General features: G+C 37.1%; 1 protein-coding gene across 5 annotated transcripts; it reads left to right on the forward strand.

Annotated features, from left to right (window-relative positions):
- Positions 1-825: 825 nt before the first annotated feature.
- On the forward strand, positions 826-93,951 carry klhl13 (kelch-like family member 13). 5 transcript variants are annotated; one of them, XM_066714934.1, is made up of 8 exons: positions 826-903; positions 28,492-28,578; positions 67,076-67,217; positions 70,718-70,850; positions 73,721-73,917; positions 75,827-76,622; positions 90,194-90,307; positions 92,791-93,950. In XM_066714934.1, the coding sequence occupies exons 2-8, from the start codon at positions 28,514-28,516 to the stop codon at positions 93,276-93,278; spliced, it is 1,935 nt and encodes a 644-aa protein (XP_066571031.1). In that variant the 5' UTR covers positions 826-903; positions 28,492-28,513; the 3' UTR covers positions 93,279-93,950. The 5 variants fall into 5 exon arrangements, with proteins under 5 accessions (XP_066571031.1, XP_066571032.1, XP_066571030.1 ...); XM_066714935.1 differs by having other exon boundaries at positions 28,492-28,566; positions 92,791-93,949; XM_066714931.1 differs by lacking the exons at positions 826-903; positions 28,492-28,578 and adding exons at positions 51,895-52,422; positions 64,240-64,311 and having other exon boundaries at positions 92,791-93,951.
- Positions 93,952-118,156: the final 24,205 nt, after the last annotated feature.

Genomic DNA, 118,156 nt, shown 5'->3' on the forward strand with positions numbered 1-118,156 from the left:
ACATTTCTGAAACAAATACCACTGTCCATCATTTGAGCAAACATTACATTTTAATTTAATATTACATTCATATTCTCCAAACAAAAATAAATACAATAACATTATTTTTGTTTATTTGTTTTGTTTTTGGAAAATAGATGTTTTAATATTAATAAAAGGCCTGCTGCATTCCTCTGTGCTGGTGTGTAGGTGTTTTGAACAGGAACCAAATTGTATTGCTGCCAACAACGAAATGCGTTTTACATGTACATAGTATTTTATTTATCTTAAGTATTAGCAGTGAGTGAGTGCCAGGAATAGTCTGAATGAAGAAAAAGCCTTTTGGGCAGCTGCGCTTTCCTGAATTGAAAATCTTTAATGTCATTTTACAAGATTGTACAACTATTCTATTGTTGAAATACAACAATCACAACACCACAGGATTTGTTTCGGATTTGGTGGAATCATGGAGTTATTTGACACGTTAATTACAGTCTACAAGTGGTATCACACACTATAGCACTATAAATAAGTTTGTATGCTATTATCTCTCATTATCGGTAGTTTTCCTTTAAAGGAAGAATGGTCCTATGATTTCTGTTGTTTCCATTTAGACAATTGTAAATGTACTGTACTTTGTTTTGTGCTGGTTTAAGTCTCCCCCAGTTCAACACGCTAGACCCCATAAGCAGAACTCAAACAATAGTATATTGCCGTTCCACACATGCGTAGTTCACAACGGAAGTCCTTGCCGTATACATTTGATTGGCACTGCATTTCGCCAGTGAGCGGCCACATCGCCAGAGAATCCCATTCTTTGGAACCAATGAAAACTAAGGGCGGAGGCGGGCCTTGCTGCGGTTCAGAAGTGGAGTGGATCTGGGACTTCAGAAAGCAAAACAAGAGCAACTCCGAGACGGGCAGGTAAGAAATGCAGCATTAGAAAGTCTCTTGTTTTCTTCCATGGAGTTATGGGCGTGATTTCACAGCGGAGACAGGTTGCATCTAACAGAAAGCGCCATCCAGCGAAGGTGTTTTTATGTGTAGTATATTCTTGCCGTTTCAACACAAACTGTTCCCCGGTTAAGTTGATGTCATTTGACATGCTGCTGGCGAGCCGTCTTGTTGCGATATCGCGTTTGGCCGAAATGTGTTGAGGAGAGAACAGTTACTTCAGCTCGTATTAAAAACGAAGAAACAAACAACAACAACAACACAAACACAAACAAATGCACAAGATGCTATTTCTAATGTCAGTGAGTTGTTCCGAGAATGGATGTGTGTAATGTAGGAGAGGAAGCTAACTTTCAGAAGTTGCCATTCATCCGACTGGAAGCAGACTCGATGGAGGGTTTGCAGATGTGAAATTGACGGACTTCTTACTCCGGGTTTGTAGAGCATCGCTTATGAGTGAATGGTAGTGAGGGATACTGCTAAAGCCTCCCGAAGCAATGGGGGAAATGCTCTGGCACTGCCCTTTCCCATACAAACAAGCAAGGGAGGGGGTATTAATGAGACAGTCTGTGGTGCGTGATGTCGATTTTGTGATTTGGGTCAATTGCTAAGTCACAATAAAGGGGATTAAGCACTGGAATATGGACATCAGTATTGTCCACCTTCTGTCCCGCTGCCCCAATACAGTGCACTGTATGGTATGTATGTATGTAGGCTAAGCGCTTGCATACTTGGGTTTCCATGTGTTGTTGTATTTCTCTTGACCATCATCATGACAGTTCATACCCTAGTTACTCATAGCACAATGTATTGGATCAGTATTTTTAATACTCATTACTTCCATGCACCAAACATGAATGTTAATCGAGGACGGGGATGTCTGTTTTGAGGTACTGTTTATAGTTGATGTGTGGGGTACCCCCAAACAATAAAATACAAAATCCACAGATTTCATACTGTAAAACAAGATGTTTAAGTTTCTTCTAGTCAGACAAGTTGACTTCACATTGTTCAGAATCCACAATAAGAGAATGACGTGGACTGAGAACAAAATATTCTTTATGGTTTTCATTTAGGTTGGAGTGATTTAATCTTATTCAGGTATTCCTGTAGCATTCATCATTTTCTAGACTAATTAGGTTATCTTCAATGGAGTCTTAATTGCTGTGACCCTTAATGCCTGTTAATTCTTGTATGATAGGCTGCAAAACATCAACAATAAATATACAAAGCACATTTATGCACTATAACATTAATTTTGAATAACAAGTGTACTTGGGGAAACCGGGGTATTTTTTGTTCATACAATATCTGTTGTGAAAGTTTAGCAAAATTACTAGTCAACTATCATAATTTGGTGCTAATTAAAGATTATTGGTTTACTAATACATTTAAGCATTTTAAGTATTTAATCAAAGAGAAAACAATAAGGGATTATATGTGCCAAAATAAATTGTGTCAACAAGCTTCAAATAACTTTAGCTTTCTTTTTAGATGCAAACCCAGTGGTATTATTGAAATCCACCTCATATGTATTCAATCAAATTTCCTGGAAATAGTTTTGATTTAAAGCTAAATTGTAATATCTTGTTTGAGAAAATCATGTAGCTGTAGGTTATATAGCTTTTGTTCGAGGGAATATTAAAACTGAACCCAAACATTAAGCAATGAAAAAAAAATGACTTCTCTTAATGAGAGCCAATATCATGCGGTCTTTATATTATCATTATTTCACATTTTAGAAAAACATTTTACAAAAGAGCAAATAGTACATTATATAAGTCCTAATTTAATTTGATTGAACTAAAGTCTAATACAAAAATGTTCTACTCAAGGGTAGTTGAAGTGTATGCAGAAATTAGGTAATGTTACATCATGGCATGTGTATTTCAGAAAGTGGACATCATTGTCAAAGTAGGTTGGCAGTTACTATTAAACCGATTTAAACTGCAAGAATACCAAGAATACGTACAGGTAAAATAAAAGCAACAGTAGAGGCCACCAAGTTGTGGTGGTAGGTAAGTGTGAAGAGGTGTGTTCTGAGCAGATGCTGGAAAGGATCAGTCAGGAACTGGTTTTTTGTTAATTTATATCCTTCATATTGGAGGATTTTTGTGATTGACCAGTCATTAATATCTCAGTTTTATGTGTGTTTTGATGATTACATGATTGATTTCACTGACAACCTGGGCAGAGCTTTGCAAGACTGATTATTTCTTTTCACTTTGCAAGTTGTAATGGGATCAAGCGGATACTGAGCATCAGCAGGAAGGCAAACATGACCTATTATGTACTGCAAGAGTCTTGCAGAAGTCGAGTCAGCCTCAGCTGTTTGCTTTTGTACCACAAGTCCAGGATCTTCTAAACAACTCCTTATCAGCTGACCCTAGTGTCACTGGAAATGGGAAGTCCTGGACCCAGCTAGTGAGGGGTATATCCTAGATGGACTGTCATGTCCAAGTCATAAGGGCTCATCTTCCACTCTTGGTGTGGATGTGTACTGGGAATTAAATATTTGAGGTGGTGGCTTAAAGTAGTCTTATGAGTTGGTTTAGAACATCTAATCTATATAGTAGACCTTTCCTTCTGAAGATATGTCATGAAATTATGCTTGACTGTGAAGAGGGAAAAATGAATACAGATTGGACTCTGCATTAAACACAATGGCCAGGAGTAGCCCTAACTTTGCAGGCGGGTTGGGGACCAGGTTTGCATAATGATCATAGCTGGATGCACCTCTTGTTTACAGACAGGTTTGCCAATTAGGCCTGCAGGGACACAAGAGTTGGGTGTATCTCCTGTTTGCTTGCTTGCCTAAATAACATAAGACCCCTGAAACAATCTCAATCTCCTTCTATGTTAACAATGTGATGTATGTCTGCCTCAGAAAATGGTCAACCAAGCCAGTACTTTTCCAAGCTCTTTCTCTTTCTTCCCTTACACTATTATTTGATGATTGGTTGTGATAGACTAGATACTCCCAGGTCCCACCAAGTACTCTGTGTGCCCTCCCAATCAATACGCCCATCCAATACGCCTTTTCATTTATCTCTTCATGCTCTTCATGTCTGTTGTTTCAGTGTTGGCATGTTCAGTAGATCTACTGTATGCATCTACTAGAGCAACAGCTAGGCAGTGGCTTAAGTTAAGTTTCATGGACAGAATAGCATTCTTCACCGTAGAAATTACATCTCTTCCTAAGACTTATTGAGTAAAGAGTCATGGGAGCAGCAATGTAATGCAATGCAAGAAAGCTTCAGTATAGAAATTGAACAATACAGTGTTCAACCTATCAGAACGTCATATAACATAAAGTGTTTTTTTTAATTCATGTGGGCAGGCATCAATAGCTCTGGTGTACATTAAAAGTCCAGAGGTCTCTTCTGCAGTCATAGGCAGAGCTCCAGTGTTTAATAAGAGAAAATTAGAACTGACACCCTTGGCCACCAAAACTGATTTGTATGTTGTTCAACAGAACAGATCCTACATGAAGAAACTGATAAATCCTTGGTAGTCTCGGTCATGAATGCCTGTTACAGTATACGCTGTGATGTCAGAGTTATCATGTGACGATGTTGCTGGCTGGGCTCGCAACACTGCATTAAGAATTCATGACTGTTACACCGATTCACTTTGTGATCATCCCTAGGCTATAGGTAGTTTATTTTCATATTTTGTTAAAAAAAGCTTCAAATTATATAAAATATTCTCATCAGTTGTGCAATTTACACATCTAAACTGTAAGTAGCTTGAGGTGGAAGTGCTGTACTGTGTAGTGGAAGCTATTTCCATCAGTCTGATTTATATTACCTTAAGTCCATATACTTGGCAGAACTCCAGCACAGTTATTCCAGATAAGGAAGGAACAAAGTGCATTAAAAAAATTATACTGCCTCTAAGAGAATCACTTATTGCTCTCTTTAAGCCACAGCACCAATTTAGTCTATCCTTATACCAAGTAAAGACTTTTTTTTTTTTTTTTTTTACTCAAACTTTGAGAAGAAAATAATTTAAAAAATGCTTTAGTTGGAGAGCAACATGTTTACATATCTACTTCTGTTTGATTGGATGATTCCATCAGAAGGTGAACATCAATTGCTTTGATAATTAGTAATAAATCCATCAGGATCCATCTTGATATGCAATAGCATGAGGAACCTGATTCTCTGTCATTTAAATATTTCCTATGTGGTACTGGACAAGCCCCTTGAAACACAATCGTTAATAGAGGTTACATATAATAGCAATTTGTATTTGTTTTTGTCAGAATAAATACATACTTTTTATAAAATGTTTTATATCATGTACAAACTTTCTCAAAAAGTATTTATGGTTCAGTTTTTTCAGGATATAGCCTAGTTAATGTGATTTGGCTGTTCTGTGTGACATACCTCAATTTTCTTAATTTTATCCATTGTTAATTAAAATTATCATATGGCATAAAACACTGTACATGGCATATGCACATTTAAAATGATAGCAGTTAAGTATAATTTTAAATGTTTCTAAAACTATGAACATTAGAATATTTTGTTATTGACTGTACTATATGACTGTGGAGGGAAATGTAACTAAATCCTTTTCTTAGCATAAATTGAATAAAAGCAATATGTATACTCATGCAACTAAGAATTGAGACTGAAACAGGGAAGGATGTATTGCAGGCTCACAAACACACACACACACACGTGCATGTATACTTGTTACAACAACTGTGCACTACAGTTTCCTATCAGATGCACCATCCATAAAACATTATTTCATGGTTAGAATAAAATCTTTTGGACTTGCATATCTTAACTGCTTTTCTTGTGTATCTACAGATCTGGCCCATACATATTTTTATTGATCCCCTGCTTATAACATAGCTGCTCCATGCACACAGAATTCACAAAGGAATTGTATAGCAAGCCTCTGCTGGATAATCTTTTTAGTGTTATTTTTGAAGCTTGTAGTTAATTGGGAGCACAGCAGGTAATTTATCTTGAAAACTGACAGCTCTGAGATAATGATAGAGCCGTTCATTTCCTTCAAGTAGTTGTTCAGAATGTATTTTTAATTGATTCATTTTTGTTTTGTTTTAAGATGACATATTCAGGAGTAATTTGAAAATATATAGATTTGACATTTTTGCTTTATTTTTTGGAACACTGTAGAATTAACACTGACATAATGACAAATATCGAATAGCAAAATGCTTTGCAAGCTATTATATGGAACAAATCACTGAGCACAGAAAGTTAATCAATGCCTTCATTTTCATGTGTCTACAGGGTGATGGAAAAACAGCCTAGTCCTGAAAAAGTGAAAACTCAGAAGTGTGGATTCAAGCCCAACAGATTAGATTTTTAATATTGCTATGGATTCTGACAAATATAGGCTTAGTACTTTCCATATACTTTAACATATTTCATATTTTTAGGTTTATATAGCACAAACCTTATCAGTTCAAAGAACAAATAGTTAAAATATACAGGCTTTTATGTAGCCTCAACTATATAAACTGACTGCAATTTTCCTTTCATTGATCACATCCTGTTGAGTTGTTAATGTTAAGGTATAGGCACTATGTAATAATGAGCTTGAGGCGTTCATGAAGCAGGTGTATTGATGCTGCTCTCTGTCTGACATCTCAGGAATGCCAACTGCAGACTTCTCCACAGTCTAGGGAGAGCCATTTCTCTAACAGCTGAGTCAGACAGGCAGTAGCCTTGATGGCACTCCATTGTATGTATTAGCTTTTGTTTACAGATGCAACCTGGAAATAGAGTACTGTGCAAAAGTTTTAGGCAGGTGTGAAAAAATGCTGTAAAGCAGGGGTTCCCAATGTCTGGTGATGGAGGGCCAATTTACAGAGGTTGCATGGGAAGCGGGGCCACAATAGAAAATGAACCACCGATGAAAACTAAATATGTCCCAAATCATACCTTTTTATTTCCTATACATTTCTGGTAGGGAACATTTATGAACTTTAATTGTTTTATTATTTCCCCCCAAATTACATGTGCAATTTGTAATAGAGAATTTTCAGAAAGTGGAAAATTATAGTAAAGGTTCAGAAAATGGGGGTTGAAGGTTGGCCACACCAAACATCCTTGAGGGCTGCATTTGGCCCCTGGCCCACACTTTGGGAGCCCCTGCTGTAAAGTAAGAATGCTTTCAAAAATAGACATGTTAATAGATTATATTTATCAATTAACTACATACAAAATGAGTGAACAGAAGAAAAATCTACATCAAATCCATATTTGATGTGACCACCCTTTTCCTTCAGAACAGCATCAGTTCTTCTAGGTACACTTGCACACAGTCAGGGATGTGTAGGAGGAATAAAACTGGGTGAGGAACAGCCAAACTCAGCTAACAAGGTGAGGTTGCTGAAGAGTTTACTGTCAAAAGTCATACACCATGGCAAGACTGAGCACAGCAACAAGACACAAGGTAGTTCTACTGCATCAGCAAGGTCTCTCCCAGGCAGAAATTTCAATGCAGACAGGGGTTTCCAGATGTGCTGTCCAAGCTCTATTGAAGAAGCACAAAGAAACGGGCAACGTTGAGTACCGTAAACACAGTGGTCGGCCAAGGAAACTTACTGCAGCAGATGAAAGACACATCATGCTTACTTCCCTTCACAATTGGAAGATGTCCAGCAGTGCCGTCAGCTCAGAATTGACAGAAAACAGTGGGACCCTGGTACACCCATCTACTGTCTGGAGGAGTCAGAAGTGGCCATCATGGAAGACTTGGGCCAAAAAGCCATACCTCCGACGTGGAAACCAGGCCAAGCGACTCAACTATGCATGAAAACACAGGAACTGGGGTGTAGAACAATGGCAACAGGTGCTCTGGACTGATGAGTTAAAATGTGAAATATTTGTCTGTTGCAGAAGACAGTTTGTTAGCTGAAGGGCTGGAGAGCGGTACATGAATGAGTGTCTGCAGGCAACAGTGAAGCATGGTGGAGGTTCCTTGCAAGTCTGGGGCTGCATTTCTGCAAATGGAGTTGGGGATTTGGTCAGAATGAATGGTCTCCTCAATACTGAGAAGTGCAGGCAGATACTTATTCATCGTGCAATAACATCAAGGAGGCATCTGATTGGCCCCAAATTTATTCTGCAGCATACAGCTACCCCAGACATACAGCACAAGTCATTAAGAACTATCTTCAGCGTAAAGAAGAACAAGGAGTCCTGGAAGTGATTGTATGGCCCCACAGAGACCTGATCTCAACATCATCGAGTCTGTCTGGGATTACATGAAGAGAGAGAGAAGCAGCTGAGGCTGCCTAAATCCACAGAAGAACTGTGGTTAGTTCTCCAAGATGTTTGGGCCAACCTACCTGCCGAGTTCCTTCAAAAACTGTGTGCAAGTGTACCTAGAAGAATTGATGCTGTTCTGAAGGCAAAGGGTGGTCACACCAAATATTGATTTGATGTAGATTTTTCTTCTGTTCACTAACTTTGCATTTAATTAATTGATGAATATAATCTATCAACACGTCCATTTTTGGAAGCAATCTTACTTTACAGCATTTTTTCACACCTGCCTCAAACTTTTTTACAGTACTATAAATTACCACCAATTACTTGTAAATCCATAATTATCTTTTTTTTTTTTTTTCTCAAGTTTTACAACTTGTGCAAAATCTGACTCTAAAATAGAATGTCCGTTATACTTTTATAGTTTGACCTCTTAAGTAATAAATCACCTTTGTTTAGTTTGGTTCTCATTTTTTTAGCTTTGTTACTAGGCAACTGATCTTATTATAGCATTGTGTACGGAGTGCAATAACCCTCCTTTGTAAAATACTGTCATGCATTTTATTTCTGCTTTTGTACTCCTGTACAAGCCAGTTTCAAGGGAAAAAATAAATCGGTTTACCTTCAGCTCATTTTAGGATGTGTGTTTTTTTTGTTTTTTGTTTTTTTTTTTAGAAATATGTTTGTATACAGCAGTCAGCACTGCCATGAATATAGCCTCCTCTTGTGTAGGAGGGAAACCATTGAGCTCTATGGAACCCAATCATGCGAATGTTTAATTTTTTTTATGCAGATTTGTTAGCTTTAAAAAATCCCAGCTGCTGCTTATTCTCTCTTTCTGCTTCACGTTAGGATGACCGAGTGACATCAAATTAGGCAACCATAGAAGCAGAAATGGTCATCACTTGTGATGTTAATTTTAATTTTGTCACATGCAGATTTTGAATTTATCAGGGTGATGAGCAACAGAGAAAATAGTGGTGGTTTGTTATAGTGTACAATTTGGTTTGGTTCACTTTAGTATTTGTCTATGTACTCTGCTGTGTGTAAATGAAATTCATCTACCTGCTGTTAAAAACCCTTCGATAATAGTGCCTTTAAGTTCACTTCTGTCAGAGTGATCGCCCGCCCCCTACTTTTGGCCTCATGCCAGTTCTTCACCACCTGAGTGTTGACTCTGCAGAATCTGATCTATACATATACATCTTTCCCTTATTTGCTGCACAGGCATTTTCAAACTGTTTCTGAATCCTATGTGCATGAATCCGTTAATGAAGGTCAACATTTCTGAATTATTTTCAAAAGGCCTGCTAATATAGGAGAAGTGCACTTGAATGAAGTTGGGTTAAAAATAAGTGTTGCAAAGTGATTAACTCCACTTGTGAAAATCACCTTGCCATTCAGTTCATTCAACTCCTGATGCACTTAAGCAGGAATTCATACAATTGGATGTTACATTTTAAATGTATCTGGTATTTTAATGCTGTAAGCCTAGGCTACATGGTTTATTATAGCAGCTATCTATCTACAGTAGTGTCTTGGTTTAATAAGGTAAGTCAAATAATTTGAAACTGTGGATATTGCTTTCTTATGATCTTCCTGGTCCAAGTTTCTATTGAAATGTATTTCAGAGGGTTTGGTTTGTCACCATATAAAAACAGCTCAAGGTCTTCCTTTTCATTAAGTCATTATATTCTTATCCCTGCAGCACCCAAATACTTGAACAGTATATATAACAGTATATACTTGAATTATATATAATTAACGTACAGCATGCTCTTTCCTGTTAATTTATTTACATTTGAGGTCCTATTGTGCTTAATCCTAGCAGTTCGCTCTTGTGTTTAGGGTCATTGTAGCTTTATTTGGCATTTAAAGTATTTAAACTGAAGGAAGGGATTGGAAGAGAGAATCAGCACAGCAGGCTTTCTGTAGTCATAGTGGGGAACAGGACCTTGGCAAAGTACCTGTTGTAATTTGGGGCTTCATCATCATTTAGATCAGACCTGAGGTCAATCACAATTTTTGATTGTGTTAAAACTCATAAGTACAGTAACAATTCTAAAGGTGTGCCAAGGTTAATTTATAGTAACAGAGATAGTGATTATTATTGAACCTTAGGACATCATTTGTAAATCAACATATAATTCCTGTATTTGCTCAGTTTTATGTATTTTATCATTGGATTTTTTTAACAATTTGATGTGTGATTTAACACTATTAGAATAATGTTAGTGAAAGACAGTTATGTTGCCTCCATATTAGAATCAGATTCTGCAAATGGAGCTTGATTGTATACAAGCAATGCCGTGTTTAATTAATAAAAAAACATTGTACTTGAAAATGTTCCATTCTTTGAAATACTAAAAAAATAAAATAGCTTACTCCCGGTGCTTGAATTTCACTTAGAAACATCTAGGCTAGTATTCTTCAAAATATAGCAGTTTGAAATGTTCAATGTTCACGATGTGAACTACATAGATTAGTTCGTTATTAATTCTGGGTGACAATTTCACTCAGAATTGTGCTCTCAACCCTGCTGGACTGGATGATATGTGGATGTTCTGTGATCACCATCACTGGGCTTGTTTATGTAGAGAGAACCGTGAGATTGTCCTTCTTTAAAGACTGTAATGTCAGACATTGTTTTAATTATAATCTGCTCTGGATTTTGCTGTGAATATTGGGTGTAATGTCTCTGTCCAACAGGCTTTGCTGTTATTGTTTATTGAACAGGAACTAATGCATATTGCAGCATCTTGTTTATAGTCAAACTCCAGCTGCTAGTGTAACATAATACAGGACAGCATGAGAACAAAGCGGCACATCTGAATAACTGTACAGCTGCCTGGCGACTAGGCATCTTTAAGAAACGTTATACATTAACAGCGTCTTACAATAGATTGTTAAATAGTTTACAATAGTGATACAAGTATATGTCTATATGTATTGCTTGCCTCAATTCAGTTGCTGATTCAGTTCTTACTTACCTATTGCTGGCTAATGAACGGAGCAAAATTGATGTGGCTGAAATGCATTTGAACATTATTTGTAATGACTGTATGTTACACATTTGGTTTTGGTTATACATACAAGCAAATCAAAATAAATGATTTGGGTGGGAGGTGCAAAAAAAACATGCACATTACTAAAAACCTAAACAAATCATAAAACCATTGTAAATGTATATATGAAAAATGCTAATTAAACATACAAGCATATTTTATTTGTTATGCCAAATTAAAGACTGTAATTCCACATTAGCAGTTTAACCACTTCTGAGATTAAAACATTAAGGCTGAAAAAAATATTTTGGGGAAAGTGGCTAATTGTCCCAGATTTTAATTTTTGCAGATCCCAACATGGTATAGTGTATTTCTTTGGCTGATTAACTGTTTAAGCCCAGTTATGGTAAGAGAGCAGCAGTAGTGTTTATATACCTGGTGGCAAAACCTGAGGTTTTAGACCTTTGAATTGAAACTGTTCAGACAGGGAGAATATATGTGTACATTGAAAGAGGAAATGTGAGTTATATGGCTTTGGATTTAGGTGGATGTCTGGAATGGATTCTTCCCTCTGGAGTTGTCATGCTTCTGGTCTCATGTACATTCACCACAGCAGCTTTAAAAAATAGTATCTGGATCATAAATCATAACCGACCATGCTTTTACCTCAGTGATGCAGCCTAGGCAACGAGAAAATTGCAACCACTACTGTAGATGCACAATGTTTATACTTTATCTAATTTTCTTGAATTAATTTCTCATTAGTGTTGTTAGTTCAGTGCAGTTGGCTGTTTAAGGTTTCAGTAATTTATTCGTGCAAAAATAATGTATTGTAAGACTTCAGGGTGTAATGCCGATTATGTGAAAGTGTGGGAGGAAACAAGATCAGCACAGTATGGAAGCCTTGTGCCATTAAGCTTACACCTCTAAAGGTCACCACCTTTTCCTTAAATTCATCATTAAACTCAGACGCCAATGTTGGAACAAGTGACTGGGGATTATTCAACAAGATAGGTCACATGTCAGTTTTAGCAGATATAAATAAAATTGCATACAAGTAGCGTCATTAAGCACATTTTTGCAGATATTTAATTTCTCCCCCATGAAAATACTCGCACTCATTGGAAATATGGAACAGCTGCTTTTCATTTAAGAGCACATCTGATAATATGCAAAATGCATGTACAAAAATAAGTCAATGTGTAATGCAAACCTTCTTTGAGAAAGGATGGTGGAGATTTATGTCAATTTTTCATGGACCAATTGTGCTGTAGTATATGGTTCACTGTTATTTAAAAAGCCCTCTTACAGATGCTGGTTCTCTGTGAATATATCTGTTGACCATTTAAATGATCTAAACATAGATAATTTCACAAATCCATTAAGGTGTAATGATGCCATGTGTGATGTCTGAATTTCAGTGGCATTGATTGACTGATTGGGCTGACCCGGTTACCCTTTTCCCTTCAGCTGAAGGGGAAGCTCGCATCACTCTTGGACTGTGTATGTTTTGTTCTGAAATTTGCAGCTACAACCTTGACTTCCCTTTCTGTGTGTTAAATGTCATGATCTATATAAGGGATGTTAATAGTTTAGTTTAAATGTTAACAAAGTGACAAACTTTTTTGTATTATTTAAATAAAATTAGAAAGAGAATAAGTCATAACTGTAGCAACTGTTAAAAACAAATATTTTTTACTGTTTTGGACATTCGCACAGTTTCCTATGGGAATTGTACTGAATGTGTCGTTCAAATAAAGCAAAACAAAAAAACAACAGGATACTGGATTCAAGAAGCATGTGTAATTTCTCATTCCAGATTACAAAATGCTGTTGACAACTACTGCATGAATCTCTATGCGAACTATGCTTAATCCACGCTATAAAGAGAATATTGCGTTAACCTTTATATCTTTCTTCAGACAAGTACACATTTGATTTAACATTATGAATACTGAAAACAACAGTTATTTTAACTAGCAATACAAGACACGTGGTAGTTGTTACTTCAAGTACTTTGTTTTATTGGGTAATAATATATTTCTCCTGCTTCAATTCAATATCCTTTTCAGTCTTGACTAAATTGTTCTCCGATTTAGTGTAATACATATTTGAGTTCCTTCAGGACAATTTACATAGTCTGTATTTTGAACCCCAAATTAACTTTTCACTTGCAAATCAAAAAAATAAAAAATAAAAAAATGAAGCTGCCTGTGGGTTTATTTAAAAGTACATGCATTTCAGTGTGTTTTTCCTTATTTAAAAAATGAGTAATGAAATTAATTTAATACCACCGTATTTTTTTCCATTCTCACAGTAACTGAGAGGTTGGTAATCGGTGAAAGTTTCCTCTTGCCCTTTTTGCCAGCTTAGGCCTGTACGTTGCAGTATTGTCAAACTGTTCAGCCCGCCGGATCTGAGCTCAGCTCACAACTGGTGTCTAGTCAGTATGTCTTGCAAATCGATCTGGACTGATGTATTTTTGTTTTTTCTATTTGTACCCAGAGGAAATGACAAGGTAAATTTTGTGTTTTGTCAGGAAGCAACCACATGCCTGCAGCATACAACTCGACTGACAATATTGTGTGTTTTTCTGGTTACTATTTGAATGCGAGGCTCAGGCGTACACATTAATAAAGCGCAGGGACTGGGACGCTGTAGTGAGAAGTAGGGCCACCTTCTCAGAATTACTTGCTAATCTGCCCCTACTAAAAAGGTCAATATCAAAACATGAAGATTGCTTTGATTTCTGTATTGTATGACAGGAGCCCTATACATCGTAGTTCTGTCATGTAAAAGGCCTGTCATGTCATGTAACAATTTACTTAACAATTCTGTGTCCTGCAGTTGTAGGTTAGGGCCATATATATCTTTTGTGAACTGTTCTACATTTGATTTTAAATTTAAAAAGAAGGATATCATGCTTTACTCTTTTTACATCTGAAAGTGTTGTTAAGGTTGGTCTGAAATTAAGTATCCGATTAAGAGATCAAGTTTGTGGTATTTCCATTTGGACTAATTGAAATCAATTAAATGTAAAATGTTCTGTTTTTTTTTTTTGTAATTCATGAATACAAAAATGATGTTATCGTGTGATTTGTTGATGGAAATGTGCTCTATCAAATCAAAGCTGCCAAGAATCGCTTAGGACTTGAATATTTCTTGAAGAAATATTGCTTTAAATCTCTATCTATAATTATATTAATAGAAAGTGAATCTGGACATAATTTTGCAATAAAGGTAATGTAGCAGTCCTTTGAAATTATTCCTGCTGCATGTGCAAATGAAATGCATCACAGCTGGCAGACAGCAATATTGCAGGATAAACTGGCATGTGTTTAAAGCAGGGTGTGAGTATTCGGAAATGGTGCTGAATGATGTGTTACACAAACTGAGAAATATGGTAATTTGAAAACAAAAGTATAGGTGCAGTTAAAGAAATAAAATGATTTTGCATTTTAAACCCACATATATGATTGAAATACCCTTTCTAACCACAAACAGTAATGTTAGGATCTCAAATCTTAATTTGTTACTCACCCTCTTAAACCCTGTAATTATTACCATTACTGCCATTATTTTAGTAACGGAAAAAAGGCAAGTGCAACATCTTCCTTTAGGAAATGGTTTACTTTCTTATTAATTGAGGGACGGAGAATGGTATTATTTATGAATTCTCAGTTTTTTCCTGGTTTTATACTTACCAACAACTACCAGTAACCACCACTGTATCCCAAAAAATAAAAGCATTTTGAATGGAATTTCTTACAGGCAAAATACCACAGTTAATAGCATAATACAAGTGTTACACTGTGATGGTGATGCACAGCTGAAAAAAGACCAACATTACAGGTCTATGTATATCTTACTGTAAAGTGTTACAGGTGCCATCTTACTCCCAGTTCTCCATTGCCTTGACAAAGGCTTCTATTAGTGAAGTGTTAATTATTTCATAGCAGTTGATTAGGTCCTGACCCCTGGTGGTTGGGTGAGAGAAATAGTTTCAACATATCTTTTTCCTAGTCATTATGTTGTGATTGAATCAGGGTAAAAACAATACAATCCTTAATCCCTTTTTTTTTTTTGTAAATGGAAAATGTAACTTTTATTCCCAAACCAGGTTGTTCATTTAGATATTTGGTTGTGTTTAGAAATATGAAACAAGGATAGTTTGACATTTCTGACAATACAAGTGTCAAGAGGGTCTTCCATATGAAATCAACCTTTGTAATGATTTGTAATGATAACTAAACCTAACCCTTAAGACATGAGTGCAGGAAAGGAAGATCGGAAGGCCTGAATCAAAGACATACTTAAAACGTGACGTGCTGTTGTCAGTAGTGCTCAGAATATTTTATTCTGTTTTTAATGTGGATTTTCAGTACACCAAATATTGCATTATTTTCTTGAGGCTGTCTTTGGTCTTTTCAGTTGAGCAGAACTAATCTTGTCTCAGATTGTTGTGTAGTGGGCTTTGCATAGGTTTAACCTCTGGTGTTTTAAATTCCTTCTCTAGGTCATTGTGACAGTGAACTCTGCAGCTTTCCCAATGGGACTAGAAATCTGCTTGAGTGATAATAGCTGCACAGTCTAATTATCATTACTGCAAATGGCTTGCCATAGGATGGGCAGATGGCAGAAGGTCCTTAACAAATTAAGAAAGAAGATATTAATAGTTTTACCATATGGCCAGGATACTGTACTTTCAACTCCTTCTGAAAGCAATGAACAACAAAGTTGCTGAAGGGCGTCAGGTGCAGCAAAGCTTGCAAGATTCCATGTAACCTAAAGATTGATGTTTAAAATTAATCTTCTGAAATGGGACAAATTTAGGCTTTGCTGTAGAGAAATAATTGTACATGCATGACAAAAATGTATGCCTCAGCTTCAGTTGTATTACTGATGTTAATTTACAACTAATAAATGTTTATGAATCCAGGTTTTTTTTGGTATTGCAATTTTGTCCAATTAAGCTCATGACAGACCTGTATATAATTTTTTTTTTTTTTTTTTTTTTTTTTGGTAAAGGTACATTGTTCAGACAAATACACACACACAAAGAAATGAATTTTGGGTTTTTTTTAATACACAAGATACTCATGTTCTTGGTACGTTTGCAGTCGATTTAGTAGTTGTCTGAAAGTGACCTGATACTTACTTTATATAAACGGTGTACTAACAAAATTTTACAATAATTGTTATTATAAATGGTAGCCATTTGTGATGAAACCATAAACAAAAATCATCCTTTGTCTTAAATATGTGTTCATTAATGTTTATTGCGATCATACACTTTTTATAGCGATGAATCCTTTGTAACTGAAATAAATTGCTGTGTTATTAAATTTACGTTTTTATACCTGACACTAGAGGGCAATAAACACAATAAAGCAATCTTGGATTGAAGGCACAATCCAATGTATAAAGTATTGGCCAAAATGGTTACAAATTCTAAATCTGACAAATAAATTTCAAGCCAATTCCCTTAATTGCAGAAATAATGGGCTACAGGAGCAGATGAAAATAAGTTTCACTATCATTCTTTTTTTAGCTGTTTAATTTATTGAAGTATACAAGAATGAAAACCATCTTCGCTCAGAACTGACTTGGAATGAGGAACTAGGCAAGCGTTTCATAAATGAGCACAACTGTGATTTAGTGTTGCGCAGGTGACTTCCTGCTTTATTAATCCCTGCATAATCTTGAGAGATTTGAAACGTCCCTCATGGCCTATGAAGAAGATTTATACCCCATTTCAACTGGCCATGTTTAGGTGCATCTCGGTGTGGCCAGGCTGTACTCGTACACCTAAACATTGCTTCCTGTGTTTCCATTTATTTTCGTTAGGTTCAGCTGCCCTAGGATGTCAATGTGAGACCCGAAAGGTCAAAATGCATTCTGGGACACTCAGCATTCTGGTCTTTAGTGTTCAAAAACTGGAGGCTGAAATACCTTAAATGGTAAAATGCAATAAACTGTTAACTGAAATGTTTTTGCTATATCTAACAGATATTCTTTCATAGCGTTACCAGAACAGGGACATATAAAAAAATATTTATAAAACAAATTACATCACTTAAAATGGTATTTTAGAAAAATAAGTTCATTTCCATGTATCTGCTCCCTTTTGAGCAGTGCATTTACAAAAATGAATATGTATTACTTCTCCCTGTGTCATGATCCGATTAACATTGACAATATAACTTAGTATACTAAATATTTCCTCTTATTATTTATCTGCAGGAGAATTAGCCTACATTGTATTATTAAATAAAATTAATGTTTGAGTTTAAATCTGTCCTGTGTAGCCACTTGGCATATCAGTATAAATATACAGTCGCAGCCTGTAGCTAACTGATTGAAACAAACTGACAGAACTGATTCATCAGAGCAACTAATACATTTATGAATATGCCAACAACATCCCAGAATGATATCCATAATTTACTCAAACGCTTTCTCAAATTCTGTTTTAGTATTGTTTCCAGGGTAACCGCCACATAAGCTTAAAAAATTACAATAAGCATCGCTAACATCTATACCATCGTGTGCAGGATCAACTTTTATTTTGTATGGGATTCCATCAGGGAATAAAATTAACACCCGCCAAATGCGGCCACTTTGGCAGGTAGCCAACAGGTGTACGGGAACTCGTCTTGTTTTAATTTCTCTCAGCGTATTGGTCGATATGTTTCAAAATACGAATTCATTTGTTGACGTTGTAGTGTTGGTATCTTAGTTGATTTGGATCAAAGTGTCTTCTAATTAGTATTGTTGCATTGACAAAGTCCATATATGCACAATCGGTGGAATTCTGCAGGTCTGGCTTCCTTACAGAGCACATACGTGAATAATATGTGCAGTGCAATTAAACTACCACAAATCTACAGCTGTATGTTAACCCAGCTAAAAGCCAAACACCCTTCTGCAAAACTAGCAAAGGACAGAAAAGGAAAGAGGAGCAACACACACATGAATACACACACAGCGAGCTATTGCTATTTATTTTGTATTCGCTGGAACTCGAATGCACAGTTCTGTTTCTGAACGCAGAGCAGCAGTCTGAGTGTTGAGTGTGGTTTGGAGAGGAAGAGTCAATCGTTTAGTCAAGTAGATAAATTGTAAATTATTTTATAAATTAGCTAGATAGGTCTTATACATTTTGTATCTCACAGCATGTATCGGAAAACATTGCCACAAGGACACTAATGTTAAAGCATTTTCGTTGCAGCTCACATTGTTAAACTGGCAATTGAATGAAAATGTATAAAAATTGAAAGAAAAACATATTGGTCGGTCAGTTACAGATGTAATGTAAACAATAAAAAAGTTGTGATAATGTCGGCAACAATAATAATACAAGAGTTGACAGGTCTGTTGTTATTATGCCATTTCCATACGTCTTCTAATAATGCATTTTTACATAGATATTTAACAAAGTTGTTGTGTCAAATAAGTATTCATCAAATAAGACATGCATGTTTTGCTGCGTAGCGGAGATTTTGCTGAAGAGAAGCGTGCGGTTTGTTCACATCGCGTCTTCGCTGGCGTGCGGTATTGACCAATGCAAAGGACGTTACTGTCTGTCATCATCCCTATAGATTATATTTTTGACCCAATCCAAAGGACCTCTCTCAGCCCTGGCGCTCTCAACTGATAAAGCAGGTGTCAGGTTATGCGCTGCTGCGAGAGCAGTGGCCAGATTGAGGATGAGAGAGAGAGAGAGAGAGAGGAACATACTTTTACATTGTAGCTTATAAACAATGACTTTCAATGACAACATTCATTTTAATTACTTTTAAGCGCCTTAAGAAAATACTTTGAAATGTAATGACTTTTAATGACACGTGGAAACCCAGAGAAGGGAGTAGCAGTGAAGAGGAAGAGGAGTATGAAGAGCAACAATGTGTCACCATATAACACCCCTTCTCATGTGTCAGTTTGGTGTGTTTATACAGATCCCCATTAGCTGCCGTGTTATTTCATATGTGATTGATTAATTTGAAAATGATGCTCCCGTACACTGTCTCTACTTGCAAGTGTTATAATTCAATAGAATGCAATTTTTTGGTCAAAGACCTTTTAACACTTGCAAGTAGAAACTGTGTGGGAGCATGTTTTTTCTGTCCAGATCCTTTTCCCTCATATGCACCTGTCTAAGAGTCTATACAGATGTGGGATTAGTTATTGTGATTGATTAATTACCTGAATAATTGTCATGTTTTAACATGTTCACAACACATTTATACACTCTCATGTATTTCTGGTGATGTCTCCCTTTGGCTGGTAAAAATACCAAGTGGCTGGTAAGTTTTTTCCCTCTACAAGACACAGTGGCTAGTGGCCAAAAAAGTTAATTTTATCCCCTGGATTCCATTAAATAATACACCTTGTCCTAACACCATTGTCAGTGAATCAGGTAGTGGTTGTATTAATCGCAAATTTTTCAAGTTAGTGATAAGGGGTCTGTATCTTTCCCTCTCTGACAATCTAGATACACTGTCACCGATACGATACAGTAAAGATACGTTTAGAAAAAATAACGATTCGATATGATTCGATTCAGCTTTGAGTCAATTCGATGAGATTCAGTTCGATTCAAAGTGGTTGGATTTAGAAATACATTTAAAATAATTAAATTCACATCATCCAACTAAGGGATAAAAACATACAAACTAGCTATTTCCCATGCAGTTAATATGGCAGCCAATTTAACACATAGCAAAGTACAAGTCTACACATATTATATTTTGAGGTTCTCAAAAGGAAAAAAGGACTGAATACCTGTAGGACTAGAAGCTTTCAACCCTGAAGATTTCGTGAGAAATTGATGTTATAATCAACATTTTGGCTTAATCTGAATACATTTTCATAGTTTCTTCTCAGAGCGGTATTAATGTTTGATTATTATTGTATTGAACACGTGCTTTTAAAATAAAACTGCAGTGTATTAAACTCTCAACTAGATTCAATTCGGAGTACTGTACATTTTAAAGAGGGGTGTGTGTGCGCTGTAGGGATTTTTATTTTTTTGGGGTGAATAGCAGACGCTGTCAAAAAAAAAGTTGAAATCAAAGTAAAACAGGTATTTTTGCTATAAGTGTGACAATAAGAGCCATGCCTGTCCATTTGTGAGTTCTCATTCAGTCTGTGTACAGTGATTCCAGTGGAGTCGAGCAGCCATTCAGTGCGAGTGATTTATATTGGATTTAATTGTTTTAATCCCAGTTACAATCGTTTTATGATTCAAAAGTATCATTTATAGGAGAAGCCAACAACTTGTGAGTGTGGAAAAAATACACATTATGATCCGATTTGCAATTGCTGTATTGGTTTGTTGGCCAGTTTGTGATGAGCAGAACTCATTACTCTCATTACCTATTGATGTAATGCAGTTGTTTAGGGTGCCACACAATTTTATTCAGCTTTGGGCCTATTCTTGATAATGCAGTGTGTTTACTGTCAGTATTTAATACAGCTCACTTTTGTACTGCCACTTCCTCCTTAAATGCAGATAAAACCGAGGACTTTCCCATTGGTTTTGTGTGGAATCCTACAGGAATTCATAGTTCCTGTCTACGGAAGCTCCAACCTACATTCTCTCTTTGGCTGCAAGCTGGCAAGATAGCCCTGTATTTAGCCTCTGGACCTAAAAGCTTTAAAATGTTTTAGGTCTTCAAGTATTGTTTACCTTTAAGATTTTCCAATTAAGAATAGATTTTTGTGAAGGGGGGCAGAAGTTAACTAAGAAGGAGTGGCTGTATTTGAGGTCTTCGTTGAAAGCCTCTGGAGAACGCTTTGTGTTCAGGCACAAAGGCAATGGAGAAGCAATGGGATTTCTTTGTGTGCCTTGAGATCAGTAAATGGAAAGCTTGAAACAAAACATGTCTAAGCTGATTTTTATCTATGTAATGCACTCTGTTTTTTGTTGCCTTGAAATACTTAAATATAAACATCCCAATACATTTTATCATCAAACCTTTGCTTGGCTCTGGAGTTTTGCTGCAAAGTCCGACTGTAGTTATGGGTAGGTTTGATCAGGATCACTTATCAGCCTAACAAGACTTCCCTTGTTGTAGTTCAGATCATACTTGATTAAAGATAATGACCATGGAATCAATGACCACCTTTCAAAACAGTGACTTGCCTGCTGTAGTTCAGCACAGTTGGACACCTGTAGGCAGTTTTCTGTAGAGAGATCCATGGCCTGTGAGCTCATATTGATTCACCGTAATCTTTCAAAGAGGTGCTTCAAACCTGTTAGGATGAAGAAGGGTCATCCACATGAGAAAACGGCTGCCTGTGCTTACACTCCGTTACTGATAGCTCCTCCAATTCTAAAAAATGTGGAAGCAGTTTCTCAGAAGATCAAAGTAAATCAATATCCATGACTTTAGACAGCTGGTTGCTCCACTCTTTGTGTAAAGAGCTACATCCTACTATATCTTCTGCACTCTGATCTACTCCCCTTTCATTATTACTGGTCCTTTGGCCTTCTCTCTGTGCTGCGTCTAATGTCAAGTATTATTTTAACTTTTTCAGTCCTCTTCTAGATTTGGATGATTTTCAGATTCCTCCTCTTCCCAGGAATATTCTATCAGATGTGTAGGCTGTACATCCATTACACTGGCTTTTGTGTTTCTTCTCTTTCTTGTACCTATCCTGTCTGGTGCAGGAAACTGACCCATTCCCATTATAAATAACATTTCCATACAACTCCACTTTTCTATTATGTTTATTGCTCACAGCTGTACACTACAGTGAAATACACAGGATTATAGGTCTATATAAATGGATATTATCAAATAGATGTGTGTACAAAAATGTAGATCTTGTTCTGTCTTAGTTTTCCTCCCAGAGTCCCCTTTCTTATGAATATGTAATCTTCCTCTGAGAAATCCCAACTAGTAAAATAAGAATGTAGAAGCAAAATAGCTTTTAATTATTAAATGTCATGTCATTCCCTCAAGATGGAGACTTGAGGATAAGGGGGTTGTTTTGGAACATAATAATGACCTTAAACAATATTCAGACTAAACCTAGATGTAAATTAACAGATTTGAAAATGTATTGACCTTAACCCCAGTGTACCATTATGGCAAAGAGTTTGATGAGAGGTTGTCAAAATGCACCAAAAATAATAATTTTTGAAGTTGCATAGCTAAATCTATTTTTCTGCTGTAGTGATAAGTTTATGATTGACTGAAATGGTGCATATTCAGTAAATATCTGGTAGTATAGTATTGTTTGTAAATTTGTTTAAAATCCCACAATAAAATGGAAATTGACTGTCTCACAGCATGTATCGGAAAATAACAACACTAAGCATTTTTCAAAAGGCCATTTTCTTTCATAAGGTGACCTTAAAACCCAGATAATTCTTGAGGATACAACACAGGGATTTGTGAACACACCACTTTCTGAAAATAAGGAATCCATTTTCATTCCTAAGCAATAAAATAATTTTAAAAATAAAATAATATATATATGTTTCTTAGAATTCCATTTAATGAGATAATTGAAGTGTTATTTGTAAGATACTGAATTGTGCTTCAGTGTCTGTTTTATTTGTTACTCAAGTGTAATTCATCTGTACCAGAGGTATATTTAGATATTGGACTTCTGCCATATTCGTAGCATGAATTAATATTGTTTTTTAGTTTGTTGGTTTAGTTTTGCTTATTTGTCACCCTCACAGATGTTATTTTGAGCAGGCTTGGAGGGACTTGTTGTGGAGCTTGCTGCCACATCACTAATGTCACTCTGTATAAAATCTAAAACCACGGTCCTAAGCAGTTGCTGGCAGCTTGCAAAGCCCCGTGCTTGAGGGTGCAGACGCCTACGTAGACAGACAAACAAAATAATCCAATATTGGCATGCCGACTGGGGATGTGTGACCCGCGAGAGGAAATACAAATGGAGAAGAGAGGCAGCTGTCTGGGATAAGACGCCTTTTAAGCTCACAGGGGACCATTGTGTTCAAAGAGACCCCTTTAATACGGGGCAGTAAACTGCTGCAAGTTTAAGTTTAATGGGCTCCTGTTTGGATTAAACCTTTCATTAGTGCATTGTTATGGGTCTCTGTTTGTAAAGCAGCTGCACGGATCCTTAAATGCAGAAGACTGGTTTCGAGCTGTGGTGTTTAATAGTGGCGACAAAATGCGTGGCAGGCAGTATGGACACCGAAGGTCAGTATTAATGAAACCTCAGCTGTAGCACAATGGAGATGGATACTGTATTCTGTATTATTCTGGGTGACAGAGGGTTATCTGTTTGCCTCTTTAGTCCGTGTATACTTTTAAATTGTATTGGTTACACAGTGTTGTACACAGGTGCTATATCTATAGTACACTTTAATTTTTTTCATCTAAAACCATGTTGTTCAGTTTCTAATTGCAGTTTTGCATGTAAACAATGATTGAAAATAATGAAGCCATGAAGATTTAATTTATTTAAAGATCACTCAGTTCTACGCCCTCCAGCATTTCCATGAATTAAACATTGTTTAAAGTTTGAAACGGGAGTAGATAAAACCTAAAGGATATGAAAATGTCTGAGGGTCCTCTTTTCTCAAACTTCCCCTATAATGTTTCTACATTTGTCTCATTAACTGAAATCAATACATTGTTAAAATGCAGGGTATTTCAATTCAACGAAATTTAAATGTCCTCCATTTTAACACAGTTTCTTGATTTCCATTGAACTATTATAGTAACATTCATGGTGGAAGTACACTGACTTCAGTAAACTTTTGCTACTTTTCTTAGCCAAGGCAGAATGTCCCAAAGCACTTACATTTACTTTCTCAACTTGTAGTCATTGATAAATACTGACTGAATGCACAGAAGTCTACAGGGACAAGAATAAAAACGGACTTGGTGTCACAAAGCTCAAATTTAAATAAGACAAGATGCAGTTGCCTTTCTAAACCTAGAGGGATGTATTGCTTTTCATTCGTTTTTTAACAAGAGCTTAGTTATGACACTTCAGCTTAATGGTAGATTTCCTTTCAACCCAATCAGACTTGATACCAATCACAACTTTGTCGAATTTGTGATTAGTTTTCTTTTTGTTTTGTGAACATGTGCAAAAGTTCAAGTACAAGCACAATTATAAGTAGCCTATATTGCAATGCTAGTAACAGGAGTTGTTTTAAAAATCAGTCATATTTTGGTTAATTTAGCAAAATTATGCTCTAGGAAGTACACTGACTTCAGTAAACTTTTGCTACTTTTCTTAGCCAAGGCAGAATGTCCCAAAGCACTTACATTTACTTTCTCAACTTGTAGTCATTGATAAATACTGACTGTTGGGTAGAAAATTCAACTGGAAATTGGAATTAGTCTAATCACGATGTTAATAAAGATTTGCTGTGGGCAAATGTATTTTGTGCTTTTTAAGAGCATAAATGTTCAGTACAGCGAGTAGTCAATAACACAGGGAAACTGTAATGCCTCTGAAGTTCATGCTGGAATAGGCAATGTCAATATGTTTAATTGGAACATGGTGCACTTTATTAGCTACATCTCCTGAGGTTGCATACAGCACAATTAGGGGTCTGTGGTGAACAAAATTCATAAGAACCGTCTGCTGGAATTACACCATTGACACACACATGGCAACTTAGGTCTTCATTGTGTCATGTTAGTGTGCACTCTTACTATGCGTACATGCTTTTAATTTCTTAGTGGTTTATATCAATGGTGAATTTTAATATTTAATTGCATGTGTTTGCTTATTGTTAATATCTCTACCAAATGTTTCATGACTTTAGCAGTTGAAGAAAGCACTTAACATAGACTTGCATTGTCAGATTAATCCTCTACATGTACTACTACATGATTATAAGTTTGCCAAAGAGACCTACTATTCATCTGAATGGGACTTGACAGATTACAAATAGCCTAGTACCCAAATGGCTTCTCATAAATTAAAAGCATATTAATGTGTAAATTAACAATTTCATTTAAGGCTGAATGAGAGAAATATTTTTATTAGGCTCTACCCCCCCACCCCACATCTCATAGAATTTGAATGACACAACTTAGTACTGCGTATTGTGCCTTTTGTTAACAGTAGTGTTATAATGTAGACATTGCTTTTAGTTTTCTGTAACATGTTATTCATGTTGTAGTATATAATTGGCCGAAGCTATGACATGATTTTTACATTTTCTCCTTTAGACAGCTGTTGTTAAGATCTCACAAATCCCTTGTGTAAAAAAACAAAAACAAAAAACGTCTTAACCTTGTTAGGTGTTACTTCAGTTGTCATCTCTGTGACAGAGCTGTTTGAACTCAAATGAGCTTGAGGTTTACATGAGCTAGTCAAAATAAATTACTTCTGATTTCTGATTCTGCACAAAACACATTGATTACCTTTTACCTTGTTTGTGGTATATGCTGTAGGCTGTAGTTTACAGGCAATGAGTTTTGTGAAACATTAGTTATCAGTTTTTTAGTTTCTTTATACATCCATTTACTGTGTGATGAATTGCATGGTGAAAGCAGATGTTGAGTACCATATGAAAGGAGGGGAAGAGAACAAGTTCCTCTTGCTCATGACTAATTAATTGTGCACAGAAGTCTACAGGGACAAGAATAAAAACGGACTTGGTGTCACAAAGCTCAAATTTAAATAAGACAAGATGCAGTTGCCTTTCTAAACCTAGAGGGATGTATTGCTTTTCATTCGTTTTTTAACAAGAGCTTAGTTATGACACTTCAGCTTAATGGTAGATTTCCTTTCAACCCAATCAGACTTGATACCAATCACAACTTTGTCGAATTTGTGATTAGTTTTCTTTTTGTTTTGTGAACATGTGCAAAAGTTCAAGTACAAGCACAATTATAAGTAGCCTATATTGCAATGCTAGTAACAGGAGTTGTTTTAAAAATCAGTCATATTTTGGTTAATTTAGCAAAATTATGCTCTAGGATGAAGTTTATGTATCAAATGAGGTTTATGTCTTGGTTTGGGGCAATTATTAGTGTTTGTTCCCCCAATAAACTTAGATTTCCCTTGGGTTTAGGGATGTCTCTACTGGATTAACCAAAACCAATGTGGTTTCAGATTGGGCCTAGCTTCATTTTTTGGTTTTGGCAAGGGTTGTCTGTCTGGCAATTGCAGTGCAAAACAGCAGTTCAAAATAATGATTCAGAACATTTAGTGCATTCTTGTTTAGTCGTAGTGGACGAAAGAACATGTGAGCTTGTGTTTTTTTTTTTTTTTTTTTTGCCATTCATGCATGTATAATTTTTTTTCATGTTTTTCAAGGGGGGCTGTTCATGAGCTTGGGGGGGGGAAGGGCCGCCCCCCAGTATAATGGTAGGGAAAAGCAGTTTTTTTTTTTTTTTTTTTACCATTATTGCTATTCTGTTCAGTTACTGTATTACAATTGTAAGTTAAGGGGGGAAAATTGTTTCCTTGTCTGTATCTGATGCAGTTTATACACATAACATATTCAAACTGAGTTAAATGCCATTCTTCTCTCTCAGGGTGTAGCCTATACTGCCCTGTACCCAGCCACGCCTTCAAGGGCAATAAGAACATAACCCATTGTGCGATGAGACCTGAAGAGTTCATCTGAAGAGCCCTTATATTTTATCCAGACACATGGTACCAAGATATATTTAATCAATAGGAGATTGACTAATAATCTCTTTGATAACTTTTCAGTGGACTGATACAATTTTTAATGTCTACATTTTGGATGCAAATATATTGAAAAGTATTTAAATTGAGTAGTCATCTATGACATCTCTTGCTATGTAAATATTTGATGGTACTGCAAATTATAGCTGGATGGTTTAGAAAACCGTATGGGAGCTGTAGCCAGTATGAACAATCCTGCTCAATCTGCATGCACTTGGATAACACGCCAGCCAGTTTACTTGATTTGAAATTTTGTCATTCAGCCAGCTCAGAAAATAGGTGAAGAAACTTCAGTCCAGCGCTGAGCAGCTGAGATCAATCTGTGGAGAAGTTTTCAAAAGACAAACTTGTTGAGACCCACAAAGAAAAGCTGTCGGATGCCAGGCCCATATGATCTGCTGACAAAAAAGGGAAAACTTAGAAGTGATGAACTTGACTGAATTTGAGGAATTGCTTTATGGGTATGTTGAACTATTGTTACAAATAACATAGTTATTATAATGTGTTTCTTATGCCTACATGATCATTGACGTACATGGTTTTACAAGCGCTAAAGTAGTGTTCTACACATACACAATAATGCAAGGGATAATAGTTGCTTTAATACACATTCATAAATGACAGTGAATAAAATATAAATACTACTAATACAAATATAAATTATAAGAGAGGATCAGAGGTGATGGCAAGAGGCAATATTGGGATACAAAAGGGCCTGGAGGTTGGGAGTAGCAGCTTGGTGAAGAGAGTGGTGGGTAGGGATAAGTATCTTGAATTTAATGTGTCAGTGATAAGGGTGCCAATGCAGAGTAAGAACCACAGGAGAAGTATGAGAGAAAGGAAGAAGAGAGAGTATACATTTCTCAGTTCGGATTCTCCCTTGACAGTCTTCCACTCAAAATGCGACTCCCCAGATATTCATTAAAATCTTGGACGGAGAGAATTAGGAGTGTAAGGCATGGTATCTTTAAAGATACAGAGTAGAGATGCAAACAACATAAGAACATAAGAAAGTTTACAAACAAGAGGAGGCCATTCCACCCATCGTGCTCGTTTGGTGTCCATTAATAACATGCACTCATATGGAAGAGAATATGAACATTTCTAATAATTTCTAGTAATCTTTGTCCAAGACAATAATCAAGGGGAAATCTAATTTATCCTGCATTGATCCTTTGCTTTTGAATTCTTTGTCTTGAAAGAAGGGTGTTCCAACGTTTTGTTTGCATACGGAAGTGCTTGAACATGCATATCATTGATTCAGGGCTATTGATTCTAATAAGACTTACACACTAACCAAATTTTGTTGCGGCTTATGGTACTTATTTAAACTTTTTTAGTTAAATGTGTTTTTGCTTTTGGAACAGTTTATAAAATCTAATATGAAATAAAATGTATAAAATATTACATATTAAAAGTGTTTTTTTTTTTAATGTATAAATTGTTCCCTAGGTTGGTTGTGAATTTGTAAACTGACTGGTAGTTTGTAACACTTATGTTGGCCTATGCAAGCATCTCGAGCAGAACGGTGGCAGAGTTTGTGTTGTCCTGACACAAGTCTGTTGAATGCTGAATCCTTGTTGCTCTGTGCAGTGTGTTGTGTGTGCAAGTGTGACGACACTATTTTTGGTGTGTTGCAGAGGAGCCGCTTTGGGAGAGGGCATGGACCACCCTATGCACAGAGGGGAGATGATGTCCATTGGGCTGCACGACAGGTACTGTACAATGTATGTCAAATTATTCTTACTTCCTTTACTCGCCGCTTGAAAGTAATTTTTACAATATGTGTTCACTTTTTTGCAAGTTGTTTTGGATTTTTTCAGTGTTTTTGTTGGTTGTATTAGTATTTCAGTGTTTGTGGTTTGTTTATTTCGTACTTTTTAATTCACAGTGAAGTAAGGAGTAGCTTAATGAAGGTGTTTGTTTTTGTATTAGGGTGGAGAAATTAAAGTATCTGAGTTGGTAAGCAGATGTTGACTTGCTGCTGATGTTTATTTTTTTTTATGTTTTGTATATTTCTATTTTTAAAAGGGCTTTATAAACAGGGCATTGATTCAGAAAAGGCACAGAGCTTCTCCTAAGACTTAAAACTACAAGTGAGAGTGATTAGATTAAAAAGGCAGTTGATCTGAAATTGACTGGAATCTTAAAATAAGTCGTTTCATTGCCTGAGCTGCTTTTCAGCAGGGAGCCAATTAAAGACTGGAACACCCAGGGTCACCTTATTACTTCACAAGACAACTTTGTTTGACTCCTGGTCCGTTCAAAAGTTAATTATTTTACCTGGTGTTTCTGAGAGGTCATGTCTGGGTCCTAGGTAACCAAGACCTATTAAGAGGTAGAATATCCTGCAGTTGAACATCTGATTTTATAATGAGTGACTAGTATAACTTGTCTACCTTGAAAACCAAGGGACCATCTGTAGCAGTACAGACGGGTGAGGCTTTTCTACTCATCATCTTCAATTAAGATGCCTCTGATGAGAAATTCTGTACTAGAGACTTGAAACAAATGACAGCTTCTGTAATCGGTCATCGTTTATTCCTGCAATGTATTGAAACCATGTTTGACACTGGCTTTGATTTTTCATTAATTTTAGCAAATTTGCATTTTGAAATTTAATATTAAGTACTCAAAATGTTTTACATTTTAATGCTGATCCTGATGTGATATTTCATTTGTAAGAAAACAATTTAAAGCGACAGCCTTGAAATAAAGGTTTCCTGGTAACATGACTTGTTGCTGGGGTTTCTCTGTTTTGAAGTGTCACTACAGGAAATCAACTTGATGGTTAATGCTTCAGTAAGAAGCTGTTGCTGCTAATTAAGTACATGACGGTTTACTATTTCAAATACAGAGATGATTTAAGTAAAGGCATAATCTATTGGTTTATTGCATGACCACATTAGTTTTAACACTTGTATAAACTCGGAGGGAGATGGTGGAACAGCAACAGGGATTATGGATGCATTTTTGTACAGTTTTTAATTAAACATTTATTTGAAATGTTAATTGAAAAGGAGAACAAGATTTTTGTTTTTAATTAAAGTCATGGATTCTAGATGTAACACATTTGCAAAAATATCCATATCTAGTTTGCTAATTTTGTTGGCAAGACCATTTTCATGCATGCACAAAGAAAACATTTTTTTTCCTCTGGGCACTTACTGGATTACTTTCCAAATCAGGTTAAAAGTTCAAATCCTATTGACATTTTTAACAGTTTTATTTTTTTATTTTTCTTCAAACAAACATGATCCCTTATATTGAAATGTTGTTGTGTGGTGGACAGCAATTACATGGATGTAATACAACAAACACCCCCCTGCCCCCACCCTGGCAAAAATGATTCTATCATTCAAAAGATTGATAATAAGCAGTTCTTGCATGCAATATATGCAGTAGTCTTTCTTTAAACAGTCTGTATCTTTTGTTTAGTTTGACGGGAGTTGCTTAGCGCAGTGGGTTACAAACAACAAGACCCTCATTGTGACCCACACAATGGTGTTTGGCTGTGCTGGTGCACTAACTCTGTTTTTTGCATCGGTTTCTGTGAGTGAACCTGTGCTATTGACACTCGAGGATGGTTTTAGTCAGATAACAGAATAAATGGTCACTTTTGTTAGCGTGCAATTCTTGTGACTTGCTTTAAGAGTGTTTAGTCAATGTATCTCTTTGTCATGTAGGATAGAGCTTTCCTTAGTTCATTCTGCAAAAGCAGAGAAACTATTAACATGACAAGACCTATTACACACTGAGCCGTTACCTTACAAAGGCATTGACCTATGTTTTAAACTGGAAGCTAGTTCATATTCAGAGTGGTAATTAGTGGGATAATGTAGGCAATTTGATATAAAATGGTCTGAAACATCTAATGCCCAACACCCCCCCCCCCCCCCACACCAAAAGAAAAACAAAATAAACTAAACCATTCATAATTTTTCAATAGCTTAGTGGATTCAAATAGTGAGTTATAAATAGTTTATCTTTTTTTCTCCTCCATTAGAAGAAAAATTCAGGTGTTATATTCAGGAGGATTTTATGTGAATGCAGGACCATGATTTTACAGTGATACTTTATGATTGTAAAGCAAATTAAATTAAACAAGCTTTAATCTTGCATGCTTATTATATGGCAGATCCTAGTTATAGAAGTAATGCTAATGATGCATACCTGTCAACCCTGCATGAAGAGCACCTGGGAGATTTCCACAAAGAAGCCTAGAATTGTTGGGGATTGTTGAGGGGGCAGTGTATGTATTGCTACCGGGTTCTTGGATGGGTGGGAGGTTAGTTCACAGTGAGATAAAGCAGATTACTCGGGCTGTGTTTCGACAAACCATGAGAAATGTATCACACAGCCGTGAGACTTCTGGGACGACAGAAATACAGGAGCCTCAAGAGTAATATGTGAGACTTGGCAGGTATGATGATGATAATTATAGAAATTATACATATTTTGAAATACACAACTCTTGAGTTTAGAGAACCATATCTATATAAAAGAGGCAACAAAAATGGTTGAGATTTTCCCCCCGGTTATATCTGGGTTGCTCTGAGAGTCTGTCTCTTTAGAAGCTGGCTTTTCACAAGCAAAGCATGCTTGCTAGATTGCAGTAAGCTGTTTACAAGCTTTAACAACATTTTAAACATTGGGGCACAATGTTTTTCTCATGAAAACTACATCAAGCTTGTACATCAGCTTGCAATGCCAAAACTCCGGGTCTTGTAAAAATGTTTTTGCAAGCTGTGTTGCTGTCAATACGATATTCTTAACCAAGCTTTTGACAAAGCATTTCAAATACTACAAGCTCATACTAGCTGACAGTCTTGGACAGAACGAATCTGAACAACAATAAGCAAATATTAAAATATGGTATGTGAATATGTGTGAACATCTGTCCATTATCTCATTCCTGATAGAAGGGGTCTGGAGATTTGTCACACTTTGCTAACATCCAGGCAGATTGTTGTTTATCTGCAACAACTGAGAGGGTTGAGTTCTATTTTGAGTTTATTAAGCTCTGAATGAAACGGTAATGATTTCTGTGCATTGGAGACACAGATCATTTTACAGGAATATTTGCAGATTCCCCAAAGGAAGATTTGAGAGACATTTTATACCTCCATCTCCTGACCATTTACTTAGCTGAAACTGTGAAATCATCCTTTGCTGGGTTCAGATATGGAAAGTTGTATTGGAGTGTCTGGAGTTACAATCTATTTATGACCTAAATTGACCATTGACGGGAGACAAGAAACCCTGCATTGCCTGTTAAAAGGTCTACAATTTTATTTTCAGTTTTTGTTAATTAATCCCTTGTTCAGTCCCCAGACTTAAATGTCATCTAATTTGCAAATATTACTGTTTGTAAAATGAACCTAGACAAAGACTGATTGTTATTGACAATTCTGTTATTTCTACGCCAAGATAAATGTGTTTTTCAGGCTTGATTACATCTAAGCCACAATTTTTTTTATATGCTTTAGGACTGTAAGTATTTTACAATTTAATTGTACATTTAAGGACATATTGCTCTTTCACACTAACTGTTTATGTAGTCTTTTTAGTCAGCAGGAGTTTCTCTGAAGTCGGGGATGCAATTGTTTTTTGTCCACATTGAAAACAGGAAAGAAACCACTTTGTGCATGCATAAATCACAGGTAAAGAGGTGAAGATTTCAAGAATGTATAACTTAACTTTTTGCACTTTAGAATGCTGTTTCTGAAGTAGCTCACTGTAAATTAGAAGTACAGCAATATCTAACAGGTCAGTAGCTTAGGTCAGTTTAAAAAAGCAGTAGAAGAATGACCAGTTTGTAATATTTGTCTTGATGATAAGGTTAACTTGATAGATTTTGTATTCTGGCAGAAGTTAAATACTGTTGAGTGGTGGCTGATTTAGCTGTTCTTTAGAAAGAGAGAAAAATAAAATAAAACAGCTGTTAGGTTTGGTTCTTCTGTCCTGTCATAAAAGCTCTCAGTAGGCCCTGAACATTGTCCAAATTTTAATTAAAATGGTGTGGACTTTTAATTAAATAATGCTGCAAATAGTTTGTCAATTATATGATCAAGGGAACATCAGCATTGCTTGAATTCATAACACCTTTGAATTTAATAAAGCGTAACAAAATCTCTAAAGAAATTTACATGATTGACATAACTGTAGTTAATGTACTTTGTGCTGTTTTTATTCATTACCAAGTGCATTGTTTTAGTATCATTTTAAATGGACACAGGGTGCAATACTTTTGTTTTTCACTGTTTATGCGTGTGTGTGTGTATATATATATATATATATATATATATATATATATATATATATATATATATATATATATATAATTACACACTCACCTAAAGGATTATTAGGAACACCTGTTCAATTTCTCATGAATGCAATTATCTAACCAACCAATCACATGGCAGTTGCTTCAATGCATTTAGGGGTGTGGTCCTGGTCAAGACAATCTCCTGAACTCCAAACTGAATGTCTGAATGGGAAAGAAAGGTGATTTAAGCAATTTTGAGCGTGGCATGGTTGTTGGTGCCAGACGGGCCGGTCTGAGTATTTCACAATCTGCTCAGTTACTGGGATTTTCACGCACAACCATTTCTAGGGTTTACAAAGAATGGTGTGAAAAGGGAAAAATATCCAGTATGCGGCAGTCCTGTGGGCGAAAATGCCTTGTTGATGCTAGAGGTCAGAGGAGAATGGGCCGACTGATTCAAGCTGATAGAAGAGCAACTTTGACTGAAATAACCACTCGTTACAACCGAGGTATGCAGCAAAGCATTTGTGAAGCCACAACACGTACAACCTTGAGGCGGATGGGCTACAACAGCAGAAGACCCCACCGGGTACCACTCATCTCCACTACAAATAGGAAAAAGAGGCTACAATTTGCACAAGCTCACCAAAATTGGACAGTTGAAGACTGGAAAAATGTTGCCTGGTCTGATGAGTCTCGATTTCTGTTGAGACATTCAGATGGTAGAGTCAGAATTTGGCGTAAACAGAATGAGAACATGGATCCATCATGCCTTGTTACCACTGTGCAGGCTGGTGGTGGTGGTGTAATGGTGTGGGGGATGTTTTCTTGGCACACTTTAGGCCCCTTAGTGCCAATTGGGCATCGTGTAAATGCCACGGCCTACCTGAGCATTGTTTCTGACCATGTCCATCCCTTTATGACCACCATGTACCCATCCTCTGATGGCTACTTCCAGCAGGATAATGCAGCATGTCACAAAGGTCGAATCATTTCAAATTGGTTTCTTGAACATGACAATGAGTTCACTGTACTAAACTGGCCCCCACAGTCACCAGATCTCAACCCAATAGAGCATCTTTGGGATGTGGTGGAACGGGAGCTTCGTGCCCTGGATGTGCATCCCACAAATCTCCATCAACTGCAAGATGCTATCCTATCAATATGGGCCAACATTTCTAAAGAATGCTTTCAGCACCTTGTTGAATCAATGCCACGTAGAATTAAGGCAGTTCTGAAGGCGAAAGGGGGTCAAACACAGTATTAGTATGGTGTTCCTAATAATCCTTCAGGTGAGTGTATATATATATACACATATAATACATATGTGTGTATATACAGTGCATTCGGAAAGTATTCACAGCGCTTCACTTTTTCCACATTTTGTTATGTTACAGCCTTATTCCAAAATTGATTAAATTCATTATTTCCCTCAAAATTCTACAAACACCCCATAATGACAATGTGAAAGAAGTTTGTTTGAAATCTTTGCAAATTTATGAAAAATAAAAAACAAAAAGCCTTTGCTCAATACTTTGTTGAAGCACCTTTGGCACCAATTACAGCCTCAAGTCTTTTTGAGTATGATGCTAAAAGCTTGGCACACCTATTTTTGGGCAGTTTCTCCCATTCCTCTTTGCAGGACCCCTCAAGCTCCATCAGGTTGGATGGGGAGCGTCGGTGCACAGCCATTTTCAGATCTCTCCAGAGATGTTCAATCGGGTTCAAGTCTGGGCTCTGGCTTGGCCACTCAAGGACATTCACAGAGTTGTCCTGTAGCCACTCCTTTGTTATCTTGGCTGTGTGCTTAGGGTCGTTGTCCTGTTGGAAGATGAACCTTCGCCCCAGTCTGAGGTCCAGAGCGCTCTGGAGCAGGTTTTCATCAAGGATGTCTCTGTACATTGCTGCATTCATCTTTCCCTCGATCCTGACTAGTCTCCCAGTTCCTGCTGCTGAAAAACATCCTCACAGCATGATGCTGCCACCACCATGCTTCACTGTAGGGATGGTATTGGCCAGGTGATGAGCGGTGCCTGGTTTCCTCCAGACATGAGTCCAATCTTTGTTTCATCAGACCAGAGAATTTTGTTTCTCATGGTCTGAGAGTCCTTCAGGTGACTTTTGGCAAACTCCAGGCGGGCTGTCATGTGTCTTTTACTGAGGAGTGGCTTCCGACTGGCCACTATACCATACAGGCCTGATTGGTGGAGTGCTGCAGAGATGGTTGTTCTTCTGGAAGGTTCTCCTCTCTCCACAGAGACACGCTGGAGCTCTGTCAGAGTGACCATCGGGTTCTTGGTCACCTCCCTGACTCCCCGATCGCTCAGTTTGGCCAGGCGGCCAGCTCTAGGAAGGAAGAGTCCTGGTGGTTCCAAACTTCTTCCATTTACGGATGATGGAGGCCACTGTGCTCATTGGGACCTTCAATGCTGCAGACATTTTTCTGTACCCTTCCCCAGATCTGTGCCTCGATGCAATCCTCTCGGAGGTCTACAGACAATTCCTTGGACTTCATGGCTTTGTTTGTGCTCTGACATGCACTGTTAACTGTGGGACCGTATATAGACCAGTGTTTGCCTTTCCAAATCATGTCCAATCAACTGAATTTACCACAGGTGGACTCCAATCAAGTTGTAGAAACATCTCAAGGATGATCAGTGGAAACAGGATGCACCTGAGCTCAATTTTGAGTGTCATGGCAAAGGCTGTGAATACTTATGTACATGTGCTTTTTTTGTTTTTTATTTATAATACATTTGCAAAGATTTCAAACAAACTTCTTTCACGTTGTCATTATGGGGTATTGTTTGTAGAATTTTGAGGAAAATAATAATTTTTTCTCACTACTTTTAATATGAGGTGAGCCCCACCATTGTTTATTTTGTTTGTATTTTTTTAGTAATTGCATAGCCTCTAATTGATGTTGATTGTGTACAGTATGTGTCTAATTGTAGACAAACTCATGGTATTGTATCGATTTAGGTAAACAAACCAGCAATCCTATGAAGTCTCTAGGATGTGATTGTGTATGTTGTGTTTAAATTAGTGGTGCATTTAAACATTATCCTGTATTATGATCAAATGTGTTATTTCTGTGGGAGTCGGTGTGCTTGACATGGTCACAGATAATCTGGAGGCTTTGCTAGTAAGTCTTGAAATACATTAGCACAGTTGGCTGGCATGTGAATTTGCTCTCATACTATAAAAGGGAATTATAAATGAATGTCCTGTCAATGTGTTTACCTGCGTGTGTCCTCTAGCCACATGTGTGAACATGTTGTGCTCTAATAGAATGACTTTATCCAGCTTGTGTTCAGCTGTGTCGATAAACCGTCAAGATAGACAACTTGTCTGTTACTTTAAATAGCTTTTCACATTTACCGTTGCTCTTGCAAGTTGGTTCTTCCTGTTCTGTAAGCTGTTTTCACCAGCACCATCTGTTGCTATTATACATGCCATTGGCAATATTCTTATTAAAATATCACACATTGTATGTATATATTTTTTTACAGTGAAATAGTGTTTTATGCTTTCAAATTTGTCACTTAATATTTATTAAGTAATCGTAATTCCTGAAAACAAAACTGAGGAGTAATGAGATACTATGATACTACTTTGCATGTATATACATGTCTGTAATTTGAAATACAGAGATATCCACTAAGTACAACTTGAAAAAAGCTGCTTAATGAGCATAGGTTTCTGGTAGTTGCATGATTTAATAATCCTAACATCTTATAATGATCTCAGAATGAACATCAGTAGGGTAGGGAGAAGAATCTAACTGGATTTACTTTGCAGGCAGTTTGGTTTCTAACTCTTGTGGGAGCCTCAAGCTGGTACAACATAAATACATGTTGATGAATGGAAAAGCAATTTGTGAGCCTTGTGGCAGACTCATGTTTTACAGGGTGTAGTCACCACAATACCTTTTTCATTTAAATAATTTGTTGAATGTCTTAGTGGTAAAATTGGTGGTGTGGGGGGGACCAGTGCCGCTGCCTCACAGGTCCAGGGTCCCGAGTTTGAGCCCCAGCTCGGGGGGCCTGTCTGTGTGGAGTTTGCATGTTCTCCCCGTGTCCGCATGGGTTTTCTCCGGGCACTCCGGTTTCATCCCACCGTCCAAAGACATACAGGTTAGGTTGATTGGTCTCTCTAAATTGCTGTGCATGTGCGTGTTGCCTAGTGATGTACTGGCATCCTGTCCTGGGTGTATTCCTGCCTTGTGCCCTATGCCAGCCGGGATCAGCTCCGGCTTACCTGCGACCCTTGCCAGGATGGATGGTTGAAATTAGGGAACATTTACCTTTATGACAGCTGTTGATTGGGACTACTGGTTAAATTCTTCTTACACTCACCATGTTCTGGTTGTTGAATCATACCTAGTGTATGGGAGATGGTGACAAAGTGACAAATATGTTTACAGCAAAACATGCCCCTGTGAACTGTTCTCTTGCCAGGAAGAAGGTGCTAACATGGCAGCAGTGTGGAGTAGAGGTTAGGGCTCTGGACTCTGGAGCAGAGGGTTGCGTTTTATATCCCAGGTGGGGGACATTGCTCTTGTACCATTGCTCAAGGGTACTTTACCCAAAAACCCAAAATAAAATAAAACATGTAAGTTGCCCTGGATAAGTGCATCTGCTAAGAAATGTAATAACAGCCATTGAAGAAAAAAAGAAAAATTCCCCTCACTCTGAGAATGTTATATCTAAGTGGATAAATAAAACCTGATTCTGTCACCTGTTTTAATTTCCTTTATATACAGACCATGTGTGTGGTTATTACAGTACAAGACAGAAAATGTAGGAATTTGCTGCAGTTATGTTTCTTTGGATTTTTAATGAAGGGAATTAACATAGTATTCACTAGCTGTGTTTGGATGTGCTTTTATTTTAATCGGGGGATTAAAAAAACAGTAGTGAAACGGACCATATGGAGTTGATCATTAAACAGCAGGAGTTTGTCACATTTGGTGTGTAAATAATTGGCATCCATATGGACATTTTATTTTTTATTTTTTTATGATTGAATGCCATACCTGTAGGTTTAATCAAAGTACTGTGCTGCTATTCTCACTTACAGAGGTACTTTGAAATTCTCCCTAGTGTGCCAGTTCTCTTTTGCAAGATTGTTCTCATCTGAGCCTTTCATCTTGAGCATTGCTCCTGAAGTGGACATAGGAATCTTTCCTTCATCCTTTCTGTCCATGGGTATTACCAAGATGTTTTGCTATGAGTAATGCCTTACTTTTGTTGAAATTTAGAGTTTCTGTAATTGCACAGAAGTATGTCCGGGGACAGAGGGGTGAGAGTGGATTATAATACCCAGATCTTGACTAAGAACTGACTACTTTTCAGGGATTATGTTTTATAGTCCTCAACTTATTGTGTCTGTGGTTTATTTAATTATATGTCATCCAATTGTAACCTGCTCTGAAACACATCATAACCTAAGGATCATAACCTTGTCAGTGTCTCTCACATGATAGTCCAGTTGGTTAATAAACAGTTTTTCTTCTCATCTTTAGAAAAATTCAATTTAATTGTATTTGTAAATGTTTAAATATATTTTTATAGCTGCTGTGGAATTAGTAATAAACTTGTGTATTTATCTTTGCCTTCCTAGGAATATTAAGTATAATATTCTACATATCTGCATTGCCATGGACATGACAGCAAGCAATTTATTTTGCTGTCAATAAGTGTGGCTAAGGCATTGATTATGTTTCTCAAGATTTATGGGCCTAGTACCAGCATTATTGATGAAGGTAAATGTCGGGATAAAATTTGAATTGCTTATCATTTTACCTTGGTATATCAAGCAGTAAATCCAGCACTGGCCTTTGTCCAGTAACTGGTCTTTTACATTTAGAAAGCTGAATGGATTAATTGCTGTTTGAAGTAGCAAGGTTGTCTCATGTTGTAAAGTATATTAAATGCCTTGTCCAAGTGTGTGTGTGTATGTGTATTTATGTTTGAGATATATATTAAAAAATAAACTCTGAAACAAGAGCACAAGGCAATGATCTAACCTGCAGCAAAGTGTTTAGAGGGGCTTGTTCCACTTATTTACAAATCATTGTGGTTAATGCATGTGTAAAACAGTTATAGCCTTTAGCACAGTGACTTTCTTTTTATATAAACGTGTTTAATAATAAACTGGTATTTAAGTGTAATGTAATATAATACCATTGGAACTTGGAAGAATAGTATTTGTGTCTAAATAGCATGCATTTGTTTAAAATTACTATTTTTAAAAGATTTCTCCTTTATAATACCTGGTACCATAATTATAACTTTGGTCCACAGTGGAGCTGTTATCTCTCATAATCAAGATTAATTGAAGCCTTCCAGTTTTATTTGTGAAGTTTGACAGTGTCATGCTTAAATTGTGGAATTTTGGGAGTTTTCTCGACCAGTTTCCTGCTCACACATCTTAAACAATATACATTGTTTTCAGCTTTTGACAGTTAAAAAACACTAATTTGCTTAATCTTTTAAGTGGCATATCTGTTTAAAACAAATCAATGAAAAGATTTTAAATGCTGATATATCCACTGATATACAATATAATCACATATGAACAAAAAACATCTCTAGATTAGTGTTATCACCAAAGCGAAATGCATTAAAAATGCTATTTTGTGGTTTAAGTTCTTCAGATGTCAAATCCTATTATATTCTTTAGATGGTAACAGGTGTAGGGTTGGATGAAAAAAATAAACACACTTCTGAGTAAATGGCAGCCAGATATGATCCTTCAGTGCAAATATGGGTGTATTATGTGCAAACATTTGATACAATTTGTAGCCCTTTCAACTACTAAGAATTTACATTCTTGGTTTTAAAAATTCCTTCTATTCAGACATGTTTTCTAAAAAGGTGCACAAAGTCTTTCTTCTGGCAAAAGCAGACTGTGAATCATGATCAAGGGCATCCACAGACTCAAGATTGAAAGGTTCACGGAGAGGTAAGACTCATAGAAGACTGAATCATGACATCCAGGAGCCGCTGTCATAAGTCGACTCAAGGTAGAGTTTATGTAGCACAGACTGTTTTTATTCAGCGGTGAAAGGAGCTGCATGGGTAACATGGGATGCCCTAGTGCTTAGACCGAGGGGATGTGATCTTTCACAAACAAAGATGAATTGAAATCCAACCTTGAGAGGCCTTGTGCGGCAAGGTAGCAGGTGGGCCTGTGTGACCATCAATCAGTAGCTGCTTTACTCCACAGCAGTACACACAAAGTTGTATGGCTTACACTGATTGAGTTACTTACTGCTGCTTTTTTTTCTCTCCCCTCTCCCTCTTCCTTCTCCTCAAGGGAGTTGTATTGAGATCAAAAGACTAATTTTGATCGTGGCTTAAGGTGGATTTGAAACTCTGCTGATAGAACCAAAAGCTTTTTATTACTCTAGTGAATTACAATGTGAGGCACCCCTAATTGGTTTGATATCAAAGCACTGAATTCATTGTGAAGGGGAGGTGGCTAAATGAGCTTTTCCAAAGTCATACCACAAGAGACCTTTCAATTAAACATGAATGAATGTACCAATAATGAATGCACCCTTTGGGATCAAAGTACAAAGTCATCTGCTGTACTGTATACAAGTTTTTTTACTCCATCACCAACTGTAATTGTTTGCTACATGTATAATTACACCTTTTATTAGAGATAATACACATTGCAGTATTTTTAAAATGATCTTGTCTTTTTTCAGTCTAAAAGAAACTTCATAATACTCATTTAGTAGTAGGAGTCCCAGTACGAAGTGGAAATCGGTATCTAAAATGGTGGTTGTCCTAAACTTTAGATTGAGAACGACGTGTAATTGTCACTGGCTCAGGACGAATCTCATTCAGAGTACAGATTGCTGATTCTTGATAGGTCAGGCACAGGACATTGTTAGGCTAAGTGCTATTTCAAAATCAAAACTGGGAAACAGGAACACGTCCTTAGACCAAGGACACATTTGCATTTCTTTTATACCTAAACCAGCATTCTTAGATTAATCAGTATTTGTTGGTTTCTATGAAATCTTTGTTTGAAGAAGTTGAAGAAGAGCTTAATTATACTATAATGTAAATAACAATTTGCTTCTTGTTTAAAGTGAATCCTATATATGTACAGTGCGTGTAAGCATTTTAATATTTATTTCCTTTAATACCCACTAGGTGGCATTGTTTTATCTGTTTAGTGAAGTGTATTGTGCTGCTTGTGCCTGTTGGCTTTTTTATGTGTTTTGTTGCATTATGGCATTTAATTAAAAAAAAATTACTGCTTTACTATGGTAATATAAAATGAATAAATACAGTGAAGATTGAATGCTCAATATACGTTTTTCCATTGGAGAGCAAAGGTAATACAGGCATTGCTCCTCATCAAGATCCTGGTGCCTTCAGAGGGAGACTATGTATTAATGCTGAGAGGAGAGAATGAGTTGGAAAATGTATCGTGAGGGTTACACACCTTAACTGAATTCTGAGTTTAGTTTTCAATTATTTTTACTATCATTCTTAACAATTGCCTGTTTTGTGGCACCAAAGGGTATGGGCCTAGAATCCACAATTTATCCATTAATCATAAAATATTTTGCCTTATAAGTTAAATGATTAAAATGCTGTTTGATCTCCGCCTCTTGTAATTTGTGTATTAGATGGATGGAGACCACGGAATAGTGTGTGTACTGTGTGTTTCTTAGGATGTGCTGAAGATGGCAATTACTGTTGTGTTCTGGTTTTCTATAGAGCTTCCTGTTGGAATGCTACACCCTTTTTTTTTTTTTTTTTTTTAAATACATAACATCTGGTTCACTCTTCCAGTTGCTATGACTCTCACTGCAGCATTACTGTCTTTTGAGTCTGATCTACTGTGCACTTGGTTATTTTTCATATTGGGGGAATAGGTTTGCATCCCTACCATCCCTACCCTACCCTACCTGATCAAACCTAAACCTGAATGCTAATTGTTTGTTGTAGCATTATTCAGTCACACCTATAAGTAACTCTCAGTTGACCCTTGTTCAGAAATTCTGTTTAAAGGCAGGCAATCTCTTGCAACATTGAAGAGCAAATATGATTGTATGCAAAGCTTTGCAGTACAACGGCATATGGAAACCAGGTAGTAAAAGCCCAGATGGGTTCCAGTGGAGTATTGGGTTTCTACACGCCATTCAGAAACCATCAGTTCATAGTTTTACACCAGCATTTGACAAGTTTACTTTCTAAGATTGCAGGCTAATAAGATGGTGTCAGCTTGCTCTTGGCTTATAAGATAAATAGCCTAATTGGTTGGGAATAATGCTAACTGGTCACTTCCATTCTCTGAAGCCTCATGGTGCGAAAAGAACAATATTTAATTATAATAATAAGAAGAAAATGAGAAACAAAACATTTGAAAGGTATTAGATATTGGATTGCTCGTCTTGTTGCTAAATAAAGCTTGTGGGAGAAAATCCCATTTGGAGACTTTGGGAATTAAACTACTTTTATTAATTGTTTTTTAATTCATACACAGCAGAGACAGGTTCTTGCCTTGACGACTAAGCTTTCAGACAGCTGTAGGTTTTGTCACATTTGTCATATGAGGTAGTTAAATTTAGACTGGAGTGGAAGAGTTGAAAGGTACAGCATCACACCAGGAGGATAATTTAACAGCCTTGCTTTCTTAATTATGGGTGAGATTCAACAAAATACTTGATTTGAAGAAGAGGAATTAACTGTATCCCAAGATGGAGAAATTCATTTTATTTGATATTTCAAATTATGCCTTTTTATCAAATCCTGCATCTGCAAATTGCTCTACAGTAGACTGCAAGTATGATTTGCAGAATCCTAATAGGATGTATTGTCCCATTTGGACTCTAGTCTGTGTATTCTGCATAAATTGAATTGTATTGCCTTACATATGTTGGCAAATTAGTAAATGGCTACAGAGATCACTCTTCAATAGTATTTTTGTTTTCAATAGGGCATTGTCAGCAAGTTTATTATTTTAATGTTTATATTGTCCGTAGGGCTGTGCGATATGACGATATATATCGTATGATGATAGAAAAACGTCTCGTTCCATATTATGCTCTGTCGTTTATATCGTGGTGTCGCAAATCCCACTCTTTACGGCAGTATTTTACGTCATCGGACGCTTTGCGTTCTCCCCGGTTCTTCCACACGTGCCGGGTGCAGGCAAATGAGCATCAGAAACAGACGGACGTGAGAGAGACGCGACACAATAACACACAACCCAGAGACACTGTAATGCGCAGGCGCACACGCTGCTCCCGCTCTCGTCGCCGGGCTGAACTCGATCTGCAAGCACCCCCACCCCCGCTAATTTAGATGTATATAAGTTGTATAAAATTAATAATAACGTTTGTTAGCTTTCCAATTTATTAAAATGCAATGCAAACACATGCTGAAAGTATCATTTAGATAGTATCAGATAGTGAAGTGGTTCAACAGTTTTATAATAATAATAATAATAATAATAATAATAACTATTTTGTATTAACACGTGCTGTACAGGTAAGTAGAATCGAGATGTGACAGTCAGGAGAAATGTCTCTGTCCAGCAGATGTTAATGCGCCACTATAAACCCGGCTGTGGTAAATCTACCTGAATCTATAGCATTTTACAGTGCATGTGTTGCGTGATTACTATTACTTGTGTTATTGTTGTTATGTGACAGTAAATCATAATGTGTGTGTGTGTGTGTGTATATATATATCCCATAACAACATAACACACGTAATAGTAATCGCACAACACTTGCGCTGTAATGTGTTGCATTCTTTATTTCCCACAACAGCCTGCATGTAGTATTTTAGTTTTGCTTATTGAAGGATTAACAAAATACGTGTAGTTTGAATGTCTTTGGTCTTATTTTGTGGCTTGATTGGATAAAAATAAGAAATATCTATATATATATATCTATATATATATCTATATATATATATATATATATATATATATATATATATATATATATCGTGCATCGCCCAAATTCTAAAAATATCGAGATATTATTTTAAAGTCATATCGCCCAGCCCTAATTGTCCGCCTATAGTACTTATTGTATAAATGAGACCATAATCTGTCTTTCATATAAAGTCTTGTTAAGTTTTGCCCTGTGAACAGCTTGCACAAAACTCTGGTTTGTTTATTTATTTATTTATTTAATGTTTTTAGTCAAGAATCACCTTGGATATTGCCAGCTTCTCAGACAATCTTTATTACAGACGGCAAGCTTGTAATCTTGTGACTTAACCCCCTATTGACTGAACCCCACCCCTTGATAATAGATTGACCTCATAGTAACTTGTTAATGTGTAGCTTTACTGAATGCTAACAAGATCAAAAAGGCACTTCCAGATGCTTATATATGGACTGCAAAGACTCTAGTGTTGCATCTGTGGGATCCACAATCTTAAAACCTAAAAATAAATATATAGTTAAGAACTAAGGAGTGAATTTTCTCATTGTAAATTATTACTCCTTAATATTTTTCTCATGTTTTAGTTTTCCTTCTTCCATTCCACATCTTTTTTAGTTTGTTCAAAGTAGGAATACTAGGCAAAACCTTGTTGGCAAGGCTGTTTTTTAATAATAAAAACAAAACGTGTTTTTAATTTATTTTTATTTTATTTTATTATTTTTATTTAGATTCAGAATTTCTGTCAGCTGTGACTGTCCTTTTGTGAGGGGATCCTTAGAGGATATGGATTAACCTACAATCTATTACTTTAATAATGTTTATGTTTAGTACAAAACAGCTTGTTTTATTAACACTTTTAGCAGTGACCATTCAATATATTTATCACACTGCAAATGGGAGATTTGCGTAATAAGAAAGTTGGCAGATTTTTCCTTGGCTTTGTTGAATGAATCGAATCTCGGCAGGGGTATTCTCGGTGGGAAAGAAAGCGCTTGAATGTGATAACATTTAAAACCAGGAAACTTAAAATATTTGGTTCAGTTAGTTAGTCATCTCGAGACACTCATTCACCAGGGAAAGAACTAAGATTCACATTGCATAACTGTTCCTATTTCAGTTTTTATGAGTTGCAGGTTTGTATACAAATTGCACTGAAGATGCAATGCTATATTAACTCCACATGTCTCTGGAAACAAACTTAGTAAGGTTAAACAATAAAATATTCGTCACCTTGTGCTGGCTTATACACAACAGCCTGCAAGGTCCTAAGTTCCTTTGTTCCATTGCTATGCAGTGGGAATCCTAATGCTGATGCTGTTAAGGAAATTCTTGTATTAAAATGCCATTATACTGTTCCCCATAAATATGATCTATCCTCTTGACCGATGTGCCAAGTTATTCTTTGTTCCTTAACATTTCCTCTTAATAACTTTAAATAAGGTTGAAATTCCTTTTTCTTCATAGCTGTTCCGTGATATTGTGCCAGTGTGTCTCCTCTACCCAGTACACACACCAGCAGATGTTCATTTGCGAATGCATTTACAATATGAACAATATTTTTTTTTGATCTTTGAAGTTACGGTTGGGGAAAGGCTGGAGCTGCTGAATACTCTGTATAAGAACAAGCATGCTGTGACCCTGTGGCATTCTTTAATCCCCCCTGTGCGACTGCTCCTTCCAACTGATTTACCACCGGCATTATTGGATTGTGACTTGGAATCTTAAACCTGCTTGAGGTGGCATTTAGGCTGTCCTCTGTCATGGTGATGGGTTAGGAGCTGGTTCAAGGACAGTCTCTCGGTTTTAACCTGATTTATGGTTAGATGGGTTGAGCAATCCAAGCCCATTACTTAAATCATTAGAGGCAAATACTTAGCATAAGCATGTTAATGAAACATTGTACACTTGCATGGTACAGATGTAAATAACTGGAAACGTGAATGGCTTGGTGGAAATATGTTTTCCATTGCTTAGGAGTTGGATCTATTTCAGATTTTAAACGATGCAGTACCTTGTACCAATTGTGCTGGTAAACCACACATCCAGATATTTTTATTATTGATCCCACATTTTCACTTTTCTAACTAATTAAAGATTGAGCTGCAGAATGTGACAGTACATTTTTCCCAGTGAAATCATAAAACCTTTATTTTTTGATAGTTTTCCAAAGAAATTAAATGTTTTAAATAGAGATTGATTAAATGTTCACATTTAATTTTTATATTGTTTATGACATGCTAATTTTATTCTGTTTCTTTATAAGAGGATTATTATGATTATTAGATTATTTGATTCCATTATGTCTAGGAACTTAATCAAATAATAACTTTAAACAACTTAATCTCTGAAGAATATTCCTTCTCTAGCCACATCAATCAGTGCTTTGAACCTATATTTTTTCTTTTGCAGTAACAATTAACATGCCTTTATTGATTCTGTGATTAGCTCAATTTTTTTTTTTTTTTTTAAATGGTACAAACTATTATCTGTGATGAAATTGAATATACGATGCAGTAAATATTATCATTGTACATCATGACAAAAGTTTGAATTTGTGCTTGGTCTGGCTATGAAAAAACTGCTGACTTAAAATGGGAAAACGAGAAGACCTCTCATTCCACATATCGGATAAAATATTGGGTTTTAATGAGATGGGCATAGTAGTAGTATCAGCTACAACATGTACTGTGATCCTTTGACGCAGTGAACATCTGAAGGATATAGATGTACCTTTTAGTTGGGGCAAGGTTGTCCATGGTCATCCACAGCCACAGATGAAGGCTGGTGATGCACACATTTCAGACAGCATTTGAGTTTGAGATTAATTGATGAGCTGTAAATACATGTAGGCCTAGCCATGGATTAATGTTGCAGGTATCAACATCAAAGTCAACATCTGTCTTTTGTCAACAGAATCATTTTGCAGATTCTAAAAATATGGCATAGTACATGACCACATGTTGGTTCAGCTGTTGCAGTAATGTGCCTGCAATCTTTCTTTTCGTTCTTCACATTCTGGTAAGTTTGTAACCTTAAGTTATTAATCAAGAGCAATCGCTGGCATGATGTATGCTTGCATAATAGGATAGTGTGTCCGTGAGGCTGCTGTCTGTGTTATGTCTCCCAGCTGCTGAAGAAACCCTGTGCAGAGGTGCTATCATTGAGGCATGGTTTGAAGAAAGGAGTTTTTTTTTTTTTTTTTTTTTTAGAAATACAAGCTACAAGAACATTCCAGGCTGAGAATGATATGAAGAAAAGTCTGTCACTTCTTGGGGTAACATAAAATAAATAACTGATTTGTGTTATTGAGCAAATCTATAAATAACTGCATTTGTATGAGGAGTGGGAACATGCTTGGGAGCACCTGTTTGATGTCATCATTATTACTTGACAGCTATTGACCACCATGTTGCCTCTTCTCTGGCATGTACTTATTCATTTTGACAGACATGGAATACCTCATGGTCTATACTGCTTTTAGTTTGAGCTTTTAGCTTTTAGATTGTAGTTTTTTCATCGAATGTTTAGAATATGATTATTATAATTAATTATACAATTTTGTTGTGTCAAGAGTTTCGTGCATTTAAATTAGTTTTTTCCCCACTTATTTACACATCATACTCCACACTGTTAAAGGGGGATATTCAAGGCCTTTTGATATTTTGATTTGATATCTCCTGATCTGTGCCTTTCAACAACTTTGTACCTTGTCTTTGGAAAGCTCCTTGGTGACCTGGTTGAGTCTTTGCATTGTAATGCACTACTCAGTTGAGGGAAAATACCGGAACTGCTGAATATATCCTAAAATCATGTGAATCACTACAGTGTAACACAGATGGAGGTCACTGTGTGATTTTCAAGGTGATTTACTTACACCTGAGCTAATTTAGAATGGCAATTACAAGGGGGATGGACACTTATCCAAGCAAGCTATTTCAGTTTTAAATTATTTACACATTCCTATAATAGTTTTTTACTTGTTAGTTGTGAGTTATGATGTGTAGGTAAATGGGGAACAAAACATGTATTTTACTGCATTTTAGTTCCAGGCTATAAGGCAACAATAAGTGATCCATTTGAAAGGAGGTGTAGACTATTTAATAGGGGAATTGTGTACAAACACACACACTTAGTCCTGTGTTTAAATAATTTGCTGACCCAAAGCAATTTTGCTCTGAATGGTATTTTTTATGGTATTTATTTTATGGTTTATTTCCAGTTATTTTGTAAGTCATTGTTTGCCTACAGGCTTGTTCTTATTAACAAGATGAAAAGCACTTTATTATTTTTTGGTATCTTTTGCAATTATTTATTTTTGTAAGTATACAGCAGTGTTTTTAGTGAGGTATATATTTGGATATATATTTGTATTTCCTGCAGTTTTTGAAATGTTTTGAAAATGTTTTCTTGTGAAACTTGTAAGTTCCCCTGGGTAAGGGTGTATGCTAATAAATACATAAATAATGAAAACAAATATGTATGACACCTAAATAGTGGTTTGAGATGATTTCAGTGTTTGATACTATATAACCTCTTGACATTGATACTACATTTGTGTGAATCTCTTTGGCCAGTGGTACAGTGATTGTGAAGCATTTATTAAAATTCCACTCACTTGGACACCATCATAACACTGTATGTGATACATTTACATTCAGTAGTAATGGAGCTTATGGCTTTCATCACCAATTGGACAATTATTTTGAATGAGGGGGGTGAAAAAAAAAAAAGAGAGAACAGTCCCATTCCTTGCATTCTGCAGGCTCAAAGATAAGAGTTCACTCAAAACAGACATGCTGTGATAATGAGCCATCTGAGAGCTTATTTTTGTAGAAGCAGGTATAAAAATGATAGATGAAGGAGCGAGTACAGTGGAATTTTGATAAGAATGCTATCGACCGAAGAAGCTAATCACTCACAGGAGATCAAAGTAGCGTTGTGTCTGTGACCCGGTGTGTGCACAATAGAATTTTCCTACCTTTAACTTTGGAGACTTTTAAATACAGCAAATCCCCTTACTTTCCTCAAATGAACATATAAAGAGTAACTATGCATTTTAAGCAGCCATAATCCGTTCTGAATAAATTACATTTATTGATGTTCATTGCAGCTTTCCAAACTGCAATATTATATCCATACCAAAGAGTTTATTGTAGCATATAGAGTGCTTGAGTTATCAAGGGCAGAAATCACTGGTGTTTAGTACAGATTTCACAGATCACTTAAGCACATCTTAAGAATATTTTGAAAGCCACCCTTATTTGTGTCTGTATATGAAATTGGACATTACAGTTGTGTGCATGTTCTTGCATTTGTTTAATGTATATGTCAGATTATATCTTCTGTGGAAATCGAATAGTGGCTTTTGCCTGCATTTTGAATTTTTGGGTATTGTGGTTTCCGTTACATTTTTCTCCAATTCACAATGTAAGCTTGGTTAATTTTAAGTACTTTTTCTTTCTTCATGATATCAGGCTTACATTTATGCAAGCTCAATGTGCACAGCCAATATGCTATATACATATACATATAAACTGGTTTATGTGCTTTTATGAAAAATATTGAGGGGAAACATGATAATTTTCCTTACAATAAGAGCTGAATGATCTACTACTCTCTAACTTCAGATAAGTGGCTCCTTAATGTCCTTTTAGTAGCTTCTGGACAAATAGTGTTTCAGTGTGTAGTGAACATTATTTATAAAGAACGGATGGACTCCGGTTTGTTCATTATTCACTTTACCTTCTTACTAAATTTGCGTTTTGAGTTGAAGAAAAAGGTCACCCAAGTCTTCCATTCTGTAATAGGAAATGGCTGCGTTTTTTTTTTTTTAATATCACATTGAGGTTCCCAGTGGGTGTTATAGGAGATTAAGGCATTGCCTTAATATACTGGCTCCTCACCTCGGGGAACAGGATTTGAATTCATCCTGACAATTGTTCTTCTCTGACAGCAGTTTGAAATGTGCTCAGACAGTCCCCGTGCTGCTTCCCTTTGTCCTAATATATTTTTCTTTGCTTTTCCTTTTTCGAGGTTGAGCTTTCTGTTGCTCATTTGAGATGTGCAAATGGAAAGGTGCATTGATCTTAAGGTGCTTAGTGATTATTATGCAAACTTTGAATCTGAAATTATTACCTAGCACTGTCATACTGGATCCTGGTGACTACAATTGTCATTGGAGAGCATATTATAATAATTCATGTCATAAGGGAAGACTCGTTTCTTTCTCGTCACGACATCATTAAATGGCCTTTGTTCTCAGGAAGACAAAGGATGCAACCGTGCCAGTAGAGAGTGTATGAACAGGTGACTCACCTACATCCATCAATACAATGAATATGGCCATCAAAGCAATATTATTTATATTATTTGCTTATAATTTATTTGTTATTTAGCATCACAATATGTTGTATGTTATAACTGCTAACATGACAGTTAAAATGATTTCTTTGGGCATTCCTAGGATGGAGAAATATATTCCTATGATTTATTTTGTATTATTTCAATGACTTTTTAATGAATATATAGTAACTGGTACATTTAGAAAGTAACAATCTATATAAGTCCTCTAATTCTTATAGGTCCTTACACTGCTGAATATGATTTTCAGAGGTATTGACTGAACAAAGAAAGCATAGCACAAAAGACTGGCAAGGAAATAATGATTGAGTTAATGATCTGATTGGGTTATCTACAGATATCAGTGAGATCTGATCATTTACCTATAACTAAATAAGAACCCCACTGCTTATTTAAATACATCCATTAATACATAGGGGACTCCAGATATTACGGCTTCCTGGCTTTTGATTGCGCCGTGCAGAATGCTACGCTTTCATTAACAGGTTCTCCTGGATTAAAAAAAAAAAAGAAAAAGGTGAAGTGCTAGAGGGTGTCATCTTTTTGAAGAGCGGTACATCATTAGTTGTGTAGAAAGCCGAGGAGTGTTAATGCGACCATCATTCTGCTGAAATCCCTGTGTTGGAAAAGGGGCTTTCTTCGGCGTGTGTGTCACTAGGCAACGGTGCTGTCCGGCGGGTCCCCGGAGGTCTGCCCGCCGTGGCTCAGCTGCAGTGGCTTTCCCAGGTGGCCACCTGCCCCAAAGCCTCCACTCGTATGGACACGGAGGGGCTGGCGTGCTCTTCGAGGGCTGTTCAATTAGATTGTTTACAGCCCCCCTGCCCAGTCTTCGCTTTGCCAGCACGCTGCTGCTGCTGCATGCTCTCCTGCTGCAGGAAGACAGAGAGGGGATAGCCGGGCTGCTGCAGCTTGTTGTAAAATGCATGAGGAATTGCTTAACAACATGCTTGAAAGGGGGACTAGGGAAATAAAATTCTGAACACAAAAAAGAAATAGAAAGAAAAACACTCCAAGAAGCAGCATGCAGGAAATGGCATCATTTCAGACTTCTTGACATTTGGCTCAGTGCACTTTGGATGGGATGGACTGTAATTGTGGAAATGAGCTTCTTTCCATAATGGCACTAATGTTTTGTTTGGATGGAGCTTGAGCGAAAGGGAAGCAGGCGGCTGCAATTCAATTCTTGATCTCTTATTAGCTTGTGGCCCAAGGCTATGCTGAGATTTATATCCCAATTCTATTGTTGTAGCTCAAAAGAAGATTGGTCAGAGGATGGCAAGTGTATTCTGAGTAGGTATGTCTGAATCATATCAATCACATGCTCCTTCTGTAATGTCTGTGGGTTTTATTGATTGATTTATTTATTTTAAGTGTATTTGGAAGTGAAATTCTGACATGCAGGAGTTCGTTTGTTTTTTTCTCTAGTTGCTGAAAAATAATATCCCAGTTTAGCTTTAACAATGGTTGTTTGCTTTTTTTTTTTTTTCGTTTCTCCCTTTATGCAGCCTTGCTCTGTGTAGTAAACAAAGCTGCATTGTGCTGTGCCTCTGTTCAGTGCAGTCTTTCTCTCTCTCCCTCTCTCCCTCTCCCTCTCTCTCTCCCTCTCCCTCCTTCCTTACGCGTACTGCAGTCAGCGCTCCTTTAACAAGGTGGCACTATTGTTGAGCTAGTCAGATAGAATCATCATACCGCTTTAGGGGACAGAACAGGGTTTTTAAAAGGAGATGCCTCACAGCTCTATTTTACCAAGCAGGCAGAGTGGAAACATTGGCTTAAGAGCATTGGCAGAATCGTTAGCTTGTCCTTCGCCGCAGCCGTCATCAGTTCAGCGCAGTGTGGGATGGAAGTCCTAGCTGGAAGTCTGTTATGGGAACGCTCTTTGCTGTTATTGTAGTACTGTGGTGACAACATGCCATTGAAATGGAAAAGCGGTTCTCCTGCTAGCTGGAAATTCCCAGTTCCTGTGCTTAAAACATCTAGGTCTTCTCCACTGTCACCAGCATACATGTAAGTAAAAAAAATAATAATGATTTAAAGCATGTTATGGTGGAGTGATTTATTTATTTTATTTTATTTTATAATCAAATTCTGTAGTGTGAAATGGGTCTGTGGTCATATACCTTATGTAGCTTGATAATTGTTGTTTGTATCTTGTCTAAGGCACTGTAAATACAATGAACATTGCCTCCTGTTAATGTCAGTATTGTATTTCAGTGTCCCCATTTCGTGAGACCCGTTTCCGATAGTCCTCTTGTCTCGGGTGCTTCATCTTGCTGCACATTAAACTAGCACTAGCCTTTTGTGGGGGGAAGCTCTTGTGTCCTGGTTCAAAAGGTATTGTGATATACAGTTATTATACCGGGAAGGGTGGTACAAACCTCCCCCACCCCCCTTCTTTCTGTGCCTGAGCTGTCCGTTCTACATTTCTAGATCCTATTAGAATAGAGGAGGGTTAGAGGAAATGGATTGCTTTAACCTTGCCAGTACGGGAGACCGCTGATATGATCAAAGTGTAAAAGAACAAATTCAGTCTACGAAGCAGAGATTGCTTTGAGTCCAGCAGTAAATTTACTTAAAGGTGAATTTAAGAAATCAATCTTATTTTTTTCCTACTTAACAGCTTATTGTACCGTTTAATTACTTCACATTTACTTCATATGATCAGTCTTCTAAGATGTTTCAACCCACAATAAGACTAATTTGAATGATTCATGTATGTTGTAATTACAAATGGGTAAATGGTAGAAAAAAATAAGCACTTGATTGTAGTCTTTTTTTATACAGCCTTTTTAAATTAAGGCTTTTAAAGCGGCAGTCATTTTGATTATAAACGAGCCTAGTTTTGATTCAATAGTGTCTCATTTGAAATACTGAGAAGTGTGATTCAATAAATGGAGCTGGAGCAATTTAAATGTTCATTTTGTCAGTGCAAAGTTAAACTGCATCACAGGGTATTTTGTTCTTTAACCTCTGTACTTGGTTTTAAAATTGTTTATATATTGTTTATATAATGCATTGTGTGATGCGCAGGTTGTTCCTAATCTTTGTACTGCAAATGTCTATGGAGCCACAGAATATTTCTCAAATCTATTCTCATTGCTTTCTTATTTTATTTATATTAAAGTTCTTCTGAGAATGCTGCAAGCATTTTTCGAATAGTTATTTTTAAGCCAAAGTTGAAGAATTGCCCAGATAATTACATTTAAATTGACAATAACATGTTCCAAGTAATTTCATCTGTTGCACCTTTTCTTAGACAAAATGTACAAACCCTGTACTGTTGTACTTGACCTGTAAATTACAGTAGCTTCTGAAACTGCTTCTGTACTTTCCTCTGATTATGGGTTAGTGTTGGTTGCTTCAGCATTTTGTTGGCATGGTGAGATTCAGAAATGTTTTTTGTTTTTTTAATATTGCTTTGCTTACTTATAATCTAGAAAATTGACTATTTAATATGTATGTTCTTTGTGATTTAATTTAATATCTTCTTCGGTCATTTATGTTTCAGAATAAATAGGCTATGTATAAAAAAACCCATCAACAAATAAATGCTTAATGTACACATTTGACCGTGAAGCAGTCCAATACAATGTAATCAGAACTGAAAATACAGACTAATATAGTCCAACAAAGTCAGCGCTTCCGTTTAGTGTTCTCCTTTGCCAATAGTGTTCCTGATCATATCTATATATAGGCTAACTGCTGCCAGTGGCTGAGATTTTGTGTTAGGAGCATTTGGAAGTCAGAAACAAAGGTGTTGCCGTAAGCATCTGCAAAATTACTAAGACTCCCAGTTAAAGACCTTGTCATAATAAGTGCAGGTCGACATTTTTGTGCTTGTTCTGGATAAATCTAAGGGACCACATTCAAGTAGGAGTGCAGTCAATGAGCTTTTAAAGAATAAATCTGTCAAGAGGGGTGTTAGTGGATAACACTACCGATTTTATATTTTCGTTATTCAAACATCTATAGTTACTAGAGATTGGGATGCAATTAACCTGTTGTTTTCAATTGCAGGTTCCACGGTTGATACTATGGCGGTCTCTTTAAATGGCCTACTCGGGTTACTCGGGTTACTCGCTCTCTGTGCCAGGTTCTCCCCATCTGTCTGTTTTGCAGTTTCACTATGTGGATTAAAGCTATTGTAGACATTAATATTATCTTTTCAGTATGTACCTTAAGCCATATTTTAAATAATAAATGGCTTTTGCAAGTTCAAGGACTGCCACATAAGCATGCTTGTTTTTATAATTGTGTTTCAGTGGTTAACAGCCGTTTAAGCTTTTTAAAATTGAAGCCGGTAATATTTGCTCCTGGCATCGAAGAAAAAAGTTTTCCATGTGGGGGTCAATTACTCACTGTTTATTTGATGTGACTTCATCAGATTAGCGTTTCATGGTTCATTCCTTAAGCCCTATTAAAAATGTTATGTCACATTGAGTTTCTTTTAAACATGCTTTATTGCTTGCTGCTGTGCCAGTGAAGGTATTAATGCAAGGTAGGGCAAATTCCACTTCATATCTTTTGGAGGCTGTGAATGTAATGTGATAAAGTAAATAAATTATCATTGTTTTGTGAAATGAAATATAAGATCGATTGAAAATTCCTCTGAGTGACTGATACCCAGGAGACTCTGGTAGTTACATTAGGGGAAAATACATGTTTCTTCTCTATACTGTTGCAGTGAGCAGCAGGAATTCAAAAATATGTACAGCTTCAATGCAGTAATTGCTGTTTCAGGGGCTTGAGAAGGTTAAAAATTATTTTAACTGTCCACAGCATTATATTGCTTGATTTGCCCTCCAAGACATACAATTTTAACCCTACAGAATACACAGATGACACCTTGTCAGTCTTCTTGTAGGTATTCTTAAATAATAATAAAAAAATCTGACACTGCAAACAATGAGTATACTGCACATGTATCTAAAGGTTTGCTGGATTTGATGACACAGCTATTCATTCTTATTGACATGGAGTATGTTTTGTTCTGCAGTTTTTCTGTATTCCTCTTTTCTGAGATTGCAAAATTTAAAATATATTTTTCTTCATTTGATATTTTGGGGTTTCATTTCAAGGTCAGTACAAAGCCATTTACATATTATATGCAAAAAGGTTAGGTAGGCTGATTTATAAATATACATACATGGTTTTCTCCATATTTATCCCAACGTGTAGCTAAACATAGCTTTAGCAAAGAAAATGCAGTTGCATTGTATTTTTTTCACAAATCCAAATGTAAAAAATAGCTGTCCAAAATGGTGACATCTTAATACACAATGCTCAAATCTATGGCAAACCATATCCCACAGATTCTTCCTTTATTGTAATAAACCTAGAACCCATGACTCAGCTGGTGATTTTTGAGCACTCCTCCAGGCCGAACTTCTCCAGCATTCTTCAGCTCGTACCTTGCGTATTGTGTTGGATTTGAGGTCTGGAGATTGCAGTGGCCTGTCAAGAACTCCCTAAATCATTTGGTTGTGTGTATTCTATGGATTTAACTATGTTGCAGTCAGTGTTCATTTTTGTGAACAAACGTGAGCTTCCTGACAGAGGAGGAAAAACAGTCCCAACGTATAACCTTCTTCCATTTCATCTTCTCTGCAAAACACACTAAACATTAGATTTACCTTTTCTGCACATATACTGAAAATGACCTTCATACGTATAATGAAACGGAGACCTTAGTATTGATTTCTATAATGGATCTGGTTTGCTACTGATATGGCTTTACATGATTTCCTTACATTTAAAGAGCAAAACCTTTAAATATGAGGAGTATTCAGAATCTCTCGCTTTGAGTGCTTCATGCATCTAGCCAATGTTCCTTGCTAGCTGAAGACTCTTTCAGTTTTTCACATCTTTGGCTTTTAGGTGGCAGAAGATGACAAGAGTTTAAAGTTCATATGATGCTGCCTGCCAACTGTCTTAAAATGCAGGTAGTTGATGAGGTTTGATGAAGGCCTTGAAGCAATTGTCAGTATTATGATGGTAATCAATATGCAACATCAAAGAGCTTGTACTGTACATTTTAAGCACTGTACAATAATACAAGGCATCTATAATGCCCTAGCAGCCAGTCAAGTATAAGGTAAATGCAGCTGCTCTTTTGTCACTATTTCCAAGGAACATTTTATTTGGCAACTTTATACTAGAAGCAGAAAGGAGCGGAAACAAAAGTATTCCATTCCACTTATGTTTAATAACACAGTCAGCGTGACAACAAAGTAGCATTAACTGCCAAACGGTGACAGAGTGGAAGCAGTTATGCTGCACTTATAACTGCCATCTTAAAATGCTTATAGAATGAATTGATGTGAGCTGACGTTAATGTGTAAAAAGATAGTCTTCCAGGTATCTCCTTTTTAAAAGCCGTAAGTTGAGCTTCTACCTTAATATCCATACCTTCGTTGGTATGCACTTTTTTTATGCTGACAACCAATAATTATGTATTCTGAACAAGAGTGTACCAGCAGTTATAGGCCTATAGCTTGAGATGAGACTTCTGTGAGCCGTTCAAAATCATGAGAAACTTTTTTTATGTATGTATTTTTTTTTACACAAACAGATGCATTCAAATCTATGCATCAACCATTGAGTTCTGTTTAGTTGACCTTTTTAGTGTGCAGTGTCTTTAGACTGCATTGCACTAATTGCATTTCTGGGGCATGCAGAATATTTAAAGGTTTAGTGAACAATACACGTGCTTGTCCCCCAGGCAGCCAAGTACACTAAAAGCACAGGATACAGTTATAGAAAAAACAAAGTCCCCAAAACAGCCAAATTGTGTATGCAGCATCTCCAGTATGTCATAATGATCTATGTGGATGTGATGTGAAAGGTTTTTGTGATAAAAAGAAAAACATATGATCCATTATATGAGTTTTAATTTGAGATATGACACATCCCCTTCCTTCCTATAAACTGAACTTGTTTGATTATTTATAAAACAATATATATATATCTTTTTTCTTTTAAATCACTGAAACATTTTCAGTTCAGTGATGTCAGCAAATGTACCAGGGTGCAGAAATGCAGCTGAATCGCATTGTATGAAAATATAGGCCACCCTTTCCAGTAGAATGTTAAATACAATGCAAAGTGGGTTAGACATTGAACTTGCCTTGCAAATTCTTAAGTTTCATTTACATGTATGGGCCAGTGCTCGCAGAATTTTAGCTGTGTAGAGAAATGCATCACGACTGACTTTGAAATATTTACAAGTGTACATTCTGAATGTTTTCCACACCAAGCAACTTAGTTTCTGTATAGCTGTCAGATTAGCCATTTCACAACTGCATACCAGAACATTCACAGGGGGTCCAGGGATGCACATTCTGAACATCAGCAGCAGAAACTCTTGATAAGGAAAAACAATTGGATCAGTTCCTTAGGGCCTTAACTAATTAGTTTCCACAATATAGCCTAATTGATTTAAGTTGGGAACTACAGTATGTGAAAATATCTAAAAGGTCTTTAAAAAATGCCTCTTATATATAAGAAGCTTGCTTTGTGGTGTGAGAATATTGGAGAGCTGTATAGAGGAGAAAAGTCAACCTAAATAGGGTATTGATTGCCAGCATTTGCGGTTGACAGTACAAAAGCCCTCTGAGCATTGGAGCATGATCTTTATTCATTACTACCACAAGCACTTGTACCCCCCCCCCCCCCCCCCCTAATATGTTACAGTATAAATATCACTGCTACACATTAGTATTTCTAACTCAACAACCTGATTAACTTAACTTAAATTTTTCATTCAGAAACTCATTTATAAATGTTATCCCTGCTAAAACTGATACCCAGAGATGGGAATTCAGTAACTGATGATACTGTCGCGCTGTCACACGCCTGGTGTAATTTTAGCAGATGTCATTTACCAGTGGCCGAGGCTCTTCAAGTCAGGGTTCAGTAGACCGCAATCTGTCAGATAGAATCAGGTTGTAGACCTTAATACAGCAAGATGCAAAGCGTCAAGTGAATTGGAAGAAAAATTACTGTTTAAACAATTTATGCTGGAACATGTGAGTTTACTAAATAAGGATGTCCAAATAATCAACCATCACTGAACTATGATTACATGGACAATATCCTCCATAAAATAAGCATTCTGTGTACTTGAATAGTATGAGTATGTTTGTTGGTTTGTTTAATAGTGCGGTTACTGTATGTGTCCTTGCTGATGCATGTTCTGTAGCTATAATCTGTGACAGTAGAGGAAAATTTGTAAACATTCATTCCTGATATTCAACATTTGATTGTAAAGCCTTCAAATGTACCAGTGGCAAGGATGATTGAGAATTCAAACTGAAACGCAGCACTCAACAAGATAGTTAGCGTAGCTGCTTAAAAAAAAAAAACAGTTATGTTCAGTAATTCAAAAACAAAATTCAAATCCAGAGTCAAAAAGTGTGAGCATCTTAATTGTAGTCAGACCTTGGATAAAGTGTTGACAGTGGTAGATCAGTTTAGCTTCCTTATTTTATTTAAAAAAAAAAAAAAAAATTAAAAAGGAACACTCATTCAAAAACAAAATGTTCTGGAGGGGCATCAGTCAGGAGGGGCCATGAACTTCGGCAGGATAAAATTAAAATACCAATACATATGGTGAGTTTATGATTGTCGTATTGTTAATTTATCAATCCAATTTCTGTTTAACAGCACATTTATCTATTATCCATTAATTCAGTTTAGTCATTTAGCATGAATTTTGTATAGCACAAATTGTTCTCGAGTCTGTCTCTTGCAATCGAGGTACACCTGTATAGTAAAAACAAATGCAGAAAATCAAATTACTTACAGATTAGTGTATGACAAAATGCTATGCATGCTATTTCTTACAAAATCATTGAGTAACATTCATCAAGATTCATCAAAATATAGAAAAGACTGCAATATAATGAAATGAATCTAATAGGACTTCTGATACTTCAATACAGTACCGTTCAAAAGTTTGGGGTCACTTAGAAATGTCGTTGTTTTCCATGAAAACATACATGAAATGAGTTTGAATTGGAAATATAGCAAAATGAATAGGAAATTTAGTCATTGACAAGGTCAGAAATAATGATTTTTATTTGAAATAATAATTCTGTCCTTCAAACTTTCGTCAAAGAAACCTTCAGTTGCAGCAATTACAGCCTTGCAGACCTTTGGCATTGTAGCTGTCAATTTGTTGAGGTCCTCTGAAGAGATTTCACCCCATGCTTCCTGAAGCACCTCCCACAAGTTGGATTGGCTTGATGGGCACTTCTTACGTACCATAGTCAAGCTGCTCCCACAACAACTCAATAGGGTTCACATCCGGTGACTGTGCTGGTCACTCCATTATGGACAGAATACCAGCTGACTGCTTCTTCCCTAAATAGTTCTTGTATAGTTTGGAGCTGTGCTTTGGGTCATTGTCCTGCTGTAAGAGGAAATTTGCTCCAATCAAGCGCCGTCCACAGGGTATGGCATGCCATTGCAAAATGGAGTGATAGCCTTCCTTCTTCAAGATCCCTTTTACCCTGTACAAATCTCCCACTTTACCACCACCAAAGCACCCCCAGACCATCACATTGTCTCCACCATGCTTGACAGATGGCGTCAAGCACTCCTCCAGCATCTTTTAATTTGGTCTGCGTCTCACGAATGTTCTTTTTGTGATCCGAACACCTCAAACTTAGATTCGTCTGTCCATAACACTTATTTCCAGTCTTCTGTCCAATGCCTGTTCTTTTGCCAATTTTAATCTTTTATTTTTTTTGGCCAGTCTGAGATATGACTTTTTCTCTGCCTAGAAGGTCAGTATCCCGGAGTCGCCTCTTCACTGTTGACGTTGAGACTGGTGTTTTGCGGGTACTATTTAATGAAGCTGCCAGTTGAGGACCTGTGAGGCATCCGTTTCTAAAACTAGACAGTCTGATGTATTTGTCCTCTTGCTCAGTTGTGCACCGGGGCCTCCCACTCCTCTTTCTATTCTGGTAAGAGTCAGTTTGCGCTGTTCTGTGAAGGGATTAGTACACAGCGTCGTACGAGATCTTCAGTTTCTCTGCAATTTCTCTGATGGAATAGCCTTCATTTCTCAGAACAAGGATAGACTAACGAGTTTCAAAAGAAAGTTCTTTGTTTCTGGCCATTTTGAGCCTGTAAACGCTGATGCTCCAGCTACTCAACTAGTCTAAAGAAGGCCAGTTGTATTGCTTCTTTAATCAGCACAACAGTTTTCATCTGTGCTAACATAATTGCAAAAGGGTGTACGCCTGTTTCCAGCTACAATAGTCATTAACAATGTCTACACTGTATTTCTGATCAATTTGATGTTATTTTAATGGACAAAAAAAAATGCTTTTCATTCGAAAAAACAAGGACATTTCTATGTGACCCCAAACCTTTGAACGGTAGTGTATATTTAACTATACATTTAGTTTTTTGTTAGTGGAATGCACAGCTGCCTGATCTGTGTTTCTGATGAGATGCAATCAGTTTCTTAATGAAGGCCCCCCTCTTCGTCCTCCAGTGTCCGTGTATAAATCAGCCATTTACCCCAGTCTTAATGTCTTCATCATTCACATAATGGAAAATGGATTCTCCCAGGCATGTTCAAACATACAAGCAATGCTCCTTTTATGTTCCCCAGGCAAGGCTTCAATTGCTAAAACGAGAAGTGCGATTCCAAACCAAAAGTGCTGTCCTGTAATTTCAACCGACTCCTAACTGGAGCATGACCCCTTTGCAAGAGCCAGGTTGCTAATCTTGTGGTAGAAATTAATCACTACAGGTTAATAAGGACCTGCCTTAATTCCAGTTAACTCTAATTGATCTGCTGATGCTCAGTAACTTTTCCAGGTTAGTCTCTCTGATCAAATAACCGCACTGTTGATGTGCTGTGCAATATCAGTAAATAGTTGTCTGCTGCATCGTTTCAGCTGCTTCCCTAACTGCAACGTAGAGTACTGCATTAATCAGATTGTCTTCTAGCATGCTCAGGAAAGCTGAAGAGAGATTCAATTTGAGGTGTCAAGCAGATTTTTTTTTTTTTCCTCCTGTTTTTCCCAGATTTCACTTGTCCTTCTTTCTGTAATTTCAAACAACCGCTTTTTCAGCCTTCATTTGGGTATTGCTCATATTTGTCCTCTTAAGTAGCTCAATAATTATTAGGGCTGTAGTTTTACAAAAGGAACATGGCAATTTTTGACTCAGAATTAATTCATTCTGGTGTTGTCACATTGACAAGTGTTTTTCTGTTTGTAAATGCACTCCCCTTTTAAACCCAACATTATGATAAGTCTGAACCTGCTTTGATAGAGGAGGGGCACAAACTGTCAGTTTCTTTGCACTCTGCCCACCATTGTTTTTCCAGGAGAAAAGAATGGTTACCAGTTTTCCATTGCCTTTTTATTCAGCTAGTGCGGTTAGATGCGTTTGTCGTGCAGGATTACACAAATTGCACAGTGACTGCAGAATTAATTAGAAAATGCATTACTTCACGCCTTCTCTCTCAGACTAATCCTGATGAATTTTCATTTAAAAAGGGAAATCAATAGCTTTACGTTCATTATAACCTAATACATTTGTGATGTGGAAGCCCAGATGGTAATGATTTAGGAAATTTAACAAATGCTTGTCATTCTTGCTGCTGTGCAAATGCAATGTCATTATAGAGCTTGTCTTTTTGGAAGGATTTGTAATTTGTGCTGATCACACAAAAAAAAATCCAGCAGATTACAGGTACTTTAATATATACGACTAAGCTGGTTTGTTTAATTAGCTATTTCACTCACATGTGATACTGTACATACGGAGTTAAGGAAAGCAGTGCTGAAACAGGATAATTGATTGATATAACAAGGATAGTGTAGCTACTACTGACATACCAAAATGCAGCTCCTTATAAAGTTATCTTTTAATATTTTGAAAGCCTACATTGTAATTGTAGAGTCAGGAAATTAACTGAGAACATTTGACTTTCAGTTTGGAACACACAAGGATTTTGATTTGAAACTAATTTGAATTTGTCTTAATATGTGCAGAGAGCAGATAAATAACAAGGGACTCATTTTTAAATCTGAGGTTTCATCCTTGATTACTGTATAAAATAAGACTTTTTCTTTTAAAATGGTAATGCGTGTTTTCTCTAAATAGACACTGTAGCATTAAGACCATTAACACAGAGCTGTAACATTTTCCCTCAGACATTATTTGAGCATGTTATCAAAAACGAGAAAGGGATGAAGAAAATGTGAAAAGTGTTGGGGAAGGCATTTTCTTTGAGTGCTAACTCTACTAAATCAAGTTTACGAAAGGGGATAATATAAAATCTTTGCCAAATTTAATGTGATAAATTGTAGTGTTCTTAAGTCAACTATTGCTATTCATAATCGTGTGCGTATTTAAAAGGTGTGTATGTCAACTGCTTACATTTTAAACACAAAAGCACATTAATTAAACCAAATTCACAATTTTGTCTGTTTTAATTAAGAAGCGTAATTCAGTACAGACGAAAAACCCTATAGTTTATTACAGAAATCCTACAATTTGGGGGGAACCCAGAATATACTCTTACAAAATCCCTATCTATTCTGGATATGTAAGGACTTTTGCCATGGATGGTGATTTTTGACTAGTATTTTTTTGGCGTATAAGCAAATTATGACTTTCATTCACAAGAAATTTTGGAGTAGATGATTTATGTAAGCTGGACCATAGATTCTGTAGTTCAGACTTCAATGTTTCTATTTTAAGTGCTTTGTTCCATGCCTAGTATAGACACTGACTGTGCCAGTTGTTTGTGGCTAAAAGCACAAACCGAACACATTGAACATTCCAGCTGTGATTTAAATTTATCCCATCTAGTTAGTAGTGAGTAGGAGACTGACTGTGCACTTGATCCTTGTTACAGCTCATAAAATATGAGAAAACCAAATGGCAAAGTAAAGAGCATCCACAAATCCATGTGCATCTAAGAAATCCACGTAATTAGTTGTATTTAACACGAGGACAGAGATTAATTTTCCCATCAGTGTTACCTCTTTAATTTAATCATTGTATCAGTCTCTCTGCCCACAAGGCCTAGACAAACAAGTGGTTTACTGAGAGGGAACATTTAACAAAGTATCAGTTAATGTAATATTAATTAGTATTGCCCTAACTATTGAAATCTTCAAACAAAAATAAAAGTTTAAACTTTGTTAATGTGTGTACACTGAGGACGTCTGCTTGTGAATGCTAGTTAAGGATGGATGCCTGCACTGTATGTTTTAGAAGTAAGCTAATGATCAGATTTAGAGTAGTGTTCCCCTCTATTTCCTGCGCTGAATGAAAGCAGCTTAGCTTGTCTGGCTCATTCTTCATCACCCATATCCCTTTCGTACCAGAAATTTTAAAACTGCATGAGAGAGCCTCACCTTGGTTTACCATAACCTACAACTATGTTAGTTGTTTGTATTTGAGGAGAATAATATGGTCATCGAAAGATTTCACACTATAAAACGTCAATGTGTTCAGTGCTTAATATTTCAGAACATCCTTGGTGATTTTAATTTCTATGAGGCTATAACATATTGTACATGAAGATACCTCAAATCATGGAAAGGCACAAGAGCTGTCTAAGGGTAATTTCTGCATGGTGCAGGTGGTCAGTATTGTGAATAAAAAGATATCTTTCCAAATGTTCTGAAAGAAAAAAATATTAAAAGATATCTTTTTGCATTTGTGTTGTTGTGGAGCAACAGATCCCATTGATAGTTTATGTGAAGCTGTTAAGATAATATAAACCTTAGGTGTGAAGTAAATAGACGTTAATGACAGTGGAATATTGTTTTTGTTTCATTTCGACAGCCACCATCACTCCTTTGTGGTTTGGACAACCCATTCACTTCTCGCTGCTGCTCCAACATGCCACTTACCAGGGTAAAGGAGAAACTTACTGTACATGTCCAGTAGTGTGTCCATTCCCAGTATGATGAATGCTCCTTACTTTAGTGACATAATGCAATGTCTGGCATTTGCTCTAGTCTCAAAACAATCTTGTGCCAACTTAAAATGTGAACACACTTACTGATTATACATCATACTTTTGTAATAGAGTTCGCGAAAGGCAGAATTTCAATTGTCAGGATACAGTAGTGCCCCAGGAATACAATCGGTTCCTTTATCGGTTTGATTTATTTAAAGAAGTAAGCTTTAAAAAAATGCCACCTGTAAACCTTCCAGGTCTGTATGATTGGTAATATAATTTCTCTTTTATAGAAGAAACATTGTTGAACAATGCTTTTCAATTGTTTCCAAGCTGGGTAAAAACATTTTAAAAAAATACTAACAAAACAAAATAATGCCAGGTGTCCTATTGGGATTTTTCAAAAGAGCATAGGAATTCTATTACTTATGGGGAATTGAATATTTCTTGTAATGCTACTTTTCGCCATCAAATGAAGGCTTTTCTACTGCAATTTATGACAGAGTAAGGATTTTTGGTGCAAGGCTTAAAGTACAAACCATTTAATCTTGATTTGATATAAAGTGAGACTGAAGAAGCTTTTTGGGCTGCATAAGTTGGATGCCACTATTACAAAAGCAAATGCAGCACAATTGTCTTTTGTTTTCTTCTGCAGCCAATAATCCAAAATTCTCCCGACCACGCACTTAAAGGATTAAACCCTTTAATGCCGTTTTCTTCTCTGCCTCTGTTGGCTGTGTGGCAAGAAGGCATGGAAGTTTTTAATGCCCAATAAGCTTCTAGAAGTGTGATCTTAGAGCATGCAGTTTTGCAGTTGTATTGAACCTCCTTGTTTTCCAATGCTAATCCGCTATATTATAGTAGATGATGCAACACCCTCAGTGCCCCCCCTCCATGGTACTGTAACTCAGACTGATCTGCACTCTCTGGGTAGGACTGGAAAATGCAGCTTAACCAAACAGACTTTATATATGATAAATCATACCTATTTCTCTAAAATGTCATATGCCCCTTTTTCTCAGTGTATTAATTTACACATTGCAAGTTACAACCTAATTCTTTGTACAACGAGTTCAAGAACAATAAACCATCAGTTTGCCGTGCAGCTGTTTATACAATTAAAAGAGAAGCATCTGTTATTTGTAGTCTGTTTTTCATTGGCATCTGGATATCCATATTGTTATAGATTCCTGTCTACTAATAAACTGGTCACATAAATTGGGGCTACATGCTGTCATAATGCTATTCCTTTTTATTCATATTCTTTTTCCTGTTGCATCATTATAGAACCAACTCTGCTCTTTACTTTAAGTGCCAGAGCTCAACATTTATCTATCTACTTGAACCTGAAAATAAGAAAGTGGATTCCCTTGGTTCACATTTGTTCGCTAGTGCTATTTTCTGCTCATCTACTTCAAGCATTAAAAGCATTTATTTTCTGAAGCACACATTCTGCATATAAGACAGAAGTCTGTTTTTTTCTTTAGAAAAGGGGAGCAAAAGTTAATCACGGTCTTCAATCTTAGAATATATTTAGTTAATGCTTTCTTTAAGGGCTAATTTCTTGTCTCAAATTACCATAATTGTTTTATTTGTATTTGTATTATTTCCAAGAATAGAGATTTTTTTTCTACAAAACAAGCTGGTATGAGTCAGCATTAGATTACTTTGTCCTCTGTTGTTGTGTACTACTGATCTTGTTGGCTTGCATGTTCTCTAATAATTGGCATTCTTTAGTTTCTACATTTAGTGTTGAAGGAGCTTAATACTGCCGTGTCTCACTGAAATTTCTTGTTCAGCAAATTGAATATTTAATTAGAAATTTTCATATTGAAACTTGCTTCTGTGAGGAGTGAGTGATGTTATCTGTCTATTCACATTGAGTTGTGGTTGTTAAATTTGAAGCTACAGAATGCCATAATATGCTTTAGATACTAGATAGAAGCCAGAGTATCCATGTTTTGTTTGCCTGCAAGTGGAAAATGGTAACTAGATAATGGCATTTTCTTCATGGTTATTGAAAATTTGGGGCCAGTCTATAGATGGAGGGGAGGGGAGGAAATGATGCAAAACTCCAGCCCTTGGTACATAGCATACATCACATGTTTACCTGCGGTAAACGGTAAGAGTCGAAATGTCTGTTTTGGCCATATGCTGAGAGACCATACTGATAACCAGATTACATGTAACCCTGTTTATCTGAAGAAGAGAATACTACTCAAAGGGGGATGGGACTTTACCATGGAGAACTCATTAATTATTGTTCTAACGAAGCTGCCGTGCCCTGTCACTCTGAGGCAGACTCTCCCTCTGCCTGCTTTAACTAGTACAGCACACAGGCATAGAGTTACAGCTGGACCATTTCTGACATATTCAAATAATATGCTACTCATTTAGGGACTTCTGGTTTCACTGTCAGAAAAATAAAACATTTCTGACTGTTGGTAATTACATTGTGAAGTGGAAAACTCAATAAGCATAGTCTTATATTATGAAAAACTAGTATCATAGCAGGCTTAATTTTACTGTACTGAAAATATAATTATTTGGATGCTACTTTTTAGTGTTTAAAGGTCTGTTGTCATCAAACTCTCCAACTTCTAGTTTCTCTGGAATCAAGTATTGGGTGGAGAAAACCTGCTTATCTTGAACACTGTGATAGAAAGAAAAGAGCTGAGTTCAGAAGCTAAACAGTTTTGCCTCCCTTTCTCTTCTTAGATCCCTGGTGGAAGAGGACGACCCTCACATGAAAGTGTCCCTCGGGAGTGGCGATATGGGTGTGTCTGCCCATCTCCAGGCTTCAAAGACTGGCAATACACGCTTCTTTACAAGCAACACCCACAGTTCTGTTGTTCTCCAGGTAAATAATACAAAAAACTACAAAAACACAGGAAAGTCATTTTGTTTTTGTTACTGTGCCACAGAAGCTGACTGACATAAAGGACAATAACAGCTTCAAGAATAGAAGTCAACGTCGAAGCTTGTGAGGGAGGCAGGAGTATTGTGTGCTGCTGGTTTTGGTAGAATAAACCATTTCTATGATGATGATCGGTTGTTTTGCACAGAAGGCTGTACTGAACAAGTAGGTAAATAGCATATCAAAGCGGACTCCCAGTTTCTACAGAGAGGCTTCTCCTAACGAATGAGCAATTGTGCTTCCTCAGTCATTGATGCAGCTAGTCAGCTTTGAGTCTCTGAAAATAGGATTAAAAGTAATAGGTCCACATCAAGACAAGAAAGCACCTCGGCTTGGCAAGTCATCACCATTAGTAGCAGTCTAAATTTGGCGGCTGTTCTGTGTTAATCTGGTATTTTCTCAAAAAGGTTTAGTGAAGAGGCGAGATGGTTGTTTGGCTGTAACCTGTCCAGATTGAATTTGAGAAGCTGCCTTGTTTGGAGGGTGATGAAGTGTTGAGTATGCCATTAGAAATAAATCTGTATGGAAATCTTGATAATGACCACACAGTTTGTATTTTAAAGGTGTGGAGATTTGACCTCTGAGATCCAGAAATCCTTTAAACCCCAGTTTTCTATCCAGTAAGAACAGTTACTGGATAGAAAAGACCCACCAGGCCAGCCATACCTGCGATGTGCTGTTGTTCGTTTCCACAGTAATTTAATGAGCACAGTTTTTGCCCTTTCCAACCCCAATTGCCATAATTAAGCAGTGAGGTCCAACGAAGCGAGTACTGCCATCTGGTAAAGCCAATTTGAAGTAGTTAAATATATGGAGGTGATCACAAGGTCACTGAACACACTGCCTTGCGGTCCAGTCCTAAAGGGACAGCTAAAAGTACCTTGGTTTTAATTTCAGCCTGTTCTAATAATGAGAATAATTATCACACACCATAATGTCTGCCCCTTGCTCATATGGGCAATAAATAGCAGAGGACATTTTAATCATTCTTGTTGAGAAAAAACTGAACCAAAATAATTAACCATGTCCATTGTCCATAACTGAAATTACCACAGGCTTAAGCCATCTAGCCAATAGGAACCCACCACGAAGCCCTGGGTTTGTAATCTTGCATTTGTGTAATCTGAATTAGACCTTGATTTCACTGCAGCAGGGCACTCGGTTGGCCAGGTCATCTGACCTACTACGGTAATTAATAAATACATCTCTAATCATTATTTCAATGAGTATTAGCACTAGCCTCACCAGACACTGTTATATGAGCATGCCCTCAATTGCTGCTTTTAACCTCTAACCAAACTCACTGTATTGAGTGATTATTCTTACATTTGCTTTCATTCTTTAAGTCGGGCTAACCACATTTATAATCGCACACTTCCAATTATAGTTATTAACCAGCCTTTTGATTGTAGCACACCTTTCAGTGCTGACATTTATCCCTTGGAACTAACAAGTCTTTGCTTTTTTTAATTTTTATTAAAGGACACCTTTAATTACTGACATTTGCTCATTCTGCTAATTAGGCTTACTGTAGTAAAGGATACAATTCAATTTTCCTTCACTGGTGACAGTAGTTTTAATTCAAATACAAACTAAGACTTTTAAGCTTTCTTAAATAGATTTTTTTTATTTCTTGATCAATGTAATGAAAGACCTTCTAAATGTAATTTGTTAAATGGAGCATTTAATCTAAGTTCTGAAATGAGCGTGATTTCTTTTTATAGAGTACTAAGTAGTTATTGTATGCATTTGTATCAGCAAAAGGATACCCTACAGAATATACTTATATTGATTTATAATTAGTGATATTGTCAGATACTTATGATATATCGGATTACTTCGATGCCTCCCTCAGAATAGAAATGAACGTTTGACATTTTGTATGTTAACATCTGAATGTATCCCAGCCCCCCATAAGGTGTCCGATGACTGTATACACATTAATCTGAAACAGCACCCATTCTTTTCCACTACAAGGTCACAATATTGATTGACACGTTAAAACATATTGCTGTATAGCAGGTGACCGCCAACAAAAGGTTTAAATTCTTCAAAATATATTTGGTCTAATATTTGGCCTCTTGACAATGTTGATTGAGATTGAATGTGATGGTATTCTCACTGAGCTGTTCTGAGAGCATTAAATATAGGCAAAGGCAGACTGACAATGCATATTATATATTTTAAAAAGATTCAGCTGTAGAACATGGTTATTTTATTTTGCACTTCAAAATCTATGGGTGCATGAAGGGGGGGTACTAAATCAAGGCCTATGTAACTGGCAAAATCCATATTTGCTCACTGTAATGTTTATTTTTCTGTAAATACAAGACAATAAATACAGAAGCAGTGAAGTTCAATTCTGCACAGGATAGTCAGGTTTTGGAATTAAGTTTGTGAATTGAAATCTAAATTTCTAAAGTTACAGCAAAGGCGGTTAGACTCACTCCTGCCAGGTTCTGTGACTGCTGATGTGATCCATTTGATTGGCGATTTATATTGGCGAGGTAATGTGTCCTATAAGTGATATATACAAGTATATTCTGCAAGGCATATGAAACGTACATATATTATTATGCAAAGGGGCAGAGCCATTATATTACATTAAATTGAAAATACTTTTGGGGAGCTTAAGATAGATGTAACTGCTTATTACCATTTTGCATATGATGTGCATTTGCACCTGCAGTTTGACACATCCTGGAGCTTCATAGCAAATTACAAATTGACAAAAAGGCCATGACTTCTATGACTGCATCAGCCTGAGGACCTTCCTTTATCAGAGATTTAAATGCCATCTTCCAATTCTTCTCGAGTTTCAAACTGTGGCCTTAATGCTTTTTTGAATGTATGCATCTGCTCACACTGCATGCTCACTGTACAATGTGAAAAATGTAGCACTGCAGTCAAGGGCATACATCACCGAAAAGGAAGAAGTCAATTCTGTGAAATAGCAAACTAGGCTAGAAACTTGAATCAGAGAAATATATAGTTTGTGTATTTGTTTTATATAACATAACGACTACAGTTGGAATTTAACGGTCACCTTCACTGGAGCATGGTGAAAAGATGCACAAGAGCAATATCACATTAGACATTCCTCTACATTCAGTTGTCGGTTTCTGTTGATTTCTTAGCTGTACCTCTTAAAGCTGTGTTTGACTTTATTTTCATTATAGCACACTTGTTTCAAGGTATGACCTTCTCTATTGATAAATTCCTTGTAGCAAAAGGGCAGGCAGAACAAGGTGAGATAAGTGAAAGGTAGATTTTCTGACTAGTTTGTTTATTATTTCTGTGGGAAGAAGTGGATGATTGGCAGATGCAGTTTTTTTTTTTTTTTTTAATAATGAGCAGTAAGCAGTAATGCATCTATGTGATCAGTCAATGGTTGTGCCTCTGCCTGTGTGTATTTATTTCATTACGTGTTGGTTTGTTAACAGGGATTTGACCAGCTGAGGATAGAGGGATTACTCTGTGATGTAACGCTCGTACCGGGAGATGGGGATGAAGCTTTTCCTGTTCACAGGGCAATGATGGCATCGGCCAGTGACTACTTTAAGGCAATGTTTACAGGTAAGATGAATTAGGACTAATCTGATCTTTTTCAGTCAATGTTTCAGTAGGTATCATGTGGATGGGCTGATCTATTATCCACACAAACCCTATCATGAAGGAACAGTCATTTTTAATCCACACTTTTCAGGCAAATCTAACGATCTCCTGGGAGAGAAGGAAGGGCGCTTTAAGATACTGCATACAAAGCCACGTCTTTAGGAAATATCTTGGGACTGGTTTGATTTATTCAGTTTATCCGTTATTTAAAAACAACACATTATGATATACGTTTTCTGAAATTCAATTTCTTTATCTAAACAAGCATGAAATATAAGCACATAAAAATGAAACGAGATGAATCGGATGAATCCCAGGCATTAGGATTTTAAGTGTTTTTATTATTTTTTGTCTTCTGATAATATCTTTGTATACCGAATACATTTTTGCAATATACTTTGTAACATCTGTAATTGATAGCTTCAAAAACACACATTAATTCAATAACAGTAACTCCCTCTCTCTCTCTCTCTCGTGTGTGTGTGTGTGTGTGTGTGTATATATATATATATATACAATATACATTTTTAAGTACTTATTTTTGGAGATTGTGACTTTACTTACATTGATATCTTTTTATGTTCTTGTGTGATCACAAGTGTTTATTTTGCAACCAGACACATTTTTATATCTTATTTTCTGTTTAAACATACTGTATTAAATGTAATTTCCTTAAACACACATTTTCTTAATTGCCTGTGTCTGGTGATTTCACTAGAGGTGTGAAAAAGTGAAATTCTAATTAGCAATTTAAGAAGTTACTCTGTATGATGGGAAAACTGCACTATAAAATGTGTGAAAAAAACACATTAAGGAGGTCTAAGAACAATCAGTACCAGAACATTTTAATTGCATAATAATGAGATTTTGCTGTTCATGAACACTGACAAACATTAAGAATAGACACAGATAAATCTTTAATGGAATTTGCATTTTTATGTTAAGATTTAATTGTTCATCAACGGCACAAAACAATTAGAAATAATAATTCACCTTTCATGAATGATAGGCTTTGTACAAGAGATATTAACATGAAAGACTTGAGAACTTTTATATTAGAAAGGAATGTGTTAAACATTTTGATTCAGCAGAATTGATGGGAGGAAAATGCTTGCTACTGGCAAGGAAAGAAATGCTTTTAGAGTCCATAATGTCAGGACATCTTAAAGTAAATTGAAGAAAATTTGAGAAATGATGCACAGCTTCAGATATCCACAGAAGAAAGAACTGTTGCTCTAGGCATTTTAATAATAAAAAGAAAAATCTATACCTGCATTGCACATCCACTCTCTTTTTTAATACGTTATTGTAGGTAAAGAGGTTCAGTGTGTGGTGCAAACACTTGTTACTACCAAAATTTAGAATTCAAACGTTTTCCTGTTGATAGGCTAATATGTATTTGCAAATTATAAGTTTTAACACTTGCTGGGCTTAATTTGGGAACTTACAAGTGTTGATTAATAGACAAAAAAAAAAAGAAAATGTTTTGTGTGATTATGAAACGGGCCCCAGTAGGCCTAAAGAATTGCGATGTTGATTTGCTATGGAGTTACTTGCGAGCTTGCAGAGCCGTGCCATGCCATGCGTGTGTTTCATAAAGCACATCGCAAAGCACCGTCACATGCGCTCATGTTTTTGCGATCTGCGCTGGGAAAATCAGTGACTTTGCAATCGATTTTAAAGAAAATTCAATTGCAGGAGGTAGCTTGAGAAAGGCCCGCTTTACAAAAGAAGAAATTAATGCCATAATAGAACTTGTAGGTCAACATAAAGCTGTCTTAAAATATATGTAAATTTCAGATGTATCCACATCACATAAAGCAACTGATATACCAAAATAATATAAATCAATAGCATTTGTACAAAATCAGTCTACATACATGTCACACAAAGCATGACAACAAAAATCTAATAAAAACTGATTAAACAAATCTGAACAGAAAATAAATGTAGTATATATGCTACTATGCAACTGAAATGCTGTAAATAAGTAATACAAAAGTTAAAATAAAGCGATTTATATAGAACATAGGCTACATGTAGTCAGGAGCATATAAAACAAATGCATCTTTTCGCTGGGTATATCCTGATTATAAAACAAATATGTAAACGTAATAATACAACTTAATAACTGCTGTATATAATGTATGTACAGATCACAAATCCACATACAGTACAGCTTGCACTTTTCTTCTATACAGAATGCTTCTAGATACATTCTTGGGCTTTTTGCAATAGATTATTTTCTAGTTATTGCCTGCACGTTTCTTGAAAATAATAAAATCAAGATGTCTGTGAAATTAGTACCCTATTGTGAAGAATAAAAGTGTTTTTGGCTGCAATATTTGATAATAAAAACAACAACACATATTTCATTGGATATTTCCTGGTCTAAAATACATTGTTCACATACATTAATTATCTCTGCTCTTGGCAACCGGTACTTTGCTGTTAACTACGCTTTGGAACATTTGCCAAGAGTGTTTGTATGGTCTTTAAATACTTTCTCCCTAATTTCTCTGCCAATGCACCAACAAGCTATATTAGCTTGAGCACCATGCTATCGCATAATGCTACCACTTGGGTTGCTCCCTAGCAGTTGCAGGTTTGAAAGTTTAATGAAATGCGGTTTGAGATGTGCGAGAAATCGCTTTTATGAAACAAGGCCCGTGATCTCTTGGGTCTGTGGCTTGTTATTACATGCATGTGTATGTGTGGAGTATGTATGCTTTGTTCATAGCATGTGTAGTTGTCCTTTCCCTTGAATATACCAAACAAAACGCCACCAAGAACACATTGAAATAAATCTGCTTTTGTGTTGCTTTTCCTAGGTGGAATGAAGGAACAAGATTTAATGTGCATCAAACTTCACGGAGTAAACCGAATAGGCCTCAAAAAGATAATAGACTTTATTTATACAGCAAAACTCTCTCTCAACATGGAAAACCTACAGGACACTCTTGAAGCTGCCAGCTTTCTGCAGATCCTCCCTGTCCTGGACTTCTGTAAAGTATTTCTCATATCTGGGGTAAGACTTCTCTCCTGTATATGCTTCCAGGTTTTGCCCTTTCATTTAAAGGTTCAGGTCAGATTACCTAACTTTTGTTTAGACCTGTCAATGCCTCTTCCTTCTTGACTCTTGTGTTGATCCAAGCATCATGTGTGCACCATGCCAGTGTCATTGTCACGGCTTCTGTCACAGCAGAGTTGGAAACTGTTGCGAGCGACTGTCACATTTCCCTCTTGGCTCAACTCCTCAGTACCTTTCACATCTGTTTTGCTGTGCAACCACTGAGCAGTCATTGTGATGATAAAAGTTTCCATTACAATGGCAGTGAGTGTAGCTTTAGGCAATCAGATGGTCTGTATTGTAATGCTGCTTTACATATGCCAGAATTAACTTTATTTTTTATTTTTTTTAATCCTCTAAATTTACAAGCCATTCTCACGTAGTTTTTTTTTTTTTGTGGTCCAATTGTTCAAGTGAATTCATACAAACAAGGTGCACTATTATTCTATAATATAACAATGTTTTCAATTGATATCGTACTCTGTTCCTATCATTTGTAATGTCTTTCAGATTAGTCTTGATTTATAAAATTGACTTTGGAGAGATTCATACAGCCAGTGCAGACTGGGCATTCATCTTTATAATAAGGGCCAGTTTCTTTATCTTTATGATGTTGCTCAGTACATTGGCTGTTCTAAACAGCCATCAGTGCACTACAGGGGTCTCTGCATCCCTGGCTAGTTCCCTGAGAAATAGGTCAGGATTTCAATGGAACTCCTGGCTGCCTCTTGATTCTATTCTCGTTGAACTTGTTAGTTTTTTCCCTTATATACATGTTTAAGATGTTTTTGTTTATCCATGCAGTTGACATTTGTCTTAGTTATTTCTAAATATATGGAGTAGAACAAGAGCACTATGAGATTTGTTACTTGGGTGATTTAATCATGGCAAGCATGCCGAGCAAAGACAAATACTGCTGAAAATAAAGCATTAAATGCTGTCTGTGCAGGGATGGGTTCACACTGTGAAATGCTTATAAATTTCTCATTGGAGGGGCAATGTACTTTTTCTAAATTGTTTCTTCAAAACAAGAATTGTGATCAGATTTTGAGGGGTTATGGGATTGATTTTATCTTTGTTGTATGTGTACTACGTCATGCAATAATTGTGATAACAAAAGCTCCTTTGCCAGACATAGTCTTTATTTGTCACCGTTTGGAAAGGATAGCTGCTCTCTGCTGCTCAGTGTAGCTAGACTTGTGATATACCTATGTAATTAACATTTCACTGTGTAGTGGAGCTGTTCTTAGAAGATGGTATTACTTGAGCTACAGAAAAGTTAAAATACTGATTTTCACTTAATGAGAGCACATCATAAAGATGATCAACTATTCTTCAATTAGGGTACCCTGCCACTTTTTGTTTTAAAATATTAATATATTTTACAGAAACAAATGCAAGCTTCATTCCTGCAGTATGTTTAATAATGTTTTTAGTCATTGTCACAGAGTCACATCTGTTTTGTACATGCATTTAAGATTCCTTTCAGAAACCACTTTTATTTGGCGTGACCTATGATTCCTTAGGCTACAGTAAGTTCAGTTATGTGTATTATACAATAACTTTAAACCGGCAAAGAAGTATGTTTTTTAAAGAGTAGTTTTTCTTATGAATTTGATATGGAAATAAATTGAAAGAAAAAATGTGTATAAATGAAAATAAATGCTGTAAAACGTTATATAAATCAGTTGGGCATGAAACCAAAATGACTTTTCTCATTCATTTTGTCAAATTGTCTTCAGAAACCTTCTTGTGACCCTGTATTAGATATACCACCTCTGCCTTACTCACAACATGAACATAAATAAATCTTCCACAACTAGTCATCTCTATTTGTCATTCACTGTTCTCTCCTGCATCCTTTTAGGTTTCGCTGGAAAACTGTGTCGAAGTTGGGCGTATTGCAAACACCTATAACCTCACGGAAGTGGATAAATATGTGAACAATTTCATCTTGAAGAACTTCCCCTCCTTGCTAAGCACTGGCGAGTTTGTGAAGCTTCCATTCGACCGGCTGGCCTTCGTGCTCTCCAGCAACAGCCTGAAGCACTGCAGCGAACTTGACCTCTTCAAGGCGGCCTGCCGCTGGCTGCGGTACGAGGAGAACAGGATGGAGTACGCCTCCAAGCTCATGAAAAACATCCGCTTCCCCCTGATGAGCCCCCAGGAGCTCATAAACCACGTGCAGACTGTGGATTTCATGCGAACAGACAACACGTGCGTGAACCTTTTACTGGAAGCCAGCAATTACCAAATGATGCCATACATGCAGCCTGTCATGCAGTCAGAAAGGACTGCAATCCGGTCGGATAGCACACACTTGGTAACCTTGGGAGGGGTGTTGCGGCAGCAGTTGGTTGTGAGTAAAGAGCTGCGGCTGTACGATGAAAAGGCACACGAGTGGAAATCATTGGCGCCAATGGACGCCCCCAGATACCAGCACGGCATTGCTGTGATTGGAAACTTTCTGTATGTGGTGGGAGGGCAGAGCAATTACGACACGAAAGGAAAGACCGCTGTGGACACTGTCTTCAGATATGACCCGCGCTACAATAAGTGGATGCAGGTGGCCTCTCTCAATGAAAAGCGCACTTTCTTCCACCTAAGTGCCCTCAAAGGACATCTCTATGCAGTGGGAGGCAGGAATGCAGCTGGGGAATTAGGTACGTTTGAAAAGCATTAGGCTTAATTGATCATTTGCATAGAATAGAAATTCACCCCCTGCAGTTCAGGAGTCCAGTGTTGACAGGACAGTGTATCTGGCAGCACAGGAATTAGTCAAATGCTGTCTAAATGATTGGCATTGTTATTTCATGTTGGCATTGATCTACTTGCAAGACATCTTTCTTTTTTCTCCTCCAGCTTATAAATATTGCGACCTGGTGAACACACTTAGTTTGATAGCTTTCAGGAGGCAGAAAACAGGTTAGATATCAGGTACCCCAACCATGCTTTTCATATCCAAGAACTGATAAGATGATAGTTGAAGGCATGACTTGCAATTTAGAGTTTAAATAGTTTCAGTGCCAGGAATTTGAGCTGCAGTCTCCCTCCGCATTCGCATTTTCCCAGCGCTATTAAACCCAAAGACTGCAAAATGGCTTCAAAATAGTTTTTTAGGCTTTGTAAAGTGGGCCATTATTTTTGGGTGTGCGTTCCACTCTGATTCCTGTTTTAATAGGACTTGTAACACTTCAAATGGCATTTCACAGAAAACATACTAACTGCTGTATTTATTTCAAACCTATGTAAAGCTATGTATTTTGTAATGCCTTTCTGATAACAGAAATGCCCATTATTTACTTTTTATATTGAAATAGTCAAATAAAATAATTAAAAGCTCATAGCTGCAGGGACACAGCTGTGATCTTTTGCACTAGAGCATTTCGTTGCCTGCTAGATATAAGTGATGACGGGCTAATTCTGGCCAACTGTCCCTATGCTGTACATCAGTGTTACTCAGCTGTTTCTTGCCAGAGGCCCACTTACTCACCATGACATCATCGTGAGCCCACCCACACTGAGGTGCTGCAATATACCACTCAGCAGCCATTGTATACTTAACTTTAATTCACCATCGTTTGAGGAATAGTGTCTACAAGTACAGGAATAACTGATCGATCTGCATTTTACAATGGGAGTTTCTAGGCAGGTTGGGATCACTGCCCGTTATCACTGGATTCGCCTTTCCTTAGAACAAAACTGCTCATGTAATTGTGTGCCAGTGCTTTCAAGACATGCATGGTCTAGTGTCAGCCCCACTCATAGATGCATTGACAGCACACTTTCCACAGGGGTCATCTCCTCACACTGTCTCCAGCTGCTGCAAGAAGGATCTCCATCTATTGACAAGACCAAATGTGCTGCTTATTTTCCAATAGCACTTGTGGTTCCTTTTGTCATTTTTTCTTGTTTGTTTCTTATCCTAATTTGTTTTCAAGCGAGATATTGTGGGTTATTGTTTTGTTGTTTTCGATTTCTCCCAGCTGATTTTAACTGTCATACAGTTAGGTCCATAAATATTTGGACAGTGACACAATTGTCATCATTTTGGTTCTGTACACCACCACAATGGATGTGGTGGTGTACAGATGTACTTTAAGTGTTGACTTTCATCTTTACTTTGAGGGTAGTTACATCCCAATGCCCCAAGAACAAGCAGGAACTAAAGACAGCTGCAGTGCAGGCCTGGCAGAGCATCACCAGGGAAGAAACCCAGCATCTGGTGATGTCTATGGGTTCAGACTTCAGGCAGTCATTGACTGCAAAGGATTTGCAACCAAGTATTGAAACTCAAAATTTAATTCATGATTGTTAGTTTGTCCACATACTTTTGAGCCCCTAAAATTGGGGGGACCGCATATAACAATGGGTGTAATTCCTACATCGGTCACCCAATTTGGATGTAACTACCCTCAAATTAAAGATGAAAGTCAACACTTAAAGCACATCTTGATTGTTTCCTTTCAAATCCACTGTGGTGGCGTACCGAACCAAAATGATGACAATTGTGTCACTGTCCAAATATTTATGGACCTAACTATACATTTTGAACCTTGCTCTATCTATGGAAGATGAGGAGATGCGTGTGTGTGTGTGTGTGTGTGTGTGTATATATATATATATATATATCCTCATTTCATTTTTTATGTAAATTTGCTCATGCTGCCCTTGATGAATGCACATTGACTCTCTCAAAGAAACAATGCCAGAGCTCTACCTGCCTTTTTAAGTTTATTTTCTTCGTGTTAATTTGCTCCCATATTAAACAACATTTTAGTACAGCCACTGCGAGGCTTTTACTACCTGTAGGTGCTGTGTCAGGTGATGGTGTTAGAGCAGAGTACATGTATCCTCTTTGCTATCTCAAAGACTTACTGCAGACATTTGGGTAGTCCTACAGGAGTTAAAAAAACCTAAAACAAAACACCTGAGGCTCAACACTCAACATCCTTAACAGTAACAATAACTGAGTCAGTTGTCTGAGCTGCCCGGCAGCAGTGTGGAGGTGTAGGTGTCACAGGGGCACACACAGTCAGTGAGCCTTTTTGCAGAAACTTGGCAATGCATGTGTATGCGAAGCAGGGGTGTCACAAGGGGGTACGCATCCTAGGCAATTGCCTGGGGCCCCGGGCTGAGGGGGGTCCCCCCTTCCCCCCGCTCTCTTTTTCCATGAGGGAATGAAGAATGCAGTGGCTGTTATGTTCTTAAACATAGATTTTTAAGAATTTGTTGCAACATGAATTGTTCAAGGACATTATAATTTTAATAGAAACCGTAAAGAAAAACACTATGTACCTGTTTGACTTTTGAGCACAATTCAAGTTGCTGTGTGACTAGTTTTCTCACAGTCCCTTCTACAGAATTATCAACGCTCAGCTGGTAAGATGGTCCTCCCATTAGTTCTGTACGTCTGTGCCATTCATACAGTAGAAAAAATAACGGGAAAAGGATAGAGGATATACAGTGTTCCCCTAGTTATTTATGGAAAGCAAAACATAAGGGTGATTACATTTTTTTTTAATTATGTCACTTGAGACTGACATGTTTTTCTGCTAGATTGATACATTTGTTTTAAAAGAAACGGCTGAAGACAGGCCTTACTTTCTATTTTCCCACCTGAGTCCCATCAAAACTGCAGATATGTGCTACAAGTGCCGAATACTATCGCATTCATAAAACGTCCTAGTAAAACAAGCGATGTTGGGAAGGTCATAAATGTTGTGGTTAGCTAAGAAAAATGCTTTGCAAAATGTATGTAATTAACATGCCTGTGTTCTGCGGGTCACCGTCCCTACTGATGTGGTAATGAAATTCCCGATGTCTGTTGCCAGCCCTAGCAGTTTAACCTGCTGAGGAATGTGTTGATTTGTGAAACTGTAGAAGTTCTTGTGTAATTCATTCCAGTATTTTATTTTTGGATGAACACTTCCCCAGTGAATTTAAAGCGATGACATTGGCACTTGTATGCCTGCTAATGTTCTGTATGTAATATTTACTGTTACACAGACTGTTAATCATGATTGAATATATATATATATATATATATATATATATATATATATATATATATAAAATATACACACACACACACACACACACACACACACACACACACACAGTAACCCCTCGAGATACACAGATTCGAGTTATGTGATTTATGCTTTAATGCAATTTATAAATGGACATACAAGCAGGAGAATCTATTTCAAAATGCGTAACATTTTGATATATATGCAACCACGCATTTGTTCTCAGTGTTTACAGTGAGTCCATTCCAGAGCGCAGGGAGCTGGCTAGATATTTTACTAAAGCCTTACATTAAACCAGAAATATGCTTACTGGGACAACCTTCTTCTCATTTAATTGTGAATAAAAAGTGAATAAATACAATTCATTTAGTTTTAATATAACATTTTGACTAAAACGTATGACTAATATAATTACACCACATAGAAACAAATTTTGAGCAGCAAGGAGTCACGAATGCAAGACACAAACACAAAGTGCATAACCAAACATTTGTATTAAAATCGATTTTAAATTAATTCAAAATGTTATATACAAAGTGCCTATAGAATTTCTACACCCCCTTGAACCTTGCATGTCCGAGTTTCATGCATTTCAAATTAGGATTTTTTTCTGCACATCCAGAGTTGTAAAAAGTAGTCAGAAGTCATACTTGAGTAAAAGTAAAACTATTCTATCAAAAACTTACTCCAGTAAAAGTAAAGTCTCCCATTCAAACAGTACTTGAGTAAAAGTAAAAAAGGAGCTACTTTCAAGAGTACTCAAGTACCAAAAGTACATTGTGATTTTAATAATAAAGTGAAAGTGCATGTGTTTGTGTGTGAGCCTTATGAAGGGGGAACACAAGATTAATTTGATGTTTTAATCCATTTTATTTTCCATAAATTATCAAGGTATTTTTATGGTTCCTCAAATTTATTTCTTGAAGAAATCCACGTCCAACAAAAATAAATGTTATTGAGGCACATATCTGGAATTTACTTTCATGTATATTAATTATTAACAAAGGGTAACATTGGGAGATTTATAGAATAGCCTATTTTGAGTTTTCTTGGCAAACTCGCTGTTCACACACATACACATATATCCCAAAGAGTTTTATAATAAAACACAAAACAAAATAAATAAGATCAAATATGTACCCCTGTAGTAAGCATCTGTGTCTGCAGCATCTTCACTCTCATGAGATGCTCGCCCAAATAAGGCAAAAATATGTAATGAGAAATTGATTTTGTAGCCACACTTTTACTTATTAGGTATTTAGACAGGACTCTTGTATTACAAAAGTTTCATTTTATTGAATAACAAGGAGACACTACTGTTTCTTCATCAGGGCTATAAATACCTAATAAGTGAGAATGCGGCTACAAAACAAATATATAATAAATATAAAATTTGATGTCGTTACTCACGCCATCTTAAAAACTTTTTTAAAAACTGTTTTTTAAAAATCTGTTATGTAAAGTGTAAACATCACCATGGACATGATTCCGGGACCTTTTCTCATATACACTTGTATTATTTAAATCATAAAAATCACATTATCCATATTTATTAATACTGTATATTTTATGGACAGCTGTCATTAAAGTAGAGCTGCTGTGATGTTCACCCATGCATTGTCTTTTTAATGGATTTGTTTGTCTTTTAATTTACATTTATACAGTAATGGATATTGCTGTACCTCATAAATTAACTTCTCGTCGTCAATACTGTTTGTTATGGGGCCCGCGTATACTGCACGTGTTTCCACATGGGTTTACATCACTTCTGATTGGTCAGATTATTTACAGTCACGGCGAAATAATCAAGAGAGTAGACCATTTCTATGTTAGCGATGCTAATTTTCCAGAAGTGTGGAAGCTCCTATTGAAATACAGGCATTTCTACCATTTCCGATCGCGTCCAGTGCTTTAGAAGAAATGCGATTCTTACTAATTTTATGAAACTGTTAAGGTCAGAGACATGAACCAAATTAGGAAGTGTAGACTAATCTCTTTCCAGGCTCGGCGGCAGGATTAACTCGCAAGGGGGCATCAGAAAAGACTGACAGGGCACAACTATTTTCAGTCGATGATAACACAGGATGTACAATAATCGATAGTACAATTACACACACTGTTTTTGCATAGCTCTCAAGCTTTCAAAACGTCAATGCATGAGATTTGTCACATAAAAAAATGTGGTGACCAGATACTGCTGCCCACCGGCAAAAGCAGGAGCCAGAGGCAGGGTGGGCGCAATTGTTTTTGGGGCAAATGCTTAAGATTTTTAGGGGCAATGTGTGAGACTTGAGAGCTATACCTGCCACAAGAATACAGGTTACTGCACCGCTTTACAACATGGACAATTCATAACCGACTTGAACAAAATGTTATGACAACGCTACACAGCTACATGCACAATACCCATTGATCTATACAACGCAAAACAGTTGCTAATTATAAAAAAAGACACTTCCCCATCCAATACAATGCATTTCCAATCACAAAAGCAAACAATACTGTACACTGCACTACCACAACTTATTGGTACATTGCAGCTCGGACACATACTCTTTCTGATCAATATTCACTTCTCTTTGCCGTTTGCTTGGAGTGGGGGTGTCCGTGTCCTTCTATTTCTCCCATAACTCATCAAACTCACCGGCACGTTGCGGTTTTGCCACACAATTGTGAGCACTGCTAAACTATTCATTTTGCATATGCATTACTAAAGTTAGATATATTTTTTCATGCAGCTGCGCGGTGACTTTTTTTTCGTTGTGGGCACACATAACTTTGAAAGCAAACCTAAATGGTCAAAATGACCCTGCCTTTCTACTGTGTGTAGGCCAATCAAAATACGTTTTTTTTTCCCAACTAGTAAAATGTGTGTGACTGACATATGAATGGTGCTATGGAGTTGCATGAATGAAGCATATAGCCGGTTTAATATTTGTATTAATGACCTACTGGAAGTAAGCTGTGTGCCCCTGAAAAGTTATGTTTGATGTTATTCTATTCCTTTATACAGCGCAGTCATCAACGCAACACATTGGGTGGGCATGACCGAGCGGGCAAATTGTAAGACAGACTAGGGATACAAAACTGAGGTGGCACAATATTCCAACTGAGGGGGCATTGCCCACTTTTGTCACCTCGTGGTGCCGGGCCTGTCTCTTTCAAACTTCCAAAACAGCCTTTGAATGCTCAAAAACAGCCTTTGCTGATGAATGCATTTTATTATCGGAACAATCAAAAACTCACTCTGCTGGGACCTTCGGAAAATAGAGAGCCTGCTCTGAAAGATTATAATGTGTGTCGCTCAGTGCAGAGTATCCGTTGCTTACACCGGAGCTAATTTAGGATTGCTGTTACAAGGGGGGTGGACACTTATCCAACCAAGCTATTTTTAATAAAATCACCCACATGGAAGTTGTGGGGAAGAATGTGTACACTGGACAAATGAACTATTTTACAGTGTTTTTATTTCAGGGTAATGGGCAAGAAAATGTGAAAAAGTTTAAAGGGGCTTAAGACATTCTATTGGCACAGGGTATGTAAAAATATATAGGCCTAGGCATACTACAGGTTAATTGGGGCTCTCTAAGGCATCATTCTTAGCTTAAAAAAAGTTAATTGTGAATTCAGGCATGGTCTGATTAAACAATTCAGTTGATTAAAGGTTACTGTGATGCAGTATACCTATATAAATCATGACCTGTTCAGAAGAATTCCAGGATTAACAGGATTCATACTCAGTGATTACCATGCATCATTTAGGCTACATCTCTGATCTTCAGAAAGCAAGGCTTACATTAGGCAACTTTGGATACGTGATGGAACAGAGTTTGGTCTCTTGAGATGAAAATCTATTTTTAAACTTTCAAAGGGGAAACTATAAAGGTTTGTAACTGTTACCTTTGATCAACTGAGACTTATACTTGATTTTTATTTTTCAGTATGTCAGGCACGTTCAACAATATTGCTATTCTACAGCAGTTTAGCAGCATACGTTGGAACAGTACATTATGAGTGACTCAGTCACATCTGCCCAGATTGATAGAGATCTCCCACAACTAAAGTGCACATGATGTGAGAATGGAAGAAGCAGTAGTATACACTCACCCAAAGGATTATTAGGAACACCTGTTCAATTTCTCATTAATGCAATTATCTAACCAACCAATCACATGGCAGTTGCTTCAATGCATTTAGGGGTGTGGTCCTGGTCAAGACAATCTCCTGAACTCCAAACTGAATGTCTGAATGGGAAAGAAAGGTGATTTAAGCAATTTTGAGCGTGGCATGGTTGTTGGTGCCAGACGGGCCGGTCTGAGTATTTCACAATCTGCTCAGTTACTGGGATTTTCACGCACAACCATTTCTAGGATTTACAAAGAATGGTGTGAAAAGGGAAAAACATCCAGTATGCGGCAGTCCTGTGGGCGAAAATGCCTTGTTGATGCTAGAGGTCAGAGGAGAATGGGCCGACTGATTCAAGCTGATAGAAGAGCAACTTTGACTGAAATAACCACTCGTTACAACCGAGGTATGCAGCAAAGCATTTGTGAAGCCACAACACGTACAACCTTGAGGCGGATGGGCTACGACAGCAGAAGACCCCACCGGGTACCACTCATCTCCACTACAAATAGGAAAAAGAGGCTACAATTTGCACAAGCTCACCAAAATTGGACAGTTGAAGACTGGAAAAATGTTGCCTGGTCTGATGAGTCTCTATTTCTGTTGAGACATTCAGATGGTAGAGTCCGAATTTGGCGTAAACAGAATGAGAACATGGATCCATCATGCCTTGTTACCACTGTGCAGGCTGGTGGTGGTGGTGTAATGGTGTGGGGGATGTTTTCTTGGCACACTTTAGGCCCCTTAGTGCCAACTGGGCATCGTTTAAATGCCACGGCCTTCCTGAGCATTGTTTCTGACCATGTCCATCCCTTTATGACCACCATGTACCCATCCTCTGATGGCTACTTCCAGCAGGATAATGCACCATGTCACAAAGGTCGAATCATTTCAAATTGGTTTCTTGAACATGACAATGAGTTCACTGTACTAAACTGGCCCCCACAGTCACCAGATCTCAACCCAATAGAGCATCTTTGGGATGTGGTGGAACGGGAGCTTCGTGCCCTGGATGTGCATCCCACAAATCTCCATCAACTGCAAGATGCTATCCTATCAATATGGGCCAACATTTCTAAAGAATGCTTTCAGCACCTTGTTGAATCAATGCCACATAGAATTAAGGCAGTTCTGAAGGCCAAAGGGGGTCAAACACAGTATTAGTATGGTGTTCCTAATAATCCTTTAGGTGAGTGTATATGTATATGTATATATATATATATATATGGGAGAGAGAGGAGATCTATATCTTTTAGGCCTATATTTTATATATCTATATATTGTATAAATGTCGTATATATCTATATTTTTTGTAATTGAGCTCCTATTTCACATACCATTCATGTAATATTACCATAGTAAGGAACTTGCGTTACAGAGCTACCCAAAGAGACAGACAATCCAAACAGACAGGATTTATGCAGTGGTAGTATTATTATTATTTTTGCTGGAAACAACAATATTGTAAATATACATTACATTAGTAAAATGTGATTATCCCAAAGAAGGATATACACCGTATTTAGAGTAGAATATTTAGATTTGTAGACTATTTTGTAGAACAAACTGGCATAAATGCACTGATATATAAAATAACAGTACTGGGTACTGGTATTTCTTTCACAGATGGGCTTCACACAAAAACATGTTTTCTGTTTTTACTGACAACCAAAGACTATTTTACACTAATTAAATAATGTAACCATGAAAGACAAATAAAATGCCACATTTATTTGACCTGCTCCATACTTTTATATATTATATTGCCACAATTCAATATAGATCTATGTAATACTTGGAACACTTTCCCTCCAGAGATGCTTTAACATAATAGTATTACATAATTACAGAAAGTTGTTTTTAGAGTAGTATTTTCCTAAATTAGCTAAATTATGCTTTGGGATGAAGTTAATGGATCCCAATAGGGTTACATACTGGTTAAGGCTAGGTTTAGTGTTAGATTAGCTAAATGTCTGTAAAGACTTCTGTAAACTTATATTATTTTAGATTGGGCTATTCTTAACATTTCTTCTGGTTCTCATTTTGTCTCTGATCTTAATTACTTAATGTAACTAATTATGCATATAGAAAGTCAAATCAGCGGTTTCTTCCAGGTCTCACTCAATTGCCAATTCAAAGGTGTTTCTGAAACCTGTAGGAAGCTGGCACTCAAGGCCTTCCATTACAGTTCACAGTAAGGATTCAGGACACTTTATTGTAAAGCTAATTGAATTGGTATCCCTCTATTAACTGTCGATGTGGATGTTTAAAGACCTTTTTTGCACAAACTATGACAGTCAACGTTCCGTGACCACGGGGAAAGACACAACTGAGACTCACAATACCGTTTTTGTTAAAAATGCATTACCACTCTGAAATGCGAATACAATAGTGTTTGTTTTTGATGGCATTTTGCACCAATCATTCGTCATCAAAATACACCCCCACCTAATTGTGAGTCACAACTGTGTACTGCAGGCATTTTCTCACAGAACCTAACCAACATATTGTCATCTCCTTTTTGTCTGTTAAGTTTGTAATCATGTGCCAGTGAGCATTTAGGCTGCTTACACTTCTTCACTGTCTTCTACACCTCATCACATACCATGAATCCACTGCACTATATTTATACTAAAGTAATACAGAAATGACTACAAAAGATTTAGAAGTGAGTAGTTTTTCGAGAATCTTTTGTAGTCATTTCTGAATTACTTTAGTATAAATACATGTTAATTTGGATTCATACGTTGCTTTTTTCTGACTTAATGTGAACAAAAAGACACATTTGCCCGTTTTCTCATTGGAAATAGTTACATTTCAAAATATCACTGTCCTGCTCACAAAAGCAAAGTTTGTGGGGAATAATAGCCATTTTCTATACTTTTGAGGCATAAGCAATTAGGAAATAACACTTACTACCCATGAACAAAAAATGTTACACAGTGTTATCATGTTGAAAAACTAATACCTCAACCATGTATTCTTCTTGATGGTTTTTGCCGAGTCTGTGCAGTGGATTCTGCGTGAATGTGGGTACATCGGCAAAATCAGACAGCTAATTCCATGGTTCCTGGTTTTACAGCTCCAAATTTGGAATTACATGGTTAGCTGACACTTAACACCACTTCAGTCATCTTTAGGAATGCACAGTCATTTAACCTGGTGCCAGAATTAACATAATTCAGGCTAAACAGCTGAGCATGTTGCCTGGTTTAGTTTCTTACCCCTGGATAAGGGCATCTGCCAAGAAATACAAAATAATAATGGTGTAAACAAGAATAAATATAAATGACATTTAAAACTAAAGTTCGTGAGGAGGACAACTCCCAATTATGCTTCACATGGCTCCAAGCACAACCATTAAGATCAAAGATACCATACAAAAAGTTCCTTTCCCTAGCGTCCGTAGCTCACTCCCATAGCGCCACAACCACGCTCCCCATTTTAAACTGGGAACAACATCCCTCTAACTCCCCAATCTCCGCCTTTGCAGAAGCTCCTTGGCTCCACCCGCCACGTGGGGTTTTCCGATGACCTCAGCCTTGTGGCCAGGCCCTTGTCTCAGCCACGCGGGTTAAGATTTGCATGTTTATTTTTTTTAATTTTTTTAGGGGCATGTCTCAAGGCCTGTTAGGTAGAGTAAAGGCACTCTTTGTCTGCAAGGTCAAATAATATTAATGAAGCTACTCGAGGCCTAGCCTAACATCACTTTCTCTTGTAGTCAAAGCTGCATATGTTAGATGCTGATAATAGGATTTTCCAGAGTAATGCATCCTGTATTCTGTTGTAGGATGCTAAGGGGGATCCTGTTGTGTCCTCTATGAATACTATGAATAGCATCACTAAAGGGGATACTATGACTCTTAAGTGTTACAGTTCAGGTTGAATTCATTCTAGAATCCATATGGATCTGGGGCAATACTAAAATGTATAAATAAAGCCCAAATACATTTAAATTTCACTATAAATTGCTATAACAAGGTTGCTGTATTTTAGCAATCGAAACATACCTTGCACATATTTTGTCTTGTTCGGATATCAAATTTCACCAGCATATTTGTTGAACTTGTCTGGATGGGCTCTGTATGATTTCCTTGAAGTAAAGGGTGGATCCTTGTTTTAACTTCATGCCAAAACTGTATTTAACAGTAAAAAGGGAATTTTTAAAACATGCCTTACAAAAAAGTTTCTTTACCTACAGCAACACTAGATTAAAAATGATAACAATCTTTTCAATAATGGTTTCATTAAACCTGCTTAATTACTTCAATCTAGATATAAAGGAAATTATTAATTATTGCTCTAATTTACAAAAATTAAAAATTAAAATGGAGCATTCAATTTGAAATGGGCCCATAATGGTGAAATTATTCTAGCTAATTACGTACCAGTATCGAACAAATTACATTAAAATGCTCAATGACTCTTAATATCAGACACTTACATTTTAAAATTAGTGAAGAGGGAAATTGCTTTTGTTTTCTGATTAGTTTTAAAATCTAACAATTTAGTTGGTAAGTAAGGTGACAAAATATAACTGAATAAAATGTATGTACATTTTGTAACAATTGTATTGTTTATTATATCATCTAACCATTGCATTGTGAAGTGAGAAAAATCAAAGATGTTTATCATTATCACTATCTTAGTTCTATATTTATTTGATAATAGTGATATGTTGTTTTGAAAAAAATAGTATAAGAAGTCTTTAAACATGTAATGTAATGTCTAAAATAATACACAAATATTTAAGTCCGATACAAGGCACCTGAAATACCAGGTATGAATAATGGAATGGAGACTAGTGTGATTTGACCATGGTCAAGATAATCAATACCTTTGCCTCGCTTATATGTAGAATGGTATTTCTCCTCCATTATGGCTTTAGAGAGATGTAGTTATGTGTAAACTCGTCTCTGTAATATTTGTTTGTTTTGTAAGCCACAATAGATATTCTGCTCGTTTGTTTTCCTATATCAATGGGTTGTTTCCGCTCAGATCAATGTCATTGTTACTCTATCATGTGTCACTGCCACTGGATCATTTTAATTGCACTGTTGTTCAGTATTGCACATTGAGCGCTCTGTGTTCAAACATCCCGAGGATACTTACGGTGGTTGCCATGGACACGAGAATGGGCCGGCTGAATCTGATTTAGAGATCAGCTGCTTTTATTTTACTTTAACAGTAGCAGTTTGGGTTTTGTTTCACAATGTGCTAAATATCAAAGACCATAGAGTAAGAATTCATTTGCCACAGTTTTACTTGTACACATTTTATTAATGTATAATAAGCTCATTCAGAAATGATAGGGACACCCAAGGCACGCGCACACCTCAATGTCTGTTCGCCTTTGAAAAATCCAGTGAAACAGAGCAGACGCAATCTCTCCATCACACTCGCTCTTTTTCAAAAAGCATCTGTCATTGTAATGCAGATTGTGTTGTTTATGATTTGTTTGTTGTTTTTTAGTGTAAATGTTTTATTAACCAAACACCGTATAAACATCTCAGGGGTGGCAACATTTTTCTTGCTTTTGTCAGACAAAATAAAGCATAAAAGGAGAAATATCAAACAACTTTAGGCTTTGAAAATAAGATTCTTTTGGTGTTGAAGGGTTCTTTGTAAAGACAAATGTGGCCTAAAAAAATTACTTGCTCGGAGACTGCAGCTTTTTTGTTTTCTTCGCATTTATGAAGAACTCAATAAGACTTACCAGAGCGTGACATTTGCTGTAGTGCCTGTCTGTATTGTACTGTATGTTCATTTCCAGAAAGTACTTTTTCTGAAACAAAACTATAGCGGCTTGTTTCTCCCAGGAGTCTGAGTCCAAGTTGTTTGTGGCTCTCACTGACCTTTTAGATTAAACCGATACAATGTCACCTTGTTGCTGAAATTGAAATTATCTCGACATCTAAATGTTCTGAATATAAATCAGAACACAGCATAAAATGTGCATCTCAACAAAATTCATTACCTAAGGGTCTTTTTATAGGAGACTTGAACACCATGCAAGGCCATAATATGCATTTTTGCTTGTTCTTTTTGGTAACACAATGATTTTTCTCTTTAAACAGCTACAGTGGAGTGCTACAACCCCAGAACCAATGAGTGGACATACGTGGCAAAAATGAATGAACCTCATTACGGACATGCTGGCACAGTTTACGGAGGCTTTATGTACATTTCAGGTAAAAGTTCCTCTCGGATGTTTGCTTAATTTAAACCTTTACGGCCAAGTGTGTGGATGCATGTACATGTAAAGTCTTACTCCTGTAATTTGTGGTTTACTGATGCAGATATTTGATTCCATCTCATCCTGGTATCTCTTTATGCGGAGGCTCTTCTTGATTCAAAGTGGTAATAAATTATGGAGATGAAATACAATTTTCAGAGTATTACTAACAGGAACTGATGTACTGCAATCCACAGGAGCATGCAGGTTGTATTTTTACAAAGACACACTAAAGGATGTTTTAATTCCCTAGACAGTTACTACCTGTTCTTTCGTTTCGTTCGTGAATTGTTCTACCCTAAGGCCGCCAATGTTCATAGCAGTAGCCTTTTTGCTTTTTCCTTTTTTAAATAAAACAGTACAAATACATTACCACAAAACATAGGAAATATAGAACTAGTGCACCACCCTGAACTGACGTATAACATTATGGTGTGCTAAACTTCTGAAGTATTGCCAAGTTGCTGATCTTGACAGGGAACCTGGGGGGGTCGGAGTAATTTGAAATGGAAAAATCTTTTGGGGTTTGTTTTCATTCGCTGTGCTGGTTAATGGAATTGAGCACATTCCCAGTGAAACTCACCGCAGATTGCCTGTGTTGGTCTGCCTCCTTTGGGGGATGAAGTGGCTCTACAAGCTTCCCCAATGAGGTTAACAGGATAAGGAGTCTGTATGGATAATGGAGAGGCCTCTCATTTATCTATACTAAGTTGGAAGATTTGTTGTAATTTGAATTGTGTGGTCTACAATGTCATTACTTACATTTTACTACTGAAAAGGTTAGATAAATTCTCAGAATCGACCTATAACCAAAACTGCAGCACCTTTGGACTGATGAAGCTGAAGTTATAATCATTTGGATCAGAAATAGCATGAACTACAGCAGAGTGACATTGTCTCTGACAGATTGGAATTATTTGTGTATTTTAAATTCAGTTCTACAAAGATGTGATTTTCATTTAGCACTTATTGTACTACAGAGGGTTACAGGGGTTAAAACTAAAACAAAAAGGCAGTTTTTAAGTCTGTTGGATAGTTATTGGATGGGATTTACCCTGTAAATGTTGGCAGGCTATAAGCAAAAAGCAGGCCCTGTGAAAGATTGTAGACCGTACACCTAGTGTGAATTTCACAGTTCTCCCGCAGTTCTGTGGTGAACTGGTGACCTTCACAATCTGTGGGTCTGCTGACAGGGTATTAAGTGGAGCAATGAAGAGAAACGGCCAGTCTGTACAGCTAGCTTAACAGATTCTGGATGTGTGTTTGCTTGGAGCTTCACACTGCTCTTAGCCATAAATGCAAATTGCCCCCCGGCTGCTATGTGACTCGGCAAACATCCGCAATGCCCCATGCCTCTCTCTCCCCATTGTCAGGGTTTTGCTTTGTGCCATATAAGATTAATCAATATAATTAGGACATCAATAATTTACCTATCTGGCAGTATTCTACGATTTTCATTTCCGGTGGCTAGATTTCATAAAGAAGCGATGGTGCGTTTAATACATTTGAACAATATTGTATGTGCTCTGAAAAAAATCAAAGCTTCCTTTATTCTGTGCACTGATTTAATTAAGGGTTTTAGCAGTAAGGACATAAAATTTAAAAGACTTTCATTCACTATAAGCATCTTCACCTCGATAGGACTTTTTTTTATTCTCTTTTTGTCTGATATATAGCCTAGATGTTTCCACCATTAGTAAATGGCCCAACAAAGTGCATCTATCCGATGCTGATTCATAATAGGCATGTTGTGTTTCTGGAGAATTAATGAGCTGATGAACAGTGGCTAGGGATCCCAGATCCATTAAGCATGCATGGTAGACCCTCACTGCGACTTGCACGCTTCCAGGAACTCTCAGCATGCTGGGGGGAATGCAAGGCGCACAGTGGGATTTATTCATTTTTATTTTCAGACTTCCCTATAGACGTGTCCTGGTTTTCACTTTCACAGTTTCATTTGCTCCTTTTGTTTTTTTAATATACCTTTGTGTGCACATAGGTTGTTCCTTAGGTTTTTATGTTGTATTAATGATCAGATCTGAATGTGCAGCATTGTGGCTTCAACATGTCTGCTCTTCAAAACACGCTACAGATACAGCACTGCAATAAAATTAGCTAGAGTGAGGGTCTCGGGAGGGGTGGGGGGTGGTTGGCTAATGCAGTGTTTTGCTCACTGCATGATACGTAGCAGAAAAGAGGTTTAGGAAGTCAGTCAGGCAAGTCTTTGCTTCCTATTCTCGGTACTGAGCTTTTTTAATTGATCAGTCATTAAAAGAGAGCTCCAGAATGCAATTCGTCAAAGCAAATATAAATGTAGTATAAGGAAATATATTAAATTAACTTAAAGAAATACTATTTAGTTCACTTCCCTGATACTGTATCAATCAAGTAGCTCTCCACCTTTATTCACTGTTCTTTTTTTTTTTTTTTTTTTAACAGGTGGAATCACCCATGACACTTTCCAAAAAGAGCTCATGTGCTTCGACCCCGACACAGACAAATGGAGTCAGAAAGCGCCCATGACCACAGTGAGAGGCCTGCACTGTATGTGTACTGTTGGCGACAGGCTGTACGTTATTGGGGGGAACCACTTTCGAGGCACGAGCGATTATGACGATGTTCTGAGCTGTGAGTATTACTCTCCAGCCCTGGACCAGTGGACTCCAATTGCAGCCATGCTCCGAGGGCAGAGCGATGTGGGGGTGGCGGTGTTTGAAAACAAAATCTACGTCGTGGGCGGCTACTCGTGGAACAACCGCTGCATGGTGGAAATAGTTCAAAAGTATGATCCCGAGAAGGATGAGTGGCATAAAGTTTTTGACCTTCCTGAATCTCTTGGAGGAATCAGAGCTTGTACTCTCACTGTCTTTCCCCCTGAGGACAATACTGGATCACCTTCTAGGGAGTCTCCTCTTTCTGCACCTTAAAATCAACTGAACCCCTGGAGCCACTGTTTGCACTTCACCCTGGACTAAACCTGAACTGCTCACTAGCATTGTGTCCCAATATTGACCTACAGCAGAGAGTACAATAATCGGTCATTAGACTATTTATACACAGCTGCTAGGCTGGCCTTCAGTTTTTACTAAGCAGAAAACCACAAAACATACCTGCAAATCCTCGTTGGCAGAAACTCTTAATTGGAATGAAAACAAGCACTGCGGTTTTGCAACCTAGTGTTGCAGTTTTTAGTTGAACAACCTGTAACTAACATCATAGATCAGATTGAGCAATTAAACTTTTGTATATTATATCTTTCAAGTTTAATTAACCCTGATCCTTTGAGGTTTTATTTGATGTTGGGGTTGGGGGGTCATATTAAAGTACTGTCAGTTACAGTAAAGCCTTTTTTTTTTTTTTTTAAATTAAATCTGTATTGGCTAAGTGGCAGGGGCACTATAGTTGTCCTATAATGGGGGGGTAAAAAAAATGTAAATCTCAGGGGTTGGCCAGCACCCCCCTCCCACACCCTCCCAACACGTTCAAATATTTCTGCCATTGCTTTTAACCATTATTGAAATGGTGTTTTCTATATTTAATAAAGAAGATGAATACAAATACAACTTTGCATGTGTAATGAATGAATGGGTGGATCTGAAACAACTGGTCCTGTGGTTACAGCTTGTATAATTTATCCAGTAAACGTTAAACAATGATTTCATATGAAACAATTATTTTCCTTAAAATCTAGTTGTCTAGATTTATATTTGAAAATAAATGTATTACTTCCTTTCCATTACAGCATCTATAATGTATTAAGCCTCTTCCCCTTCAATTGTTGAAAGTCTTTAATCTAGCCAATGAGAAGCTAGATCAACACCTCCAACAAGAATGTTTAAAATAAAAGTGTGTGTATCTTTTGGAAAGCATACGGTACAGCTTACCACTATATGTGTTCAAGGCACCTACAATTGGAGCTTACACTGACATATTTCTCAAAAATTAAAACTTTGCAATTTCGTGAACACAATTCCTGTCTCACCATGCCCCCACACTGTACAGAAACTGATAAGTCTGATCTTAAAAGTGGAAGAGACGGCATCATCTTTGACAGTTATTCACTGCCCTCTTTGGATTGGCATTTGCTATGTTTCAGTTCTCTTCTCTGGGCAAAATAATCATAGACTCTTTTATCCCCATACCAATCTGACGTGGTCTCGAACGTCAGATTGGTATGGGGTCTAAAGTTTCTATTAGATTCCACGGATTTCTGATCAATTTTGAATCTTGGTTTCTGTAGCACTGGTAACCAAGTCAGCTGATCCAAGACCCCGTTCACACTTATTAGGCCGGCCCTGGGTGACTTATTAGGCTTTTTTTAGACACCCCATTCACATTTGCGGTATTAGGAGGCCTAGTGCGTCACATATGCAGGCGAAAAGGCGGCCTAAACGAAATGCATGCCGGGAACAAACAAATCTGCTCAAACCAGTGATGCATGACATTAGGTCTGCTTACAGGTGTATGCGATGTATTTATAATCACAGCTTATTAATATTGATATAAATATATAGGCTATTGATCGGTTCTATATTTTCTTTGAAAGTAATCTTAACCCTTTGCAGCCGAAACTTTCTAAAACAATTACAAATGTGGTGGTTCAATGGGGAATCAAATTTATATATTTCCCTTTTCAAATGTCTATCTTCGGTTCTGCAAGTCTAAAAGTGCTGTAATACAATCCACCCGAAAGCGAAGCACCTTTATTAAGACATCCAAATGAAATCATAAGAAATCATATGCATTAGTATGCAATCTTATGCATTGAAAGCAGCCTGTGATGCGTCTATAGTGATCTCCTCATAGACAGCAGCGCTGTGCACTTCCTGCGGTTTCTGTTTGAACTGTATCTTCCCTCCACATTGTAAACAGCGCTTTCATTTCTGCATCGTCCCAGTTGTTTCCTCCAACGCCGGCTTTTGTGATTGTACTGCTCAGCTCAATATAACCGCATTTCGGATTGGATAGTAAACAGCTGGTCTCATTTTAAAATGCATTGATTTGAATCGTTTTATATCGTTTTAATGCAAAATTCTGATAATTAATAAAGTTACCTGGGCAATTTTCACGTGTAAAATGCATACCGTTAAATTTCAGACTTCAATCATACTTAGTACAAGAAAAAAAACAATAGCAAGTTTACCAGCCACACACTTTTATTTTAATCGACCGAGTAGTTTGATATTCATTATAACTCATTACTTAGCCTAGACTTTTTTAATATATATAAAGATGTGAGCTAGTGAAATGTAACAGTACATTTAAGGCTATAGATCGATATGACATTCAAACAATACAGAGACAATACTGTGTATACTGGGCGGGGCTTGAGTTGCGTCACACGCTGACGCTTTCCACCGGCCCAGGCCCGGCGCGTCACATTCACATATAGGCCGGCATTAGGCCGGGTCAAAAAGCGGGACTAGTTTTGACCCGGCCCAGGGGCGGCCTAAATCTATGACCCCGTTCACATATGAGTTAAAGCTCAAGTGTGAATGGGGTCCAAGAACACATTGTGTTAAAATTCTGTTCTGTATACACTGAACCCATTTGGACGAGAAACTTTATTTTAAACTTACTTCTGATGGGGACTTTTCTAAATAAGCCTCACTATTCAGTCTGTTTGATGCACTTAGAACATAAGAATGTAGTGAAATTGTTAACAAGTTAATTGGGCATAAATTACTCCTTGCCCATAGAGAATCATGTTACAATGCACCTTTCTTTTTCTTAAAAATAATATTCTAAGGAAAAATACAGACACCGTAGACATTTAGTAATTATCATCTTGCACTGGTTCTTGGCTGCTATGAAACCCTCTGCCCATGATTAACAAAATGACCTTGTTAGGTACAAATCTGAGTTGTGTGACGAGCATTCCTAGTAGGCACTGGAAAGGGTGTGTGTGTCTGTGTGTCCCTTTTACACAGACATGAAAACCCGGTTCAGTTCTGCATTGCTAACTTCAGGCCCTCCATCATGACAGCCTGAAGCCACATGTCAATTTGTGGAGTTGTCATCTTACATAAATGTTGTTGTGAACATCCTCACAGCCCACTCAAAGGACAGCTGCAGTTGGTGCCATTTTCATTTCCCTGCTAGTTTCTTAGGTTTCTAATAGCATCAGTTGGACAGGCACGGATTATTACTTTTAGGATATATGTCTAGACAATTATTATAAGCCTTCTTCCCTAGATAACTGTAGAAAAGAGAACATTTAAAAATATATATATATATATTGCTTATGTTGCATGCAAGTAGAGAATCTTGGCTGGGTAATTTTTCCTATTACATGAACTGTCAGGTGGCTGTCAGTGGTCTCTCTTATTTAATGTTTCAATTCGTCTCTTTTTTTTTTTTTCCTGCAGTTTTCAATCCACAGCAAAGTCCTGGCGTGGGCTGTTTTCCCAAGGTTATCTGAAAGGACACACTCGCCATAGACACCCATTGCACACCTATAGAGAATACACACCCTTTTTTGAAGTCTTTATGAAGTTGCACTTCATGCACTCTTCATGTTTTTCTGATATTCACACTTTGCTATATGTAATTACAGTTGTATTATTCTGATTTTAAAGTGGAATTTTACAGAGCCTTCATATCAATAACTCAACATAGCCTGAGAGGGACAGTCTACATACCATCAAGGTCAGACTCTTATACAACACACATTATATATACACATTTTTTTCTAAATTGTTGAAATGCTCTTGTGATTTATAAATTATGTAACCTACAAATGAATGACTAATATTTCTAGAATTTTTAGAAAGAGACTTGATATTCTAAATGGAACTCACATAGAACAGACTTATAAAATGATATAAATCCTTAATGCCAAACCTTTTAAAGGGGTACACATCTTTCAGAAAGACTGACATTGCTCAGTCCTACCGTGTCCAAACAGGGAGGAACATTAGAAATGATCATATTTGCATTTCTGGTGATTTACAATCATCTTTTAATTACACGGTGTAATGTATTGGTTTGGGGCAGCAAACAAAGTATCGTCTGCAGCTCACCTTCTATATTTCCTATACACTACATCCATTTCCCTGTTCCGCCCTTGTGCATTTCACTTTATGGACGCTCTCCAAGGATGCAATGAACCTGTTTCAGATGCGCCCAGGCTATGCCAAATTTTCAATCATATCCCTTGCAGGAAGGGTATAGTGTCATGTGTTCTTATGCAATCCTAAGCAAAATGCACTCTCTCTATTCATGGACTGAAATGGTTAGCTTATGTAGCTAAACTCAAGATCTAAGTACCTTGAATCTCTTATGTTGGAGCTCCATTCAACTGATGTGCAAGAAAAGACTCATAATTACAGGAAGAGAAAAGCAATTTTGTCCTGCATTTCACTGTTAAACATTACTCCGTGTAATTGTATGGCTGGTCTTAAGAGTTTATAGTATGATGGAGCATTAGAAAAACATCAGCCAACAACACAAGCCACATTGCAACCTTAGATGATTAAAGTGAATATGTAACCTTACTACAAAACATACTACCACACTACTGCTGTAATTAATAATTAAGAGAAAGCATCATTTACAACCTTGATAAATTCATGGCAATGTGAAATGGCAAATATGAAAAACAATTATATTCTTAAAAAACATCACCCATCATATTTAAACATAACAAGTGAATTAATATAAAACTATGAAAATGTCCCCATATAAATGTTCCCTATGATCAATGAATGAATGATAATATTGGTTCTGTTAAATAAGACCTATCAGTTGGATTTCAATTTACTCAGGTAGAAAACCCATTCTCTGATTAAATCAAATGTATTAATTGTCTGACCAGGCCATTTCTAGTTTGTAGTCATCAGTGGCTCTACAGTGGGAGATTATTATCTGTTCATACACTACTTAAAACGCATATCTTGTGGAAGGGCTCATTCAGTTTGGATTATAACTCAAACCAGCAATCATTAGAATCTGGGTCATTTAGCTTTTTCAAAGACTGCTGTAATTAAGGATTTATCTTCAATAGCCCTTTGTTGCTGGAATTTTCTATTATCATATATATGATATCACCACAAAATCTATACATAATTCTTTAGGATTATGCTAATTCCAGTATCAAATTACTTTTCTGTGTCCAGTGTTTTACCGATGTGAAAAGTTATATAACGAGTGTTTGAAGTTTATTTATTTTTCTGTGACAATGTGTTACTCACTCCTGTCTGTCTCAGGGTTTCATAAGCAGTCAGAGATTTGTATAATGTGTTTATCTTGAAACCATATTTATTTTGCAGGTAGGATTCACCCCCCAGTGTCTTTTAAGGTTTGACATAAAAACTTCAGAATTGTGTTGGTGGATTGAGCGTCATAAATTGTTTGTTTTTGACAAATATCTTGTTACAGGGAATAGAGAATTTCGACTGCCAAAGCACTGGAAAACTTGACAAGCTTGATATATATAATGAACATTATTTTCTTGCTATTTGGGACTCAAAACTTTGCAACAACTATCTTCCCTGACATGGGATTTGATCTCAAAAAGGAATTAATCCTGCACATCCATGATCAGAATACGATGACAAATCAACTCTTGCATCACCTGTATAGATAATTCAAGAACAGTATTTTGATTTTCTTCAGTACGATTTTGCCACAGACAAGAGAGTGTCCCAAACGCTTGAAAGCTGTATTAGCACTTTTCCATTTGTTCTCCATGTATTTTTCAGATCAATGCTCAATGCAGGGTAACAGAGCCTGGCCTACTTTATTGCAGCTCAGTTAAGAATGTATTTACAGATACATGCTCACTATGTTTGACTGGTCACAATGATTTAATGTAGAGTGAAAGTACATGAAAGCTTTAGCTGAAATACCATGAATATTTATTTTCAAACAATTGTATGCTTATTGATTCACCAAAATTATGTTGACATGGTGTCAGTTTGGAATATCCACATATGTTGATAATACGTGTACCTTTAACCCTGCATAACCAGAAATGTCAGAAATGTCACAGCTAGCACTTGTGCAAGGGTTTTTATTGAAAGATGGTCTGGAGATCTATTCTGTTGGAATCACATGTATGTACTGCTTTGTTTCTTCTAATCACACACACAAAAAAGTTCACTTTGTCTGATTTGCCTCTTATAAATTATAGACCATTTTTTATTATTTTAGGTATTAATTGCATTGCATTATAGGGTTAGATGAGTAAGTGCCTTATTGGACCATTGGATTAAAGCCACTAGGACATTATTTGGATTGATTGATACCATGCCTCAACAGGTGCCTATGGAGTAAATCCTGACACACAATAACTAAACTGACATCCCTGCAGTGGTAAAAGTGGGGCTGTATGCATACCATTAAACAACAACGACAAAAAACAGTATGCCATACAACAAAGAAAGAAAAAGAAACTACACGCACAATAAAACAAATATATATTACGTTGACTGATGCACCGTGCTCGGACATCTTGTATTTACCATCATCATCAAAATCATAGCCCATTATGTTAGCATTATGTTACCCTGTCAGGATGTTTTTGCTTTTAATGACAACAGGAGATACAAAAAAACGAGTCCTCATCGGAAATACTTTTACGTGCTTTCTTCAGAGATTGTGCAAGTGCAGATGGATTATGAACTGGTTGATGTCTAGGAAACAGAGGGTGTCGATTAGAGGAGTCGCTTCTAACTGGAGTGAGGTTGTTAGTGGAGTTCCACAGGGATCAGTACTAGGGCCTTTGCTTTTTCTAATCTATATTAATGATCTGGACTCTGGGATAGTTAGCAAACTTGTCAAATTTGCAGATGATACTAAAATAGGTGGCTCAGCAGATACAATCTTGGCAGCACAGGCTATTCAGATGGACTTGGATAATATTCAGTTGTGGGCCGACACCTGGCAGATGAAATTCAACGTGGACAAGTGCAAGGTAATACAACCAGGTAACAAATGTCCACTATAATTACACTATGGGAGGAATAGAACTAGATGAAGTAACGCATGAAAGACCTAGGAGTCTATGTGGACTCCTCACTTTCTCCATCCAAACAGTGTGGGGAAGCAATAAAACAGGCAAACACAATGTTAGGGTATATTGTCAAAAGTGTAGAATTGAGAACAAGGGCAGTGATGTTCAGACTGTACAATGCACTAGTTAGAGCTCATCTGGATACTGTGGACAGTTCTGGGCTCCACACTTCAAGAAAGATATCGCTGCTCTAGAGGCAGTTCAGAGGAGAGCAACCAGACTTATTCCAGGTCTGAAGGGAAAGTCCTACTGAGAGACTGAGGAACTGAACCTTCTCACCCTGGAACAGAGGAGACTATGTGGGGACTTGATCCAAGTCTTCAAAATCATGAAGGGCATCGACCACATCAAACCAGAGGAGCTTTTCCAGATCAGCAGGGACACAAGCACCCAGGGACACAAATGGAAATTGGGCTTCAAGGCATTCAAGATGGAAAACAGGAGACACTTCTTCACACAGAGAGGCGTCACAATCTGAACAAACTCCCCAGCGATGTGGTAGAAGCAGAAAGTTTGGGAACATTTAAAAATAGACTGGATAGGATCATTGGATCACTTAGATATTAATGGACACCAAACGAGCACGATGGGGCGAATGGCCTCCTCTCGTTTGGACACTTTCTTTTGTGGTCTATATTTCATCAGTGCCGCCCCCGGAAGCAGTTTTGAGGTCATTCCACCACCCGCAGACATGAATTGAATATACACAGTATCTATTCATGAAAATGAAACGAGGAAAACCACAAACAAGCATAAGTTCATTTTAAAGCCTTTCAAATCAATCTAAACGTGTTAAAGATTAGGCAAAAGCATCGTCCTTACCGACAAACGAATGGGAAGTTTGGAAGAGTACCGGAGCCGAGGGCAGCAGCGGCCATTTCCGGACGGAAGCCGAGCAGGTCCTACGCGAGTAGATTACGTCATTACACGAAGAAACAAAATGTCGATTACCGAGCGCGTCGGTAAGTCACAATAGCGTTTAAAATGTGTGTGTAGTGATTTATTTAGTGATGTTTAGTGTTAAGTATGTGGTATATAAGTTTCAAAGTCTGAAATGGATGTTAAAAAATCATGTCATGTTATGCCTCAAACGTATAGAAAATGTCTATTATTCCCCACAAACTTTGCTTTTGTGACCAGGACAGTGATATTTACAGTATAATCGTAAATCTCGAAAAACTACTCACTTCTAAATCTTTTGTAATAATGTTTGTATTATTTGTACATACATACACGTTATGTTATACATTTGTATAAATACATGTTAATTTGGATTCATATGTTTTTTTTTTCTTCTGACTTTGTGAACGAAAAGACACAAAGTGGCCCGTTTCCTCATTGCAAATAGTTACATTTCAAAATATCACTGTCCTGCTCACAAAAGCAAAGTTTGTGGGGAATAATAGCCATTTTCTATAATTTTGATGCATAAACAATTAGGAAATAACACTTACTACCCAGGACAAAAATTGTTACACAGTGTAATCAGAGGGGCGGTAAGTCGACACAGACGTGTTCGTATGGAGTTAGTGTAGGTTTTCCCCGCGTTAAGCAATGTGATCACAATTAACATTGATATAATTAAAGCTCGATAGCTTTGAATTATACTATGGGATTTATTATTATTTGATGTTATATTTATTAGTAATAAATTCAATAGTAGTTCAAGTCAAGAGGCAATAAATGGTATATATAGGCTGTTTCAATTAGATCTGACAATATTCGTTCCGTTTGATCTCCCATTGTGGATACACGATTTAAGCCCGAGGTGATCTGTCTAAATTAACTGTCAACGAATATACCATTAAAAATGAACGCTAAACAACATTAATTTGCAAAAATCGCATATTGTGCATAAAATGTAGAGTATCACCGTGCACTCAACGTTCACCTGAACAGAATACGCATGCGCTTATTAAAGCCATGTCGATAACTGTATCCCTGCAGATATCTGGCTTGTGCATGATCTTTTCCTCATAGAGCTTTATTTATAGTATTACAACACTACTTCTGACAGATTTTCCATTATTAACATTATTAAGTTCAAGTTTTTAGATCTTTACGCATTTAATTTACTTGTAAAGTGGGTCTCCCTTCCCCATTGAAAGTACTAGTGGATAGCTTAGCCAGAAAAGCCAAATTAAGAGTTGGAGAGATGCAGAGGGCCAGGTTTTCCTTGTTGGCAAGTGTATGTTGTGTATGGAGCAGTTATGTAATAGTTTATTTTATTTTTTATTTTTTTCTTCAGTGTTAAGATAAGTAAGCTGTGTGCACAAATCTGATGTGCAATATGTAAAGAGTCCATTATCTTGTTGGGAAACATGTATGGCTGTTTTGTCAACCCAACTCAAGAAGTAATGAAAAATAGCCCAGATTCTCACTTTTGTTTCTTATTGCACCTATTGCTTTGAAGTGGGTCAAGGTGACCCAGTCAAGTATAGCTGTAGATTGTTGTGGTCTCTGCGGTGTTGACTCTATGAACTGCTACTGTGCTTGCTTCCACAACGTGTAGATATCAGAATACAATTTAAAATTAAACTAAAAATAAATTAAATGAATTAAATGTCACTCATGTTTAACCACAATGTATTCAGTTTTTAATCCAATGCAAAGGTAAATAAAGTGTTTGGACTATGCATAACCATTGGGGACACATTTTTCCTCTTACTAATTTTAATAATATGAAGTGTAAGCCCACAAAATGTAGCAGAAGTGTTCCTGAAATTGAGGGATAGTCAAGAAGGTTTTATGGTTTCATTTTATTTATGCCTGCTTTAGTCTTGAAAAGGGTTAAAACAGAGGTAATTTAAGTGAATGATTAGTTTGATTATCTAATTTAGAGCAATTTGAGAAAATGAAGACCCTGTTGCCTAAGGGACTAGATATGAACAGCACCAATTGTAATTAATCCCTTTTGGTCAACATGTTCAGGGATTTTATTAATTGATTTAGTGAACAAGTAGCCTATGCCAGAACTGGACGTTTTTTCTTTTCAGTAAGCTACTCAGAAACCGACAAGCAAAGATTAGGCTAATGGTCTTCTGTGTAACTTTTATGTACTTATGCTCTAAGTTCTACAAGGTTGTATTTGATTGTAAGAATCCCCCCCCCCCCCCCCCTCATGTTGCAAAGCTTGTAAAAATGTTCAGGGGAATATTTTATTAGCCTGCAATGATTGTCTTTTTGACCTCCTGCTCCTGAACTTCATTCAAATACACAGACGGTGCAAAAATGTCACTGTGCATTGAACGTCATGTCTCAAGCAATTTTCTTTCACACGCCTGATATGCCGGCTAGAGAGAGACATTTCTGGATTTGTAACCCTAGCATAGGTTCTAATGATGCTGGAGTTTTATGAGATGCACCCTTCACAGCACGATGCCCAGACTTGATCCCCTGAGTGGCTACATTTCAACAGTCTGCCCATACATTAATCTGACACATGCTGACCAACGTTTTAAATAAATATGTTTACAAAAAGATTTGCCATATCATGGAGTATAACTGCAGCCTAGTAACAACCTTGATAGGTTTTTCTCCTTCAATACTTAACCTGCAAGGAATAAAAAAATGTAGGCTACTTACATGGAAAATACATGTGTTTTTTCATTCTCAGTTAACATGGTGCTAAGCTTTGTTTAGGACTTAATGAATAAGAGTTTGTGACTTTGAGGCTTTTAATTGCATGATGGAAAACCCAATACTGTGGATGTCTTATATTATATTATGTCAAGAGGGTAATACAATATTGTAAACATGTAAATGGGGGCATGAACATTTTTTGTAACTTTTATTTGATGTACATATGCAAATAGTTTATCATCTTCCTAACACTGTATGTGAAACATCTTATCAGACATAATTTCAAAGAGTAAGAGGATGCACATCAAGGTTGCAAGGAGATTTTGAGACTGCAAATACAATAAAACTACCTCTATTTCCTCTTATGTATATTTAACACAAACTCCAGAATGTGTAAGTTTGAAACATGGAAGGCTACCACATTACAAGTGCTGTCAGACAGTGTGAGAGTAAGATCTCTGGACATTTTCAGTAAGGGGTTTTTAATTAATGCTTTTCAGACTTGTTCAGACCTTTTGAGTAATCCTAATTGCCAGCACCTGGATGACTTGCAATAGAAAATGTATTTTACACGACAGCGTTTGGAACCACTATTTGCATGAGGACCATAGAGAGACTGAATTTATTAAGCAATAAGGAACAGAAACAGCTCTTTTATCTAAAGTACAGCCCCTCAGCCGGGGGGAACTTTATACCAGATGTTTCATGTGATGAAAAGCTGTCCCCTTGCTACACAATACAAGGTGGCATTGAACGGCATCCACATTCGTCTGGGAGAGTGCTGCGACGTGATGTCATGCCAGTACTGTATTGGAAAAAAGCCATTGAATATTATACAGTCGCTGTGCATCTTATGGGATGCAATGTTTTCCATCACTGATTTCATTATCTGAAATAGTCGAGATCTGTTTCTAGCAGGAAGGAACAGAAATTCATGCACAGCCAGGAAGAATCATAGTTTTAATGCTGTGAGTAAGGAGCTGGGGTCAGAGAGCAGAGCAGAAATGGGATCTGTGTGCACAGACAGCACTGACGAGGCACAGAGACAAAATCTGTCAGAGAGCAAATGCAGTGCAACTAACTCACTGTGACTGGGAGCCAGTGATGTGGATGATAATTTATATGGTAGGAGAGTCCCCAGCAATCTACAATGCCTGCCCTCTCCTAAAACATGGTCTGCCTTATGGCAGGATAGTTTGAACATCCAGCAATCTGGCCAACTTACAATGTAAATTTGTCATACGTAGTGTTTGGAAAGAAAACTTGAAACAAGCTCTGTGTCAGACCTGGACAACCCTGGTCCTTGAGGGTCAGAATCCTGCAGGTGTTATCTTTCAATGAACTGCTTACAAACTGGCAAAAGCACTAAACTTTATCACTCACGCAAGTCATTATTATGTTTCTGGTACATCAGATGGAATGCAAATAACAAGACCCTGCAGCCCTGAGTGACTGCAGAGGCCTGTGGTTTAAAGGTCAGTGTGTTCTGTTTGTTCCTCTTTCAAATGATGTAAAAGTTTTTAATGAACTGGATCTCCCACCAGTGTTATACATGTGAGTTATGACTTTTTAACTATCCGGACAGAATTGCTATCTAAACGCTTGCCTTTATTTCACCATGAAAATATTTGCAGAGGGAATACTGCTATGGATACCACTGCATTCATGATTATTCTGCTTGTGGTAGAACTGTTTTGTTCTTTGATATCTATATATTATCTGTTTAGGGAGGGGTTATACAATTCCCGCACCTAATCCTCCTGTGCATTTTGTTGAATGCCAATTCCTGACCAGTAGTGTAGTCCAAACATACCTCGGCATATATCTAAAAAGCAAGTTTATTCTTCTCATATCTATGGGAAAACAGCCCTAAAGGAAAGCAACACTTTTATTAGCACTTGTATACACACTTCACCTGTCACACCCAGTTGCATACCAAGTGCAACCTTGTTCTTTCTGCATTTATTTCTTTTACCATGTTTTTTTTTTTTTTTTCTCCTAGCGTGACTTGTCATGCACATGTGAAATTATTTCTCAGTCTTTTGTCCACTGTTGTGCTCGGCTCCGTTACTGCCTTGTGTTTCAAGCTATCCAATGGCGGTTTGGGGGCCAAACCCTTCCTATGTCATTATTTGCACGTCATGGCTGAAAGCTGATAGAGGAAATTGCCGTGCTCAACCCATAGCCTGACAATGCCCTTTCTTATCATGTGCCTGTGGATGTAGCTTGAGTGATATTATTTTCCATAAATAGACACTGTGCAAATAAAACAGTGTCACCCAGATCAAGCCATTGAAGCAGGCTGCTTTTTCAGGGAAGCAGCTCTTTCTTGTCACATTACATCTTCAGCAAAAGGGTTCAAAAGCTCCAATCAGTACTGGGGTTTAAACAACGGTTGTATACAGGTGAGAGATTATTTAAAAGTGCCATGAGTAACACAGATCTGGACAGTGGTAAAAAAAAGCACCTGTATTATTTATTTACACAAATAGACAAACAGAAACAGGTGAAAACTTACTACTGCTAATTTACCACATACTCATAATGTTGTGATGCATCCAATATTATATATAGTGGAAAATTATGGAATTGCAATACGATTGTCCCAATGGCCTTGTTGGCTTTGTAAGTAATGATCTGTTCCCTCCCAGAATTGAACCAGGTGAGAAAGATCCTAAGTCTAGCAACACAGTGCGATTAATCACCCTGAACAGCAAGGGATGTACTGTTTCAGTTTGTAGGGAACACTTGATTTATTGTTTTATACTAGCTGTAATGTCCTTATAACGTCACACAGCATTAATTTATAGGGCTGTAGATTTGGGTCAGAAAAGAAACACACAAAACATCTCAAATGGCATAGACTGATTGGGGAGAAAAAATTGAAAAAATATTTTTAAGAAGTGATTTCCTATCAAGTGATAACTTAATATTACATTTAATATTATGGTTGTTTTATTCACCGACAAATGAAATTACCAGGAGTAATCTTTTGTGCAGGTAAGTTAATTGTGAAATGTATATATTAGCCACATACACATATTCTTTAATATGAACTGAATATGTCATTGACGTAAAAGGACATAAAAATAAACTACATAGCTGAGCATAATGGCCTAGGTGTTCATGCAGTATATATTATAGCTTACTGAAAAAGCTCAAACATATTTCCCTACAGTAGCTTGGTACAACAGGGCCATAAAAAGCTTAGTCCCTCAGGCCAGTACAGCTCATCACTTAAAAACACAGCAGTCATTTGGTACCCATACTCCCCATGATTACTTGCAAGATTTTAAACATGTAATAGTTATTTTTCTGTACAGTATCTTTTGTAACATCTTGCAATCTGTATTCCCTATATAGGCTAGACTCCATATCAAAGTTCAACTTTGGATGGCACATAAATATGTCACGAAAAGATAAACTAAGTACAATTTGTTTCCCCTCCTGAGCCAGTAAAATGGAAGATGGTATCTCTGAAAAAATTTAAGTGATTTTCTGAGATGTATGATTTGTAAGCAGTATGTCCCTGCTTGTCTACTTAAACTGAATGTTGAAATCGCACAATAGTTTACCTTCAGCTAGTACTAAGTACTAGAATAATGTATATTTTTTACTTCCCCCTGTTAATGTTGTGGGTGTGACCTGCAATACACTACAGTACATACAATGTAGTAAGGAACCTTAAGTTGAAACAGGAATTGTAAAGCTGCAAAGCATAGCCCATAAAGTGTTTTAAGATGTATGTTTTGTTAAACCCACCAAATGAATGCATTAAATGAAATCAAAGGCATCCTGCATGCAGTCTTATTTAGATAAGGGGCTGTTCAACTGTGTGTAATCCTCTCTTAAATATGCATCAGGTCAAGTCTTAAAATGACTCTGCCACTGGCATCTCATTGCTAAGATTGGGAGGGCTTTTACTTATTTTTTATATAAGAAAGGTGTTTTAGTATATTTTTTTTAATCACCTCACCTCAGAATCCTTTAGAAAGTAATGATTTTAAATAAGATGCTATAATAAACCATCCTGAGGGATTCACACATCCTCTCACAGCTATTACAATGTAGTCTTTTGTATTTAGTAAGATTCATACAGAGGAGAGCATTTTTCCCTGACATGTCTTGCTTATGAGAAAATAAGACAACTATCTAAACCAGAAGGTACAATTCATGCCACTGTAATTCTGCAAATGATTTTATCAGCAAGCCTGCCAAAACTCGAATTAGAGACATCACTGAACTCCTAGCTACCAAAAGAGCATTCTCAAAGAATAACAGAGCTCAAGAATAGCATACTTCATATTAAATTGATTATGGCTCAGGATAAGTACAGGGATAAACACCCTTTATTGTTTTTTAAAGAGCACTTCATAGTTCTCTCAGGGATTTCTTAATAAGTATAGTGGTCCACTCAACTTCATTTCCACAATTTTTTGCATTTAATTTAATTTGATAACTAACATTGAATTTAGTGTATTCACTTTATTTTATTTTGTCCCTTTGTTTGAGTTCCTCCCCTATCCTGCTCCATGGCAGAGCATAGTCCATTAATTAACTAATTTGATTATTATGTAATCTGATCCAGATTACTTGTGCTTTTAAAATATGAAATTTCCAAAAATGAGTGCGCACACACACATTCTCTGCTTCATCCCTGCTGTACTGAACACTAGGATTATTGTTTGCTTGTTTGTCATACTGCACAAAATATTTGTATTACGTTATCTAAAAGCAAATTTTCCACTGATCATTGGTCTACTCTTTTTAAATTAAGAAATGTAATGTGAACACTCTCCCCTTCCCCAGTTCCATTCTGATTGGCTATTTTTCAAAGGCTACTTTTATTTATTCATTATACAAAAATTAAAATATTAAATATATACACATGCGTGTGTGTGTGTGTGTATATATATATATATATATAATATTATTATTATTATTTATTTCTTGGCAGATGCCCTTATCCAGGGCGACTTACAACATAAGTGCAAACAAAGTGCAAAAATACAGTGAAGTACAAGGCATCAATCATTACAAATTCAATTTAGCTAAAAAAGCAATTCAAAATAATAAATTTTACAAATTCCAATTTACAATTTACACGAGTACAGTAAGTGACTTCCTACATCCTGGACGGTGAAAGCTAATTGCTGTCAAGATGTAGGGTCACAGTCAAGGGCTACGGGAAAGGGAGCAAGGAAGAAAACAATCAAGAACGCGAGAAGCATAATAAGAACTGTGAAGTGCTATCTAGCAGGGATAGAGGACTAATATTACAAGTGCTGTCGGAAAAGATGCGTCTTGAGTCAGCGCCGGAATGAGGTCAAGGACTCTGCTGTTTTGACTTTGGTGGGCAGGTCGTTCCACCATTTAGGGGCCAGGGATGAGAAGGAGCGGCTCTGGAGGAAGGAGAGTGGAGAGGAGGCAGAGTTAGTCTTCTGGCACTGGAGGAACGCAGTGGTCTGGAGGGGATGTATGGAGAGACGAGTGACTGAAGGTATATATACACACACAGTACTGTGCTAAGGTTTTAGGCAGGTGTGAAAAAATGCTGTAAGGTAAGACTGCTTTCAAAAATAGACATGTTAATAGATTATATTTATCAATTAACTAAATCCAAAGTGAGTGAACAGAAGAAAAATCTACATCAAATCAATATTTGGTGTGACCACCCTTTGCCTTCAAAACAGCATCAATTCTTCTAGGTACACTTGCACACAGTTTTTGAAGGAACTCGGCAGGTGGGTTGGCCCAAACGTCTTTGAGAACTAACCACAGATCTTCTGTGGATTTAGGCAGCCTCAGCTGCTTCTCTCTCTCTTCATGTAATCCCAGACAGACTCGATGATGTTGAGATCAGGGCTCTGTGGGGGCCAAACCATCACTTCCAGGACTCCTTGTTCTTCTTTACACTGAAGATAGTTCTTAATGACTTGTGCTGTATGTCTGGGGTAGCTGTATGCTGCAGAATAAATTTGGGGCCAATCAGATGCCTCCTTGATGTTATTGCACGATGAATAAGTATCTGCCTGCACTTCTCAGTATTGAGGAGACCATTCATTCTGACCAAATCCCCAACTCCATTTGCAGAAATGCAGCCCCAGACTTGCAAGGAACCTCCACCATGCTTCACTGTTGCCTGCAGACACTCATTCATGTACCGCTCTCCAGCCCTCCGGCGAACAAACTGTCTTCTGCTACAGCCAAATATTTCACATTTTGACTCATCAGTCCAGAGCACCTGTTGCCATTGTTCTACACCCCAGTTCCTGTGTTTTCATGCATAGTTGAGTCGCTTGGCCTTGTTGCCATGTCGGAGGTATGGCTTTTTGGCTGCAACTCTTCCATGAAGGCCACTTCTCACCAGACTCCTCCAGAAAGTAGAAGGGTGTACCAGGGTCCCACTGTTTTCTGCCAATTCTGAGCTGATGGCATTGCTGGACTTTCATCTGCTGCAGTAAGTTTCCTTGGCCGACCACTGCGTCTACGGTCCTCAACGTTGCCTGTTTCTTTGTGCTTCTTCAATAGAGCTTGAACAGCACATCTGGAAACCCCTGTCTGCCTTGAAATTTCTGCCTCAGAGAGACCTTGCTGATGCAGTATAACTACCTTGTGTCTTGTTGCTGTGCTCAGTCTTGCCATGGTGTATGACTTTTGACAGTAAACTGTCTTCAGCAGCCTCACCTTGTTAGCTGAAATTGACTGTTCCTGACCCAGTTTTATTCCTCCTACACAGCTGTTTCAGTTTCAGTTAATGATTGTGTTTCAACCTACACATTGAATTGATGATCATTAGCACCTGTTTGGTATAATTGTTTAATCATACACCTGACTATATGCCTACAAAATCCCTGACTTTGTGCAAGTGTACCTAGAAGAATTGAAGGCAAAGGGTAGTCACACCAAATATGGATTAGATTTAGATTTTTCTTCTGTTCACTCATTTTGTATGTAGTTAATTGATAAATATAATCTATTAACATTGTCTATTTTTTAAAGCATTCTTACTTTACAGCATTTCTTCCACACCTGCCTAAAACGTTTGCACAGCACTGTATAGAGCTCTGGAAAAAAATGAGACCACTGCAAAATTATCAGTTTCTGTCGATTTACTATTTATAGGTATTTGTTTGGGTAAAATGAACATTTGTTTTATTCTATGAACTACTGACAACATTTCTCCCAAATTCCAAATAAAAATATTGTCATTTAGAGCATTTATATGCAGAAAATAACTGGTCAAAATTATATTAAAAAAAAAATCAGTGTTGTCAGACCTCAAATATTGCAAAGAAAATAAGTTCATATTCATTTTTAAACAACACAATACTAACGTTTTAACTTAGTAAGAGTTCAGAAATCAATATTTGGTGGAATAACCCTGATGTTCAATCACAGCTTTCATCCGTCTTGGCATGCTCTCCACCAGTCTTTCACATTGATGTTGGGTGATTTCATGCCACTCCTGGTGGAAAAATTACAATTAATTTTTTTCCAGGACAACCTTGTACATGGCTTGATTCATGCATCCTTCACAAAGACGAATCATCACTGATCCTCCACCAAATTTCACAGTGGGTGTGAGACACTGTGACTTGTAGGCCTCTCCAGGTCTCTGTCTAACCATTAGACTACCAGGTGTTGGGCACAGCTGAAAATTGGACTCATCAGAGAAGATGACCTTACTCCAGTCCTCTACGGTCCAATCCTTATGGTCTTTTGCAAACCTCAGCCTGGCTCTTCTTTGCTTCTCATTGATGAAGGGCTTTTCTCTAGTTTTGCACGACTTCAGCCCTGCCCCTAGGAGCCTGTTTCGGACCGTCCTCGCCGTGCACTTCGCCCCAGCTGCCGTTTGCCATTCTTTTTGTAGGTCAATTGATGTCATCCTATGGTTGTTGAGTTACATTTGAATGAGTTGGCGGTCATCCTGGTCAGTGGAGAGTCGTTTTCGCCCTCTGCCGGTCTGTAGCTCTGTTGTCCCTAATGTCTGTTGCTTGACCGTGTTCTTATGAACCGCTGTCTTTGAAATTTTAAGGATGGAAGCAACCCGACACTCACTGTATCCCTCTGCCAGTAAAGCCAGAATTGAACCCTTCTTTTCCTCACTCAAAACTTTCCTTTTCAACTCTTTTGGCATGGTCAATAGTTATTTTTTGATTCTAATTACTTTTGAGGTACTACTAGCACTGTTTTTGCCATCCAGCTGGTCCTATTGCAAGAGGATAGTGATGACCACAGCAGTGGTTTTTATACTTTTCCTCATTAAATAAGATTTGGTTCAGGTGATCACCTAATCAGTAGCTCATTCAGTAGAATGAGGCGTGCCTGTGTTGGAATTCAACAGACACTGGAATGGAATGGCTGGCATACATTTAGAGATGCTGATTTAAGAAAAATTTGCAGTGATCTCTTAATTTTTTCCAGAGCTGTGTATATGTGTGTGTGTGTGTAATATATATACACACACACACACACATTTATACATATACATATATATATATATATATATATATATATACACTCACCTAAAGGATTATTAGGAACACCATACTAATACTGTGTTTGACCCCCTTTCGCCTTCAGAACTGCCTTAATTCTACGTGGCATTGATTCAACAAGGTGCTGAAAGCATTCTTTAGAAATGTTGGCCCATATTGATAGGATAGCATCTTGCAGTTGATGGAGATTTGTGGGATGCACATCCAGGGCACGAAGCTCCCGTTCCACCACATCCCAAAGATGCTCTATTGGGTTGAGATCTGGTGACTGTGGGGGCCAGTTTAGTACAGTGAACTCATTGTCATGTTCAAGAAACCAATTTGAAATGATTCGACCTTTGTGACATGGTGCATTATCCTGCTGGAAGTAGCCATCAGAGGATGGGTACATGGTGGTCATAAAGGGATGGACATGGTCAGAAACAATGCTCAGGTAGGCCGTGGCATTTAAACGATGCCCAATTGGCACTAAGGGGCCTAAAGTGTGCCAAGAAAACATCCCCCACACCATTACACCACCACCACCAGCCTGCACAGTGGTAACAAGGCATGATGGATCCATGTTCTCATTCTGTTTACGCCAAATTCTGACTCTACCATCTGAATGTCTCAAGAGAAATGGAGACTCATCAGACCAGGCAACATTTTTCCAGTCTTCAACTGTCCAATTTTGGTGAGCTTGTGCAAATTGTAGCCTCTTTTTCCTATTTGTAGTGGAGATGAGTGGTACCCGGTGGGGTCTTCTGCTGTTGTAGCCCATCCGCCTCAAGGTTGTACGTGTTGTGGCTTCACAAATGCTTTGCTGCATACCTCGGTTGTAACGAGTGGTTATTTCAGTCAAAGTTGCTCTTCTATCAGCTTGAATCAGTCGGCCCATTCTCCTCTGACCTCTAGCATCAACAAGGCATTTTCGCCCACAGGACTGCCGCATACTGGATGTTTTTCCCTTTTCACACCATTCTTTGTAAACCCTAGAAATGGTTGTGCGTGAAAATCCCAGTAACTGAGCCGATTGTGAAATACTCAGACCGGCCCGCCTGGCACCAACAACCATGCCACGCTCAAAATTGCTTAAATCACCTTTCTTTCCCATTCAGACATTCAGTTTGGAGTTCAGGAGATTGTCTTGACCAGGACCACACCCCTAAATGCATTGAAGCAACTGCCATGTGATTGGTTGGTTAGATAATTGCATTAATGAGAAATTGAACAGGTGTTCCTAATAATCCTTTAGGTGAGTGTATATATATATACACACACACACACACATTTCTATATATTTTTTTTTTCAAGCGGTTATGTGATGATGGAAAACTGATTGAATGGGTCCCTTTCATGAAAGTTCACCTTCACATATTTCTATATTAATTATGCTTTTCATTTTAACCTAGATTTGACTTAATTGTCCTTCAACTCTTTTCATTTTATTTAAGCGTGCTATCACAATTACACAGTGTAGGTTCTCTTATTGCAGAGCACCCCAAATTATTGTATGATCTGCAACAGCTCCTTCATCAGCACACAAGCTGAATAAAAATTAGCACAAGGACAGATCTCCTATATATAGTCTCTTACCATCTATTTCTAGATCATTTCCATCACTGATTTTCATTGTTCTTCCTGTCACTTTCTCTTTGCTTCACTTCCTTTCCACTCTTTACAAGCTCATTCCAATGAGTGGTTTTAAAATTACTTTGGGCAAAAGACTGCTTTGCATCTACTGAGGGAGCAGGTAACTTTGAATTCTGAAAAATGTGGAAACAAAAAGGCATTACTTAAGAATTAAAGAACATTAACAGTGCACATGTAACATGTTTTTTCATTTTTTATGTATACTGTATACTGAAATGTTTTCCACAACTCTAATGATAGCATCTCTTTTTGTGGGGGAATTAAAGAGTAATTGATAATACAAAGAACAGTACCATTGGCTATGTTTATCTCTCCTGTCTGGGTGCAGTGCTCAGAGTTGAAGGTTGATAAGCTAATGTAGACAGCCACGCTTGATTTGTATGCTTGTCAACATTTTCCAAGGGGCATGATGGCAGTCTCAGGTTTGCATATCTTCTTCCAGATGCTTGTCTATACCCAGTTGTAACAAAGACAAGGTCTCTGAGTGCCCTTTGTGGGTGGATAAAATATGACAACATGTCTACAGCATTTCACACACTTCAGCCTGTTTCTGCTTTGCTCTAATTAATCATTTCAAATAAGAATATTTTTCTATTGTATACATTCACATGTATGTCAAAAAGCAAACATGAAAAGAAACTAAAAGCATTGTTTAAAATGTTACTCATCTCATTTAAACATAGACAGATGTTAGGCATTTTTTTAATATAATTTTCCGGGGGTATTTTTTAAAATTATACTTCTGTGAAGTCCTCCAACACTCCTCACGCTTAAGAAATTGAGAACCATTGCCATCTTTACAATTTACAAGTTCTTAAACAAAATGTATTCTATATATGTATTATTATTATTATTATTATTATTATTATTATTTTTATTTCTTGGCAGACGCCCTTATCCTTATTTTGGAAACTATGTAGATTCTAACGAGGCCTTACAGAACCTGCAGAAGCACAGTTATTGACAAACAGATTTAAACCCACAATAATGGGGAAATATTAAACAGAGCTGTGTGTTCTCAGTGGCCTTCGGAGTGACTAAATCCTGTATCCTGTATTCTCTCTCACACAGAACAAATCGGTGAGGAAACTGTTTAGGAAATCGTCCTCTAGTTAATGTCTAGGAAGATAGCCTACATGTCATTCCAATATTCTTCTAATTGCCAATAACAGTATTTTCAGTTTACAAAAGGTTTGTTGCACATGTAAATGGATGAAAGAACAAGCAGCACTAATCAGAGTAAGTCAAAACCATCTGTTTACTGCTGGCACAGCTTAATAAATACACAGTAGGTGTTCAGGCAACAACACTTTTGCTTTGCCTACTTCTGCCTTTGCCTGACATCCTCAATCCAATGGGGTTGTGTGTGTGTTTGTGTTGGGGGGGGGATTTACCTTTCTGTTAGCCCTAAATAAGGACCAGATCTATAACCTTGTGACTAATCTGAGTGCTCATTATTTCTTTGGCCTTGGTAGCTGAAGTCATAACAGCAAGAAAGAATACACATACAAAATATATATGTTTGAATGTTTGTTTGTTCTGCTTTTATCAGGGAGATTTGCATCACTTGCATTGGCAACCCCTACCCCTGAAAACCTCCGTATCAAAACCATCTCATTCTTTCAGGAGAATACATTGCTTTTAAATTCCCAGGGTAACCATTGCTTTCAGTAAGAATCATAGCTTAACATCAAAACAAACAAAAATGGGAGATAAATTTAATAACTGCAGCTCTTCCAATATATCCCCTTTTTAATTATACGATTTAATATAAACATTATCATTTAACATCTTTTTATATTAAACAGATAAGTCGTTTATTAAAAGAATAGGACAAGGGCATTTTAAGTGCTGGAAAAGGTCTGGAAAACACAATCCTAATTCTAAAAAATTATTCAAGCAGCTTTATGTAATGACTGTGAAGTGCCCTTTGGTATTTGCATAGTTTGGAACTAAATATGAGGGTGTGGGTGTGTTCTTGTGTGTGTGGCTTAGGCAGGAGATATGTTCGGAGAATTGAACAAAACAAATTATGAATGCCATCTCATGTTAATCCATGCCGTGAATGCTATTGATATTTTTGCAAGAATCATGCCAAAAAATCCCTCCTGTAACACAAAACAATAATAATTGTAAATAAATAACACCATATACATGATATACTGTATTTGTTTGATGTACATATCTCCTCCTTTTGTCTCTTTATTCAATGGATGAATAATACAATTCAAGATTTTCAAATTTATTTTTACACAGCATAAGTTTACATTCCTATGATTCTCACTACTTTGAGGATTAAAATAAAATATTTGCAATGACTAAATAAATATCTCCCATTACCCTACTGTTTTCAAGTCAGTTTGCTTCGTTTGAAACTAATTCTGTTAACATCTTAACATAGTACCTAGGTTGTTTATCAGTGTGTGCTTTTATTTTGTTTGGGTACCTACAGAAGTGAATGGTTTCATTTCAATTTGGACAATATGATATAAGCATTAATTTATCCAAGCAATATTTATGATAGTTAAAATCATACTTTTAAAAACAACATTTTGGGTAATTTGGTAATTTCTAAATTTAGAATTTGTAAAAGTTGCTTATATGCAAGAATCGGACTGGATGCATAAAACTGTGATTTTAGGAATTGTGCATGTTACACTTAAGTCAGGACACTCTTATGAAATCAGTCCTAGAAAGTAATTCAGTTTGAAACAGCCATGCATGGTGGAGTGAATGATCTGGTCATAGTTGAAGACATTTAAAGAAAAAACAAGGTTGGATAAACTGTATGTGTGGGATTGTAATGCACATTTTATTTTTTTTACCTGGTCTCCTGAACTCCGCAGTTTTCTGAGTAATCGTACAATGCTGTTGGTTACCAAGGTTACCAATCTCTTCATGTTAAAAAGCTTAGAGTCATTTTCTGTTGCTTATTCCCTGGTTCCTACCTAAATCACTCGTTGCACTAAAGGCTAACTGTGGGCTTCACTGCTAAATGTTTTGCTCTTAGATATTTTGTGTCACCAATTTAGTAAAGCATTAGTTCAGGCATATGTGTCAGATTTTTCCCTGGTATCCAATCGCACACTCTCCAGTAGTATTACTGACCTGTTCCATTTTTTTTTGTAATGTTATACATAAAGGAAACTGTTCGAGATTAAGTATTTCAAATGGCATTGGGTTTTTCATTTTGAAAGTGGGAATGGATTTCACATGGAAATCACATGAACTTTCCTTCCAGTAGGTGATTTATTTTAGTGACCAAAAGCACTCGTAAGTTGATCTCCCAACCACGTGCGCGCGCACACTGTCATCTCCTATGAAAATAAACAGCCACAGAAAGTCCCTATGTTCCATGTGTTAGTAACACAGTTTAATACTCTCCGGATCACAAAAGGTAGGTGATGGGTTTGTTTTTCACCCTAAACATAGTGTTATGGTGTGACGGTATGGTGTATATAAGAAAGCATTTAATCCTTCTGTGTCCATTGTCCAGAGCAGGGGATATTCCACCATATACCTGCTGTTCAATAAGGAGAACAATGCACAGCAGAAAAGCTTTGATTTTGGTTGTATAGTCTTTGTCGAGGCTGTTTGTTTTGATGTAGCAATAAATACATGTAGTCCCAGAAACCCGCTCCTGAGACACACCCACAGAACCCCCAGCTGTGTCACAATAGCTAGACTAATGCCCGGTTCTGAAGTATATACACTGGCCTTTCCTGTCCTCTGACCCCAGATTATAAAATGTTCTAAGATATGCTTGACAGAAAGACCTGTTCTTCTGTTTTATTTTGCTACTTTTGTTCTAATTCTTCCTTTCTTAGTTGAATGTCGGGATGATTTCCCACTGTGACTGATATTGTATGTGTGAATGCAGTATACATTCAGGAGGTGAAATAATGTCAGCCCACATCACTAATATTGTTTTGATGCATAAGAGTATCTACTCTTCCAAAACTTTTGCCTGAATGGCACTGAACAGATACTTTTGTTATTTACAAGCCCACGTTTTAATATTCAGATGATCACTCCAGTTTTGAGTGCTCTGAGTTTTTACCTTTCTCTGTCAAAG

Source organism: Amia ocellicauda, chromosome 10 (genome assembly GCF_036373705.1).
Source record: "Amia ocellicauda isolate fAmiCal2 chromosome 10, fAmiCal2.hap1, whole genome shotgun sequence".
Classification (NCBI taxonomy): Eukaryota; Metazoa; Chordata; class Actinopteri; order Amiiformes; family Amiidae; genus Amia; species Amia ocellicauda.

Excerpts from the sequence above, each read along its gene's own strand:
- klhl13 (XM_066714931.1), top strand. The coding sequence starts at position 52,325 with ATGCCATTGAAATGGAAAAGCGGTTCTCCTGCTAGCTGGAAATTCCCA. Across the intron at positions 52,423-64,239 it reads CCACTGTCACCAGCATACAT|CCACCATCACTCCTTTGTGG; the intron begins GTAAGTAAAAAA and ends TCATTTCGACAG. Across the intron at positions 64,312-67,075 it reads CCAACATGCCACTTACCAGG|ATCCCTGGTGGAAGAGGACG; the intron begins GTAAAGGAGAAA and ends TTCTCTTCTTAG.